Source organism: Lissotriton helveticus, chromosome 7 (genome assembly GCF_964261635.1).
Source record: "Lissotriton helveticus chromosome 7, aLisHel1.1, whole genome shotgun sequence".
NCBI lineage: Eukaryota > Metazoa > Chordata > Amphibia > Caudata > Salamandridae > Lissotriton > Lissotriton helveticus.
Genome location: NC_136068.1, coordinates 1,930,303,715 through 1,930,418,985, shown reverse-complemented (window position 1 = coordinate 1,930,418,985; position 115,271 = coordinate 1,930,303,715). Strand labels below are relative to the sequence as shown.

General features: G+C 49.3%; 1 protein-coding gene across 1 annotated transcript; it reads left to right on the top strand.

The window, feature by feature from the left end:
* Positions 1-36,901: 36,901 nt before the first annotated feature.
* Positions 36,902-108,610, top strand: LOC144767888 (uncharacterized). Its single transcript, XM_078651239.1, has 6 exons — positions 36,902-37,415; positions 50,633-50,753; positions 61,330-61,437; positions 68,788-68,880; positions 87,343-87,441; positions 106,166-108,610. The coding sequence occupies exons 1-6, from the start codon at positions 37,392-37,394 to the stop codon at positions 106,816-106,818; spliced, it is 1,098 nt and encodes a 365-aa protein (XP_078507365.1). The 5' UTR covers positions 36,902-37,391; the 3' UTR covers positions 106,819-108,610.
* Positions 108,611-115,271: the final 6,661 nt, after the last annotated feature.

Sequence of the window (115,271 nt, the reverse complement as noted above, 5' to 3'; positions counted from 1 at the left end):
TATCGAAATGGCACTATCAGTGAGCAAGAGCGGCAAAGCTCCCGGCCCCGATGGGGTCCCAGTGGATCTATTTAAACACCTTCCTGATCTTTGGGCACCAATACTCACAAGAGTTTGCACAGCTGCAGCGAATCTTGGTCTGCTGGAGTCATGGTCATCTTCCATCATGGTCCCTATCTTCAAAAAGGGGGACCGCCAGGATACGAAATGTTACCGTCCTATATCCCTGCTTGACTCCCTAGGTAAAGTAGTCGGCAGAGTTGTTCTAGAAAAACTTCAACACTGGGCAAGAGACAAAGATATCCTTTCGGATCTCCAGTTCGGATTTAGGGAAGGTTTTGGAACAATTGAACAGGCCCTAAATTTAAGCATGTTGGTTTCGAAATACATCCACGCAAAGCCAGGGACAATTTACATGGTTTACGTGGATTTGTCCTCCGCGTTTGACTGCGTGTCGCACGCAAAGCTCTGGTCATTGCTGAGTACAATGGGGGTGGATCCTCCCCTCCTGGACTTCTTGAGGGAGCTATATGGCGAAGCCTCAGCTAGAGTGAGATATGGGACAAAAGGAGAGCTAACGGCGCCGTTTAGGGTAGAGCGAGGAGTAAGGCAAGGATGCGTCCTGGCCCCCTTCCTCTTCTCTCTGTATACTAACGGCCTTGAGGAGACCATGTTGAGGGGGGGCAGGATCTGCCAGACTGAAACATCGCCTGATCCCCGCTCTGCTCTATGCGGATGATGCAGTTATCCTAGCACGCACTCCGATCGAGTTACAGAAATCCCTATCTAAGTATGCTGACTTCATGGGTGCTTTGGATTTACATATCAATGTAAAAAAACATTTGTTATGGTAGCGGGAGGAAAACGAAAAGTCACTAAGAACATTTATTTAAAAGATCAAAAAATAGAAAAGACGTCGCAATACCCATACCTAGGCATCATGATTGATGACAGCTTAAACTGGAAACCAGCTGTCGAGGCCAGGAGACATCTTTTTAAATATGCAATCCTAGCACTGATGAACTTCTCAAATAAACTTGGAAAAAGACCATCAGTAGAACTGCTACAGATTTATGCTGCAAAATGCCAAGCCATCGCCCTATATGGGGCAGGGATTTGGGGTCACACAGCTACTGGATCACTGCAAAAAGAAGAAAACATCTTTATGAGATTCCTTTTGTCCACACCAAAAGGCACTTCCATCTATGCCTCGCACATGGAATTGGGAATCCCGTACATAGAAGACCTAATAAAGATCCAGCCACTTCTACTTTGGAGGCGCGTGTGGCTGTCGGATGAGAATCGTCTGACCAAAAACATCCTGCAGGACTCTATGGAATTGGATCATGCACATAAAATAGTGTGGCTCTCCTATATCAGAAATTTTTTCCACGATCTAGGATTACAAAAGTATTATTTTACTCCAGAAAAGCTAAATGAAATATCCAAGAAAGATCTGAAACAAATCGCGCTGTGCCACCTAGAGTCCTTGAGACTGACTTTGCTGACGACCACAAAATCTGCGATACATGCGAATATGATACAGCATTCCCCAAAAATCCAGCTTTATTTGACCTTGGAATTTTCAGCATATGAAAAAATGCTTTTAACAAGGTTCAGACTGAATCTTTTTTACAGACTAGTGACTTTTCCTGATAAAAACAATTGGAATTCTAACTTGGCCCCCTGTCCGTGCGACGATCTGTCCCAACAGTCTACTATCCACACAATTTTGTTTTGTAAATTTTTCCAAACCCACCGAAAAATTTGGATAACCCCGCTATTAAAAAGATGGGGCTATAGACAATGTCGCCCAGCCATGCTAGCACTACAGTTGCTGGAATCTTAATGTGCTTGTTATCACGTATTGAATTTCCTAAAGAGTATTATGAGGCATAGGAGCAACCTTTGACTGTCCCACTACCTACATAATCTGTATTCAATCTGATTATATGTTTTAAACAAATTGTGTGTAATATTTGTTTTTTAATACTTGCGTATTTTTGTATGTTGCGACAACTTTTATGGTTTTGCGCTGGTAAAAAACCGAATAAAGATTATTATATATATAAAAAAAAGTCCCTAGTAAAAGGTACATAGGAACCTTGGAACCCCTCACGTAGGCCATGAAGACTGCCACTGCAGCATGCATGGCCTGGTGCAGATAAAACAACAAAGTTGACATGGCACACTGCCCTGCAAGCTAGGACTGCCCAAGATATAGGTAAGTCACCTCTCTAGCAGGCCTTACCAGCCCTAGGGCAGGGTGCAGTATATCACAGATGTGGGTATATCTGCATGAGCAGATATGCCCCCACAGTATTAGGGTCTATTCCTTAATATTGTAAGTGCCAGGAAAGCCATAGAGTACATAGGCAGGGAACTTGACAACTTGAATTCCCCAGCGCCATGATGGCTTCACTGAAACCGGGAGTGTTGGTACCAAACAACTCCTTGTAATAAATACACTCTGATGCCAGTGTGAGATTTATTAAACCATGTACTCAGTGGGCACCTTAGAAGTGCCCCCTGAAACCTACCGACCCTGGTTTGGTCACTGACAGGCTTTAGGCAGCCTGCCACATGTTTCTAGACACATGGGAGGAGAGCCTCTGCTCTCTGGGACCAGAAACAATGCACATCCTGGGCAGAGGTGTCACAACTCCTCCCCAAGGATGGGCCAGTGCTCAAAGGGGAAACTTCAAAGGCCTGCCGCCTTTTAATGCAGCTCCCAACCTCGGCTACTAGCAGCAGATGGCAGCCCCCGGTTTACACCCCCACTTTGGGTGGGAAAACCTAGAAAAATAGGTGTTCCCACCTCTGCCAACTCCACCCCGAAGGTGGTGAAGCACATCTTTCAGTTCCTGCCATCATGAAGATGGGGAGACCCCTCCAATCGGGGAGGCTCTCACAGGAGTGTGGAATAATTGAGGGTGTAGTCACCCTAGATAAGGTGGCCATTGGTTCTACCTGCTACTCCACTAAAACACCCATAGATTTGGTATTTCAGTGGCTCCCCAGACATGAAAATCAGATCTGTGATTACCTAAGAAGAAAGAAGACATCTCTGCAGAGAAGACTGAAGGCAATGTCTGCCTTGGCCGCAGCCCTACCAGCCTATCTCCAGCTTTGACGACCCTGCAACCTGTCTTGCAGCCAGCAACCTCTGAAAAACCTGGGATGACTGCTGCCTTTGAAAAAGACTCCAATCTCCAGAGGACAGTAGCCTTGTCCAGAAGAAACCTACTACAAGGACTCTGGATCCAGACAGATCTGTGTCTCCTGCCTACTCTGCACCCAACGCCCACTGCCCGAGTCCAAGTGGCCCACCTGTCCAGGGAAGTCTCCCCAGCTATCCAGACCTCAAATCCAGTATTGGCTGACCTCCACAACAGTGCCTGCAGTGTGAACCTGAAGGGTCTCCCTACTACGACCGGCCCGGTAAGAAGAAATCTGACATCCAAAGACACCCCTGCACCCGCACCCATAAGCTTTAAGGAGCTTCACCTGCAGTGTCCCTGTGGCCCCCAGCATCCCAACTTACCTGTGCTCTTGCTGGTTTTGTGCCTGCACTCGCCGGTTCGACGCCGGCACCCTGTTTCTCAAACAAAGGATCTCCATTGAAACACATTGGGCGCCCAATGCTAAAGTTGCACCCGGTCGCCCTATGCCGCTGGCGTTGTGCTTGGTGCTGCTTTGTGGCCCCTCTGTGATGGTACCAACCCCCAAAGCTAGGTTCCTGCAACCGATTGACTTATCTGCAAGCAGTGTGGCTTTGAGCACCCCCAGTCTCCATTGAAACGCATTGGGCCGAACTACCGAATTTCACCTCCGCACACGGCCGCCCCTGTGCAGATGGTGGTGCAGTATTGGTACTCACCTGATCCATGCCCTGTGCTGACCTTTGGTCCAAAGACTGGAATTGTAAGTTTTGTACTTACCTGCCAAACTACATTATTGTTTTCCTCCATAGGGTAACATTGAACTGTTCAGAAACTGCACTGTGCGTTGACTTTTTAAAATGAAATGTATTTTTAGTTAAAAACGTACTTACCTTATTGTGAAGATGGTCTTAAAATAAAATACAAACCAAACCTATTTTTCTAAAACTGATTTGGATCTCCTTTTTGAGTCGTGTGTCCATTGTCGGTCAATGTTGTGCAATAAATGTCTTACACTCATCTGTGTTAGGCCTGAGGCTGCTCGCCAACACTACCACTAATAGAGCACTTTGGGTTTACATTGAGCCTTGTATATTTTGGGGAACCTCCTGGACTCTGTGAATGGTATAACTGCCTAGTGGCATACCATGTAAAGTGCCAGCTTCCTACATCCGTTCAACATTATCCTTGTACGTTGTTTTTTTTGGTACACTAGCCATCTTATCATCATTGCCTTTAATATCAAGATACATTTTCTGTATTTGGCAATTTCTCTTGGGTTCTCTTATTGTTCACTTTCTGCACCTGTGGTAAATTAAATATTACCCTGGCATAATTTCTAGGCATTAACAATTAGCATGTATCAAATGAGAGGCAGAGAGTCCGTGGTGTCCAAGTTAAAAGGGCTTTATTCCAATAACTCGAGTTAAGGGAGAATCTGTTCCATCACCACTGAGGTTCAGGAAGGGTCTTCTAACATTATTTACAGAGAACAACACATATATACATTTTTCCTTGTACATAGGGAGGAGCGCTCCAGGCAGAGCATGAAAGAAAGAGATAAGAGCATGTGGGCGTGCATGAGGATGTACACTTGATGAGTCACAGGTGGGTGATAGGTGGGTGGCTACATAGAGGAGGAGTTACATGGCAGGCTGGAACTTTGCCCTACTTGTGCACGCAATTTGAGCATGACGTGCAATTGACGTGTAACTGGGAGGAGAGCTGACTTTCAGTCTAGTAGTGAGATCTTTAGTGTCAAGGAGACCAGCACGTCTGGTACTAACTGATATCTTAAGTCAGGGGATGTATTATCTGAAGCAAAGGTTGCTCATCGCTAAGAATCAGAAAAAGCATATATTTCTTCGTGCATTGCATGGGGCTGTGAGCTTTCTATGGATGCAAGCACTGTGATTTACTTCAATGGAGACAGAGAGGCTAGGCCCTATCTTCCGCGGATGGGTTTTGTTTACCTTCCTCACTGGGCAGGAATGTGACTCTGTACAGCAGGCAGATAACTGTTATTCATAATACTATCTTGGCAACCCTTGCTGGGTCTCTTTCGGCTGAGTTAGAAGTATGCGAGGTCAGAGATACGTAACTGCAGCTTGCAGTGTGTCAGGAGTCATGAAAACCCTAATTCAGAAAGTGGCTCAGACTGAACCACAAAAAGGGTTTATTACGATATTTATTTAAAAGTGCACAATGCAAATACATGGGCCTTCATGTTAGCTTAACGTTTGGGAAACTTGATGACAGGCACCTTAATGCAGGACGTGATTGCAGAGGCCTTGTGATTCAAGCCACTAAGAGAAATATGCATGGGTGACATGCACATACATGTAACATAGGGTACACGTAGGGGGCATCTTGGTCAGGCAAAATTTCATTTTCCTCATTCCCTCCTTGTCCCCTACTTAACCCTTCAGGATACATCTATATTCATGAGACCGTATAGTTGATCATACAGCATCATTTGTTCGTCCTTAACCCTTTGTATACTTGGATGTGGAACACATGCAGTTGCACACAGGCCGCAAATGGCCGGGCCACACTGCAGACAGAGACAGCAACCAAATATCATAAGTAGGATCATTCCTAGGAAGGACAACACTTTCCATCCCCAAGCAGATATCACACCCAAGAGCCAACTGGACCAAGTCCATGTGCCTGGGTCTTGATGTATGCCATGAGCAATCTTGTGGAGCCTTGTTATCGCTGCATACACAGATGGCGCGTTATTTGGGATGAAAACGCAACAACTAGATCGGATCACGCTACAAGCTCCGCCCCTATCCGCCAAGATGACGTCTAGAACGAGGCGATGTTGAAGAACAACAAGTCTCATAGCAGACTGTTCCTGGGTCAAGTTCGCCAGGGCAGATGCAGTCACATTCACTACTGCCTCAAGAGTCCTTGTTAACTTGCGTATCAGTTTACTGTTTTGGACGGGACCTATGAAGAAAAATAATCCTTTGTTGAAATCTGTATATTGCTCCCAAGCTGTTTCAGTCTGATCAATCCCTGAGGCATCTGTCTCTCTCCTTACTCTAACATGTTCTAGTCGTGAATCTCTATGATAATGGGATGGGGCCAAGAATACAGGTGGCAATAAGAATGCTATATAACATAGATCGGTTCCCTTCCTTTGAGGAAATCCGTCTTTGTCTGGAAAACATGCTTCATTCATTACTTTATTCAGGTTTCCATATATCCAGCCACCTGGATAAGCTATGTACTTTCTATCTATTGAGGTCATTAAGGCAAACCATGCTCCACATGAACCATTGTGTGAGAACGGTAGAGGATAGAAGGGCAGAACTCCCTTCGCCCTTTGATAAGGTGGCAGTTGGCCACATACCCAGCAATCAGTCGCATTGCTGGTCTGGTGAGAATGGTGTAACATTTGAATAAAAGTATTGTTACGCAATGCAAGTCGATATGACAATTCATGAGGTGGCAGTTCACTAAATGTATGCTCTATGGTGCTGTTACTGGAAGAGTGTATATGTGAGGAAATAGGAAAGAAAACATGTAGTAATAAACTGACACAGATTATAACAATGCACAGAATAAAAAGAATGCTCAAAGTAACTATACATCTACTGCGTAATAGCTTGCAGTATTTTGCTTTCATGTTTTTTTTTCTTACTTTTCTCGTATGTGATCTTATACATGTCAGAAATCTAGTCTAACCGATTCACCACCGAGTGGACTTAGACAATTAAACTACGTCTGACTTACTAGATCTTAACTTAGATTTATACTCCTGCTGTGGAGTCTTTTCTAGTAAAGGCGGCGCAGGCGGCGCAAGCGGCGCAAAGTCTGTATTGTCTTTTACTGAAGTACCAGATTGTCCAAAGTGTCTTCTACAGTGCTGAGCGTGGATCCATCCTTTGCGTCCCTCGACTTTTATTGCGGTCCTCGTGGTCAGTAGCACCAACTTCGGCGTCTTCCAACGTGGCTCAAGGGGGCTTGATCGATCAAAGTTCCGCACAAAAACGAAGTCCCCAGGGACTATGGTGTGTTCCTTGACCTGAGTGTTGTCAGGGAAGGCGGCAGCAACCTGTGAACGACAAGAAAGTAGTGCAGACATCAAGGAAGCCAGGTAATCTGTCAGCATGTTACTGTCAACATCAGTTATTCTTTTAGGCATAGGTGTACCCCACATATTTGGCGGTCTACCGAAGACTACTTCATACGGGGATAGGCCTGTTCTGGAATGAGCTACCATACGCATGTAAAAGAGGGCAACCGGTAAAGCTACCATCCAATCCACGCCTTTTTCTGCAGATATCTTAGCAAGTTTTGTTTTGATTGTCTGATTATGTCTTTCTACAAGGCCTGCTGCTTCAGGGTGTCTTACACAATGGAATTTCCAAGTATATCCTAACAGAAGAGACACTTGTTTCATTAATTCAGAGGAGAATGGCTGACCGTTATCGGAATATACGACCCGAGGCAATCCATACCTGGGAAAGTACTCGCGCACTAATTGCCTGGCTGTTGTCACAGCAGTATAATCTGGAACTGGATATGCTTCTGTCCATCTAGATAGTGCACACACAACTACCAAGACATACTTGTAACCTCTACATCTGTTCATTTGGATATAATCCATCTGGAGGACCTCAAAAGGGTGGTCAGGAGGATGAAATCCGCCTTGTTCCACCGGAATGCCTTTACCTGGATTGAACTGACAACAGATCATACATGTTCGTACTTTCTGCTTCGCTGCTGCACGCATGTGCTTGTTAAACCAGATATTCTGTAAGCTGTCTATCATTGCCTTTTCTCCCAAGTGTGCTGGACTATGTGCTGTGTTTATGATTACTTGTACCATAGAATCTGGAAGAAACCATGTACCTTTTCCCTTAGTCATCCAACCTTGTTCAGTCTGGACCCCTCCTTGTTCAGTCCATTTCTTTATCTCATCTGCAGTGGCATGTGTCTGTATGTCGAGTACATCTTGAGTGGGATCCCTGACTGTCATACATGTTGTCAGTAATGGTACCTCTGTCCTTGTCGTGTCTGTTGGTGTCTGGGCTGTAAGTTCAGCTGTTCGGTCTGCCAGGTCATTACCCTGGGAAATGGTGTCTGTAACTTTGGTGTGAGCTTTGCACTTCAGGATAGAAATGGCTGTAGGTAAATGTATTGCTTCCAACAGGGCTTGAATGAGCTGGCCGTGCTGGATCTTGGTCCCATGGGAGGTCAAGAAACCTCTCTCCCTCCATAAGACCCCGAAATCATGAACTACGCCAAAAGCATATTGTGAGTCAGTATAAATGTTCACTCTTAAGTGCTTAGCTCTTATGCAGGCTTGTGTCAGAGCGATGAGCTCTGCTGCTTGTGCTGATAGTGTGTCTATTTTCTGTGTCTCTATGACTTTAGTAGCAGTGGTCACAGCATATGCTGCTACTAATTCTCCTGCACTCGTTCTCATGCATGATCCATCTACATAGAGCGTTAAGTCTGGGTCTGGAAGTGCAATATCTGTCAGGTCTTGTCTTGGTTTCGTCACTATATTCATTACTTCCACACAGTCGTGTGGCGGTGCATTTACTGTACTTGAGGGCAAGAGTGTTGCAGGATTCAGAATATTACAACGTCTGATCTCTATGTGTGGTTGAAATAATGTCAGTTCATATCCTGTCAGTCTTGCTACAGTCAAATGTTGTGTCTGTGTCCTGTTTAAGAGAACCTCCACTGCATGTGGAACCTGTACTGTCAGAGGGTGACCCAACACTATCGAGTCACTTTGTCTGATGGCTAGGGCTGTTGCTGCAACTGATTTCAGGCACGCAGGCAGAGCCTGGGCCACTGGATCTAGTGTACTAGAAAAATAAGCGCAAGGCTTGTGTTTTCCTGCTTGATCTTGTGTGAGGACAGATAACGCTGTTCCATCTCGTTCAGTTACGAAAAGCATAAAAGGTTTGCTGTAACATGGAGTCGCTAAAACTGGTGCTTGACATAATGCTCTTTTTAATTCCTCAAATGCCAAGGTATGTTCTTGTGTCCAAGGGAGGACAGTCGAAGTGGCTGCCTCCTGTGTAGTCAATTGTATGAGTGGTTTGGCTAGATAGGCATACTGGGGAATCCATTGCCTACAGTATGAAGTGAGGCCAATAAATGCACGTACTTCTTTCTGTGTCTTGGGCTGTGAAATGTTAGAAATGAGCTGTATGCGTTCTCGTGTTAGTTGTCTACCCTCCTTGGAAAGTAAGTGTCCAAGGTACACCACTTGCTTTTCACAGAATTGCAACTTGGAAGGGGACACCTTGTGCCCTTTGTCAGCCAGAAAATGTAACACTGTCAGTGATGCATTTGCGCATTCTGGTTCTGAACGTGCTGTAATTAGGATGTCATCTACGCACTGTAGTAGAGCAGTGTTGGGAGGCATGTGAACACTGTCTAGCTGTCTTTATAATGCTTGACTGTAAATGCTAGGGCTTTCTGTAAAACCTTGAGGAGCTCTTGTAAAGACAAAGCTACGCCCTTTTAAACTAAATCCAAAAAGGTATTGGCTATCTGGATGAATGGGTACACTAAAGAAAGCATTCTTCAAGTCTATGACAGTGAAGACTGTGGCCTCAGAATCAATAGCAGTCAATAATGAAGAAATGTCTGGCACCACTGGATATTGTGGTACTACACATTTGTTCAATTCTCGTAGGTCAATAATTAGTCGGTACACTGGCAGTACACTAGGGTCAGATCGTTTAAGGATAGGGATGACAGGCGAGTTACATACATTCGAGTCAGTCTCTACCACTACTCCTCGTGCAATAAGTTCGTCAACTAATTTCAATAAGGCTGTTTCGGCGTCAGGTGGTAACTTGTATTGTCTAATACGTGGAAGTACTACTCCTGCTTTGAGTGTGACATGGTGTGGCATTATGTCCATGTAACCTACGTCAGTCGGTCCTTGTGCCCATAGAGTCTGTGGCACATTCTTGAGTCTGTGGTCAAAATCAGTCAGTACATAATGACCTTTAAAATCACGTAAGAACAGGCGTACTCCTTCTGGAGAGCAGCAGATAACTGCTCCTAGGTCTTTTAATGTCTTCATACCAAGTAAGTTTTCTGGACATGACTTAGTAAGTAGCAAGTCTGTGGTACGTGACAGTGGACCAACTCCTAGGGAAACTGGTTTCGATACTTCATTAACAATAGGCTTTCCTGAAAATCCCAGGGAAACATTCTGTGAGCCTGAGAGAGGTGCCCCTGGAACCTCGTCATGACTGATGGTAGTCCTGCTCGCCCCTGTGTCAATCAGAAACTTTCGATCCTGACCTAATACACGACTATGTACATACGGACCCTCTTGATCTACAGGAACCTCAATAAGGGGCAAGCCTACTTCCCTCTCGAGGCTGTTTCATGAGAACTGTTGATACTCAGGATAGTCAGACTGTGTGTACTGATACATTTGTGGTGTGCCCTATACAGGCGGTGGTGGAGGAAAATTATCTACTGTTTGTTGTGTGTTCTGTTGCGTGCTATTCTGTCTAGGAGTGTACTGTCGTTCTTTTGTCTTGCCTGTAGCTATATTGTGTTTCAGAATAGTGCAGTCCTTTACAAAGTGACCTGGTTGTTTGCAATAATTACAGTTCCCCTTGACAGGTGTCGTGCTATGTGTGTTTGAATTTGCCGGTACCGTCTGGGCAACCAGCACTTTCATTTTTGTCTCTTTCATGCGTCTCTTTTCATGGTCCTGCTCTTCTCTAATCCTGTTCTGGTGATACTGTAACATCTGTAACATTTGTGAAGGGCTGTTTGCTTGCCAAGTACTCTCAACCTTCAGTACTCTATTCTTGATCTGGGGCAAGGAATTCTCAACTAATTTGCTCACAAAAAGATGTGGAAATGACTCGCTACCTGGCTTAAGGCCACTATTAATAGTAAAGCATTTCTCAAACCTAGAATAGAAATCACTTGTGTCCTCGTCTTGCTTTTGTTTACATGCTGAAATAGCATCCCAGTCTTCCTTTTTAGTAATCAATAATCTCGGTAAAACTTGTATCAGGAGTTCAGGCAGTTCTCTAGCTTTTTCCCCAAGACCAACCCCTGGGAGCCTACCTTTTTCTTCCGTTTCCAGTGCATCCCAGCTTAACTTTTTCTCGCCTACCTCCCAGTCTTTTTCCTTAAGCTTTTCATAAATACCAGCAGGTAACAGTACTTTTAATAACTTCAGAATGTCATCGTACGTATAATCTCCTATGCGGAGGATGTCTTTTAATTCTCGGTGAAACCCCCCCGGGTCTTTATCATGGCAGGGCAGCATCTTTTTCATTTCTAGTATTTCTATTTTTGTTAAGGGGGTGTAAACATACACCCGTTGCAACACATTGTCCGCATCTTTGACGGGATGTACCTCTCGTAGGGGGTTCTGTCTGTCTACGTGTAAGTTATTTCCGCCGTGGTGTGAGGTTGGAGGCATACATGTGGGCAGAGAATTTATGTACTTATGTCGTTGATCCAGAATAACATTAATTAATTCGGTACCTAAATCTGTCCATCTGTCTAGTAAAATGTCGTCTAGTAATTTATGCAAGTGACGAGGATCAGAATATTGACTCTCATACAACGTTATTAAGTGTTGGACCATGTAAATACCAGCCAAACGCTGTTCGTTCGGTGGAAGGCTTAAGAAAGTCTGAGCCACTATATCACTGCTGTATATATTGGAATTGGACACCCACTGGGTGGCTGACCTGGCCAATTCAATTTCGTGTGAGGTGGGAGGTCTCTCACTCCCTATCCGCTTTTTCAGGGCTTGTTCAGTAGCTTGGAATAGAGCTTCAAGGGAATACCTTTCTTTTATAGCTGGCCCTTGTTTACGGTAGTAAAGACATTTGGGTCTGTCAAACTGTCGCGCTTTTCCTACATAATTAATCTTGCCTTTCGGATCCTGATGATCCTCTACCTCTTCTGCTGATGACTCGCCCTTCTCGTCAGACTCTTTTCTGTGTCTTTCTATTATTTCCTTTCGTATTTTCTTGTACATGGCATCTATCTGTCCCTGTTTATCATGTCTACCGGCATCTATGTGCTCGCTCCATTCTATCAAACCTTGTTTTACATCTCCGTCTCCTTCGTCTTGTTCCCTGATCTGGCAGTTAATAATAAAACGTAGGATGTGGTTCTTAACCCCTACCTTTCTTTGTGCCATGGCTTGTGCTATACTATCTGGTCCCTCCCCCGTTCTAATAAAACGGTACATTTTATCTAGGTGTTCTTTCATGTCTGGTAATGTCTCTAGATATGCAACGGCTTGTCTTAGCCTAAGTGAAATCACGACCATTGAACCTTTTCCTGGTTCTGGATCATATACACAAAATGGAATGGCTACATCTACAGTAGGCACCCCTCCCACTGCCCCGGGACCTACGTCATCTTTTACTAGCTGCTGCTGAAGTTGCTGGAGCTGATCTGCTGGTGGGGGTGGAGGGAAACCTGCATTAACGTAGTCCGGAAGGGAATCATCTAGATACGAGGAAATGAACGCCTCTGATGCTGTCGGCTTTACTCTACGTTCTCTATATGGTACAGGTGGTGGCGTTCGCGACCTACTGGGTCTCTCTGAGGTGGTCACTCTAGCTAGTTCTTCAGCCAGGACGGAATAAATACCAGTAACGACGGCGTTTCTTTCTCTATCAGTCTGTTCTGTTTTGACCCGTTCCCCCTCCTCCCGTAGTTCTTTTTCTTTGGCTTTTTCCTCTGCTTGTTTAGTTCTCTCTGCTTTATTAAATTCTTTCTCTGTTCTCCTGTGTGACTCTTTGCGCCATAACTCGATGGCATCTTTCTGAGAGGGTCTTGACTTCCTTTTCCATAGCGCTTCCTCTACTCTCATAATGCATTCTGAATCCCATGTTCCTGAGATAGGCCATCTATACTTTTCCTCCAGGTCCTTTGTATAGTCTACCCATAAATCTAAAAACAAGATGGCGTCTAATCCATGCTTATTATACATATAATGACCAGGTGTGTCTCTAGGCGGGATGTTAACTGACTCTTCTAGTATACCTTTTCTGGTCCCTATCTGACGCAATTTTGAAAACAGTGGCATGTTGAAACCAACACAATGGAAATACAATACACAAAAGTAGACTGAAACAATCAACAATCATTCACACTAAAACATCATAACATTAAAACAAACATGATCTAAACCAATACAGAGAACTAAACATGTACTTGAAAAACTATATGCACTGGAATACAGTACAACCATACCGGTCTCAAAAATGAGACACGTCTTTACCGTGCCCACGTTTACCATGGACCCGTCTTGACCGTGCTCGTGTGAACGAACCCGTCTTTACCGTTTTCACGAATAACGTGAACCCGTCTTTACCGTTTCCACAAATAACGTGGACCCGTCTTGACCGTGTTCATATAAAATGAACCCGTCTTGAAACTTTATGCATTCCCCATAGTGGTACTCACCGAGAAGCAAAACTTGAAACTTGAAGGCCTCGGACTTCTACGCATCTACGTCTACGTCTACGCATGCGCCTCGGAACGGGTGGACCTCTGGAAACCTCGGACCTTGCTCTCTCACAGGTCGGGCTCTGGTTGAGACGATCCGCAATCCTCACCGCCTCGTATGGATGCCTGGTCACAGTCCGTCCTCCTCCTGGGCCTGAGGGAGTAGCAGGAAATCCCGATGGCGTGTACACTTTAAAGTCCGTCACGGCTGTAGAAGGGGGCAAAGCTGGACCTACAACTCCGGCGCGTGGGGAAAAGGATATGTCCCTGTAAGGGCGCCAAATTAATGTGGTAAATTAAATATTACCCTGGCATAATTTCTAGGCATTAACAATTAGCATGTATCAAATGAGAGGCAGAGAGTCCGTGGTGTCCAAGTTAAAAGGGCTTTATTCCAATAACTCGAGTTAAGGGAGAATCTGTTCCATCACCACTGAGGTTCAGGAAGGGTCTTCTAACATTATTTACAGAGAACAACACATATATACATTTTTCCTTGTACATAGGGAGGAGCGCTCCAGGCAGAGCATGAAAGAAAGAGATAAGAGCATGTGGGCGTGCATGAGGGTGTACACTTGATGAGTCACAGGTGGGTGATAGGTGGGTGGCTACATAGAGGAGGAGTTACATGGCAGGCTGGAACTTTGCCCTACTTGTGCACGCAATTTGAGCATGACGTGCAATTGACGTGTAACTGGGAGGAGAGCTGACTTTCAGTCTAGTAGAGAGATCTTTAGTGTCAAGGCGACCAGCACGTCTGGTACTAACTGATATCTTAAGTCAGGGGATGTATTATCTGAAGCAAAGGTTGCTCATCGCTAAGAATCAGAAAAAGCATATATTTCTTTGTGCATTGCATGGGGCTGTGAGCTTTCTATGGATGCAAGCACTGTGATTTACTTCAATGGAGACAGAGAGGCTAGGCCCTATCTTCCGCGGACGGGTTTTGTTTACCTTCCTCACTGGGCAGGAATGTGACTCTGTACAGCAGGAAGATAACTGTTATTCATAATACTATCTTGGCAACCCTTGCTGGGTCTCTTTCGGCTGAGCTAGAAGTATGCGAGGTCAGAGATACGTAACTGCAGCTTGCAGTGTGTCAGGAGTCATGAAAACCCTAATTCAGAAAGTGGCTCAGACTGAACCACAAAAAGGGTTTATTACGATATTTATTTAAAAGTGCACAATGCAAATACATGGGCCTTCATGTTAGCTTAACGTTTGGGAAACTTGATGACAGGAACCTTAATGCAGGACGTGATTGCAGAGGCCTTGTGATTCAAGCCACTAAGAGAAATATGCATGGGTGACATGCACATACATGTAACATAGGGTACACGTAGGGGGCATCTTGGTCAGGCAAAATTTCATTTTCCTCATTCACCGGCAGTGTCCCTGTGGCCCCCAGCATCCCAACTTACCTGTGCTCTTGCTGGTTTTGTGCCTGCACTCGCCGGTTCGACGCCGGCACCCTGTTTCTCAAACAAAGGATCTCCATTGAAACACATTGGGCGCCCAATGCTAAAGTTGCACCCGGTCGCCCTATGCCGCTGGCGGTGTGCTTGGTGCTGCTTTGTGGCCCCTCTGTGATGGTACCAACCCCCAAAGCTAGGTTCCTGCAACCGATTGACTTATCTGCAAGCAGTGTGGCTTTGAGCACCCCCAGTCTCCATTGAAATGCATTGGCCCGAACTACCGAATTTCACCTCCGCACACGGCCGCCCCTGTGCAGATGGTGGTGCAGTATTGGTACTCACCTGATCCTTGCCCTGTGCTGACCTTTGGTCCAAAGACTGGAATTGTAAGTTTTGTACTTACCTGCCAAACTACATTATTGTTTTCCTCCATAGGGTAACATTGAACTGTTCAGAAACTGCACTGTGCGTTGACTTTTTAAAATGAAATGTATTTTTAGTTAAAAACGTACTTACCTTATTGTGAAGATGGTCTTAAAATAAAATACAAACCAAACCTATTTTTCTAAAACTGATTTGGATCTCCTTTTTGAGTCGTGTGTCCATTGTCGGTCAATGTTGTGCAATAAATGTCTTACACTCATCTGTGTTAGGCCTGAGGCTGCTCGCCAACACTACCACTAATAGAGCACTTTGGGTTTACATTGAGCCTTGTATATTTTGGGGAACCTCCTGGACTCTGTGAATGGTATAACTGCCTAGTGGCATACCATGTAAAGAGCCAGCTTCCTACATCCGTTCAACATTATCCTTGTACGTTGTTTTTTTTGGTACACTAGCCATCTTATCATCATTGCCTTTAATATCAAGATACATTTTCTGTATTTGGCAATTTCTCTTGGGTTCTCTTATTGTTCACTTTCTGCACCAACTGGTCTATTACATGTCATTAAGTGAGCTTTTAAAGTTGAAAGTTAAAGCCAATAAACGGAAATTCCCATACAATTGTCTACTGATTCGACCTGCTGTGGGACCCAATCTTAGAACCTAGAGTCTTTACAGCACCTCATTTCTTTTTTCCCATAGTTTATGTGAAACCGCTATAAGGCCATCTCAAAGGCATCAATTTCCTCTTCTTCATCCTCCATAACTTGAAGTGGTGGTAGACGCTTCAGAATCCATCGACCGTCTGCTCTAACACAATGTTTAAGCATAGTTAATTTGCATGAGGTGGTAAATATCTCACTGCTTATGGCTATGACAGACCCCAAAACCTTCCTTCCAATCGTCCCATTTTACAATAGGTTGTTCATAATTGTATATGAAGGGCACCAGTGCAATCATCCATTCCGATTTGCTTGTAATGTTATGGATAAATGTTCAATTAAATTAAACTGTTGCCTTTTAGTTCAGGTAGAAGCTATATGTGCTTTTATGCTGCTTGTCTCACTTCTACTTACATAATGTATATTTTTGTGCTACTTATTCTACTTTCCTTAACCACTTCGACGCTAATGACAAAGCCAGCTCGTCATGGGCGTTACCTGCCCTGCGCTCATGACGAGCTGGCTTTGTCACAAACAAGCCATTTGCTCCTCTACCAGCGCAGGGCAGGTAAACGCGGTAGCGCTGAAGGTGTTAAATAAAGCTCTCTTTTTTTTTTATTGTCCTGATTGCCCAGGTGTACAACCATTAAGACCTTGATCACTTCTCCGGGACGCCTCTAGTGATCCTTTAGAGACCTGGAGTGGTACACTCTACACCTTGCCATCTGTACTCGACCATTTGTGCCTGGTTCGCCCAACTTGCCATCGACTACCACAAGAGCATTTGGCAATATGGTGTAGAGGCCTAATCATTGGACTCAATTGATTAGAGACTGTGCCCATTCCTCATAGGGGAGCCAGAACGCATTTCGCTTAGTATATTTAACTGAAGCCATCCATTCTATTTTTCTAGGGGGATTTGGCTTTACCCAGTTTTTACAGATTTCCCTACAAGGTAGTAGAATTAAGTAAAAAATCTATTTTTTGGAATTTTTTGACAAACATACAAGATTATTTGTAAGCCCAAAAAAGACCAGCTATTCGATTACCTGGGGAGCTTCACCAAGCTTCACCAAGTATAGAGCATATGGTTACCAGACTTTCTTCCAATTTATTGGTTTGTCCTTCTCCTCGACCATCCGAAAGACTCCAGCTCAACATTTGCAGATACTTAAATCTCGAAAGTTGGCCATTAAACAATATTCGGCTCTCTTCCCAGGGAATTAAAGCACCGTTAGTTATCAATTGACTCCACCTAGTGATTCCTGCAATCTTTAAAGGACGTACCAAGCAGTCCTTTGTCCATTCTGGTGAACCAGGAGAGTCAAAAATTGGCGCCATCCCGCTGTAATAATTTATTTTCAACTGTCTTCTAATTTTGTACCACGTCTCTGCTAAGCTCTGTAGGGTCTTAAGACGAATCTTTTTAAAAAATCGTGGGCCTCCATATTTATGAATAAAGTCGATTTCTCCCCCTCTTACATTCTTTAGCATTGCTGCATACATCTTCCCTACTTCTGAATCATCTGGCCCATAAAGCAACCCTTTCCCTCCTTTTAATAAAAAAAAACCCAGGCATAATAAGATAAATCCGGCAGCCTTAGGCCCCCTTCTCATACTGTTGTCTCCGTTTTTTCCCACGAGATGCGCACCCCTTTAGAGGCCCAAATAAAGCTAGATATCTTAGATTGAGGTTTTTTAAGCCACTCATCCTAGAAAGCCAGTGGAATATTTTGGAATAAGAAAGTGATGTTAGGGAGGATAGTCATTTTAATAATATTAACTCTCCCATTGATAGATAAAGGCAGATGAGACCACCCCAACAATAATTTCCCTATTTCCTTATTGATCTTTTGATAATTGGTTTCAGGAATTTGCTCTATTTTCTCAGTAATTTTTATGCCCAGATACCGCATTTTCTTCTTAACACAGCTTTCTTGTGTAGTGATATTCCAGGTCATTATGAGTTTTCCCTTTGTTGATTTTATATCCTGAAATCTTTCCAAAACCTGCCGCAAGCTCATAAACTTTTGGAAGTGCTGAACTGAGATTTGAAGTGTAAACCACCAGATCATCTGCATATAACCCCATTTTTTTTTCCAGCCCCTGGCCTGAAAAGGTAATATTTCCTCATGCTTCCTTATCTTCTCTGCCAAGGGTTCAATATAAAGATTAAAAAGTAGTGGGGACAGTGGGCACCCCCGTCTCGTCCCTCTAAATAAAGCTCTCTTGTGCTATGCTTGTCCTTAGCGCTGACAGTGCATGTGTTGCTCTGCTTTCCTGTAACTAGGCAACAAGACGGATAGTCATGTGATGCATCTCGCTGCATGTCTATTCAAACTGACACTGACAGTGGTCCTGCTTTGTCTACCGCTTTATAATTTGGGACATTCATTTCCCGCAGCCTGCCCCTTAGTGTTGGAGTTCTACACTTGCTCATTCTTTGATCGGGAGACTCAGTGCTAAGACTCAGGGTTTATCCCCCTGAGTGTGTTTTATTCATTTATTGCACAAAGGTGTGCTTGTGCGTTCCACCTCGTTGTACTCAATCCCCATTTCTTTTTTATCCCACTTCTGTTTATCATGCTCTTTCCAGATGATGCCAATCTCTTAGTCCTGATGAGACCCTTGTATTTTTTTTAGGGTCGAAACGTCGTTGACAGAGTTAACAAACAAACTAGAGCTTGACGAATTCTGACGTATTCCAAATATCAAGAACCTATTTGGTCTTTACATTGATTTTTGTAAATTTGTTTTTGTTTTGTCATTGGCACTGGGGACACATTGCACTTTGTTTTAACTTGTATTTTTGCTATCATATATGCTTTGTGGATGTTTCTAAATGCATAAGTATTTTACATTTATGATTATGGTGGTTTGTTGTGTTTCATTTCTTATGTGGCAATTATTGTATGAGGCTATTTAACCTCCCAACGGGTTATTTAATTTTCCAAATTATACCAGTAAGAGCCATTGTTGTCGTAACCTCAAAAGTTGCCTCGGGAGCCCCACGGAATCCGAAGACTGGCCCACAGCTTCCCCCACCAGGTCCACCACACGCCAGGGAATATAAAACACCTGAACGCATGTGATGATGCCCAATAGGGAAAACAGGGGAACAAAACAAGGAAAGGAGGGGATAAACACAGGAATCTCTTCTATACTGGAGACAGACTGTTGATAATTCAGGATACTGGTTCACCTTGATCAACAGGACTGCAGTAGGCACAACGCAACAAATAAGACACAATCAATAAGATAGATATGACAAACATGCATTGAAATATATTATGATCCTCCTGTGGAAATAATAAATACCTGTCTCTCTTTGTATATAACGTTACATGAAGGTCGTCTTAGGGTACTCATATATAAGTATATGCTTAGTCCTGGAGAATATATGAATATACATAAACAGGTTCACCTTTCAATGCTTATTTATACAGGAAATAATGCAGTATTCTCTTAGGCGTATTGTTACCTGAGGAACATAACGAAGATTCATACCATGGCACCCCATGCAATAGAAAGCCACCAAATACAGAATCAGGACTCAATATTATGAAGCACCCTCTCTTTTGACCATAGAAGAGAATAATCACAAAATCTTGTGATACAGGAATTATCTTCTGAATAATCGTTCAACCACTCTTGTTGTTTTCACAAGAACGGTACAATAGGGCCACGCCGTAACAACGCTATGGTCCAAACAAACTCCGTTATAAAATCATGAATAAGGAATGCCCAAGAGATAACGAATACTCTCTTAGACTACACGGGCACAGAAATGCTCAAGAAACAAACAGAAGGCAAACACAACAAATGCTCCGAACGAGCTGAGTGAACGTGGAACAAGGGCAGTGAAAGCCCAACACCATATAAACCGGCCAGATGAAACACACCGGTAACAAGAAAGTACTGGCTACATACAATTCTCTAGAAATACCGTCAGCGCCGATAGAAGCACGACGAGCCGCAGAGACACCACCACCGTGACCCGGCCGGAACAGGAACCCCGGAAGCAGAAGAACGCAAAGCGTTCATATCACCATAGAGACGGGCTAAATAGGATGACTTGTGTTGACGCTTGCGTGGTGTTTAGCGCATGCGCCCTGATGGAACATTGCCGTATCTCCAGCCAACTCGAGGGAGCCGTTTTGTCATGTACTCTCTACGCGGCAGGCACAACAGTACACCCCTCCCACTCTGCCTCCCACTGGTTTGGGCTTGGTGGGGTAACGCCTATGGAATGCGCGTAGCAACCGAGGTGCATGTATTAGACTGGCGGGTTCCCAGCTGCGCTCTTCGATGCCATACCCTTTCCAATGTATCAAGTACTGCAATCTTCCCCTACTCCTCCTGGAATCCAATATAGACTCAACTTCATATTCTTCCTCAGAGTCCACTAAGACAGGGGTAGGGACTAATGGTAAACGTGTGCCTGGTTCCACAGGCTTAAGGAGAGAAACATGGAACACAGGATGGACCTTCATTGAAGAGGGCAGATCAAGTTTCATGGCCACTGGATTTAAGACCTTCAGTATGGTGAAAGGCCCTATATATTTAGGACTGAATTTACATGATCCCTTCAAGCTGATGTGTCTTGTGGATAGCCATACTTTATTGTCAACTTGATAAATAGGTTCCTGAGTTCTGTGAGTATCAGCAGTGTTTTTATATGTGGTCTTGGCCGTATCAAGATTAGTTGCAATTGTATCATGGGTTGTACGTAGATGTTGTACTAAATCTACTACGGCAGGGATATTACAGGATGTAGCAGGTGCAATGGGCAATACCTTGGGATGAAAGCCATGTGACCCATAGAAAGGTGTGAACAATGTAGAGAAATGGTGACTGTTGTTATATGATAACTCTGCTAACCATAACACCTCATCCCATTCTTGTTGAGCTTGTAGGGAGTGGCATCTCACGAATTGCTCAAAACTCTGGGTGACACGTTCCGTCTGCCCATCTGTTTGTGGATGGTGACTGGAGGACAGACGGACGTCAACGTTCAAAATACAAATTGCGCACCCCTATCGGTGATCAAAACAGAAGGGATACCATGCAAACGGACGATGTTCTGCAAAAAGACTGTTGCTAAAGAGCTAGAGGTCGGTAAACCAGGCAAGGGTATAAAATGCGCTGTTTTCGTGAATAAGTCCACGACCACCAAAAGCGTGTTATTCCCCTTCTTAGTCTTTGGTAATTCAACTATGAAATCCATTGATACTGTGTGCCCTGGACCAGGAGGAGTGGGAATGGGATGTAGTAATCCTACAGGTCTAACATGTGAGGTTTTACCCTGTGCACATATGTGACAAGTCTTTACATAACCTTGTACATCCTGGTTTATATTAGGCCACCAGCAATGACGTTTGACTAATTCTATGGTCTTTTTGTACCCCGGATGACCGGCCACCCCATGCTCATGACACCATTGTAGGATCTCGCGTTGTAACTGAACCTCAGGAACATAAAGACCCCCTTGAATATAGTGTAGACCTTTCCTAATCTGAGAAGGATGCTTCGGGAGAAATGCGATGGAATCAGGTGTCAGTTGTGCTACAGTCACTTTATCCATGAATAGCTCTTCCACCGTGAGTGCACCTATAATTTTACTGGGTGATATAATAGCAGGTGGATGTTCGTCAACCAAAGGCGCCTCGAATCCGATACGGGATAAAGCATCAGCCTTCCCGTTCCGTTTCCCTGCTCTAAAATGGATCTCAAAATCGTAGCCACTAAAAAATTGAGTCCATCTCAACTGTCGCATAGACAATGCTTTGGTAGTTTGTAAATACTGCAGATTTCTGTGATCTGTTATGATGGTGACAGTATAACGGGTACCCAGCAGATATTGTCTCCACTCCTCCAATACTTTCTTGATTGCTAGCAGCTCTCGTTCTCCTATTGCATAATTGATCTCAGCAGGGGATAACTTATGAGAATAATACGCCACTGGGTGTAATTCGCCTGTTTCTGGGTGGACTTGTGATAATACTCCCCCGACTGCCACTTGGGAGGCATCAACTTCCACGATATATGGGCTGTGAGGATCAGGGTGTCTGAGTATGGGTGCACTTGTAAGTTCTGTCTTTAGCTTAGTGAAGGCCATTTCTGCTTCAGAGGACCAAACAAAGGGCGTGTCTTTCTTCAAAAGTCTAGTAATGGGTGTTACGGTTTTAGAGAATTTGGCTATAAAGCGCCTATAAAAATTGGCGAAGCCAAGGAAGCGTTGTATATCCTTAACCGTCTGAGGTGTAGGCCATTGCGTGACTGCTCGGACTTTTTGAGGGTCCATCTGCAACCCATGAGAGGATATAACAAACCCTAGAAAGGTTACTTGGTCTCTGTGAAAGAAACATTTGTCGAGTTTACAGAACAGGAGATTATCCCTTAACTTGGCTAGGACCGAACAAACATGCTTAATATGTTCTTCTAAGGTGTTCGAATAGATAAGCAAATCGTCGATGTAAGCAATGACGCATTTATCCAGTAACTCTTTCAATACGTCATTAATAAAGTACTGAAAGGCAGAGGGAGCATTGCACAGTCCAAATGGCATCACCATGTATTCAAATAGACCGTATTTAGTGCAAAATGCGGTCTTCCATTCATCACCCTCTTGTACCCTCACCAGATGATACGCACCTCTCAGATCTAACTTTGTGAAATACCTGGAATTCTTCACCTGATCTAATAGAGAAGAGATGAGGGGTAAGGGGTATCTATTCTTGATGGTTACTGCATTGAGGGCGCGATAGTCTATGCAACACCTCAAGCCTCCCTCACGTTTGGGTATGAAAAAGAGAGCCGATGAAGCGGGGGATCTAGAAACTCTTATAAATCCCAACTCCAGCATCTTATCTAGATATTCTCTTAAATAGATGTTTTCCTTTTCCGTCAATGCATAAACTCTGCTAGTGGCAATCCTAGCACCTGCCTGTAGGTCGATCCTACAATCATATACCCTGTGTGGGGGTAATTGAGAGGCATGTTCTTCATTGAATATGTCTTGATATTCCTGATATTCCTTAGGCAATGTGGAATCTGGTTCTTCTAAACTGTAAAGGCCAGCAAGAGAAGAAGACAATGTTATACTAGAACATTGATGTTTCTGATCTTGTATATTTTCTGCTTCTAGGGACTCTTTCATGAGGATAGGGGTAGACTCAGACCTCGAATGTGTCCTACAGGTAGATGTGTTAAATGTCACCTGTCCCTTTACCTAATCTATATAAGGGTTGTGTTTCCTTAACCAAGGGAGTCCTAGAACCACAGGGAACTGAGGGGACTGAATCAAATCGAATGGAAGTTCTTCCCAATGATCTGGGAGTATGGTAACTTCCAATGTTTCTGTGGATTGTGTAATAGGTCCTGATTGTAACGCACTTCCATCTATGGTGTAAACCTCATCTCGTGTGGCTTTAAGAATTCGTGGGATGTTATTGTTCAAGGCCCATTTGTCATCCATAAAATTCCCGGATGCCCCGGAATCTATCATTATTGATATGCTCCTGCTAGCATCAGCCCACTGCAGTATAGCTGATATAAAAAAAATGACTTTGAGTTTCATAAATAGATGAGACCATCATTCCCGAACGACCCGATGCCTCAGCCTCTATTGGCCTCGGGTCTTCTAGTTTTCCGATCTCCTTGAAGCTTTAGGCTTAACCGGACAATCTCTCAAAAAATGGCCAGCCTTAACACAGTAGAGACACAACTTATTGTCTCTTCTGCGTTGTTTCTCTGCTTCTGTAAGGGGTCCTCTTACACTCCCTATTTGCATAGGTTCAGAACTGTCAACCTTTGTCTCAGGTTCTGTCTTTCTTTCCTTATATGAAAATGTAGTGAATTCAAAACGAGTTCTGTCTTTCTTTCTTTCACCCAGTCTGTGGTCTAATTTAACAACCAGATCCATTAATTCAGTGCATGAGTCAGGGGGATTTACAACGTGAGCTAGGGCGTCTTCTAGATCGTCACGCAACCCTTTGTAAAATAAGGCGCTGCGTTTTTCCATAGGCCACTCTGCTTCTGCCACTAGTCGGTTGAAAGAGGATATATATGTGGGTAGATCTTTCGTGCCCTGCTTTAAGGACAACAGCTCAGTATCGGCTGCATGCGTAAATGTATGTCGGTCAAATAATTTACGTAATTCGCCCTTGAAGGCATCATAATTGAGTAATAAAGGGTCATCACGCTCAATGAGAGGCATAGCCCAATTGGCTGCAGCCCCTCCTAAATAGGACATCATAAATGCCACTTTGGCCTGGTCTGAAGGGAAATGGTTAGCCTTACATATATAGTGGAGCTGACACTGACTAATAAAGGCAGCACATCTAACTGGGTCTCCATGGAATCTCTCAGGAGGGGCCAAGGGTATAGGAGGTAGAGGTGTTACCACTTGTATTACCGGGTTCTGTGACCCAGACGCGCCCCCTGCTCTATCCAAACCACCCTCTGTGAGGCAATCAAGACGCTCAGTCAAGGCTTGGGTTTCCATTTGTAAACTACCCATCATATTAGCTAACTCTTCCATCTTCCGATCCATGGTGCTCGGGAGGCAAATAAATTACAAGGCTTTGCGTTCTGTCGTAACCTCAAAAGTTGCCTCGGGAGCCCCACGGAATCCGAAGACTGGCCCACAGCTTCCCCCACCAGGTCCACCACACGCCAGGGAATATAAAACACCTGAACGCATGTGATGATGCCCAATAGGGAAAACAGGGGAACAAAACAAGGAAAGGAGGGGATAAACACAGGAATCTCTTCTATACTGGAGACGGACTGTTGATAATTCAGGATACTGGTTCACCTTGATCAACAGGACTGCAGTAGGCACAACGCAACAAATAAGACACAATCAATAAGATAGATATGACAAACATGCATTGAAATATATTATGATCCTCCTGTGGAAATAATAAATACCTGTCTCTCTTTGTATATAACGTTACAGGAAGGTCGTCTTAGGGTACTCATATATAAGTATATGCTTAGTCCTGGAGAATATATGAATATACATAAACAGGTTCACCTTTCAATGCTTATTTATACAGGAAATAATGCAGTATTCTCTTAGGCGTATTGTTACCTGAGGAACATAACGAAGATTCATACCATGGCACCCCATGCAATAGAAAGCCACCAAATACAGAATCAGGACTCAATATTATGAAGCACCCTCTCTTTTGACCATAGAAGAGAATAATCACAAAATCTTGTGATACAGGAATTATCTTCTGAATAATCGTTCAACCACTCTTGTTTTTTTTTTACAAGAACGGTACAATAGGGCCACGCCGTAACAACGCTATGGTCCAAACAAACTCCGTTATAAAATCATGAATAAGGAATGCCCAAGAGATAACGAATACTCTCTTACACGGGCACAGAAATGCTCAAGAAACAAACACAAGGCAAACACAACAAATGCTCCGAACGAGCTGAGTGAACGTGGAACAAGGGCAGTGAAAGCCCAACACCATATAAACCGGTCAGATGAAACACACAGGTAACAAGAAAGTACTGGCTACATACAATTCTCTAGAAATACCGTCAGCGCCGATAGAAGCATGACGAGCCCGCAGAGACACCACCACCGTGACCCGGCCGGAACAGGAACCCCGGAAGCGGAAGAACGCAAAGCGTTCATATCACCATAGAGACGGGCTAAATAGGATGACTTGTGTGGACGCTTGCGTGGTATTTAGCGCATGCGCCCTGATGGAACATTGCCGTATCTCCAGCCAACTCGAGGGAGCCGTTTTGTCATGTACTCTCTCCGCGGCAGGCACGACAATTGTTTCCAAAAGATTGCATGCCTTTGCCCGGCATCAAAACGCCAGATCACATGGCGTGGACTGCACAACTGGTACTGATATGCGCACGGATGCTCCCTCGTCGCAATTCAGCCAATTTTCTCGAAAATTAACACTCCCCATTTTTCCCAGGTTGCTGGCTGGAATTTCATGGGTGTCTACAATCTCACTGTGCGATGCTGCTGGCAGTCAACTGACCAAAGAAAATTTGCAGTGAGCCCTCTCTAATAGATGTGATCGGCCTCACTCTCTGCACAGTCCTGGTAGGTTGGGTTCCCTAATTTATCTCGTCGCCAGTGAAGAATCCCAAAGAAGCTTCATATGTCGGGTGAAGCAAGTTGTTTAATAGGCTCTGCAACAGGAGGGAGCAGCCAGCCAACACAACAAGCAACCGATTTTCCTTCCCTATTCCAAAACCCTCCCGAACCAGCATTCAATGATCTGTGATGTAACGAAACTTGAGAGGACCGGACCCAGTCAGGAGCTCTGAGGCCAGGGGCCTGCCGTCTCTGCACACACTGCCAGAGGGGGCCCCCTCAAAGCACATGGAGGACCGGACCCCGTCAGGAGCTCTGAGGCCAGGGGCCTGCCGTCTGTGCACACACTGCCAGAGGGGGCCCCCTGTAATGAGCATGGAGGACTGGACCCAGTCAGGAGCTCTAAGGCCAGGGGCCTGCCGTCTCTGCACACATTGCCAGAGGGGGCCCCCTGTAAAGCACATGGAGGACCGGACCCAGTCAGGAGCTCTAAGGCCAGGGGCCGGCCGTCTGTGCACACACTGCCAGAGGGGGCCCCCTGTAATGAGCATGGAGGACTGGACCCAGTCAGGAGCTCTAAGGCCAGGGGCCTGCCGTCTCTGCACACATTGCCAGAGGGGGCCCCCTGTAAAGCACATGGAGGACCGAACCCAGTCAGGAGCTCTAAGGCCAGGGGCCGGCCGTCTGTGCACACACTGCCAGAGGGGGCCCCCTGTAAAGCACATGGAGGACCGGACCCCGTCAGGAGCTCTGAGGCCAGGGGCCGGCCGTCTGTACACACACTGCCAGGGGGCCCCCTGTAAAGAGCATGGAGGACTGGACCCAGTCAGGAGCTCTAAGGCCAGGGGCCGGTCGTCTGTGCACACATTGCCAGAGGGGGCCCCTTGTAAAGCACATGGCGGACCGAACCCCGTCAGGAGCTCTGAGGCCAGGAGAGGGGGCCCCCTACAAAGTACATGGAGGACCGGAACCAATCAGGAGCTCTGAGGCCAGGGGCCTGCCGTCTGTGCACACACTGCCAGAGGGGGCCCCCTGTAAAGAGCATGGAGGACTGGACCCAGTCAGGAGCTCCAAGGCCAGGGGCCTGCCGTCTCTGCACACACTGTCAGAGGGGGCCCCCTGTAAAGCACATGGAGGACCGGACCCAGTCAGGAGCTCTAAGGAAAGGGGCCGGCCGTCTGTGCACACACTGCCAGAGGGGGCCCCCTGTAAAGCACATGGAGGACTGGACCCCGTCAGGAGCTCTAAGGCCAGGGGCCGGCCGTCTGTGCACACATTACCAGAGGGGGCCCCCTGTAAAGCACATGGAGGACTGGACCCCGTCAGGAGCTCTGAGGCCAGGGGCCTGCCGTCTCTGCACACACTGCCAGAGGGGGCCCCCTGCAAAGTACATGGAGGACCGGAACCAGTCAGGAGCTCTGAGGCCAGGGGGCTGCCGTCTGTGCACACACTGCCAGAGGGGGCCCCCAGCAAAGTACATGGAGGACCGGACCCCGTCAGGAGCTCTGAGGCCAGGGGCCAGCCGTCTGTGCACACATTGCCAGAGGGGGCCCCCTGTAAAGAGCATGGAGGACTGGACCTAGTCAGGAGCTCTAAGGCCAGGGGCCGGCCGTCTGTGCACACATTGCCAGAGGGGGCCCCCTGTAAAGAGCATGGAGGACTGGACCCAGTCAGGCGCTGTAAGGCCAGGGGCTGGCCGTCTGTGCACACATTGCCAGAGGGGGCCCCCTGTAAAGCACATAGAGGACCGGACCCCGTCAGGAGCTCTGAGGCCCTGGGCCTGCCGTCTCTGCACACACTGCCAGAGGGGGCCCCCTGCAAAGTACATGGAGGACTGGGCCCAGTCAGGAGCTCTAAGGCCAGGGCCGGCCGTCTGTGCACACACTGCCAGAGGGGGCCCCCTGTAAAGCACATGGAGGACCGGACCCCGTCAGGAGCTCTGAGGCCAGGGGCCGGCCGTCTGTGCACACACTGCCAGAGGGGGCCCCCAGCAAAGTACATGGAGGACCGGACCCCGTCAGGAGCTCTGAGGCCAGGGGCCAGCCGTCTGTGCACACATTGCCAGAGGGGGCCCCCTGTAAAGAGCATGGAGGACTGGACCTAGTCAGGAGCTCTGAGGCCAGGGGCCAGCCGTCTGTGCACACATTGCCAGAGGGGGCCCCCTGTAAAGAGCATGGAGGACTGGACCTAGTCAGGAGCTCTAAGGCCAGGGGCCGGCCGTCTGTGCACACATTGCCAGAGGGGGCCCCCTGTAAAGAGCATGGAGGACTGGACCCAGTCAGGAGCTGTAAGGCCAGGGGCTGGCCGTCTGTGCACACATTGCCAGAGGGGGCCCCCTGTAAAGCACATAGAGGACCGGACCCCGTCAGGAGCTCTGAGGCCCTGGGCCTGCCGTCTCTGCACACACTGCCAGAGGGGGCCCCCTGCAAAGTACATGGAGGACTGGACCCAGTCAGGAGCTCTCAGGCCAGGGGCCTGCCGTCTGTGCACACACTGCCAGATGGGGCCCCCTGTAAAGAGCATGGAGGACTGGGCCCAGTCAGGAGCTCTAAGGCCAGGGCCGGCCGTCTGTGCACACACTGCCTGAGGGGGCCCCCTGTAAAGCACATGGAGGACCGGACCCCGTCAGGAGCTCTGAGGCCAGGGGCCGGCCGTCTGTGCACACACTGCCAGAGGGGGCCCCCTGTTAAGAGCATGGAGGACTGGACCCAGTCAGGAGCTCTAAGGCCAGGGGCCAGCCATCTGTGCACACACTGCCAGAGGGGGCCCCCTGCAAAGTACATGGAGGACCGGACCCCGTCAGGAGCTCTGAGGCCAGGGGCCGGCCGTCTGTGCACACACTGCCAGAGGGGGCCCCCTGTTAAGAGCATGGACTGGACCCAGTCAGGAGCTCTAAGGCCAGGGGCCAGCCGTCTGTGCACACATGGCCAGAGGGGGCCCCCTGGAGTCGTGGTTCCCATGCATCGCAGGGGCTAATGTTACGCCGCTGTCAGTGATATGTACGGATGCCACACCCTTCGTATCGTTGCCTCCTCCCCTGCCCTCTGGTAGTGTGCAGTGTCCATTTTCCAGCCACTCCCTGTCCCTCCCACATTTACTACTAAAATGTATACTTAGGTGTGGCCAAGATGGCGGCGTGAGCAGACGTGTAATCTCGCTGCTCCCGCCGACGGCCGTCTTATAGCACCGGTTCTGGCGCCCTGGGGCCCACGGAAACGGGTTCGGGGACTGCCGGAACCGAGGAAATAGCCGAGCGGGACTGAGGAGCTCACCAAGCGAGAGACATCGCGCGATCCGGGCTGTGCAGGGCTCGGAGGTTGCGGAGCGCCCATCCCCCACAGGGTCGAGAGCGAGGCCCGGAGCTGTGCGGAGGAGCGGAAGCCGAACGGCGGTTTCCCGGGTCCCGGAGCTCGGCGGGCTTTGGTCCGGTGGCTGCGGCAGAGTGAGACTCCACGGACGGGCACCGGAGTGCTGATGTGCGAACAGGCAGACCGGTGAGCAGGGGAGACGGCCAGTGGGACAGCGGCGGCGGCGTGGTGATCGGCCGAGGAACTGCGGTCCCTTGGAGCCAGCCGGGGGGGCTGGGGACCACGAGTCTGCAGAGTGAGCCTACAGGGTGGAGACTTCCGCCGGGGAGCAGGTCTGTCCTGGGCTGTGAGCTGCAAGTTGGCGGAGACGTTCGAGGTCTGTGACCCGCTTGTCCAGTGAGGGCCGCAACGCCATTTTGAGGGTGCCTGTGAGACGCCGGAAACCCTCATTCCCAGAGGTGCTGCCGCCCATTTCGGCGATCGGGGTCTGCGGTCAGTGCTTTGGTGAGGAGAGGACCAGGCGCCCAGTGGAACCGAAGGTCTGGAGGCCTTGCAGAGATGAGGAGGACGCCATGGGGGCGGATTGCGACCGCGGCTGAGGTGCCCAGAGGCGCAGGAGGCCCCTTCGGGGCGAGTGGAGGCGGCAAGTAACACCCGGAGCGGAGTGGGCCCCGCACTGGAGGTCGGAGTTTGAGTGCTGGCAAAAGCGGGCGAGAGGAGATTGCACCAGACTTCGTGGACTGGAGGCCCCGACACCGCGGCGGATCTGAGTAGCTCTGCGTGTTCGGCAGGAAGGAGGCCCTGGCCTAAGGTACTGAGTCGGTACACGTCTGGCTGCAGTGGGCAAGGGGTGCAGGGCCGCAGGGCAGCGCGCATACCAGTGACGAGGGATGTCCGCTGTCAGGGGCGCCCGTGGCAAAACTGTAAAGGACCTCTTCGCGAAAACGCAGGCTGCCCAAAATAAAGACACCGCGACCCCGGGCTCGTAGAAAATGGAGCAGGACGCAGACGGCGGATCAGAGCCCATCACGAAGGCGTTTTTGGAGTCCCTTTTTACATCCCTACAGGACGACATTCAAACCTTCAAGGCAGAATTAGCCAGCGAAATCAAAGAGGTGCGGCGTGAGATGGATGAAATAGGGGAACGTGTGGCGGACCTCGAGTCCAAAAGTGATAACAAAGATACTGAACTAGCGGCCCTGCAGCAAGAAATCATCCGCCTTCATGACCAACAGGTGGACCTTCAGCTCCACATGGAGGATCTGGAGAATCGCTCCAGACGCCACAACATACGTATTCGAAATGTTGCTATGTCCGAGGCCACCCAAGACACGTTTCGTTATGCCAGGGAACTTTTTAATCACGTGCTGGGGCGCCCATTGGACTCTGTCCTCCACCTTGATAGGGCCCCCTCCGGACATATTGGTTTGTGTCCAAGACTACCGTACTAAGGAAGAGATACTGCAGAAGGCACGACAGATGCACCCGCTCACGTTTCAGGGAACATCGCCGTTGCTGTTTCAGGACCTGGCGGCTCTCACGTTACACAAGCGTCGTCTCTTCAAACCAGTCACGTCCCATTTACAACAGAAGAACATTCCTTACAGCTGGGGACACCCCTTCCGTCTCATCTTCAGGCTGGAGAATAAACAGTACCAGCTCAGGTCGGTCTCGGAGGCCTGCCGTCTGCTAGGACTTGAACAACCCGAGGAGGAAGAAGAGGTCCAGAGAGCCAAGACAGAGGCGGAAGAGCTCAGGCCCCAATGGCGTCAGCAACGAAGGCGGAGGCGGGTGAAAAAAACCCCAGCGACGGAGATTGCAGCGGGCCAGCGAGCGGCAGTAGAGGCTGTCGCCGTAGATGGTGGTACAGGTGAAGGGCCTAATGCTTCCTGGTGGCCTGGTTACCTGTTCAGACTGCACGGCCGTTGGCGGGAGGGTGCTCCCGCATAGACTAGTAGCACTACCCCATGCTAGTTTTTTGCTTTTCATCTCTGGATGAAAGACTACAAAAGTTTGAAGTTGTGGTGGGGGGGAGTGGGGGCTGGGTGGGGGAGGGAATTTGGTCCATGATGCACTTGTTGGAAGGGTTTGTCTTTGCCTCAGTGTGTTGGAGCTTGCGGGTGGGAGAGGACCTGAGACGCTTGGGTTGGAATTCACGGGGTTGCTTCAATGGCAGGGAAACGGTTACACTCTTCATGATGACGACAGATGATTTGGTTGTCCTCCCACTGAATGTGAGGGGACTGAATAACCCAGTCAAGCGCAAAGCGATCCTGCCCCACTTAGATTAGTCTCAGGTGGACATTTGTCTCCTCCAGGAGAGGCATCTCCTGGCCAAGGATTGTCACCGGCTTCGGTCCTGCAGATTCCCCCTTCAATTTTTCTCCTCGTGGCCTGATAAAAGGGCGGGAGTTGCAATTCTGGTGGCACAAAAGTTTAGGGGCAAGGTTTTAGGCAAGACTGCTGAAATTAAGGGGCGACTGTTAGTATACAGGTTTGCAGTGGGGGATATAACTTACACTATTGGCACAATATATGGGCCCAATGAAGGTCAAGAAAAGTTCCTACATAGAGCTCTCACTGACGTCACCGACACGACAGACCGTTACCTCCTGCTAGGCGGAGATTTGAATTTGGTTTTTGACAACATACTGGACAGGTCCTGTCAGCGCACCACACAGGTAGGAGCTCTCACAGCTGTGGGCTTGGCGCGCTTAAGGGACTTGGGGCTAGTGGATCTTTGGCGCATGCTCCACTCCGAGGAGAGGGACTACACATATTTTTCAGCTGCCCATAAAACATACGCGTGCCTAGACTACCTGCTTGTCTCCACAGCTACTCAAGCACTCGTCACCAGCGTCGACATAGGTACGGCCTCCCTTTCCGACCACGCGCCGGTTACGGTCGTCCTTTCCGTGCCTGCAGCGCAGCGTTCATGTAGGGTCTGGCGACTTCGAGAGTCATTGCTGTATAGGAAAGTGGTGGTCTCCAAGATTCAGTGCGTAATAGCGGACTACCTTTCCCATAACAGCAACGCTGACACCACGTTGGCTACACAGTGGGCCACGTTGAAGGCTGTCCTCAGGGGGGAGTTTATCTCCATCTCGACGGCGGAGAATGTGGAACGTCGGGCCAAGCGAGACGAGCTTACACAACAGACCAGGGAATTGGAACAGATCCATAGGAGGACAGGGGCCCCGAGAATATGGCGGCAATTAAAAGTGGCGCGTCAGCAGCTCGCGGCCTTAGATTTAGATAGGGCAGAATTTGCGGCCTTGCGACTGCGTCACGCATATTACACAGGTGGGGCCAGATGCGGGCGCCTACTGGCGCATAAATTACGTGAGGTCACACAGAGACGGGAGGTGCGGGAGATAAGAGGAATGGATGGCACACAGGTGACTGGTGATCATGCTATAGCTGGGGCCTTCAGCGCATTCTATGCATAGTTATACTCTGCTGACCCGCCGGTACCGGCGGCGGAAGCAGACTTCTTGGCGGCTATCCCCCTGCCGGCTCTGACGCAAGACCAGACTGAATGCCTGGAGAGAGACATTTGTCCGGAGGAGGTGGTCTCGGCCATTTCTCGCCTCAAGTTGGCTAAAGCTTCTGGCCCGGACGGCTTTCCGTCAAGCTTTTATAAAACATTTTGTGCCCAGGTGGCCCCGCTGCTTGCTCAACTCTTCACCTTCTCGAACGAGGCACCCGACAGGGCTGCCCGTTGTCCCCTCTACTGTTCGCCCTTTATATGGAGCCTCTCGCACAACTGCTGCGGTCGGACCCGAGGGTGCAGGGAATCAAGTTTGGGGGCGACATCCACACCATAAAGCCTGTACGCCGATGATGTATTGATATCGCTTGCCAGCCCCCGGGACTACCTCGATGACCTCGCGAAATTCGGACGGGTCTCGGGCTTCAAAGTTAACATGACCAAGTCTGTGGCCCTTGACCTGTCACTGGAGGCAACCACTCGCTCCTGTCTACAGGCGGCATTTCCCATACAGTGGGCCTCAGAGGCGGTCCCGTACCTTGGGATACAGCTGGCTCCTTCCTTATTGACCTCAGTAGATATTAACTACTCCCAGCTGAGGCAGAAAATTAGACGCGAGCTGGGACAGTGGAAATACTACCCGCTGTCCTGGTTGGGTAGGGTAGCGGCAGTCAAGATGACGGTACTCCCTCAAATACTATACCTCTTCTGCACGATCCTCCTTGCCCCTCCGCGGGCTGGATAAAATTGATGCAGTCGGATCTGTCGCAGTTAATATGGAATGGGAGGAAGCCACGCATGAAGCTGCGGATAGCAATGTTGGCATCAGAACAAGGCGGGATTGGGATCCCAGACCTGGCAACGTATTTTCAGGCGACTCAGTTACGCTTCCTGGTGGAGTGGGTTAGATGGGAGTCCGGGAAACACTGGTTGTTCCAGGGCCAGGCTGTCGCCGGGCGGACCCTGCAGGAGATTCCCTTTATGCGTCGGGAGCACAGGCCCCCTAATCTCTATGCGTCCTTTATCATGCGAGTACCGCTGGAGATCTGGGACCGTGTGGGGGTTAGCCAGGATCTCACCACCCTCCCATCGCCCCTCACCCCCACTATGGGGAATCCAGACTTCCAGCCGGGGACGGACGAAAGGGCCTTCGCGCGTTGGAAGCCTGCCGGTTGTCGCGCTCTCCATCATGTCTACGGCCCGGACGGTGTAGTTCCTTTTCCGCAGTTCCGTCGGGAGTTCGGTCTGCCGAAATCCGAAAGACTCCGATACTTACAGGTCAGGCACTTAGCGTTCAATGCCGCTGTGAGATCTTCGGCGAATAGGCGATTGACGTCTTTCGAGCGTTGGTTGATCACCCGCTCCACAGATAAACAGCTGATCTCAGATCTCTATAAAATGCTCATGCACAAACACAGATACACCTACAATTCAAGCAGGGCTCGCTGGGAGCGGGAGCTGGGGAGGTCCCTTACACACAAGGAGTGGGAGGGGATATACGACAGGGCGTGCCATTCGGCCTACCACATGGGACTTACTGATACTTTCACGAAGGTAGCGACCTACTGGTACTACACCCCTGAACGGCAGTATGAGATGGACAGTGACAAAGACCCCCTATGTTGGCGTGGCTGCGGTCAGGTTGGCACATTAGTTCATGTACTCTGGGAGTGTAAATTCCTACAGGAATACTGGGGCCAGATCTTAACAGATGTAGACACTCACTTCGATACAGAAATCCCACGCTTTCCCTCCTATGTCCTCCTGGGATTGTCTAACGCCGTGACCTATCCATTGCGGTCTCGGAAGGGTCGCCTGATTGCCATCGCATTGGGGTCAGCAATGCAGAATATATTGGCGCATTGGCGATCGGCGCAAATTCCTACCTACCAGGGTTGGCTTCACCGCCTTTGGATGGTTCTGGGCATGGAAAAACTGTCGTTGTCTAGAGCAGGAGAGGGGGCTCGCTACGCAGAGTTGTGGAAGCCATTTCTGTCTTTATTGGCTTCTGAGTTTATGGAGGTAACATGTATGAAATATCTCCGACTGTTGAGGTTGACGGAGACCGAAGAGGAGGTGAAGGAGATGGACTCGGCTCCAACGGTTGGATGAGGCCGACGGGGAGAGTAGAAGAGGACCATGGACCATGGGGGTGGGGGGAGGGAGAGGTTGCAGGGATGGGTGGGGGTTTGTTGGGTTCCGGGTAGGGAAGGGATTGGTTGGGGGGGGTTATTTTTTCTGTTTATTTCATCGGACTGAGGAGCTAAGTGCCTTAGGCTGGCTGCAGGGCGGTATGGCAACGGGCCGGTTCCGGAGAGGAGGTTGGGTGGACTCAGGGTGATTAGTAAAGGTAAAGGACCTATGCCTCCCCAGTTACAGGACTGAAGACGTGTATGGGGGGACGCCTATTATCTTCACTTTGTTTATGACTCGGCCGGCCCATGTTGGGTTGTAGGCGGCTTGCTGTGTGTAACATTGGTTCCCCATGCCATGGCAATTGTATTATACCTCCCCCTCATGCCGATCCGTTGGTTGGTCGGTGGACTAATTAGCGACCTATTGTAGCTCTACTGTATTCTTTCTTTTTACTTTGGTCAATAAAAACATTTAATACTAAAATGTATACTTACCTATGCGGAGACTCCACACTCAGGCGGAGAGCGCCACGGAGAAAAATACTGCAGTGGCGCAAGCTCGGCGTGTAGTCTGGTGATTGCATTTTGTTATTTGTTGTACTGAATAAACTACTATTAAATGCAGTTTGTGATCAGCCCCCTTGCTCTCCTGGTGCCTAGAAACATCTGACTTTATGAAACGTCATCTCATGCACTGGGGAGCCTCGAATGCTTCGGGGCCAATGTTGCTCAAAATCAAACTGCCAACAACAGAATGAAAACAGACATTCGCGTCTCTCTGCTCGGACCCGCCTCTTTACACACGAGAAATGGCGCCCATTCACAGGAATGTGCAGGGACAGAGCCTGATACCTCGGGGTGTCCTTCCACATGCTGAACGCGTGAGCTCCCGGCACATACATGAGCCCGCACATGCTTACACCAGCAGAGCGCGCGCCCCGCCCTGACGCAGCTCGTGCTTCCGGCGTGTACCGGAAGTCATCAGTGCGCATGTCTCGGGCTCGCGCGGCGGGTCCTGGAGGGCGCCTCTGCCCATGTCATGGGCTCGAGCGAGGGCCAATGCGTGTTTGCCTAACCGAGTGGTATTTCCTGTTTTGAGCATGCGCACCGGAAGACCACGAGTGCGCATGTCCCGCGAGCAACCTCTGGAGTGCTGAGTGGTTGTGCGAGAAGCGTGCGTGTGCGCACGTCGTGTATGACACTATCTCAGGGCGCACGCGCTGCACGAGCAGTGTCTCACTGCTGCGCATGCGTCGTGACCAGTGTCCCAGGCTCAGCTCGGTCAGAGATCCTGTGTGAGCGTGCCTCGTGTTAGAAGAACCCCACTCCCTGCCCTGTGTCTACATTGGGCTGCAGTGCCTGTGTGCATTGGAGTGCAGTGCCTGTGTGCATTGGGCTGCAGTGCCTGTGTGCATTGGAGTGCAGTGCCTGTGTGCATTGGGCTGCAGTGCCTGTGTGCATTGGAGTGCAGTGCCTGTGTGCATTGGAGTGCAGTGCCTGTGTGCATTGGGCTGCAGTGCCTGTGTGCATTGGAGTGCAGTGCCTGTGTGCATTGGGCTGCAGTGCCTGTGTGCATTGGAGTGCAGTGCCTGTGTGCATTGGAGTGCAGTGCCTGTGTGCATTGGGTGCAGTGCCTGTGTGCATAGGAGTGCAGTGCCTGTGTGCATAGGAGTGCACACCTGTGTGCATAGGAGTGCAGTGCCTGTGTGCATAGGGGTGCAGTGCCTGTGTGCATTGGAGTGCAGTGCCTGTGTGCATAGGAGTGCACGCCTGTGTGCATTGGAGTGCAGTGCCTGTGTGCATAGGAGTGCACGCCTGTGTGCATTGGAGTGCAGTGCCTGTGTGCATTGCAGTGCCTGTGTGCAGTGCAGTACCTGTGTGCATTGGGGTGCAGTCCCTGTCTGCACAGGAGCGCAGGGCCTGTCTGCATAGGAGCACAGTGCCTATGTGCATTGGAGTGCAGTGCCTGTCTGCTAGGAGCACAGTGCCTTTCTGCATAGGAGCACAGTGCCTGTGAGCATTGGAGTGCACACCTGTAGTGACAGCGGGCTCTGTGAGTGTGTGCATTGGGGTGCACGCCTGTAGTTACAAAGGGGTCTGTGAGTGTGTGCATTGGGGTGCACTCTTGTAGTTACAGCGGGGTCTGTGAGTGAGTACATTGGAGTGCACGCCTGTAGTGACAGCGGGGTGCATTGGAGTGTACACCTGCTGGAAGCCACTTATGAGACACAACAGCAGAAACTCGCCCGAAGCAGCCAGGAAGCATGTTTTATCAGGAGTCAGAGGAGGTGAGTCTGAGCTGGATCTCTGGACGGGGCGTGCACATGCGGTGCTTTCTATCATGGATAGTACAGAGAGGTCAGTTATTTCCTTACATTGCATAGGTATGGAGGCAAGTTAAAGTGGGAGATACCTTAAATCATTTTTATCTTTCAAACTTTGATCTCAATAGGGAGTGTCGCAGGACAGCGGAATTGGATTTATTTATTTATTTATTTATTTATTAACATTTAATAAAGCGCGAACAAATGCCCGCAGGCGTCTCGGCGCTGTAATCTGCAAACTCTCCTTACTTAGGCTTCTAGACTTTAGAGGTTAAACAACCATGTTTTACGTGGAGAAGCGTGGCTCAGTGGTTAGAGGCGGCAGACCCGGAAGCTGAGATCGGCCGTGGACCAGGGTTCGATTCCCCGCCTCGGCGGGTCTCGGGCTCTAAATTCCATGGACTCGACAATTCTCGCTCCAGTGCCTACTTGACTCACGGGGTCACACTCTGCGACTCTGGGCAATAGCTTGCTTAATCTCCACTACGGCCCCTCGCGGCGGGAGGCCTGGCTTTCACCTTGTGGATACCCTGCCGGGGTATCTCACAGGGGAATATCAGGACGGGTTCCCTAAGCAAGCGCCTTGAGACCCCTGGGTGATTCGTGCGCTATATAAATCGAAATACATTTACATACATTTTCAGCTGTTTCCTGAATGACAGCAGATTTGGGCTAGATCTAATTGATTGCGGAAGAGTGTTCCACAATTTAGGGGCGGCCACCAAAAAGCGTCTGTCTCCCCAGTTAACTAATCTAGTTCGTGGCACTACTAGATCGTTCATCTTCGCGGACCGAAGTGGTCGGGAAGGTTGATATGGCATGAGGTGTTTTCTCAGAAATTGTGGGGCTTGTTGGTGCAAAGCTTTATACACAATGCACAAAATCTTAAACTTTATTCGGTTCTTTACTGGAAGCCAGTGAAGATCTCTCAAGGTGTTAGTTATTGGTTTAAATCTTGGGACACCCGAGAGTAGCCTGGCCGCAGCATTCTGTACTAGCTGCATTTTTTTTATGACCCTGATTTGGGCATTGGCAAACAAGCCATTGCAGTAATCTAGTGCCGACAGGACAAGGGCACTTACCAGGGTTCTGCCTACAGATTCAGGGAGAAATGGCAGGATCTTTTTTACCAGGCGTAGCTTGTAAAAAGCCACCGAGGTCGTCTGATTGGCATGAGCCACAAAATTCAAGTTATCATCGAAGGTGACACCTAGGTTTCTCACCTTCGTGGTTGGTTTGGGCAGGGCTCCAAAAGATGGTGGCCACCACGCCGAAGACCAGCTGGGGCTAAGGTGACCGAAGGTTACCACTTCGTTTTTTTCCGAATTCAGCTTTAAGCGGCTTTCGGACATCCACCGACCGATAGCCAGCATTCCTGCCTTAAAACTCTCCGCTACTGCTTCCCCGTCATCTCTAATCGTCAGAATCAGCTGGGTGTCATCAGCATATGAGGTAAGGTTCATCCCATGCGCTTTGATGGTTTTTGCAAGGTCCGACACGTAGATATTAAAGAGTGTCGGACTCAGGGATGAACCTTGGGGTACCCCACATGGCAAGGACAACTCTGTTGACTCGAATTGTCCCAGGGCGACTGCCTGAGATCTGTCCGCCAGAAATGATGTCAGCAGATTCTTGGCTAGGCCCCTTACTCCCATCCCCTCGACACGGTCGACCAGGATCTTATGGTCGACCGTGTCGAACGCGGCTGACAGGTCTAGAAGCACCAATAGTGCTGATCCCCCTTGATCTCGGATCAGTCGGATGTCATCCGCTGCCTTAATAAGCGCTGTTTCTGTACCATGAAACTTACGGAATCCAAATTGAGTTTCATCGAGCAGCTGGTTTTGCTCGATGAATTCCGCAAGTTGAGTGTTCATGGCTTTTTCTGCCACTTTGGCTAAGAATGGAAGGTTAGCTATGGGCCTGTAATTTTTCAACTCCGCTTTATCTAGGCCGGATTTTTTCAAAAGTGGCTTCAGTAAGGTTTTTTTTAGAGGGGTGGGGAAGATTCCAGTTTGGAACATTAGGTTGCATATCTGGGTTATAACCGGAATCAAGATATCCATTAATGGGCGTAAGGTTTTCAAAGGACAGGGGTCCAGTGCTGAGCCCGATTTAATGGATTTGATAATATCATGGGTTTGATTTTCGGAGATTTGCGCAAACTGCGAGAATGTTTTGTCAGTATGTGGCCTTATTATATCGTTACTTTTTTGTTTATCAGAGGATGTAAATGAGGAGAAGATATCATTTACTTTAGTAAAAAAGTAGGAGGCTATTGAGTCGCAAAACTTTTGTGAGGCTGGGGGATTCAGATCAGGAGTTGCTCCTGCAAGTTGTTTGGTTATGTCAAAGAGCTTTTTGTTAGAGTTACTACATTTCTCAATTTGCTCCCTATAATATTTCTTTTTGGCTTCCAGGATCAGACGTTTATACTGAGTTAGCAGTTTCTTGTACTTATCTTTGCTTTCCTCATCATAATTTTTCCTCCAGTGCCTCTCCCTGTTTCTACAAAGCTGTTTATGTATTCTAAGTTCCTCTGTATACCAGGGTGCCGAAGGAGAATTTCTATTTTTGGACATTTGTTTGATTGGTACTAGTTCATTAGTAGCGTGGACCAGCCAGTCTTGATATTGTGTTGTTGCTATCTCTGGGTCAGTAGAGAAAATGGGTTTAGAGTTGTCCAGAGATACTCTAAGGTCAGGAATGCTAATATCTTTCCATACTTTGAAGGATTCCTGCCTTAAAGGGGGCGGTTTAAGGGAGGGTGCCTCACTAAATTTTATAGTGCCTAATATCAAATAATGGTCTGTCCAAGTCATAGGGAGGACATCAGTTATTGAGAGATTTTGTAAATTGGTAAATATACCATCTAATGTGTGCCCTGCGTTATGGGTAGGTCCCGTCACCAACTGTGATGTGTTGGTTGGATGTGTTGGTATTCCCGATAGGGTGCATTCTTCAACGTGCGCGCACTCTTACAGAATGCCTCTGAGCCGATCAAAGCCTTCCAAGTGCCCTGCGTCATGTTTCTGGACCTTATGGGAAGAAGTTGCTGAAAGGCCTCTAGGCCTTGCCCCCGTGTCCCCAAGGATCGTTGAGCCTCCAGAGACCTGGGACGTCAACATGGCAATGCTTATTTGCAGGGGTGAAGTGCTCTAATGAACCGAAGTTTTAGTTCACTATTGACGTTTTAAGGGTGGGGATGAAGAATTAATGTTTCTAAATTTATGTTTGAAAACCATCACTTAAAATGAAAATACTTCTTAATGCACTAATATAATCTGTTGTTATAAAGTGAAACAGTTTTGCATGTCAATGAAATACACTTTTTAGGTCGAGCCTAGTGCAGCGCATGCAGCCTAGCGCATCGCGTATGCGCTGCTCTGCTCGACTTTATGTAAGGGCTTTCGGAAAGCTCACCACAAGCTTGCACACGCTTGTGCGTGTGCTTTTGGGTTTGTCCCAGGTTATTGGCCTTTGCGTGCGTCTTTTTAACAAAGACAGCACACAATTGGGCAAAAGCGGGTGCATGTCCCGCCTTTGCTCCGCCCATGGCCTATTCCTTGCGTTTACCCGCAGGGGCACCATGTGTTTTAAATTATCATGCCCAGACGTGTGCGCGATAATTAAAAACACAGTGCCTGGTGCTCGCGCGCACCACTCGCGGGCTTGGGCTTATTTTTTCCTTTGCTGGTTTGTTTTTGGGAGAGAGCCTTACCGAAATGATGCACGCGAGGCGTCCTATCGTGAGTACAGGAGGCGGGGCTGTTTTCATTGTGGCTGTGCCCGCTTTATCAGCTTTTGTATTCTTTCCCTTTCCCAAGTCTAGTTTATTTCTTTATCGATCTGTGTTTGCACCCCGTTTCCTGTTATTCAGTACACCCACTCATGTTCCCAATCGTTTCAGTTATTGGACTATTCTTTCTCATTTCGATTCTATGTCCTCTTTCTTTTGGTGTTCGTTCCATCGTTTCCTTTAATCAGGAGACCCTTTTCTCAGTAGCAGACGTCCCTCCGTTACGCCTGCCTCATTACCTCTCCTGTATTTGTGGTTCCCAGGGAAGGTACTTTTCTCTTGTCTCTTTCTAAGTGGTATGCGGGCACACTTTCTAAGTCCTCTGCTTATCCTTTCCATCTTGCGCCTGTTTCTTCCTCTGTAGGCACGCTTTTCCCAACTGGACCCTGCTCTGTGTAATATTACTGCTGTAATAAGTTGCGTGTCTCCACGCGACTTATGTTCTCTGTATTGCAAAAATAATGCTCTGGGTTTTATTCTGGAAGATAGTCAACCCTCTAATGTGTTGTTTCATTTTGGGAGATCTGCAAGTGCTTTGCACAATTGTGGCACACATGACGGTTTTGTCGATAGACTTGGCTTGCTCTCTGTTGCCGCTTAATGTAGTAATTTGATGAAACATCCTGCATACGTGAGTCGCCGTAGCTAAAAAGAATCCAAAATAGCACTTTTGTTTTTGGGCTTGGGTGTGTTAGCAAGTGACAACGAGTTAAACAATTGATTCGCGGATCCAATCTAGCTAGTACAAGCTTACCAACAAAAATCCAGTTTTCGTTTTTAAGCATCTCTCAGTTTGATTCGCATTCTACTAGACAGGGAAAATATGGGTTGCATTGACTTGTATAGCGTGCGTAAACATGTGCGCGTTGCCACACATAATTATTAAATCATTCCCCGCTATCTCAACAGTTATTGAACAAACTGGATATAAGGTAGAGTAGATGTCACCCCAAATAGAATTCCTGATGACTTGCTCTGGTGGCCACTGCCGTAATCTATAATTTGCTACATGTTCTTAATCGTTGACTGGTCTAACAAGCATTGTCATAGCCAATAGGTCTCGCAGTTAGGACCTTATAAGTGTTTAGCCATGCAACACTTGATGTTTTTGCACCAAGAATATTGTGCTGGGAGGAGCTACGCTACGAACCAAGATGGCAGCGTAAGCTCCCGGCTCCGCCGACCTCCGCCAGCAGCTCGATTATCCTGTCTTCAATCCTGACCTTACGCCTGCTCTCCTTGTTTATGAAGGTCTACTGCTTCTAAAGGTGCAATCCCGAGATTTCTACCTCATCGGCTGACGAAGATATGCCGTGTTTCCATTCTCGGCCTAACACTGTGTGGAAGCCGGGGCCTCGATTTCTGGACTACCCGGGTCAGAGTTGAACAACATCGGCCGTGAGACCTGGACTGAGCCCGGTCTCCCGAAGAGTGCCTGAATTGTTGTCTTTTGTGAAGATCCTTTGAACGATCTACACCGGGGACACGCCAGCGTGTCACGCCGGCTGCTGTGGTGGGGGCCCGGTGCCCGGAGACCTTGCTGCCTTCTCGGGGTCGACAGGCTGGGGCCCTCTCTGACGGCCAAGGTGTGTTCTGTAAGACGAGGAGCGCCCCTTATTTGATACCAGATTTGCGTGGCCTGCGACTCCGGAGTAGCCGGCCTCCGGGGCTCATCCCCTCTGTCGCCTACTGAGAGGGGATGGAGCGGACGGAGGGCACGCCATCGCTGCAGGCCGTTGTGGCCGCCATTGGGGCGCTCCATTCGCACACAGTCGCTGTGTTCCGGACACTGATGGTGAAAGTGGACGGTATCCTGGAACCTGAGGACGACACCTCGTTTAGTTTCCAGCTAGAGGTGGTACCAGCGGTGCATTGCCCATCGGAGGTCGAGGTCCCCGTGCATAACCCGGAATTCATGAACCTTGACGGTCCCCTGTTACCGACGAGCCAGCCCGTGCTTCTCGCTAGCGTCTCTTGCCTGACCCTGCGGCCGCCCAACGCATCTATAGACGGTCTTCCATGTGGCTACGAGTTCCTTGGTGATGGTTCCGGATACTCGCTGTTCTTGGACACCTTTCCTCGTTCGAGCCGTGAACTTTTATCCTGTATTCGATCCTCCTGTGCTGTCAAGAACTTTTATGGACGCTTTGCCTTTACCATCAAAATGGCGGCTCGAGTGCTACAGACTTTTCTGACAGACCGTACTGGCCAGGGCTGAACTTTATCGATGGGGTCCGATATAATAGCTTTTGGCAAAACCGGGGTTGTGCCTATATTGTGACGGGAATTGGGTGGTTGTTGTTTATCCTCCCCTGACTGGTTTGTATAATTGCTAAATATTGATTTACCATGTCTCGGGGTGGTCGCTGTTGGCGGGGGGTATGGGAGACCGGGAGTGTGTTTGCTTTCTCCTCCTCCCATTTCTCTTTTCCCTTCCTTTAGGGTAGTTCTTGGGCGACAGGCACGCTGCTAGTGGGGTTAGGCTGTAGCCATTGCAGGGGTGCAGGGTGGGGGGTTAGGAGTGGGGTGTTTTATTTTGCCTTTCTTTTGTTCTATGGCCCCTTTTGTCTTTTCCCTTTCTTTCTACGAGAGATGGGCTGTTTATTTTTCACGGATCCTTTATTGTCTGGGTGTGTTCGCTGGCTTAATTATCCTGTAACATTGTGGACGAGGTCGCGCGGGTGGGATTGCTTTTTGATTGATTGGTGGATTGCTTATTTCCTTTTTCCGGTATGTGTACCCGTGATGGGCCTTTTACTTTTTACAGCGATTCTTCTTTGTATATTTCCCCCGCCTGGCCCTGTTCTGTATTTCACTGCGAAACACCTGATGTCTGTATTGCCTACTCTTGTCTTACTGTTAAAATAAAAAAATATATATAAAAAAAAAAAAAGAATATTGTGCTGGGTAACTAAGAACTTCTAAGGTCCCAAAGGCGAGACCTATTGGCTATGCCAATGCTTGTTGATTTTTGAAGAGACCTTATTATATATTTACACTTTGGCTGTAAGATGTTTTTAAAAATGCTGGTGTTTCTAGAGCTAAGCAGTGCAGAACAACCTAGTTACTTCCTTTCTTAAACTTTAATTAACATTTAAATAAAGGCTTACCTGTTTATGTAACATCTTTTTAATCATAGTACTGAGTCAAACAAACAGCTGCCCAGTGCTGCGGTTGACCAGGGGGCCACATCTAAGGGTCAGGAGGGCCGAATGCGGCCCATGGGTCGTGCTTTGACTATCACTGATCTGGATGAACTTCCAACCTTGGACCAGAGAACCATGAGAGATTGGCTACCATCATGTGACTATGTTCTTATTCAATGGATTTTTACAGCTTTATCACTTCCAAAATAATCTTCCAGTCAACTTACAGTGACCGAGAACACATAGTAAGTGAAAAAGACATAATTTGACAAAAAATAGACTTTGTTGAGATGACTATGCCCAAAAATAAACCTCTGTAATGCCCTTATGAGGGATTATTGATATCACATTTTTAGTTCAGAAGTGCCCTGATGTTGCAACAGATTGGACATTTGTGACTATGAGTTGGGGTTTGAGTCTCACTTTTGAATGCTCAGTAGTGTGCCTGGCATGGGGCTCTTGTGAAGCCATGTGTTAGGAAGTGTTGGACTTGGCCCTTTCTGTAGGGTCATCTCCAGACTTTTTGCCTTCACTCACGTGTTTTCTGAACCTGTATTTGTTGGCTTTAGGACTCTGCACACTTTACCACTGCTAACCAGTGCTAACGTGCATGTGCACTTTCCTTTAAATATGGTAGAATGGTTACACCTAGTTAGCCTATTTAATTTACTTTGCTCCATGTACCCAAGGCCTGTAAATTAAATGCTACTAGTTGGTCTGCAGCACCCTTGTGCCACCCACTTAAGTTGCCCTGGAAGCGTGTGTCAAGCCTGCCATTGCAGCCTGTGGGTGCAGTTTTAAACTGCCATCGCGACCTGGTAAAATAAACATTTTGCCAGGCTGAAACCTTCCTTTTTGGTACATATAAATCACTCCCAGGGTAGCCCTGAACAGCCGAGAGGCCAGGTGCAGCATATTCAAGAAGTTAGACATATACTTTAAGGTTTTACTTGTCCTAGTAGTTAAAAAATGTTACATTTGTTTTTCACCTCTCCCATAGGATAAGATTGAAGTTACCTTATTACATTTAATAAGCCGTAGCTTCCAATTAGGAGCAGGTGAGTTTGGTGGCTAAAGAATTGTAATTAAGAGCCTTCTTCAATGGTAAAGTCGGAATTTGAATTACAGTTCTGAAAATGCCACTTTCAGAAAGTTGCTATTTTCTTGTTCTAACTATTGGTGCCTGCAGCTTGTTCCTGAAGCACGAGTAGGTGTAGCCGGCTAGCAGTTGGTCTTTGTGTATTGATTCCAGACAGTGAGACATAGGTAAGACAGGTGTTGTCAGGATGAACCGTTCTGAGTTAACGAAGGGGAGGCGTTGTCACCTACCATACTTGCACATCACAAAGGCTCTGTATGAGCACAGACACAACGGGTTTGACACTGGTCTATTATGAAACCAGACAAGCCGAGGCAAAGACAGGGAGGAAAGGGATGCCTGACACCTCAGTGGTTGAAAACCTCTAGAAGCTTCCTCCACTTCAAAATGGTCACAGGTATAAATGTTGGACCTCAGACTCCAACTTTTCAGTATACTTCTGGACTTGTGGACTCTGCCAGGTAGGACTGCTGTGCTGCTGAGAGGACTGCCACTCTGCTGGACTGTTGCTGTGAAGGAACTGCTGCCCTGCAGTGCTTACCTGCTACCCTCTTTATGGGTGAAAAGGACTGGACCTGCATCTTTTGAACCAAGGACCTCAGTGTGACTCCAAAGACTAGTTGGCTGGCACTGCATGTGTCCAGTATATTTAATCCTGTGCACACTCCCAAGCTAAATGTATGAAAGTGGCTACAGCCACCCCACAGCCCGCACAAGCAGAGCCCCTGCAGGGTGTATTTTGTTGAGGCCATGTGGAGTGACGTAATTGCAGGGCAGAAAATAGAAGTGCAGGAGTTTAAACCTGTTGTTACAGGACACAGTACAAACAAGGTTTAACGCAGTGTCCCATTCCCTATCTGAGTTGAACATTCCTAGGTCTCTCTCCAAGGCTCTCCACGCAGGGTACTGTCGTGGTTGCATATCACTCCTAAGGGCTCTGTGAAAATAGGTAATTGAATGGTGTCCTTCTCCCCACCCGAGGAGCCCATCAAGGACCCCTGAGGGTCGAGGGGCCGCCGGGGAGTCCGTCCAGAGGTCCTTTGCCACGTTCTTCAGCTTGGCATAATGGAGAAAATTAGCTGGTCCTACTCAAAGGAGTCTTGTACCACCTGAAAAGATATAAAAGTGTTCCCTGAATAAAGGTCACCCGCCACTAGGAATCCCCCCTCTGGCCACTGTCCCATAGACATGGTTGAGGCAATTCTTCTAAAGAGTACCAGGTTCCACAGTTTAAATTCCCTACTGAAGGGAGTTTTGTAAATTATTTTCTGCGCCACTTTTCCCCATATCCGCGCAATGTGAGTGACCAGGATGGAATCGAGTGTCCTGATCCCCCCCCCTGCATCAGCAACTTGGGTAGGGTTCCTCCCCTCTCCCAAAAAAACTTGTTCCCTCGGAGCCTCTACACCCAGTTATCCGACTCCGTGAGCCAGCGGGCTGCGTGTTGTAGGTGAGCTGCATACAAATAAAATTGTACATCCACATCGCCAAACCCCCATCCTCCAGGTCTCGTTTAAGTGTTGTAAGCGCCATCCTGCTGAACCTACCCACCCATAGGAGCGTCACCAATAGGCTATCCAACTGATGGAAAAAAATATTCGTCAGTGGAAACAGAAAAATGTATACGAGATACAGGCAGCACGGTAGAAATACCATTATTGCTATTGCTGCCCTGCCCTGCCCTGCCCTTTACGAATAGAGGACGCCTGTTCCAAAAGCTTATATAGTTCTCTAGGCTGACCCTGTCAACATTCTGGCGCTGGTGTTGGACCTCAGTGTGAGTGACCAAAATCCCCAAATATCGAACCCTTCCATTTCCCACTGGAGTCCTACAGCTGTTTGCTGGTGTCTGTCTTAAACACGCCACCTCTTCTCTCATCGTTGGTGGCAATAGGCATGTGTGCCTTTCCTCCAGATAACCTCTGACAATTTTTCCTTAAGAGCCAGGGAGTACGCATGATAGACCTCCTCTACAGAGAGTTCCTCCTCTAACTCTAGCATGGCCTTCCTCTATAGCTTGGGAAACCCCACCCTGGCCGGGCTCTCTTCCATCCTACCCTCAACATCCGTTGGGCCCGTTCTGTAAATGAATTTAAGTGGTCCAGTAGGATTGTCAGGATATCCAGCCGCTGGGATTTTAAGTGACTCTGTGCAATCCGTATGGACACAATGAGGGGTATCACTGTTTCTCACCTGAGAATCCATACCCGAGTTTTACCTGATTTGTCGCCCTCAGCGTGTAGTAACTACCGGTCGGTTTTAAGGCCTGTTTTGTCCAGTGCGTCCCAGAAGGAGCAAACCTCCCTGGTAGCCGCCAGTGCAGCTGCGCACACCCCAGCTGTGTATAGCTCCGGTTTCTGAAGGTTTGCTAATGGGTCATTTTGGGTCTTTAAATCCGCTATAAGCCTTCTACTCACTCCACAGATAATTCTAATGCATTTTCCCATACTACCGCTTTTAGAGTGTCCCACTCGATCGGCCTTAGGTCCATGGTCCCCCAGTTATGAGTGGTGTAAGTTTATATGACGGTCCCCAAGTCCTCCCTGCATGTGGCGTCTGCAAGCAAGGCAGAAGGCATACGCCATGTGCGCCATCCATCCAGCCTCCCACCCCAGTCCAGTGTTAACAGGGCCAGGGCATGATCAGACAGGATCCACAGTGTTGATCCGGGAGTACAGCGCCTCCTTGTTAATATAAAAGGGGTTAGAACTATCAAGATGGGGCCTGCCAACTTTCTGTTCGTTGTACGCTCCAGCACTCGCTTAGTTCATCACCGCGTTGTGCTTCCTCAATAATTGTTTTGTTCCCGCCCCCTGTTCAGGTTTCTCCTGTCCCTTGTTGCCTTGTCTCATTTACTCAGTTAGAATCCTGCACTCTAGTATCCCTGGTCAGTTTGTTTCCATCACTACAATTGCTTTGCCTGACTGCCCTCCTGGTGTTTCCTGGTGCCTTTGGGGCCCATTATTGCCATCTCCTCTGAAATACTGAGTGAGCTCAAACTGTCTACCCTTCCTCTGTCTGCTTTCATGTGTGTTATGTATCTATATTGATTGTCATTGGGCTACTTTTATTGCAGGGCCTTCAGCCCTGACCTTGAGATCACTCATTACAGATCCAGTCACTCCGGGTGTGCTGAGGGTTTCTCTTGTGTTGCATCCTTGCTGCTGTGGTGTGTTTCTCTCTCTCACCTTTGCTTATCCTGTTAATCCTCTTACCCTGTTCTAGACTGCTCCCGGAGGTTACCCCACCATGTCACACCTCGGGAAGTCCTTACAGGGAGGTTGGTGGGTTTTTGTCTGAGTCTTATTATATTTATTTCTGCCTAGAGGTAGCTCTTCCCAGCTACTCTCCTAAACAAGCATTTGCGTTGCAATAGATCTTGCATTGCTGAAAGTTTGAGCTATTGGCATTTAATTTTTATTTGCAACACCAATAGGTCAAACTTTCAGTAATGCGAGACCTATTGCATTGCAAATGCTTGTTTAATCTTGATCTTACCTCTGGGATTCCATGACCTTCTTCAGCAGAACAGTGGCCTGTAGAAAAGGGCCTAAATGTTCCCCCTCCGGATAATGACATGCATGGACGCTGCATTTGCATGTGAGGGGGGGAGGGTGTGGAGTCAAGAGATGGCAAGAGTTGGCCAACCAAAAGAATCAATTGGTGATGTCCTCTGGGAGGAAATCAAACCCAGAAAGGCGGGACATATGCACAATATTAACCAACCAGAGAAAAGGAATGTTAAAAAGCAGCCCAACTAACCAACCAAAAGCGGTGGTTGTGTCTAAAGTCCCAGATAGCCCGTATACCAAATCCATCATGCCTCGCAGATCAGCGCATGCCCTGCCCAGGCTTGACCTAAAAAAGCCTGGTAGATGCAGCCCTTGAGCTCATTGGTGCATTTGAGATCTTAATTTGTTAACTTCTTAGCTGTGTGATCTTGATTGGTCCTCCCACCTTTCATGCCCTACAAGCCCCAAAAGTTCTGAGTGTCTGGCTTTAAAATAGACTATAAAACAATTAATAGTTCCTAGTTTATCGAGATAAGCTCACTCTAATGTGTACCGCATTGCCTCGGGAGTGCAACGTAACAGAACTGAATTTTATTCATAAGGTAACGTTTTCTATTATTTAAAAAAAATGAATCGATTTCTTTAGCACACTTGGCTCCGAAAGAGATATCCAATTGATTTGCTTTGAAAGATAATATGAGTTCAAATAGCCGGCTGTATTTTTGAGAAATATGAGACGCGCCAAACCAGTTCTGGCATCTAAGAAGTTTGATTCAGGGATTTAAGTGGAGATCAAAAAATATGGTGGAAGACACGATTAAGAGCGGTTCATTTTAAATTCTAATATAAGAATATGTTAAAGGGGAACACTGCAGAGTTCTGCAGGCTATTTAAACCCTCTGTCCCCATAAGCCGCGTGAGTTGTACCTCAGTGGTGACAGGAAGGAGAAGATCAAATAATGGAAATAACATCATTCAAAACATGGTAATAAATATGAGTGTGATGAAATGATTGCATTAGGATCCACATTGAGAACTTTGTAAGTCCTGAAAGCGTGACCTTTTTTGAGACGTCCTTGTGTTCATCTGTAACTGAAAACATGAATTCAGTCCAAATCCTTGGCTTGGAGCCTATTTCCTGCATCCACGAGACCCCAAATCTTATAAGGGTCTTGGAGCATACACAAGCTCTTGTTTGAAAGGGACTAACACAGCTGTAGGCTATCTTGAATGTCAATATCTGTCGCAATCCATAGAAGTCTCATCGGGGTGTGATAAATATTCTCAGGGTGCTCCTGGAAATCACAACAGTCCCATCAGGGATGGTCGGAAGGATTGCTAAGGGTCCCTGCCTGTGCCGACAGAGGCCCCATCATACCGGTTACTCGCCATAATGGTTGTAATAGAACATTTCGCCGCCTTAGCTCCTAAGTACACACTTTTGCTTTTAGGAAATGATGTGAAGGCTCTTAGCCAATAGGCATTGCTCTCAACAGGAAAGTAAGGTGTCAGGGTTATTAATGGGGGTATGTGCACTGAAATATGTGTTTCTAGTGGCTATATTGTAGTCATATTTCTCTGGTGTTACTTAATATTAAGTGTTATGTTTTTTGTTTCATGTCCAGGTTATATCTCAGAATGCTTCCATCTATTTCTCTGATGAGGATTGGGCACCTTTGAACAATTGGCAGAAGGAATTTTATAAGAATGTAATGAAGGAAATTCACAAAGCTTTCATCACACTTGGTACAGTATCTCCCTTGAAAAACAGGTTTTGCAACCCATAAACTACTTTATTTGTGTTATTTAGATTCACAAAATGTGCTAATATCATTTCTTGTTGTTTTAGAGCTACAATTTCTTTTGTGATCTGCCAACCTATGTTTTGCTTTTTAAAGTAGTCATGTCTTTTTAGAATGTGTATATCTGTGATTATGTACTTGATGCTTAGTTGTTCACTGTTGTCTTTGGTGTATTTGATCAAAGTCCCCACCTGTGATGAATAATGATAGATAGCTACATTTCCTTTGATTTCAAATCAAACCGTAAAACTAAAATGAAAAGCAAAATAACCATGCCACAAAATCATCTCCTTATTTCAAGTCCTTAGTATTAAACCAGATACCAATATTAGCAACCCTTTCATTATACACAATCCTTCATTCTCATTGTGTGCATTGTTTTCCATCTATATTATTTTCAGGGCCACTGAAATTATGCGGCTGGAGAGGGCCAACTTATGTGTCAGAGTTGAATAAATTCTGTGTCAATAATAGTTAAATTATGCTGCATAATGTGGCACAGTTTTGTAAAATGACTGTCTGGGCATAGGTAACACCTCATTAGTACCCGTTTAATACCCAAATATGGCAATAAGCAACAGAAAGGTGACCAGTCCAGCTTTGTAAAGGGTTTTAAACCGTGCTGCAACAAGTGTTGCTGCATTTTTAGTAACTTTTGAACCATTTGAGCTAGAAACACATTTTTATGTTACAATCTGCAAATTATGCGGCAGATCATGGATTATATGGCAAATGCGACAAACCTATAACTATGCATGAATCGGAGATCCGCACAATTGCATAATTCCAGTGGCCCTGATTATTCTTAACAATCCAAAAAATCTGTGCTTCTGTCTCAAATGCCAAATTATAATATGCCCTACAACCCCTGATATAATATAACCCCTAGCATAATGAGAGAGTCTATTATCAGAGCTCTGTTATAATGAGATCACTAGCATATCTTGTCACTTTACTGCATGGCACCAAAAGCGACAAGGGGATTTTGCAAGCATCCCACTTCTTGGACAAGTACATCTTTTTAGCAATTAAACATGCCTATCATCCAGTAGTTTCTATCAATCTCTCACATTTCCTGCAGTAATTAATTATTGGCAAGCCATTTACCTTGATCATGATTCATGCCCAGCTTCATAGTGTCAAGTAGAGAGCCACGAACCGCAGACATTAGGCTAAAGTAAGCACCTAGCAAATGTTGTAACTCCAGTGAGGGATCACACAATCCTAACCTCCACTTATGCCTGGTATATAGGGTTTGAGATATTCAGCGGAGAGCACCACGACACGTCTTCAGGCCTGTCCAGCTCACTGGAGCCAAACCGCTCCTCGCTAAGGTCCAGTTCGAAGAAGTTTTATTCTCGAGCCTCTGAAACAGCGCCATTGCTTCATCTCTTCGATAAGTAACAGTTGGCGAAGATTGGTTCAGGATCATTTGAGCCCGCTTTAATGATCCGTAAATACCTCAAAGATCTGTTGTGCTTCCTTTGCTGTACAAATGTCAGTATGGATCCATTGGAAGGGCTGAAAGTGGAGGTTGGGAACATGTGAGTAGGTGGATGAAGCCTAAATTTACCCAAAACATATCTGCATTAAAGTAAAGTAAGCAATCCTTCGCCCGGTAGCATAGGTCATAAAACTGAAAGATCTGTATTAGAACAAAACACTGACGCCTAACTTGGAAAAAATCTAAATGCCTACTAAATACTTCCAAAGCTTTCTTCTGCAACACAAAACAATGAGTGTTAGACGGAGACCTGAAGGGTCGGCCGAGCACAGTGATCGCACAGACAGGTAACTCCCCCCCCCACAGATGGACACCACACAAAGATCAGGGTAACACCTTTTATAGGCACTTCTGGTAGTAGAGTGGTATGATACAAGGCGTTCAGGACACGATGATCCTCTCAATTCTAGTCTCTAGTAAGGGAAGGGGGTAGCGGGACAGTCTTGGTACCCACGGGTACGGAGGTGTAACGGTGATAGCTCACAATCCTCGAGCTCGGTGTTCGGATGGGTCAGACCGCGGCCGCGCCGGCAGGGCCCGAAGAGGTCGTAGGTGGCAACGGGCCGCGGCAGCGCCAGCAGGTCCCAACGAGGATGAAGGTTACGACGGGCCGCGGCAGCGCCAGCAGGTCCCACGAGAATGCAGGTTGCAACGGGCCGCGGCAGCGCCAGCAGGTCCCACGAGGATGGAGGTTTCTACGGGCCGCGGCAGCGCCAGCAGGTCCCACGAGGATGAAGATTGCAGAGGGCCGCGGCAGCGCCAGCAGGTCCCACGAGGATGAAGGTTGCAGAGGGCCGCGGCAGCGCCAGCAGGTCCCACGAGGATGAAGGTTGCAGAGGGCCGCGGCAGCGCCAGCAGGTCCCACGAGGATGAAGGTTGCAGAGGGCCGCGGCAGCGCCAGCAGGCAGGGCAATAGTTCACAAGGCAGGGCTGTGGCAGCGCCAGCAGTCCGTCAAGGATGAGTTCTTCTCGGTGTCTCTCGACTCCAGGATACAACTGCCTTCCTGTCCTGGGGCTGCCTCAGTTATAGGTCTGGCGCCCTTTGATGTCCGGACCCTCGCTCTTGGAGGTCGGGAGGTCTGGGATGGAGGAGTCCAGACACCCAGCAGGGGGGCGGAGCCAGCGCCCAAGGAGGCTGGGGGTGCTCGGCACCTGGCGGGGGAGAGCCATCGACACTTCGTACTCCCATTGACCTGCCAAGTGGGCCGTTCACCTCCTGGGTGGAGGGTGGTGCCGGGATGTCGGGGCCTGGCCAGGCCCAGGGTTGGGGTCGGGCTGAGGCCGCGCGGCCGCGTGGTGCCGTGTCCAAGATGGCGGCTGGGCCGGGCAATGGTGCTGACGGTGGCCCGGGCCCTGTCCTGCGGGGAGGGAGCGAGCCCTTCATGTGGCCTGTCCAACATGCGTCCCCCCCAGCTGAAGGCGGGGAGAGTCACCCATCTTCTTGGGGACTTTCCTCGTCGAGGCGGAAAAGCGGGACAGGCCATCCGCGTTGGCGTGGTCTTGGCCAGGGCGATGTTCCACAGTGAAGTCCATCCCCTGCAGGGAGATGGACCATCGCAATAGTTTGGGGTTCTCCCCCCGCATCTGCATGAGCCATTGCAGGGGCCGATGGTCCGTCTGTACCCGGAAATGGGTTCCGAAGAGGTATGGCCGGAGCTTCTTGAGGGCCCATACCACCGCGAAGGCCTCTCGCTCAATGGTGCTCCAGCGCTGTTCTCGGGGCAGTAGGCGTCTGCTGATGAAGGCCACTGGTTGGTCCACTCCTTCGGGGTTCATTTGGGAGAGGACGGCCCCAATACCATGGTCGGAGGCATCGGTCTGCACGATGAACTCGCGGCTGTAGTCGGGGGCCTGGAGCACAGGAGCGGTGCACATGGCGGCCTTCAGCGTCTCGAAGGCTGCTTGACAGTCGGGAGTCCAGTTGACTCTTTTTGGGTGGTTCTTAGACGTGAGCTCCGTGAGGGGCCCCACAATGCTGCCATAGTCCCTTACAAACCGCCGGTAGTATCCGGTGAGCCCCAGGAAGGCTCGGACCTCGGTTTGTGTCTCGGGGGGTTGCCAGGACTGAATGGCAGCTACCTTGAGTTGGAGGGGGGCCACCAGACCGCTCCCCACTTGGTGTCCGAGGTAGGTCACGGACCCCTGGCCGATTTGGCACTTGCTGGCCTTTATGGTGAGGCCGGCCTGTTGGAGGGCCTGCAGGACCTCTCTGAGGTGGTGGAGGTGATCCGCCCAGTGGCGGCTGTATACCGCAATGTCGTCCAGGTAGGCGGCGCTGAATTCTTCGAGGCCCGCCAATACCTGGTTCACCAGTCTTTGAAAAGTGGCTGGAGCGTTTTTCATGCCGAAGGGCATCACTCTGAAATGGTAGTGCCCATCCGGGGTGGAGAAAGCGGAACGTTCTTGGGCTCTGGGGGTGAGGCCGATCTGCCAGTAGCCCGCTGTCAGGTCGAAGATGCTTAGGTAGCGGGCTGCCCCCATGCGGTCGACTAGTTCATCTGCTCGGGGGATAGGGTGAGCGTCCGTACGGGTGACCGCGTTCAGACCCCGATAGTCAATGCAGAACCGGAGTTCAGGGGTGGTGCCCGGGGCCGCGGCCTTGGGGACCAGGACGACCGGGCTGGCCCAGGGACTGTCCAAAGGTTCGATGACTCCGAGGGCGAGCATCTTGGAGACTTCTTCTTGGATGCATGTACGTACCCGATCCGGTACTCGGTACGCCCGGTGTCGAACAGGAGGACTGTCCCCCGTGTCCACGTCGTGCAGGCACCAGGAGGTGACTCCGGGTGCGAGAGAGAACAGGTTTGCGAACGGCAGCAGGAGGGCCCGGCAATCTTGACGCTGCTCTGGGGTCAGGGCCTCAGAGAGTCGGACCCCGTCCACCGAACCATCTCTTTCCCGGGTCCTCAGTAGGTCAGGGAGGGGCTCGGAGTCTCCTTCCGCGCCACTGTCGGTAGCCATCAGCAGGCTGAGCTCTGAGCGCACGAAGTGGGGTTTGAGTCGGTTGGCGTGGAGGACCCGGAGGGGGTTCCGGGGGGACTCCAGGTCGATGAGATAGGTGACGGGGCTCCTGCGCTCGATCACCTTGAAGGGCCCCGTCCATTTGTCCTGCAAGGCACATGGTTCGATGGGGGACATCACCCATACCTGCTGACCCGGTTCAAACTCGATGGAGGAGGCATGTTGGTCGTACCACTTCTTCATGTCTTCTTGACTGGCCTCCAGATTGGCTTTAGCGATCTCCCTGAATTTCCGAGTCTGATTACGGAGGGTCAGGAGGTATTTGTAGACGTCCGGAGGGGTCTTTAGGGGGGCCATTTCCCATTCCTCCTTCACTAGGCTGAGAGGCCCGCGAACGGGGTGTCCGTACAGGAGTTCGAAGGGGCTGAAGCCGAGGGACTTCTGGGGGACTTCTCGGTAGGCGAAGAGGAGGCACGGTAGTAGCACGTCCCACTGGCGGCGTAGGGGTTCTTCCAGCCCCATGATCATCCCCTTGAGGGTGCGGTTGAACCGCTCGACCAGCCCGTTCCCCTGGGGGTGATAGGGGGTGGTGAATCGGTAAGTGACTCCGCACTGCTGCCAGAGGGATTTCATATACTTTGAAATAAAGTTCGTACCCCTGTCGCTGACGACTTCCCGGGGGAAGCCCACTCGAGAGAAGATCCCCATCAAGGCTCGACCCACTACTGGGGCTGTTATCGCACGAAGGGGGACCGCCTCAGGATAGCGGGTAGCGTGATCCACCAGGACCAGGATGAAGCGATGTCCCTGTGCTGTTCGGGGGTCCAGGGGCCCCACAATGTCTATTCCCACCCTTTCGAACGGGGTGGTCACCACGGGGAATGGTTGTAGGGGTGCCTTGAGTTTGCGGCCGCTCTTCCCACTGGCCTGGCAGGTCGGGCAGGACCGGCAATGGTTGGATACGTCATTTCTCATTTTGGGCCAAAAAAAGTGAGTCACCAGGCGGTGGTAGGTCTTGTCTTGGCCCAGGTGCCCGGCCAGGGGGACATCATGGGCTAGGTTCAACAGGAAGTCTCTGAAGTGGAGGGGCACCACTAGCACTCGCCCGGCCCCCAGTTCTGCGATTTTCTGTTCGCTGTACAAGAGATCATTGTCCCAATAAACCCAGTGGGCCCCGGTGGTGTCTCCTTGGCTCTGGGCGAGCGCTTGCTGTCGCAATCCCTCGAGGGAGGGGCAGGTCTTTTGCTCCTGCCGGAATTGTTCCTGGGTGGGCCCCCCTTCTTGACGCCACTGAGCCAGGTCGGGAAGCTCGGGGGGCTGTGTGGACCCCTCTGGGGTGGGGTCCGGGTGGTCGGTCTGGAGGAAGTCTTCTTCTGGAGTGATCGAGGGCGGAGGTGCTGCCCATTCTGGTTCTTCTGGTCTACGGATGGTGCGGGTGGCCATGGACCGGGTGGTTACGCACGCCCAGTCCGGGAGACCCAACATCCCCAGATGCTCTCTTCTTTCCACAGCGGCCCACGGGGAGCTCTCGAGATCGTTCCCCAGGAGGCAGTCTACGGGGGCATCGTCACGGACAGTTACTTTCAGCATGCCGGACACTCCTCCCCATTCGAAGGGGACGCAGGCCATCCGACACAGGCTCTCTGAGTTATCTGCCGATCGGACGGGGCAAAGTACGTTTGGTAGGATTTGTTCCGGGGTTACCAGGTGACAGCGGACGGCCGTCACACTGGCCCCGGTGTCACGCAGGGCCTCGGCCTTGCGCCCATTGATGCTCACCCATTGGCTGTACTTCCGAGTGTTGGCGGGCAGGGGAGTCCGCGGGACCATGTCTCTTCCTCCTAGGCATGCCAGGGTCATGGCGGCGGGTTCCCACTCGAACTGCTCCGACTCATAGGTCTCCGTGTCTTCGGAGACTTGTGCTTCTCCCAGGGCGGCGGCCGCCATTTGGCGGGGCCCGGGGGCCTGGTTCTTCGGGCAGGTCGGGTCACTGGCATAGTGGCCGACTCGCTGGCATCGATGACACGTCACGTTAGCTCGGAACCCCGGGCGCATCGGGGGGTTTCCCCGGCCTGCTGGGGCCGGGGTGGCGTTAGTGGGTGCGGTCGGGGCGGCGTCTCTGCCCCGGCCCGGGCCTCCTCCTCCTCCTCGGGGACGATGGTGACCTTGGTTGGTTCTGTTCTGCTCATTCGGCCCACTCCGGGCCACTCGGGTGCTCTCCCACCGGTCAGCCTCGGTGGCGAGCTGCCGGGGTTCAGTCAATTTACTGTCGAGGAGGTGCTGCCTGAGCTCGACAAAGCAGTTGTTGGAGAGGTGCTCCCACACAATGAGATTGAAGAGTTGTTCGTAAGTGGTTACGTTGTTACCCTTGATCCACCCCTCGAAGGCTCGGCTGAAATAGTTCACGTATTCCAACCACGTCGTACCTGGGATCCGGGTGCAGTTGCGGAACCTCTGGCGGTACATTTCGGGTGTAAGTCCATATCGACTGAGGAGGGCGGCCTTCATGTGGTCATAGGACGTCATTTGATGGTCCGGAAGTTGCAGCAGGGCATCACGACCCTCGTTGACGAATCTCCCCCATAGACCGGCTCCCCAGTCACTTCGAGCGACTCGGTGGGCGGTCATGGCAATCTCATAGGCCTTGAACCACTGCTGTATGTCGTCGTTCCGGTGATATTCTCGGACCACATCCTTGGGGATGTGGACCTTCTGCTCGGTAGGACCCGGGGAGTGCGGTTGCTCGGGCACCCCTAGGTTTTTGTTCAGTTTGCGTATTTCTATCTCCGCTAGTTTGCACTCGTGCTCGTATGCCAGTCTTTTTTCTTCGAGGTCTCTCTGTCTCTGTTTTTCCTCTCGCTCTTCTCTGAGCCGTAAGGGTTCTAAGTTTATTTTTTGTTCCGCCAGTTTCAATTCTCCGTCTAATCTGAGTCGTGCCAAGTCTAACTCGTGTAATCTATTTTTTTCCCGCTCTTGGATCTCTTCATGGGAGGGGCCTGTTCTCCGTTCCTCCGTCCGGGTGGTGTTGACTTCCGGGGCTGCGGGGTCCCGGGGGGTTGCGGTATTTGTCTCTGTCCAGGCCTCTAGGGCGTTTTTGAAGTCTTCTTTTGTGCTTAGTCCGGTGGTAGCAATGCCTAAGTCCATGCAAAATTGTTTGAGCTCTCGGTGGTTGTATTCTTCCAGCTTTTCCATCTGGAACTTCTCCGCCGATCCGCTCTCTTTGGTCGTCATTGTGGTTTTAGTCGTAGGGTGAGTTACTGTCTGTACGGTACGCGTTGGTTCGGATCCCACCGCTGCCACCAATGTTAGACGGAGACCTGAAGGGTCGGCCGAGCACAGTGATCGCACAGACAGGTAACTTCCCCCCCCACAGATGGACACCACACAAAGATCAGGGTAACACCTTTTATAGGCACTTCTGGTAGTAGAGTGGTATGATACAAGGCGTTCAGGACACGATGATCCTCTCAATTCTAGTCTCTAGTAAGGGAAGGGGGTAGCGGGACAGTCTTGGTACCCACGGGTACGGAGGTGTAACGGTGATAGCTCACAATCCTCGAGCTCGGTGTTCGGATGGGTCAGACCGCGGCCGCGCCGGCAGGGCCCGAAGAGGTCGTAGGTGGCAACGGGCCGCGGCAGCGCCAGCAGGTCCCAACGAGGATGAAGGTTACGACGGGCCGCGGCAGCGCCAGCAGGTCCCACGAGAATGCAGGTTGCAACGGGCCGCGGCAGCGCCAGCAGGTCCCACGAGGATGGAGGTTTCTACGGGCCGCGGCAGCGCCAGCAGGTCCCACGAGGATGAAGATTGCAGAGGGCCGCGGCAGCGCCAGCAGGTCCCACGAGGATGAAGGTTGCAGAGGGCCGCGGCAGCGCCAGCAGGTCCCACGAGGATGAAGGTTGCAGAGGGCCGCGGCAGCGCCAGCAGGTCCCACGAGGATGAAGGTTGCAGAGGGCCGCGGCAGCGCCAGCAGGCAGGGCAATAGTTCACAAGGCAGGGCTGTGGCAGCGCCAGCAGTCCGTCAAGGATGAGTTCTTCTCGGTGTCTCTCGACTCCAGGATACAACTGCCTTCCTGTCCTGGGGCTGCCTCAGTTATAGGTCTGGCGCCCTTTGATGTCCGGACCCTCGCTCTTGGAGGTCGGGAGGTCTGGGATGGAGGAGTCCAGACACCCAGCAGGGGGGCGGAGCCAGCGCCCAAGGAGGCTGGGGGTGCTCGGCACCTGGCGGGGGAGAGCCATCGACACTTCGTACTCCCATTGACCTGCCAAGTGGGCCGTTCACCTCCTGGGTGGAGGGTGGTGCCGGGATGTCGGGGCCTGGCCAGGCCCAGGGTTGGGGTCGGGCTGAGGCCGCGCGGCCGCGTGGTGCCGTGTCCAAGATGGCGGCTGGGCCGGGCAATGGTGCTGACGGTGGCCCGGGCCCTGTCCTGCGGGGAGGGAGCGAGCCCTTCATGTGGCCTGTCCAACAATGAGTGTGCGGTAAAGTCTCAGACAGAAGAGAAGAAACTATCACACTGGTGTGTGTCGGAGCCTGGTATATGTCCAGGCAGCACGAGTAGGTCTTCAGTACCTCATCGGCCTGACGTGTTGGATGTGCCAGCTTCAGGGCTTCGAGTCACAGGAAGATTAATCTGAGGCAAGGTCTCGGGCAGTGTGAGAATAGTGGGATTTACCTCATCTGCACAATCCTAAATACTATGAAGTCGTTGTTGCTGTGGTGAGGACGTGGACCTATAGATGGATGATCCAGGGGAAGGCATAACCTTCCTCTGAAGCATTTGTGTCTGGTTGAGTGGTTATTGTTGAAGCTGAGAGGTAGACTTTAGGCTGTGGGCTTCTTTGCCAGCTGGAATGTCCTGACTGTCTGCCCACGACACTTCTCTGCGGTGACGGATGCACCCCAGGCAGGACGCCGCATTAACAGGAAAAGGATCTCTGCCTGAAGGTTCTTTTCCAACTCTCTGGAATCCATAAACGTTCCTAGGCATATGCCTGGAAATTTCCACCATGCACCGGTTTCCGGGTCTATTTTTGGGAAGGTCATGTGACATTCCTAGTGGGATCCTATGTCTGATGTGGAGTTCTTCATATCAGAGACTTGCGCAAAGAGGAAATAGGAACCTCTCTGCAAGGGCACATTTTTTGTCTCTGCAGAAAAATATTTTTCCTCATGGACAACTCCATTCGCCCAACTCTGGGGTTGATCCATTCCCTTCTGAATCTGGAAAAGGATTTAAGATGGCCCTTGGATGGAATGAAAGGCCAATAGCTTTCAAGGTGGAAAGGGAAAGGTGTGGAGTTTGTGAAGGCCGACAACTGTCTATATTTGTGTGCATTCAGACACGTTGAATGCTAGCCATGCCTTGGGAAGCCCACTTGCTCACCCCTTGAATGGGATTTACAGATGTAGAGATTTCTGCTCACCTACATGGGCCTAGGCCTGCCTGGAATCCCTTTGTGAATTCCGACAAGATGTAGGGTAAATCCGGATGTAAGAGTTTGTTTTCCATTGTAATTGCCCCCGTGTCTTTAAACTGTAATGTACCTTTAATAGCTGGCCAGACGCGTGAAGGGTTTTCAGTGTCTTGTGGTTGAAGCTGTCATTATCTTACTGAGACATGGTAGCCTCTGCAAAGGCCTGGCCCTAGTGAGGGTCCACAGGCCTCAATTTGATTTTTAGGTGAGGGGGTGGTTATGTTTGAGCTTCTGAGGCTATGAGTTGCACCCTCGGCATTACAGGTGACTGTTCTTGCAAATTACATCTTGAAGGCAGAGTTGCTCTTTGTAATTGTGGTCATCTGTTCAGGTCCTGACTCTGGTTCCGCCTAATTGTCTCATGGTGGCTTGTGAGGGAGTTTAGAAAGGCAAGCCCTCAGTCTCTGTGCCTGTTATCACTACTCACACTGCACGCTGCTGGCTTTGTATCATTCATTCCACTGGATCCCTCGCGCTCCTCTTCCATGCTCAAAGGGAGACATTTTGTGGCACTTATGGGAGATTTCTTTCCATCTGAATATGTCACAAATGATGATGCTTTCTGTTTCCTTTTGATGACAGGTCCTCTGATTGCCTCCACTGTTTTTTCGTTAAGATGTAGAGACAAAGAAGAGCTGATCCCTGGGGTCAACCAGGAATTGGGGAGAAGGCAAAGCGCTCAGTCGCCAGGTGAGTGACGTACTGTATGACGTGTGACCTGGCAGCAATGATTACACCGACAAAGTAAGAGATTAACTTAATTTGTGAGTTTAATTCCATTAGTTGAGGGCATTAGTTTTACTGGTGATAGGGATTTCCAGTAGAGTGCATCTACTACCAGTGGTAATTTTACACCTGGTGGTAATCCAGCGGAGTGGATTTTATCACTGCCTTCAGCCATATTTACTCCCAGGATGCTTGTTTGCGGTCCAGGGAAGATATGGCTTCGCAGTTCGGGCTGGACTGTTCCCATGAGGCACAGGGTCAAGACTGATTTGCATATAGCTGGTTCTAAACTGGGGTGGCGAAGTGAGCTAAAGAACGATGATGGATTCAACCCAGATCTGTGACTGGGGGTGAGGGTCTGAAAAGTTTCAGCGCTCCTTCCATCATCTCCTTGTGTTTGCTTTGTGCGCCCTAAGTTGGCAGGGTATGCCCAGACGTGGGTCCCTTGCTCACTTTGGCACTGGATTCAAGCTAGCCTGGCTGATGAGGGCTGTTACCCCGAAACCGGTCCCAGGATGCTTGTTTCCGGTCCAGGGAATACCTGGCTTGGCAGTTCGGGCTGGACTGTTCCCATGAGGCACAGGTTCAAGACTGATTTGCATATGTCTGGGTCAGGACTGGGGTGGCGAAATGAGCTAAAGAACAATTATGGATTCAACCCAGATCTGTGACTGGGGGCGAGTGTCTGAAAAGTTTCAGGGCTCAAACCATCATCTCCTTGTGTTTGCTTTCAGCAATACTTACTACTGGGTGCAATTACCAATAACGCAATCAATATTCTTATTTCCCTTTTTGTAACGAGGCCTCGAGAGTTTGACATGATCAGATGAAGCAACAAAGATGTCATAGGAAATGATCTTCAAGGTCATATTCCAATGTTCAGCTCATGCTTCAGGCAAGATTTATTCTAGAAATGTAAAGTATGTTTCATAGGCGACAGAGATTGACAAGATTATATGACTTAATAACCTATGCCACTGGGCAGTTATGTTTCAATTATTTTTGGTACCTGATGGGTTAACAAAAATACTAGAAGCAGTCTGGTGAGTGAGACACAGCTCTTCCCCCGAGCACCCCCAGCATTGCCAACCCCCGACTCACACCCGCACACACACACACACACACACACCCGCACACACACACACACACCTGCTCTCTCTCTTTGTCCCCTCTCTGTCCATCGCTCTGTCTCTTTCTCTCCTTCTCTCTCTTTCTCTCCTTCTCTGTGCCCCGCTGTCTTCCTCTCTCTCTCAGGATGAACAAAAGAGACGCATTGGAGATTTACAGAAATTCCACAAATAGCAACAATCAGAGCTGGGCCCCCTAGAGAGAGAGAAAAACTAAAACGTGCACAGGGAGAAAGGAGAGATGGAGAAAGCTTGTGGCAAAGTTAGAAACACACATAGCACCTCCAGAAAAGCTATCAAGGTTGGACCACCACAAACATTCACATAAGATAATAACCTTATACTGCATTATGATTGGGTCAGTAAGAAAAAAAGGTGAGCCCAGCTCTTGTGCAGGCTACACTCCTGCTCCATTCTCTATGTTTAGGTCTGGCGGTAGCCTAAATATATGTATATGTGACCATTCAGCCCTTTCACTTGGAGCACTTGCACACACAAAGTGGTTCTCTTCAGTGCCAGACTTTTCTGTGGCAATGTGTTCTTTTCGAGACAAAAAATATTTTTGCTTTTAGTCAATGTGTATTTGTAGGTTGATGGGGGCTCGGCAGCTTCCCCAACAGTAACCTTTTTTAAAAACCACGACAACACAAACCAATCAAAAAGACTGACAGATGGCACCAGATTGGCTATGCCAACCGTCGTTTTGCACGTCATGATGATGTGTTTAAGAAAAAAGGGTATATATGATGACTATTAGTATTTCTTTGAGAATTCATCGTGCTAGCCTTGTCGCGATATACTGCAAGGTGTCCTGAGCCTTTCCCAATCTCTTTAGCGGTTCGCGTGATGGCTCATTGAGACCACACCTTATGACCTTGCACACTTGTCTCTTTCTCAGGAGGTTAAGAGGCTGTCGTAAAAGATTGGAGGGTTAATGAGACGCAGCGAGTGCTATACGTGAGGGAGATGATCAAGTGAAAACTCCACTCTACCGCTTGGAATTCAGGACAGCCATGTTTAATGAGCTATTTTGAGCTTCTTTATAGGGAATCCTAACAAGTTTGGACTCTTCATTTCATATGTGTTGTTATTGAGAATAACATGGTTGGACATTTTATGAAATGTTATCAATATTATTAAAATATAAGAGAAACCTGCTTTGTAAATTAGTTATCATGGAATAATGTATCCTCATTGATTACATCATCCGACATTATCCATCGTCTTTCATCCTGAGGAGGGGTGGGGTCATTTTCCATCTTTATTCTGTGTCTGTGAAGTCACCTAAAGGAAGGTTTCTTATGCATCACTGTAACATGTCCTGTGAAAACCATTCGTCGACTCCACACCGTTTTTCCAGCTGGTGAGGTCCATGGGACAAGATATCAGTTATACCTTTGGTTCCATCAGTCTTCTGCTGTTCGACAAATATTTACTTTGGTCATAAAAACATCTGCTCTCAATCTCGCTATAGGTTTTTACGGGTATTGTGCCAAACATAGTTCTTTAACCCCGTCTTCTGTTGGTCTGTCGGCTTGAAAATGAATCGTTCGAGATTTTGAAGCAGGACGCCGCGGGTCTATGCCGCCATTTGGCTGACTTAGTGACCATATCCGGGTCCGGCCGCCTCCATTATTGTGGCTGCAAAGTGAAAAAGAAATCCAACAAAGATTGTAGAACTAGAACATGAGCGCGACGTACCTAGGTCACTTTTATGTCTTACGTCGTTGAGCCCGGCTTCCTACATTGAGAAGCAACTCTGCCGTCGGATGTTTGGAAATCACTTACTGTTAATCGTCTAGCCTCTGCGAGGACTTGTGTACCATTTCTAAGGCCAAAAATAGGACTCCGACGATTAGATCTCGAGCATTCGTACAACTTTTCTGACAGGCAGCATTCCTCTATTAAGTTCCATCACGTTCCTCCTATATCTCCAACAGTGGAGCTCTTTTACCATCACACCTCGTGTTTGACAGGTCCACGTTGCCTATTCTTCTTCTTTCTCATCTTTTAAGGTGATACCCAGTGAATGGGTGTCTCACCGAAACACGCGTCGGCGCTTGAATAAAGTTCCCCTTACGAACTGCCTTATCCTACTCAATTTTCATATATGGGAACTTGAATGTTTTACCACATTTCTAATATTTCTAATATGCTTTTCTTTTACGTATGAGTGAGGATGTCGGAGTATGATACTGTATGTATGCTGTGAGTGATGAATTAGTAAATGGGACCGGTTTTCTTTGGAATTGTCACTATATGATTTCCTATTGTGATAAATCAATTTTTTGCCAAATAATTAAATTTATACAAAAAATTAAAAATAAAGTAATGTTTATATCAATTTGCTTGCTGTGAAGAGCATGGTCATTTAAGCACATTCAGAGTGGTTAAAATTATTAATTGACGCATAGCAGAGCCCAATTACATAGGTAGTTTTCAGTTTGTATTTTGAAAAGGAATCTCAACATAATGATACTGGGGACTCTTCGACGCTTCAATCAATTTTCGATGTTAATCACAGCTGCAGTAAGTTGGGTCTCTTATTGCGCTGTCGGATTGAGTTTATATCCTCCGACAATCTACTCATAGGCCATAAAAACATTGCATCTGAGTGTAGTCATGGAGCCCTGCTAGGTGCAAAGTGTTCGATCTGTTCAGTGGTGCTCCCTCTTGCATATCGGTATCTAGACCTCAGCACCCTGAGCTGGTCTGTGCTCGGATTCAGTTATGTGGATTCTGATTTGGTTTGGATTGTGTTCAAATTCATGCCAGTTTTGAGAGAGGGGAGCGTGTGACGTATGTCATGATCAGTGCAGAATCAGGGAGAGCCGAGAGGGAGGTGGGTGGATGCCTGGACTAACCCAGGGACTTATCCGTGGGAAGTATTGCACCCTTGAACCCATGAGGAATGGAACTAAACCAAGAATGACTACAGAGCGAGCGGCACCGGCACCTGGGGGAAGCACTGAGGACAACTCAGTAGACTGCGGCCGCAAACCCATCTTCAGCATTGGTAAGGGGGCGACGTGCACAGTAAACTGCAGCGCTCAGTGCATGCTGCTCTTAGGTCAAGTTGTTCATATTTATTTTTTATTTTTTATTTATAAAGTTTTATATAGCGCGAACTTGATCCCGAAGGATATCAGAGCGCTTTACAATTTGAGGCAAAGGCAACAAATCAGAACATTAGTCTAACATTGGGACTCTAATGAGCATTGAATCAACTAGAACAGACATAATAGAACAAACATAACAGCTCAACATACTGGACTCAAAGAGGCGTGGGCGCAAGTTATAAGACAATTAACACCTTTAGGTCAGCTATTTCCGCAGGACACATTGCCCAGCAAGTAGGGGAACACCCGATGGTGAGTAAGTTAATGTGGGGTATTAGGTTGTCCCTTAACCCGGAACCCAGATACTCCATGCTATAGAACATGAACAAAGTTCTAAACCTAGTCTTGTCACGGTAGAAATCAGTGCTTAGCTCATAAAGAACTCTCAGGTAAGAGATCTCACTCTCTCCTGTTTGTTTTTATGAAATGCGGTGACACCTGTCTTGGGTAGGTCTGCACCGGTTCAAGCTGTAAAGATGAAAAGAATTTGCTGCGTCTGCATGCTTTGCTAGTTGTCACATAGAAAGTGACCCAGAACTCGAAGACATAGAGCTACGGAAATGAATTTGATCCTTGCTAGAAAAAATGGGCAAATATGTAAGTTCTGATAGAAGCTGGAAATGTATTTTAATTCATCAAAGTTCAAGTTTCAAAGCCCTTTGCAAAATTCAGACTCGCGATTGGCATCAAGCATGCAAGTGCCTTTATATCTCACCAAATTTTCTGGATGAACTTGGTGCTACATATATTTCAGTCAGTTCCATAGAGTAATGTTTGGTGGTAGCGGATTGCGCAGAAGCACACGCTTGGACTTGCCATTTTACGTCTACACCAGCGTTGTCTAAGATGTAGAGCTAAAGACGCGTTGCTGTCAGTTCTCTGTCCATCTCTCTGGTTCCATCTTCCATCTTTGTTTCCATCTGTACACAGAAGGTGTTTAGATGGTATTTACTCCTTCCGTGAATCTGGTAGCAGAGGAGCAACAGTTTTCACAAGATGTAGACGATTAGCTGATCCATCAGAGAGATCCTGCTGTCCATAAACACAGACGCATGATCCCTCTTAACACGTTGCAGAAGACTTCGACCTTCCAGTTCTTTATCTCTTTTATTTCACACTAGACCTATTATAGTTGATTCATTTGCCGGCGTAAAGACCCTGTCCCGTCGGTGGACATCGCAGACTCCACCTTGTGCATGGTTTATAGTTTAGGATGACTGTGCCTTCAACTGAATCCTTTGCTCTATCTTGGGAGGTATGATGCACACCTACTCTTTCCTGGGGTTGTGGTCGTGGATGAAGGCTCACAGCCTATTTTGTCTCCTTCCCAGTTGATTTTCTGCATTCTTCCACTTCTTTTTTCTAGATTTCCTGCTGGCCAGGTGATAATTTTAGTAGTGCTCAGAAGTCCAAGGACACCCTGTTTTCCGTCCAGGTGGCATTGCGTCCTCCAGTATCCCCCTTTGGTTTCTCTGTCGTTCTTTTTTTTCTCCTCCACATCAACGGGAAAGCAGTCTCCGCCTTCACCTGCGAAAACACAGAGGCGCTTCTCAAGCCACGAACCAGCCTTCATGCAGCATTCACGATGGAGCGTTTGGCTGCGTGGTGTATCGTTGGGTATTTGAGATTCTGATGAGGAGGAGGGATGTGGTCATAGTAGGTGTATTGCTTGTTGGATCTGCTTCTTTCGCACCAGTCGTGGCATCTTCTTCTCACCCCTGTGCCGCATGTTGACTCCCTCCCTCTGCACGGCTCCCTCTTTGTAGGCAGATGACCTACAAAGGCTCAGAATGAGGATGTTAACAAAAAACTAAAGAGAAAAAAAGAGATGGGAATTTATAAATATATATATTTTTATTTTATAGGGATTATGTCATCGCTCATCTATGGGCAGTGACTTATCCTCGTGAAGCTAGGAGTGTGATTTCATTTCCTTTTATTTATTTTTTGTAGAGCACAAGTGTAATTCCTGATGCTGAGACCCACTCACCAGTAAATTACAATTGTGGTGCAACAAGTAGAAACCTACAATCTACAAACTGTGTTTTTAGGGCCCTTGGTTAAGAAAATAGTCCTGTTAGCAACACGTATGTGCAGGGAGCCCAGACCAAATAGTTGTGCCTAAAGTATCTTAGGGAACTCCCTCAGTGTTGAAGAAAAGCCAGTCTCAGGGTAATGAAAGACCGCAGTAAGTTAGGCACCCACTAGAAGCCGCCTCCTCACAGCCCATTGAGGTCCCTTCTAACAAACTGAAAACAAAAGATGTCGCAGACACCCAACAGGTACACTCACTCCCATGAATGTGGTTACATCCAGGAATATATTCACTCATCACAAGTACTGACTAAATGGGTCACCTCCATAACTGAAACTCTTTGGGTAACAAGAAGATTGAAAATGCTTTATTGTGGTATGGTATCAACTCAGAACAGGTCTAGCAGCATAAGCCCTTTGTCAACAACACTATACCTCATAGGGCAGAAACCCTCTTAAACATTGAGAGTATTTCTACCTCAGAACAGGAAACATGTTAATTCTAAGGCAGCTTCTTAGGATTAATGTTGTAAGTGTAAAACGCCCTCTCTAGAAGGACCCTTGGAATTACACTTGGCATTCAGCTGTTAGTTTTTCCTAATCTAGAGAAACATAATTTGTGTTACTGTTAGACATTTTGGACGAACAGCCTGTGTAGTCACTGTTTACTCAATTTCTACATTTCATTATGCATTGATGATATTTAGACATTTCTACGCCCATGTACTTTAAGGATGAATTTAATTGTATTTGTTTTACTTAATTTTAAAGATTTTTAAAAAATCATTATGCCTTGTAGGCTTATTCAACTTGTGAAGTTTGAATCATACATTATGAATCCTTATTATCAAAAATTATTGGTCATAATCTATGTAATTGTATCACGGTCAAAATGTTTTTTGCTTACGTCATGATGCAAGTATAAATTCTATTTGGTTTTAATTACCTGCAATAAACTAACTACTATGAAGTGTGGTTGTTGGTGTATAATAAAATGCATCTTAAAGAGCCTCACTCTTGAAATTGATCCACAGACATCTGTTTGAAGAGAGGGGAGGAGAAAAGCATAATCCTTATTGATCACCTTGGTGAAGAAGTCACAGAAAGCAGTACTGACCCCAGCTTAGGTAAGTTACAAAAACCTCGGAGATTGTAGTAACGGACGGCCTGGTACCGGGGTATTGGCTCACGGCATCGGCTCCTGTCTGGCACTTTCCAGGCTTTGGTTAGGGGGGGGGCCTGTCTCAATGAGTTACAGATCTTCCCAGGTGAAGTGTTTGTTAGGGAGTCAGTTGATAGTGTACTGCTAGTTGTTAGCGAACAAGCACTTCTTAGCGCTTGAATTGGCACTATGCTGCTATATGTAATTGGGTGAGTTGGCGCTATGCTGGTCTTGTACAGGATAAACCCTTCTTTGCAAGTTACATATGCCTTGGAGTTTGCACTATGTTGGTGTTTTATTAGGAAACAAACACCCAGCAAGTAACTCAATTTAGGAATGCCTTTGTGGTGGTACTGTGCTGCCACTTTTAGATTCCTAACCTTTCCTATCGTGCTGCTGCATCTGTACGTTGTTGTTATTGGTCTATAGGTGAATCTCTCATCAGGTAAGGTAAACATTTTATCTTGAGAAGGTGCATATTTTTAGGTTTCTTTTAGCACTGGTAGTTGTTTGTATTTAGGAGTTTACTAACATTTTGACCAAACTTCTTATTGATCAGTAGTAGCAAGCGGAAGGGTGCATGACATGGGCAGCGTCTGGTCTCGAGAAATGCTTTGGCCAGGGAAGGGTGCATGGGCAGCGTCTGGTGTAGAGAGATGCTTTGGGCCGGGGAAGGGTGCATGGGCAGCGTCTGGTGTCGAGAGATGCTTTGGGCCGGGGAAGGGTGCATGGCCACGGGCAGCGTCTGGTGTCGAGAGATGCTTTGGGCCATGGAAGGGTGCATGGGCAGCGTCTGGTGTTGAGAGAGATGGTTTGAGCCAGTGAAGGGTGCACAGGCAGCGTCTGGTGTGGAGAGATGCTTTGGACTGGGGAAGGGTGCATGACCACGGGCAGCGTCTGATGTAGAGAGTGATGGTTTGAGCCAGTGAAGGGTGCATGAACATGAGCAGTGTCTGGTGTTGAGAGATGCTTTGGGCCGGGGAAGGGGGCATGTCCATGGGCAGCGTCTGGTGTCGAGAAATGCTTTGGCCAGGGAAGGGTGCATGGGCAGCGTCTGGTGTCGAGAGATGCTTTGGGCCATGGAAGGGTGCATGGCCATGGGCAGCGTCTGGTGTCGAGAGATGCTTTGGGCCAGTGAAGGGTGCATGGCCACGGGCAGCGTCTGGTGTCGAGAGATGCTTTGGGCCGGGGAAGGGTGCATGGCCACGGGCAGCGTCTGGTGTCGAGAGATGCTTTGGGCCAGTGAAGGGTGCAGGGCCATGGGCAGCGTCTGGTGTCGAGAGATGCTTTGGGCCGGGGAAGGGTGCAGGGCCATGGGCAGCGTCTGGTGTCGAGAGATGCTTTGGGCCAGTGAAGGGTGCATGGCCACGGGCAGCGTCTGGTGTCGAGAGATGCTTTGGGCCGGGGAAGGGTGCATGTCCATGGGCAGCGTCTGGTGTCGAGAGATGCTTTGGGCCAGTGAAGGGTGCAGGGCCATGGGCAGCGTCTGGTGTCGAGAGATGCTTTGGGCCGGGGAAGGGTGCATGTCCATGGGCAGCGTCTGGTGTCGAGAGATGCTTTGGGCCAGTGAAGGGTGCAGGGCCATGGGCAGCGTCTGGTGTCGAGAGATGCTTTGGGCCGGGGAAGGGTGCATGTCCATGGGCAGCGTCTGGTGTCGAGAGATGCTTTGGGCCAGTGAAGGGTGCAGGGCCATGGGCAGCGTCTGGTGTCGAGAGATGCTTTGGGCCAGTGAAGGGTGCATGGCCACGGGCAGCGTCTGGTGTCGAGAGATGCTTTGGGCCATGGAAGGGTGCATGTCCATGGGCAGCGTCTGGTGTCGAGAGATGCTTTGGGCCAGTGAAGGGTGCAGGGCCACGGGCAGCGTCTGGTGTCGAGAGATGCTTTGGGCCGGGGAAGGGTGCATGGCCACGGGCAGCGTCTGGTGTAGAGAGATGCTTTGGGCCGGGGAAGGGTGCATGGCCACGGGCAGCGTCTGGTGTTGAGAGATGCTTTGGGCCGGGGAAGGGTGCATGGCCACGGGCAGCGTCTGGTGTCGAGAGATGCTTTGGGCCGGGAAAGGGTGCATGGCCACGGGCAGCGTCTGGTGTAGAGAGATGCTTTGGGCCAGTGAAGGGTGCAGGGCCATGGGCAGCGTCTGGTGTCGAGAGATGCTTTGGGCCGGGGAAGGGTGCATGGCCACGGGCAGCGTCTGGTGTCGAGAGATGCTTTGGGCCGGGGAAGGGTGAATGGCCACGGGCAGCGTCTGGTGTAGAGAGATGCTTTGGGCCGGGGAAGGGTGCATGGCCACGGGCAGCGTCTGGTGTCGAGAGATGCTTTGGGCCGGGGAAGGGTGCATGGCCACGGGCAGCGTCTGGTGTAGAGAGATGCTTTGGGCCGGGGAAGGGTGCATGGCCACGGGCAGCGTCTGGTGTTGAGAGATGCTTTGGGCCGGGGAAGGGTGCATGGCCATGGGCAGCATCTGGTGTTGAGAGATGCTTTGGGCCGGGGAAGGGTGCATGGCCACGGGCAGCGTCTGGTGTTGCGAGATGCTTTGGGCCGGGGAAGGGTGCATGGTCACGGGCAGCGTCTGGTGTTGAGAGATGCTTTGGGCCAGCAAAGGGTGCACGGGCAGCGTCTGGTGTCGAGAGATGCTTTGGGCCGGGGAAGGGTGCATGGCCATGGGCAGCGTCTGGTGTCGAGAGATGCTTTGGGCCATGGAAGGGTGCATGTCCATGGGCAGCGTCTGGTGTCGAGAGATGCTTTGGGCCAGTGAAGGGTGCAGGGCCATGGGCAGCGTCTGGTGTAGAGAGATGCTTTGGGCCAGTGAAGGGTGCATGTCCATGGGCAGCGTCTGGTGTCGAGAGATGCTTTGGGCCAGTGAAGGGTGCAGGGCCATGGGCAGCGTCTGGTGTCGAGAGATGCTTTGGGCCGGGGAAGGGTGCATGGCCACGGGCAGCGTCTGGTGTCGAGAGATGCTTTGGGCCGGGGAAGGGTGCATGGCCACGGGCAGCGTCTGGTGTAGAGAGATGCTTTGGGCCGGGGAAGGGTGCATGGCCACGGGCAGCGTCTGGTGTCGAGAGATGCTTTGGGACGGGGAAGGGTGCATGGCCACGGGCAGCGTCTGGTGTCGAGAGATGCTTTGGGCCATGGAAGGGTGCATGGGCAGCGTCTGATGTAGAGAGAGATGGTTTGAGCCAGTGAAGGGTGCACAGGCAGCGTCTGGTGTGGAGAGATGCTTTGGGCCAGGGAAGGGGGCATGTCCATGGGCAGCGTCTGGTGTCGAGAGATGCTTTGGGCCGGGGAAGGGTGCATGGGCAGCGTCTGGTGTCGAGAGATGCTTTGGGCCAGTGAAGGGTGCAGGGCCATGGGCAGCGTCTGGTGTCGAGAGATGCTTTGGGCCAGTGAAGGGTGCATGGCCACGGGCAGCGTCTGGTGTCGAGAGATGCTTTGGGCCGGGGAAGGGTGCATGGCCACGGGCAGCGTCTGGTGTCGAGAGATGCTTTGGGCCGGGGAAGGGTGCATGGCCACGGGCAGCGTCTGGTGTAGAGAGATGCTTTGGGCCAGTGAAGGGTGCAGGGCCATGGGCAGAGTCTGGTGTGGAGAGATGCTTTGGGCCGGGGAAGGGTGCACGGGCAGCGTCTGGTGTGGAGAGATGCTTTGGGCCGGGGAAGGGTGCATGGCCACGGGCAGCGTCTGGTGTCGAGAGATGCTTTGGGCGGGGGAAGGGTGCATGGCCACGGGCAGCGTCTGGTGTAGAGAGATGCTTTGGGCCAGTGAAGGGTGCAGGGCCATGGGCAGAGTCTGGTGTCGAGAGATGCTTTGGGCCATGGAAGGGTTCATACCCACGGGCAGCGTCTGGTGTCCAGAGATGCTTTGGGCCGGGGAAGGGTGCAGGGCCATGGGCAGCGTCTGGTGTCAAGAGATGCTTTGGGTCAGGGAAGGGTGCATGAACTGGGCAGCGTCTGATGTAGAGAGAGATGGTTTGAGCCAGTGAAGGGTGCACAGGCAGCGTCTGGTGTGGAGAGATGCTTTGGACTGGGGAAGGGTGCATGACCACGGGCAGCGTCTGATGTAGAGAGTGATGGTTTGAGCCAGTGAAGGGTGCATGACCACGGGCAGCGTCTGGTGTCGAGAGATGCTTTGGGCCGGGGAAGGGTGCATGACCATGGACTTCGTCTGTACAGTCTGAAGCCTCAGTATGTTTTTTGAAACAGGCCCCCGGGTGGGCCAGGTCCCAGGGGAATTTTATTAAAAAAGGATAGGGCGCATGGGGCGCCCATCCAGAGGCTCATTGAGCCCTGGCGACCAACACCTCGCGTAGGGCTAATACAATAATTGTGCGGGGAGCTGCACGGACCTCTGCCCTCCATTGATCACCACCTCCTCCGGGCCAAAAGCAGATTTTGAATTGGGAGGATGGCCGTGCGCCCCTCCCTGTCCATATATGTTCCCGGGAACCCCAACCTCTCCGGGGCCAGGCCATGCATAACCGAGAAGGAGGGCTGTGTGACCCCCTTTCTGGAGCCATATATGACCCTATGGATCGCCGCGCCCTAGGGCTGGCTCCTGCTATGTCCCGGGGTGCCCACTCCAGGGACATAGCTGACAGCTCCTGCCAAACAAAAGCAAACAGTCTACTCTCAGCAAGCAGGAGCTGACAAAGTGCTCCCGTTTACTGGAAGCAGAGGTTTCATCTCTTTCCCCCCCACAGAAATGCAGGCAGGGGAAGAGATTAAACTATTGCTCCTTCATGTAGGGAGCTACATTTCCAGCAGCTCCCTGCATGCAGTAGCAGGAGGCTGGCTGGGACCACGGGGGCCTTGAGGCTCTCCCTTCAGTCCCTTAGCACACTGGGTGCCCTGGGTAAGCTCCGAGGCACCCAGGAAATCATGGCCGAGGCCTGGGGATGGGTCCCTGGGGCCAAAATCGGCTAGGGGAGGGGAGCTGCGCTTCCCCCCTTCCCATGCAATTGTGGCTGGGCCTTAGGAACTAGGTTCGAACTACCCAATTTTGCTGCCCTACTCGTGTTATAAGCTCTATACTAGAATTATTGCTGCCAGACTTAACTCCAAAAATACAAAAATTCATCTCACCCTGGCAACATGGCTTAATTTACAGACGAGATACCACAGTTCATACTAACTTGGCTGCCATATTAATTGACTAGGCAGAAACCACACATTCTGCTCTATTGTCCCCCTACTCCCCTACTTATATGGCTTATATATGGAGCCATTCATTTGTCTACTTCATGGCAATCCTGTAGTTGAACTGGTCTGGAATACACAACTGGGAATTAAACTCATGGCTTACATGGATGATTGTTAAATCATAAGCAGTACATGCTTTAATAATGCTTCGAGAGACTGCACGTTATTTGGTAATTTAACAGAATATAAACTGAATGTGCAGACAGCTGAAGTCATATTTGTAAATTCACAGACCTCTAACCAGGCTTATGAGGTGAATGCGTTGTTCGTCTATCGGAGTGCAGTCTCTTCTGTAGTGACTGTTACGAGGACGTTCTCTCTTGTCGTCACCTGGTGAGAGCAGAATCCTGAAGTATGCAAAAGTCCAAAATCCATAGCAGCACTCGCGCGCACACATACACACAGAGACACACACATCCATTCACAGACCCACTCAGTTATTGACTCACACACCCACTCAGAGACTCACACACCAAGTGAGGTATTAACACACTCACTTACAAACCCACAGATGCACACATGCACTCACTTACACATTCAGAGACTGATGCATCCACTCATAGATCCTCATTCACCCACTCTCAGACTTACTCAGATACTGATGCACCCACTGAAACACTAATGTATCCATTCACCCACTCACTCAGATACCCACACATGTACTCACAGACCAACTCCGAGTCATCCATACACTCATAGGCCCACTCAGACACTCATGCACCCACTCCTAGACACACTCAGACACTCTCACACCCCCTCACAAACCCACTCAGGTCTTCATGCAGTTACTCACAGAGCCACGGAGACACTCATGCACTCACTCACAGGCATACTCATACTCTCTCACACATACTCACAGACCTACTTAGAGACTTACTCACTGACTCACAGACCCACTCAGAGACTCACATACCCATTCTCAGACTCACAGACCCACTCAGAGACTCACACACCCTTTCACAGACCCACTCAGAGACTCAGGCTCCCACTCACAGATTCATTCAGACACTCATGTACTCACAGACTGACTTACACACTCATAGAGGCACTCACAAATCCACTCGGACACTCTCACACCCACTCATAGACTCACTCTGCCACTCATGCAACCGCTTAGACACCCACTCAGACACTCATGTATCCACTCACAGACCCACACAGCCACTCACACACCCATTCACAGACCCATACAGCACCTTACACCCACAAAACTACTCACACACCTATACAGCCATTCACACACACATTCTCAAAGGTTAGGAAATAAAATGTAAAAAAGGTTCAAAATTCCTTAAACAAAACCCAAACATTACAGGGATGTTATATTTAGGAATTAACATTAAAAACCTTAGAAATTCACTGAAAAAAACAAAGGTTACAGGGATGTTATAGTTAGGAAATAGAATTAAAGAAACCTTACAGATTCACTGAAAAGACCAAAGGTTACAAGGACGTTATAGTTAGGCTCAGATTTCACTCATACAAAACCAGTGAAATTCAACAGTTATAACTTACGCCCCCACAATACACTGCTTATGATCTTACATATTACATCACTCATCACATGGTCAGCGACATCACTGATGACATCTCAAATGACATTACTGTTGACATCATCCACAGGACCACTCACATATCCACTCACAGACCCACACAACCACTCATTCGCCCATTCACACACCTATACAATCAATCACATTCCCCCGCATTCATCCTTAGAGCCACTCACACACCCATTCACTCATCCATACAGTCACTCACTGTAGGAAGGTGGCTACCTGACTATGGTTACCCCAGATTTTTTTGCCTGTGTTTAGCTGGTTTTTGACTTAGTTGACCTGGTTCCCTGCTAATCAGGGCCCCAGGCCATCTGCTCTCTCTGTAAAATGGATTCCATGTACCCTAGGTACATACCACAATTGGAAATGGACTCCTTGTCAGCCCCTGTATAATGCACTATAGGTGCCCAGGGCATAGGGGCCACCAAGGCCTACCAGGGGCTGCAGCATATCTTTTGCCACCCCTGGCTGGTTCTTAAATTTACACAACTGGCTGATCACTCAGCTGGGGTAAGGTGGTGTAATCACCCCTTGCTTAGGTATAGTATACCTATATCTAAACCTATATCTGAACCTATATAAACCTGTGAGCCACTCCTATGGAAGGCCTCATCAATCCTGGAGGCAGAGTGCGTGGTTTAATGTGAGATGGAGCTCTAGCATGAGCTGAGCCTGTCTGCAGCCGTTGGGAACAAATCCCTAAGCTGTTTCAGGATAATGCCATACCGTATACTCTTAAGTGCATTATAATCCTCGCGGTTATATAGCAACTCTGGTTTGGCTTTATCAAAACATGTCGTGTAAGGTGTCATACGATTTGGAATACTATCCCCTCGCCAGTCCTGGCGACGGGGATAGCATTCCACCCCTCTAGAGGGGTAAGACATGTTACTTTACTTAAATGCGGTTAATTTCTAAAAGGGCCTCAGATCCACAAAATGGATGCTTCTGCCACAGACACAAGTCTGACCCCCTGAAGCTGACTGAAACTCAGCCCAAGGGGCCTGGACAAAGGGTTTCCTGTCGCAGGGCGGTGTTACAACCCCCCAGACAGGAGATAGTGGATTGTAGCAGGGAGGTTTGAAAGAAACCAGACACTGCCTGGGGAGCACAAGGCTACCCCTTGCATAATCCGGCCAAACCGGTTCTGGGGCACTCCAGCCCCCGTCCCAGCGCGGCCAGGATCAAAGGAAGGGGGTGTATCCACCCACTTCCTGGGTCCCACCCATAGGAGGGGACCTAGCAGGGAATCCAGCCCCCCAGATTCGAATAAGAGTGGGAGCAGTGCCAATGCACTTCAGATTATCCTGATGAAACATAAGAAACGAAACTCTGGACCCTTCGACATCCTACTCAACGTAGAAGACTGAAGAATCTCCCTTGTGGTCAAGGAGTGACCACCCTGTGCAAACAGGCACCATCCAGCCCTTGACGTCTGCTTTGTTGCAGTTCCCGCCGGAACTCGAGCGACAGAGATCGACGAGATCAAGCTTGCCTGCCTTCCAACAGCCCGATCCACAGTCCCTGCAGAGCTGAGACCCGTGGAGGCGACCGGAAGCGTGGGGCACGCCATCTTGGAAAGACCACGAGACGCTGACCGTGCAGCCCACGAGTGACCCTCGAAGCTGTACAACGGGGTTTGAGAAGCCCCAACCCTGAGCCACTCTTGCACCGAAGTGCAGCCCCCTACACTCGACGAGTGCTGCGTGGGGCCCTTCTGCTTCTTTTGGCTCACCGCATTGGCCAGTCCCTTGCCAGCTGGCTTGTGGCCCCTGTGCCGACGAAACTTGAAATTCGACTTGTGATTCTGGTTGCTCCAGATTTGCACCAGCTCCCCTGAAAAGGAGCCCCCACTCTGACCCTCCTGGTCCGAGTGAGAAGCAATCTTCCAGTTCCACGTGGATTGCTTTTGCCAAGTGTTGTTTGCTCCAATCTTGAAGCCAACAGCGCCGACGGCGAGAGCCTGCGTGGGACAGATCGTGACCTGCTCCTGGACTTCGTAGATGCCCCAGAGCCCACGTGACAGCGGAGAGAAGCTCCTCGACAACCACCTGATTGCGCCCGACATTGCCTGGTTCCGTCCTGGTTCCACCCTGGTCACTGCTGAGTGACCCAGACTCTGTCCCCTCTGCTTTCAGGTACTTTTCGACTCCAGTCCACCCTTGGACTCCACCGGACACTTCTCCTTCACCTCGCCTGCAGCCCTTTCAGCTCCAAGCACCAAGAGCCTGCGTGACGAAACCCGACTTAACTTCGACCCTGTGCACCCGCTTCCTGTGGGTGAGGTAACATTGCAACGCCGGTGTTCCCACACTGGTACACACCTCTAGGGTCTGTGTCTTAAGTTTTGTTCCTCTAGGTTCGACGGAAGTGTCCTTAAACTTTAACTTTGTAACTTTTACGCACCATTGGTTAACATTGATGCATGCATGCACTTTCTGCACTGCACCCGAATCCCGCGGGCTTTTCCCGACTTCAGCATTGCTTGTCCCGACTGCTCCCAGCGATTCCCTAGGCCCTAGGCCTAACCACTGATCGAATGGTCTCTCTTATACCATTTTTTTAGTATATGGTTTGAGTGGCCCCTTGGCCTCATCCAAAATTGTACAACTTTGTATGTTATACTGTGCTTTTGATTTAACGCTTGTGCCCCTTTATTCATAAAGAATACTGGGGATTGTTTTTAGTAATAAATACATATATTTTTTATAATATATACTTGTGTGGTGTCCTTTCATTTGATATTACAGGATTGTATGTGGTAAAACAGCTCGCTTAACACGACCTCTTAAGTTAAGCCTTTAGGCTGCTTAGTCCATGCTACCCCTAGGATAGCTTGTCTAATAAGGTTGACTTACAACCAGACACCATAAGGGTTGTTTGGACTGATACAAGGTGGTTCCAGAATTGGAAACATCATATATCAGGCCAACTTCTCACATTGGTGAGCAGCGGTGCGGATTTGAGCTTGCTGTTGTTTTACCATTGCAATCTTTTTATCAAATTGAAAGATCACATCAAGTACCTCTAGGTACATATAAATCAAAAGCTTAGCATATTTAAGTTCTACTGAACTTAGTAGTTGTAGATTAAAGGGATTAGCACACCCTGACTACAACTCACTAGCAAGGTGCAGTAGGGAAACACTTAGTGTAGGTAGGTGCATCTCTTACACCACACTAGAGTCATGTCTGACACAGGAAAAGCCTCAGGGTCTGTTCCTGTGACAGTTGACCTTACCCAGGCAACTTCCAGCTATGACAAACTAACCCACAAAGACTTGGTTGCCTTGGGCATCTCAAGAGGGTTAAAAAGGGGCAGAAGTCCCACCAGTCCTTCCCTGATAGCCATTCTAGAACAGGATGACTTGGAAAAGGCAAATGCAGTTCCCTTAGAATCAGGAGATGGAGTGGACCCCACAGCCACTGAGACCACCCCAGAGGAGGAAGAAGAGGAGGAGGACTCAGAGGTAGAGGACCCTGAAGATCAGGATCAAGGGGTTAACCAGGTTGTAGTTGCCAGGCTTAACCAGGCCAACTTAAACCTACTGGGAAATGGAGAGGGCCAGCACCTCCCCAGATCCCACCAGATCATTCTCCCAGGCAACAGAAGAGTGAGATCTCCATCAGGGGACTCTCATATTTCTAGTGCCTCAAGAGAATCTCAGAGAGGTATGACTGCCTCTCAGAAGATAGAGCATAAGGCCAGGATGAGAGCTGTCAAACTCCAAATATAGAGGGAGGAGGTAGCCCTGGCTCAAGCTAGACTTGCCTTGGCAAGAGAACAGAAAATGTGTGGCTTAGATGCCACTGGTGGCAGCAATATTCCTAAAGAGAAACCCAGGTCCTATGATAGTAGAAACCTGACAAAGATTGTGCCCCCCTACAAGGAAGGGGACGACATCCACAAATGGATGACTGCTCTTGAGAGAGCCTGCATGGTACAGCAGGTTCCTGAGGAACAGTGGGCAGCAATCTTATGGTACTCCTTTTCAGAGAAAGGGAGAGATAAGCTCCTCACTGTTAGACATGAGGATGCAAACAATTACAAAGTCCTGAAGAGTGTTCTGATAGATGGGTTTGGCTTAACCACTGAACAGTACAGGTTGAAGTTCAGAGATACCCAGAAGACACAGACTCAGGACTGGACTGATTTTGTAGATTGTGCTACTAAGGCTCTGGAGGGTTGGCTACATGGCAGCAAAGTACGTGACTTTACAGGATTGTATAATTTGATTATGAGGGAGCAGATCCTAAGTAATTGTCAGAACCAGCTCTTACACCAGCACCTGGTGGACTCAGATTTGACCTCTCCCCAAGAATTGGGAAAGAGGGCAGATAAATGGGTCAGAACCAGGATTAGGCCTAAGAATCAGGACAGTAACCAGAAGAAGGAGTCTACCAAGCCTCAAGATAAGGGTGGGGATAAAAGTAAAGAAAAGACTTCCCCAGGGCCCCAAAACTCCAAGAATGGGGGTGGGTCCCAAGACACTTCCTCAACTGAGAAAAAGCCTTATTGTTATGCCTGTAAACAGGTTGGGCATTACAAAACAGACAGCTGTTGTCCCAAGAATAACAATAAAGAGAATATACCTCCAAAGCCAGTTCCAACACCTCCTGTTACTGTCAGCAGTAATCCCCCAGGAAGTGGGAGCACACCCAGGAATCTGGGTGGGTTTACTTTTGGAGCACAGGTGGACCCTGGCCTATCCAGGTCCCCATCACCCAATAATCTTGTTTATGAGACTGGCATGGGGTTTGCAAACTTCTCTGATTGCCCAAATACTTTGAGCAAATATAGACAAGAACCCATCATCAATGGTTTGAAAGTTGAAGCCTTTAGAGATACAGGGGCTAGCATCACCATGGTGGCTGACTGTATAGTCCCCTCTAAGCAACTTTTACCAGGTGCCACATACCAGGTAACAAACATTGATGGAATCCAAACAAATCATCCCATGGCAGTAGTAAGTCTCGCCTGGGGAGGTGTCACTGGCCCAAAGAGAGTGGCAGTGTCATCAAACTTGCCTGTAGAATTCCTACTTGGTAATGATTTAGAAATCTCAGCCAGGGCTGAGGTTGAACAGGAAACCCATTCTAGAATGGTAAATTCCAATGGAAAGGTTAGTGGGGCTGTAATGGCTACAGCCCCAATTCAAGATGGCCTCCCTGAAAAGGTTGGTAGGGCCGAGCAACTCTCTGCCCCATCTTTAGCAAAAGCTCTTCCTGAACAGAATAGCAAAGCTGTTATGATAACAGCAGAAACCCAAACTGAGTCCCCTCCTGAAAAGGTTGGTGGGGCTGTGATGGCCACAGCCCAAACTCAAACTGATATGTGCGTTGTGAAACCTGAAATGATGGATAACTCCACACTAACTGAGAGCACAGAGGAGGATGAGAAATCTCCCCCTCACCAGACTTTAGGAATGGATCAGCCTCCTCAGGGAACTGATCTTACCCCTGATGAAGGAACTGCCCCAGAGGTGGTTGGGCCTAGCCTGACAGAGCCTCTGATGTCAGTGGACCCTTCTCAGGTGGGACCCAGTCTGGAGCAGGTAACCTGCCCCTCTCTACCTTGCCTTAGTCAGCCCAGGGCTGCAGAGGACAAGAAGGACAGTGAGATCCAGAGGGCCCCCTATCAAATAAAGCACCCCCATCAACAGATTAGGGGCACCAAAACTAGTAGCCCTAGTGAGGTGAAAACTTTAAAAACTCCTGAGGGAGCCAGCCTTAAAAATAGTTAGGGACCTCCCACAAATGGATTCTGTTGGGCACAGCCAAACCTGGGACCCAAAGGGCCCAAACCTGAACTGTCCCTCCAGCAAGCCAAACAGAGGGACCCAGCCTCCAGCTTTAGGTAGCCAGAGGTTGACCTTGAGAGCACAGTGCAACTCAGTTGAAGAAAGAAAGGCACACATGGTGGAAGATAATTGGAGGAAGCTGAGCCCTAAATTAGTGGAGCCTCACTTCAATACTCCATATCCAAACCAGCCTTCAACTTTGCATAAACACACCCACGGTAGTGATTCCCTATGGTGGAGACCCTCTAATACCCCAAGGGTGAGGGACTGCTTAGTGGACCATGAGACAGGGGGTACCCATGCTAGTGCAGGTACTTCCTTATATGGCCACTCAGGCAATATAGGCTTACCTGGCCAAGGATAGCCTTATCTCCTTTCGTTTGGGGGGGGGGGGTTATGTAGGAAGGTGGCTACCTGACTATGGTTACCCCAGATTTTTTTGCCTTGTGTTTAGCTGGTTTTTGACTTAGTTGGCCTGGTTCCCTGCTAATCAGGGCCCCAGGCTATCTGCTCTCTCTGTAAAATGGATTCCATGTACCCTAGGTACATACCACGATTGGAAATGGACTCCTTGTCAGCCCCTGTACCATGCACTATAGGTGCCCAGGGCATAGGTGCCACCAAGGCCTACCAGGGGCTGCAGCATATCTTTTGCCACCCCTGGCTGGTTCTTAAATTGACACAACTGGCTGATCACTCAGCTGGGGCAAGGTGGTGTAATCACCCCTTGCTTAGATATAGTATACCTATATCTAAACCTATATCTGGACACATATAAACCTGTGAGCCACTCCTATGGAAGGCCTCATCAATCCTGGAGGCAGAGTGCGTGGTTTAATGTGAGATGGAGCTCTAGCATGAGCTGAGCCTGTCTGCAGCCGTTGGGAACAAATCCCTAAGCTGTTTCAGGATAATGCCATACCGTATACTCTTAAGTGCATTATAATCCTCGCGGTTATATAGCAACTCTGATTTGGCTTTATCAAAACATGTCGTGTAAGGTGTCATACGATTTGGAATACTATCCCCTCGCCAGTTCTGGCGACGGGGATAGCATTCCACCCCTCTAGAGGGGTAAGACATGTTACTTTACTTAAATGCGGTTAATTTCTAAAAGGGCCTCAGATCCACAAAATGGATGCTTCTGCCACAGACACAAGTCTGACCCCCTGAAGCTGACTGAAACTCAGCCCAAGGGGCCTGGACAAAGGGTTTCCTGTCGCAGGGCGGTGTTACAACCCCCCAGACAGGAGATAGTGGATTGTAGCAGGGAGGTTTGAAAGAAACCAGACACTGCCTGGGGAGCACAAGGCTACCCCTTGCATAATCCGGCCAAACCGGTTCTGGGGCACTCCAGCCCCCGTCCCAGCGCGGCCAGGATCAAAGGAAGGGGGTGTATCCACCCACTTCCTGGGTCCCACCCATAGGAAGGGACCTAGCAGGTAATCCAGCCCCCCAGATTCGAATAAGAGTGGGAGCAGTGCCAATGCACTTCAGATTATCCTGATGAAACATAAGAAACGAAACTCTGGACCCTTCGACATCCTACTCAACGTAGAAGACTGAAGAATCTCCCTTGTGGTCAAGGAGTGACCACCCTGTGCAAACAGGCACCATCCAGCCCTTGACGTCTGCTTTGTTGCAGTTCCCGCCGGAACTCGAGCGACAGAGATCGACGAGATCAAGCTTGCCTGCCTTCTAACAGCCCGATCCACAGTCCCTGCAGAGCTGAGACCCGTGGAGGCGACCGGAAGCGTGGGGCACGCCATCTTGGAAAGACCACGAGACGCTGACCGTGCAGCCCACGAGTGACCCTCGAAGCTGTACAACGGGGTTTGAGAAGCCCCAACCCTGAGCCACTCTTGCACCGAAGTGCAGCCCCCTACACTCGACGAGTGCTGCGTGGGGCCCTTCTGCTTCTTTTGGCTCACCGCGTTGGCCAGTCCCTTGCCAGCTGGCTTGTGGCCCCTGTGCCGACGAAACTTGAAATTCGACTTGTGATTCTGGTTGCTCCAGATTTGCACCAGCTCCCCTGAAAAGGAGCCCCCACTCTGACCCTCCTGGTCCGAGTGAGAAGCAATCTTCCAGTTCCGCGTGGATTGCTTTTGCCAAGTGTTGTTTGCTCCAATCTTGAAGCCGACAGCGCCGATGGCGAGAGCCTGCGTGGGACAGATCGTGACCTGCTCCTGGACTTCGTAGATGCCCCAGAGCCCACGTGACAGCGGAGAGAAGCTCCTCGACAACCACCTGATTGCGCCCGACATTGCCTGGTTCCGTCCTGGTTCCACCCTGGTCACTGCTGAGTGACCCAGACTCTGTCCCCTCTGCTTTCAGGTACTTTTCGACTCCAGTCCACCCTTGGACTCCACCGGACACTTCTCCTTCACCTCGCCTGCAGCCCTTTCAGCTTCAAGCACCAAGAGCCTGCGTGACGAAACCCGACGCCACTTCGACCCTGTGCACCCGCTTCCTGTGGGTGAGGTAACATTGCAACGCCGGTGTTCCCACACTGGTACACACCTCTAGGGTCTGTGTCTTAAGTTTTGTTCCTCTAGGTTCGACGGAAGTGTCCTTAAACTTTAACTTTGTAACTTTTACGCACCATTGGTTAACATTGATGCATGCATGCACTTTCTGCACTGCACCCGAATCCCGCGGGCTTTCCCCGACTTCAGCATTGCTTGTCCCGACTGCTCCCAGCGATTCCCTAGGCCCTAGGCCTAACCACTGATCGAATGGTCTCTCTTATACCATTTTTTTAGTATATGGTTTGAGTGGCCCCTTGGCCTCATCCAAAATTGTACAACTTTGTATGTTATACTGTGCTTTTGATTTAACGCTTGTGCCCCTTTATTCATAAAGAATACTGGGGATTGTTTTTAGTAATAAATACATATATTTTTATAATATATACTTGTGTGGTGTCCTTTCATTTGATATTGCAGGATTGTATGTGGTAAAACAGCTCGCTTAACACGACCTCTTAAGTTAAGCCTTTAGGCTGCTTAGTCCATGCTACCCCTAGGATAGCTTGTCTAATAAGGTTGACTTACAACCAGACACCATAAGGGTTGTTTGGACTGATACAAGGTGGTTCCAGAATTGGAAACATCATATATCAGGCCAACTTCTCACACTCACCGAGCCATTCACTTACCCATACAGCCACATACACACTCAGTCATACACTCACTCACCCACTTATACACCCATACAGCCACCCACCCACATACACAGGCACTCATCCATATAGGCACTCACACATACACTCACTCACCCACACAGCCTATGACTTACCCACTCACTCACTTACATTCACACCCAGCCTCACACCCATAACACCACTCACACACTAACTTACAAACCCATACAACTACTCACACATCTACTCACAAGCCCACTCATACTTTATTTTTATTTATTTAAAGAGTTGTATATAGCGCTTGCTAGACCCGAAGGTATCGGAGCGCTTTACATGAGAATCAAGTATGTAGCAGAAAAACATCAACAATTATACAATACATCAAAAAATAGGCAATACATTAGGAGAGGAGAGAAAGGAGAGAGAAAAGTAGTGGAGGGGGCAGGGGAGGTGAGAAAGGGAGGATAAGGGAAGAGACAACCAGGAGAGACGAAAGAAAGTCTATCTAAAGATATTTCCTTCCGATGATGTTAAAATCTACTCCCTGGTCCGAAGCAATTCAGGGCGAGCCTCGTTGTCGGAATCTAGGTTACAGGTAATTTGCCAGGAAAAGACCGCAGACCACATCCAGGCGGTGGCAATCCTCACTGCTGCGGTGTCGAGCAAAGGGGTGGGCGTACGGGCATAGACGGGGATATTCACAAAAAAGTGATCCCTAGCCCCGGAGCTAATTCGCAGAGCTCCAGCCCAGTGGCTCACACCCCATACAACCACTCACACACCCGTACAACCATCACATACCCACTTACAAACCCATACAACCACTCACACACTCACTCACACACGGACACACAGAATGAATCATCCACTCATATAATATATGTTAGAAGTAGTATTACCCATTAGTAGTACACCTAATATGCTACTTTATTTTTTTTGTATTCGCTTAGTATATAGGTTTAACAATAAAAACTCTTAGAAAAGACTTACACTCACTGGATGATGTCATCAGTGATGTCACTAATAATGTCTCTGACCATGTCAGGAGTGATGTAATATGTGAGGTCATAAGCAGTGCATTGCGGGGGCAAAAGTTATAGTAAGCTCAGGTAACTATAACTGCTGAATTCACGGGTTTTGTACGAGTGAAATTTGACCTTAACTACAACGTCCATGTAACCTTTAGTTTTTACAGTGAAATATATATATATATATATATATATATATATATATATATATATATATATATATATTTCAATATTCCTCCTGCTGTTACCTAGACACTTTTACAGTGTCTGTCATTTACTCTTAAGGAATGAATGAGAGATAATGTCTAGACAAGTACACTATCCGTAGAGTTTCTTGGTGCCAGTCATCTTGCGTGACCTTGATAAAATAAGGGTGATTTTATGTTTCAGAAAGACATTCAAGGATGGTATTTCTTGTAACACCGTACAAAGGGGTGGTGGTCCCCTTTAACAACAGAGCCCTCCACGCCTGCTCTTAAGTTTTACTCGAGAGTAGTCATGAGAAGTGGTGGTATGAGCTCCATAAGTTTAAGATAAGGTGATAACGTAAGTCTGTTTCAACCTAAATTACTCCTGACCCAGAAGCCGGTGCAGCTGTCTATGGGCCTGAAACGCTTGATCTCTCCCTTCAGATGGTATCCTCTCCCCTTTCAAACCATTAGATTTTGCGTGCCGGAGGGCAGCGTATCAGCTTTTATAATTGTCATGACTCAAATTTAATTGCTGGAAACAGCTAACAAAGATGGACCCTATCTGGGCAGCAGTTTCACATCTGCATCCAAGTGACAACCTTAGTTTTTCATCTTTTCGACCCATGTGAGGGATAGAGTAATGTGTTAGAAATAGAATGAGAGACTATAATCCTATGTTTAATATCAAAATCATCATTGCTTTCCACACCATCATGTCATTTTACTTTTATGTGGTATGTAGTTCACCTTTAGTGCCAAAAAGAAATATTGAGGTAATTAAATAAAATACTCTTATCCTAGAGAATTAATCTAATTTTAAAATTGAATTTGTTATTTTTTTATTATTATATATGATACCTTTACGTTAGCCCTGATGGAAATCCAAATATAACGAATGAAGAGTGTTTAAATTTATAAATGAAATTACATTTCAGTTCTTTTTTTAAAACAACGATACCTTGCCGTAACTCTTACAAGAAAACTAAAGCTTACCCTCTCAGACAATTATAAATATTTTCTCAACATTATTAAACAAATATAAAAATGTGTAATGTATTTATTGTATTTTAAATTACTACTAATCAGTGGTCCCATAAAGTTTATGCTAATCTTAGCCTTTCATATGGTAACTATTTTGTTCGAATACTAAATGTACTTTTAAAAATATTTAACACCATATTATAATGCCCTTTTTACCCTTCAACGAGGGAATGGTGTATAGGACGATGAGAAATGAAGTAATGATGTTAAAGGGTAATTGTCACAGGAGATTATCTTGGAGTGCTACAAGGTGCCTTCTCTTTCAGGATAGTGTACAGCAGTAAGGATGCTCAGTCTCCTTTAGGAAGCATTTAAGAGGAGAATTATAATACCCCCCTCTTTCCAACCAACATGTAGCTGTTTTTTAAACAAACTAATGTTGGGTGGTATTTGATTACAGGCCAGCAACTGATTTCTGAAGATGTCATACATATTTCCTCATGTTTCATCTTTTTTATATTCTTTTGTATATAACAGGACTCGAGGTTACTTCATTCCATATAAGAGACGGGGCAGTCGATTCTTGCATGGATCAAGGGATCATTAAAAGAAGAGAAAGTAGGAGGAATTCCTCCGGTGAGTAGAAGGTGCAAAGAAGTATGAAATGTTTACTTGGTGCATTCTCGCCTTCCCGGAATCAACATTCTTGTGTGCCTTCTGTATAAGTACACCCAGAATTCACCATTGATGAGCCAGTGGGATCTGCACGTTTTAACAGAGAGCCCAAACTCTTTCAAATCCTAGAATTGTATTTATTTATTTTAAGGTTTTATAGAGCGCAAACCAGACCCGTGATGGTATCAGAACCCTTAACAGGTTTGAGGGTGGCATACAAAGCGTTAGGAAGGGAGGGAAACAGTTGGGTACGATGGGGGATACAATATACATTATAGAAGAAAAACACGTAGTTTAAAGTCCAGGCTACAAGCAGGATAAAAAGATAGCACCAGAAAGAAACTTATAACACAAGGGCTGCAGTCTCAAGTCTTGGGTGGGATGCCCAGGGGTGCAGTATTAGGTATCCTTCGCAGAGCAGTGGATGATGTCAAGGAGGAGGGTGGAAACAAGCCGCTATGGTGATTGCCATCAGATGAGGTATTTGCCAATTAAGAAGGTTTTGGGTTCCTTTTTGGGTTTCGCCTGCCGAAAGGCTGCGCTCTGCGCAGCTTTTCAGCGCAGGTGAAATCCTATGTCGACACTAAGCACTTCGGGAACGTCCCCCGGCTCTCATTGGCTAGCTCCATAAATGGAGGCTAGCCATTGAGTGCCGGATCTGTCCGTCAAGGCCGGACCAGATTCGGGGGCGTTCCCGAGATTTTTTCCCAGGGCGGAGTTACGTTTTTTCCCGTTCCCTCCCCTCCCGCCCCCTCCGTGTGCCTCCCCGCCCCCTCGCTGTCCTGTGCACGTTTTCCGCCTCCCTCCCGCCGTCCGTGTCCTCTCCCGCCCTCCTCCCGCCGTCCGTGTCCTCTCCCGCCCTCCGTGTCCTCTCCCGCCCTCCTCCCGCCCTCCGTGTCCTCTCCCGCCCTCCTCCCGCCGACCGTGTCCTCTCCCGCCCTCCTCCCGCCGTCCGTGTCCTCTCCCGCCCTCCTCCCACCGACCGTGTCCTCTCCCGCCCTCCTCCCTGCATGAACCGCTCGTAGGCTATTTAACAAACTATATAAGCGCATTGGTTTGAACACAAGCTTGGTTAAACTTCGACAAACAGGGCCGCTCCGGCGTGCCAGGACGGAGGCACTTAAGTCTGCTTTGGTTGAAGGACGCACTTAGGGCTGCGCTCTCTCTCGTCTCAGACTGGATGCAATAAAAGCCCCCCGGGCTGGGGGCCCTGTCCTATCCTGGGGTCTTGCCTCCAACGGGGGCCTCTTCGAATTCTTAAAAAGGATCCTCTCAGCTCGGAGTCCCCCTCCATAACCTGGCCTCTCAGCGGCGCCAGGCTCGGTGTCTCCGTCCCCTGCTCCATAACGGGGCCTCTCAGCGGCGCCAGGCTCGGTGTATCCATCCCCTGTTCCATAACCTGGCCTCTCAGTGGTGCCAGGCTCGGTGTTTCCATCCCCTGCTGCTCCATAAACTGGCCTCTCAGCGGCGCCAGGCTCCTCAGCGGGTGTGTCTGTAGTGATGTGTCTCTGCTATGAAGGGCTCACTGCCCCTGTCCGTTGATCCATGTGGGGCCCTGAGCAGTGCCCAAGAGAGGCCTGAAAGGAGTCTCCGATGCCCCCCGAGGCCTCTCATTGGGAAGGGTCGGCAGTGCGCGAGCAGGTGACGTCAGCTCATCAGGACCACGGGGTGTCGGCCCTGGATCTGCAGCCCCCGCGGCTCAGGGGACTGACTACCCTGCCCCCTCCCCCCCGGGTCTCAAGGAAGGTGTACGTGTGAACCCCCCCGCTGTGATGACGCAATCCTTCCTCCGTTTCAAACGGCCTGCATCTTTAAAGTGCTGTCTGCTGTGGGTTGTGCGGTTCGGAGCCGCCTTTATGTCCTGCGCTTTGCAGCACCTCGAAGTCCCTCATTCGCCTTCGGGGCGCTAGAAACGGAATGTTCTGCCTGTATCTTGGCATGCCTGCTATGTCTGTCTCCAGAGTTGTTTTTGCATTTGTAACTCAACTTGTAAATTATGGGCACATTTCTGTGCGTTTCATTTGCTGCGCTCAAGACGCCAATCAAGGTTATACTTTGTCGAATTTGTACAATTCTCGGATGCGTGGTTTTGTGTCAGTTCATTTTTATCCCGATTTGACGCGGATGTGAGGCGCACAATTAATCGTTACAAGGCGCTTTGAGTAATATGCTTTGTTTGCATCATGGCTGTCAGGTGCCGCCTCATTCGCCCCCGTGGGTCTCACACCACTGCTGGACGCCTGCTTCACGTCCATCGCACTCAATTAAATTAACACCCAACCCCGACCCCCTCTGGCCGTGACTGCTTATCGCTTCAATGGACACTACCGAATTTGAGTTATGGATGTAATGTGTATGCGGGTCCGACTCCTGCCTCATGCGGAACGAGCGGGCGTGTGCCTCACAGTTCTCTTATTGGCTGCAATGATTGTTGTGCAACGTGTAATTATGGAAGCGCAGGTCGTTCTCGCACCTCAGGCTGCCACGCAGTATGTGATCCCACGATGGACCCGACACCACCGGCCCCCTTGCGAACTTGCTGCCTGGGCAATAGCCGATAGTAATGGTAATTATGGCCGAGCTTGCGCGTCCTTGGTGGCTGCAACCTGACTCAACCACAGCCAGCGCGTGTGCAGCAGCAGCTGATGGTTATCAGTGCTAGACAGAATCATGATTGCGGTGAGAGACAGAGTCTTGCGGCCACAGGGGGCCCGCCAATTGCCAGTCCTGTACCACAGCCCACCTGAGCAGCCCCCCCCGCACCACTATTCACATGTGTGGAGGGCAGACGGCAGGTAGAATGCTAAGTCTCATCTGCTCTCCAGCCACGTGTGGGCTTGTGGTAGTCCAATCCCATGCCAGTGCCCACACTCTTTTAAAAGGGTGAGTCAGTCTGCCTAGCCTCTAGCGGTCATAAATCATCCTCCAAGCAGCAGCAGCCACTGGAGTGTTACTGTGACTTCACCTGAGCCTGCAGCAGCACTAGAAACAGCCTGCAGTGTAGCATGACCCTCAAGGGCAGCACACGCAAACTATGCCTCCTGCCGCCCGCCCCCACCTCCCTCCAGGACCTGCTATCCCACTTCCAAGACGTTCTCTACTGACTCAGCCTTCCCTGTCCGTTATTTCTGGTTGGCAAAGGTGAGTCCAGCAACGATGTGGGCATTGTCAGAGTGTGGGTCAAAGACGTGGTTAAAAAGGACATTATTCTGTACGTATTTTCATTGGTCTTTTGCTTTTAGGTATCTAAAACAAGCCCTCACTTTAAATGAAAGATCAATGCAAGCTCAAGGAATCCTTGGAAAATACTATCGTTCATTGTGAAACCTCAGTTGGTTAATTCAGTCTGTCTGCAGATGTCCGTCTGTGTTTAAAGAGAGAGAAACATAATTGAATCCTGTTTGGCTCAGTAGGGCCTGGTGACTTGTCTATTTGTGGTGCTATGATGTCCCCTTCTGCGACTGAGAAAGCACTTTATCAATGCAAGTAACTGATTGTATGCATACAGTAGTGGGTAAGGGTCACTCAAAGTGTCAAAGATTTGACTGTAGAATGTCTCATTTTCTCAGTATATGTACCATTTGATTACTATAAACGATCTATTGTGTGTTAGTTGTGTGAATACATGTTTCGTGTTGTCTTAGAAATGTTAGCAACCGTTTTCAATATATCAAATGTATCTAAGTGCTCGTGAAATGTGTTGTTATCGTTCTACCTTTAATACAGTGCTTAGAAACAATACGTGTAAGGTATCGTCCATTTGCGAGAGATTAAGCTATTGGCATTCTAAATGACAATGCCATTAATTTATCTGTTTTCAAAACCAACACATAAATAAAAAAATTGTCATTTACAATGCCAATAGCTCTAACTTTTACAAAGGCGGAACCGTTGCATTGTAAATGCTTGTTAAAGTGTGCCAAGGACAGAAGTCTTCTCATGGCGGGTGGGAGTGAGTTCCAGATTCTTGGAGCGGCCCCAGAGAAGGCCCGATTGTAGGTTTTTTTCTTGCAGAAGTGGGCTGGTTGCAGCAATAGGTCTTTGGCAGATCGGGAGTTTCTGACTCCTCCTGATATCACAAGTTTATGGGTGAGAAAAGCAGGGGAATTGGAGTTTTGTGAGTAATGCAGGCCAGTTTGAATTGGATTCTGGCCTCTAGGGGAAGCCAGTTCAGAGTTTGGAGGTGGCGAGAAATGTGGTCCAATGAAGGATCAAAACAGTACTAAAGAGGTGAAGGTTTATATCCTGCTCTTTCCTCATAGATTTTTAATTGGTCCTAAGAGAAGTTTGAACATGGCATGCTCTACAGTTTGGACATATTAACACTGACTGATGGCATAGCAGCAGCTGGTCCATACAGACAGGTTGCAGCAGTGTGCTGTAACTGGAGTTCCCGCAGGACATTGGAAGGCGTGAACACCAGTGGGGGAAATGTTGATGAACAATACATCCAGTCACCATGAAAACCCATAGCAGCTAATTATATATAAGCCATTGATCCTGTAACATTCTCAATAAAACATAGTGCAGGACCATTAAGTCTTCTACGAGTCTGGCATAATGCGGGTGGAGTTGCAGGTGCAGCCAAGTGCACCTGCACCTCCAATCAAAATGCGTGTATTATGCTGCAGGTCAGTCTTGGATGTCTGTTGTGGTCGTATATGTCAATCAATCAGGGAATTGTAAAGCGCGCTTCTCACCCTTGAGGGTCTCAAGGCGCTGGGGGATGGGGGTGCCGCTCCGTTCAGCGGAAGACCCTGGTCTTGAGGGTCTTCCTGAAGGTGTCCAGGGAGGGGGCGCGTCTGATGTCTGCCGGTAGCTCGTTCCAGGTCTTGGCTGCAATGTGAGAGAACAATCTTCCACCTGATCTGGCTTTGTGGATCCGCGGGGTTTCAACCAGTGCGAGGTTGGATGATTGCAGGTTTCTGTTGGGTACGTGGAAGTTTATTCTGTCGTTGAGGTATTTGGGTCCGTTGTTGTGCCGGCACTTACAGGCGTAGTATGTGAACTGTGTTTCAGAGGTATCCAAGTCCCTTCCAAGCCCGGTCTTGTCGACATGACTCAGTGCCTCTTAAAGCGCATTCTTTCTTTGATAGACATTGCAAAGCTAACGTGATCACAGTCATGTAAAATCAAGAGTGTTTGAAGATGATATACCCAAAATGCTGGAAGTCAGGCCGGGCTAGCTCTTTGTGATTTTCTATCTCTTAGTTGCACATCTTTCAAAACAATATTGTCTGTGAGGGGCCTTGTAGTAGCCTGGCTTTCCTTCCGTCTCACACACTGTTTTCACCTTTGGTGGATCTTGCGCGTTCTTTACTACCACCTGTAATTCTCGGGCTTATTATAAAGGTATGGGATGATTTAATTGCAGAGGGTGAATGCCCCTTCACTAGTATGCTAAAGGCGTTTAAGTCTACCTGCAGGTTTCGGCTATGAAGATCTTCAGTTGTTTAAGGACTGCCTCTGGACAATTGAGCAGTAGATGGCGTAATGCCTCTCAAGCTGATTTTCTACCTGTTAAAAATCAATGTTGTGGGGGGCGTGGCTTCGAGGGCGACGATGGCGGACGTGGCTCCTTAGAGCTCCCCGCGGCCCGCAATTTATCCTGCCGAGTTATCCTTCCCCAAACCCACAATCACCCTTAAAACGACGGCGGCGGCTGCCGGAGACCGAAGACACCCTCCGGTGGTACTCTTGGGACCCCCGGTCGCCGACTGCAGATAATACCCGCAGTGATACCCGCCGGGCCTACTTGCCGCGTGGGACGCCGGGGCATTGATTTCGGCCACACCTCGCCTGCTGGCGCTGGTCCCTGGGCGGCTGGATTGCTGGCGGGCTCCTGGGCCTCGGGAGGCAGGGGCCGAGCGGCCGGAGTACAGACGGCGGAATCTCCTGCAGCCGGGCTTGCGGACACTACTGGAGGCGGTGAGGAGGGGGCGCTGAAGGAGGGCTCCGTGGACCCCGGGACTGGTCGGGTCCCCCTGGGCTGCCGGAGACGGAGCGGCGGCTGGGCAGGCGCCGGTGTGCCGGCGGAGAGGGGGCACGTCCTGATGCTATAGACCCCGTGCTGTGACCCGTGGGGGTAGCTGGCCCGGAGATTTGCCCGCGCCATTGTTGGGGGCGCCTCGTCTTCCCGCCTTGCTGGCGGAACGGCCCGTGGAGCTGCAGCGTCTGCCTTCCCCCCCCGGCGCTGTGCCTAGCTTGGGTGACCGGGAAGGTCCAGAGGAACAGCATCGCCTGGCCGCCCTGGTCCCGGCGTTTGGTTGTACCCACCACCCACGGCGGCGGAGTGCTCCATGGACACAGGACACTGGTGGAGCCCCCGAAGGTGAGGAGCCGGGCTCATTTGCTGTTGGGGCCTGGAAGTTGCATGAGGCCATTAACTGTCTGAAACGGGCGCAGTGACCGTGCCCGGTAGTGGCAGGCGGGTGTGGCGAAGCGCCCTGCGGGATTCCAGGTCCTGGGCCTCACCCCGGGTGGCGGCTGATCTTGGGTGACGGTGTGCGGAGAGACCCCCAAAGACACCGGGCGGCCCAATACAATTATCCGGACCATGACCAGAGGCGGAGGTGGCACGAACCCCGCCAAGCAGGGGCCAACGACAAATTCACCGGTCCCAGTGGGGGCTGCCGGGGGTGGCCAGAACACCGGACCAGACAACGCGGCTCGGATGGCGGCCATCACGCAGTCCAGGGACATGTTAGATGCCAAAATTGGTGCGGTAGGTGCCGATGTAATGTTGTTGCGCCAAGACCTCCGCAGTGCTGTTGCCCGCATCACGGAGACCGAGACCAGGATCACGGGAGTGGAGGGAGACGTTGGCGATTTAAAACGGAAAGTGATGGAGATGGAGAAGATCCAGAAGGGGCTGGCTCTTCGTGTGGAGGACGCGGAGGGGCGAGCGCGCCGGAATAACCTGCGCTTCGTAGGTTTTCCGGAAGATTGCGAGAAGGGGCCCATGGACGCCTTCCTGACGCAGTGGCTGGAAAGCTGGCTCCCCCCGGATGCTTTGTCGCGCTGCTTTGTGGTGGAGCGCGCGCATAGGGCTTTGGCACAGAAACCGCCGGCGGGGGAACGGCCCCGGCCAGTCATAGCAAAAATCCTAAACTTCCACGACAGGGACACCATACTCCAGGAGGCGAGGGCTAAAGAAACTTTGCTGTTCGACAGCCACAGGATCATGATCTTCCCGGACTACACCAGGCAGGTGCAGCAGCAGCGACATTCTTTTCTGGATGCGAAGGCCAAACTGCGCGGCCTAAAGATCCAATACTCGTTGCTGTATCCAGCCCGCCTTCGAGTGGTTTTCAATTCCAAGACTCACTTCTTCGACTCCCCGGAGGACGTCTTCAAGTGGACGGTTGAGACAGTCAGGATCCGACCGAAGGCCCAGCCGGGACTGGGCTCTGGGCCATCGCGTGGATCATCGCAGGAGAGGAGCGACTCCGCCGGCAGGGGTAAACGACATCGGAAGTCCCGCTCACGACGGCGTTCCCGGCCCAGAGAGGGACTACTGAATGAGACGCAGCCTGACACTGACCAATCGGGGAAAGAAAACTGAACATGGGGTGATTCCATATATCATTGCTTCATCTGGCTCCATTGGTAGAACCTGCGGAGGGCCTTGATCGGAGGCCTGGGTGGAGGAGCAGACGACGAATGGTGCAGTATAACCCGGGTCATGGTGGGACATGGGGCCTTCAGCTGGGTGGCACCTGACTGCTACGCTCTCCATGAGATCTGGGTGCTTAGTACAATGGGGGTTTGGGGTACTCTTTGTTTGGGCCGCCCGATCCTCCCTTGGCTGGGGGGTGACCCTGAGGGAACGGCTCTGTTAGTTGGGGGGAATAGTTGGGATCCATTGGTATGGTGGGTTTTAGGCGCTCTGTTTTGGGCCTGAAGCTCCCCATGCCGCGACAGGTACTTCAATGTTTTCTGAGGTATAGGGGTGAGGGGTGGGGGGTTGGGTTGTTGGGGGAACAGGGTTGGTGGAAAGGATCTGGGTGGGGGTGGATGTTCTGAAAGGGGTGCACGTGTTTTTTGCTGTTTTGGCTGGTATGGTGTGGGTGGCCTGGGTCGGGCCCTGGAGGCCTCAGAGACTTGTTCATTGTGACTATGGTTGACACCCCCGGGCAGGACCTTACTAATGACTCTATGCGAATATTGAGCTGGATTGTTCGGGGGATGTTGGACAAAATCAAGCGCGGGGCGGTACTGCGGTGGGGTAAAAGGAACGTGGCTGATGTGATGCTCCTCCAAGAAACACACATGTTAGGCACAAAGGCACTGAGTTTGCAGCGATTTGGTTTCCATCAGGTGTTCCATGCCGGGTTTTCCAGGGGCTCGAGAGGGGTAGCTATCCTTATCCACAGACGGCTGTCGTATACTCACGAACGTCACTGGCTAGATCCTCAGGGTCGGTATGTGTTTGTGAAAGGGAGGATTGGCTCGGAACCAGTGGTATTTGGCTGTGTCTATGCCCCCCCCCCGCTGCAGTGGTCCTTGGCTGAGAAATTGTTTGACCTTTGGGCGGAGATCCCGGACTCCTTGGCTGTGATCGGTGGTGACTGGAATGATGTGGTGGATGTAAGCCTGGACAGGCAGAGCTCGCGGGGGGCCGCGGCTGCGGCCTCCTCTACGCGGCTGAAGGCAATGATTGATGGGCTGGGCGGATGCCTGGAGTCACTTGCATGCCAGGGCGCGTGAGTATACGTATGTGTCAGCCGTACACGGCTCCTTCTCACGACTGGATTGTGTGTTTGTGCCAGGGGCCTTCCTTGACAGGGTGAAATGGGCTGCGATTCGGCCCAGGGGGCTGTCTGATCACTCCCCTGTTACGGTACAGATCGACCTGCGCAAGCCACAACGGCCCTTTAGGTGGAGGATGTCCTCGTGGCACCTGCAGCGAGCTGACTACACACAACATATGCGCAGTGCGATAGCCCGCTACTGGCAGGAGAATCTGGCGGAAGGGATTGACGCGGTGATTGTGTGGGAAGCCATGAAACCTACTATAAGAAGCCTTGACATTGCATGGTGTGCGACTGCCCGTCGCACTCGGCAGGAGACCATTGTTGCTGCTGCTGAGCGGGTGGAGGTGCTGGAGGGACGATGTCGGGGAGAGAGGGATGATCTAACGCTACGATTGCTTCTGCAGGCACATCACTCCTACGCCTCGGTGTTACTGGATGAAGCTCGTCAAGCCTGGCTGGCCACGCGGAGCAGGGTCTACCAATGGGGAGATAAATCCTGCACTATGCTCCATAGGCTATGCCAACACACACTACAACCAATCACCCTGCCAGGCCTCATGGACGGGGAGGGTACCGCGATAACTGACCCTGCGACCTTGGCGGCGAGCTTTGCGCGATATTATGCCGAGCAGTATGCTCCTCGGGAGTACCTCCAGCCAGAGGCGATTGCTGGGTTCCTCGCGGAGATTCCCCCTCGGGCAGTCTCGGATGAGGTGAGGGAAGCCCTGGACCTCCCCTTGACAGCAGAGGAACTGGGGGCTGCGCTAGGCCAGCTCAATGTGGGCAAAGCACCGGGACCGAGTGGGTTCCCCAGTGAATTCTATAGAAAGTTCCACTTGCAGCTTGGGCCACACTATCGGCGGGCGTTGGAATTAGCGCGGGAGCGGGGTAGCCTACCGTCGGACTTGCGTCAGGCCGAAATTGTGGTATTCCAGAAACCGGGTAGGCCCCCCGACCGACACGAGTCCTATCGTCCCATATCCCTGATCAACTTCGAGGCTAAATTACTAGCCAAGGCTCTGGCAAACCGTCTGCTCCCATATATTGCAGATCTGGTTCACCCGGATCAGCAGGCTTTATGCCGCACCGTGCGACGCGACACAACATTAGGCGCGCACAGGCGGCAGTAGATGCTGTGGGGGCGACCGGGGATCGGGCGGCGTTGTTGCTGGCAGACATCGACAGGGCGTTTGACTCGGTCAGTTGGACATATCTCTTTGCCCTTCTGCCGCTCCTCAACTTGGGGCCGGTGTTCATCTCCTACGTGAGGCTGCTGTACACAGATGTCACCGCCTCGGTGCGTATCTCTGGCGCGATCTCGGAGAGGTTCCCGATTGCCAGGGGAACCCGACAGGGATGCCCCCTCTCCCCTTACCTCTTCGCCCTTGCCATGGAGCCGTTGGCCACACGGGTACGTCTTGATGCACAGTATCGTGGCTTTGTGTGGGGAGCAGACTTCACAGATCGAATCGCTTTGTATGCGGATGATGTCCTTTTCTTTATGACTGACCTTCACCGCTCTGGCCCTCGCATACTGGACATGATGCAAGTGTTTGGCGAGGTTTTGGGACTCTTTCTTAACCCACGCAAATCGACCCTCTCGGTGCTGGGCGACGAACCGGAGACGTGCCCCTGGGCTTCGGCTCTACAGGTGGCGGTCGGTGGTCTAAAGTACCTGGGTGTCTTCCTGTCGGTGTCTGCCACGGTCGCATGGGAGCGTAACATACAGCCGGTGTGGGATAAAGTCCAGTCGGACGTCAAAACCTGGTCTCGCATGCCCCTTAATATATATGGCAGATCAGCCATCTTCAAGATGGTCGCCCTGCCATGGCTCCTATATCAATTACAGAACCACCCGTATAGGATTGACCCGCAGTGGTTCCGTCGCGTGAACTCGACACTTGGCCGGTTTCTGTGGGCCTGGTTTTCCGGGGGTGCCTCTAGAGTGGCACTGCGGTCCTGCTTTCTGTCCACATACTGTGGGGGCCTGGCTTCCCCTGACCTCCTGTCCTACTACCAGGCCGCTCACCTGCTGGTTTTGAATGAGTGGTGGTATGGCGACCACAGCGACCCGGCTTATGCGCTGGAACACTTTTTGATGGGCGGTGCCACTCTACACACGTTATTGTACTCGGCCGGGCGGCGGAGGAGGATGCCGCGGGTCACTCAGGTGGTCTTTGTGATCTGGAGGCAGGTGCTGTGCCGTATGGGTTGGTGGGGCAGACTGACAGCCGAAACTCCGCTGTGGAATAACGGTCGGCTTCCGGCACTGGCCTCCTTATCGGGGTTTGGTGGCTGGGACGCCATAGGGATTTCCTCCCTTGGCCATGTCCTCACAGGGACTACCCTCAAATCCTTTCAGGATCTCAGCTCTGAATTCGACATGCCCAAGACCCAATTTTTCAAATATCTCCAATTCCGCCACGCACTCACGCCGAGTCTGGTGGGACTGGACCAGCTTCCCGAATTCAGCCCTGTGGAGGCCAAGATCTTCATGGGGGACCTGGGAGATAAGAAAGTTTCTTGGGGGGAGGAGCTTGGCGGGCATCCGTGATGGCCGCGTGAGCACAGCGCTCTCCGGACCCCCGCCACTCCCGGCATGATATCCTGAACATATCCTGAATAATTACGAGGACTCTTGTAGAGGAACCTGGGCTGATCTTAATACTGTTTTTGGATTTCGAATGGGACCAGGGGCACCGAAGCTACGTCGACTCGAACTTTCGGGGCCCGCCCTGGTGGTGCGCCCGGGTCTTGGTGAGGCTCTGTTGCCGTGTCTGAGTTGAACAACAGCGGCAGGGGGACTCGACTTGTGGGTCCCCCTCTTAACATTCGGTTTCGATTTTGACTCAGACTACGTCTTCCAGCGGAGGTGTCTGGCCGGTGCTGAGTCCAACGGCGCGAGGTCGCAGTTGCACCTTTTGCCTGCCTCGTGTCCTTCCAGGCTGGTTCACACCTCGATGTGCCCTCGCTGCTGACTTTTGGCTCCGGCGCCCTGTCTTCCTGCGGCCATTTTCACCAGGTCGCGTGGGTCCCTCGGGGACGCGGTCTCCACCATGACTGGCAGAGGGGACCAGGAGAGGCGAAAGACCAAGACGCCCCTTCGCGGGGTCCCGGTCCAGTCTAATATCATGGACCGGTACACACAATCGAAGGGGTCCCCTGGAGCCGCCTTGCCTGGCCCAAGTGCAGTGGGGCACCCTTTAGAGGCTTTGGCGGAGCCGTCCCTGCAGGACATCATGGGTGCCATCTCTGGCATGAGGGAAACCATCGGCCAACAGTATGAAGCTCTGGCCCACAAAATTGATACTGTGGCTATTGATGTGAACCTGATTCGGGCCGACTTATCTAAAACCAATGAGAAGGTGAAATCATTGGACCTCAAGTCATCTAGCCTCACGGCCGACGTCTCGGAAATACAGACGGAGATCGGCAACCTCAGAAAGGTGAATGCTTTCATGACTCAGCGTTTGGAGGATTTTGAAAACAGAGCACGGCGTTGCAACGTGCGTGTGGTTGGTGTTCCGGAAAATCCTGATCCACATTCTGTTGATCTCCTGGTTGAGGACTTGATACAGAACTACCTTTCTCCATCTGGATTGAGCAAATTCTTTGCGGTGGAACGTGCCCATCGCGTTCCGGGTGGCCAGGGCAAGCCGGGCGCCCCGCCGAGGCCCATTGTCGCAAAACTTTTTCATTATAGGGACCGAGACGCTATCCTGCAGGCCTCGCGAGTTAAGGGCCCGGTGGCCTTCGAAAATGCCACGGTGAACTTTTACCCGGACTTCTCACAGCTTGTGCAGAGACAGCGTATGGGCTTCCGTGGAGTCAAGAAGCGGCTTCGGGACTTGGGACTGCGATACGCCATGCTTTTTCCTACCAGGCTGCGAGTGGAGTACAATGAACGGACCCTTTTCTTTGATCGACCTGATTCGGTAAATGACTGGCTGGACTCTTTGCCGGACCGGCCTAATTTGACTGAGCCCACCGAGCACCCGGGTGGTGCCGAGGGTGGTGTAGAGAGCTGAACTTATTGTTTGGGCCCCTGTCTCCGTATCATGTTATTTCTTCCTGGGTTCTATACTTGAGTGCCTCTATTTTCTGTGTGTTCTCTTCTCTCTTTATCTCTGTCGGGGTGGCGGGTGGGACAGGGCCTTTTCCTCCTCCGGGGTCTTTTTGTAGAACGGGGGTTTCTGGGCGACAGGCACACTGCATGTTGGGGTGGCTTTTTTGCTTACTGCAGGGGTGCAGGGTGGGGGGTGTTTTCTTGGATGTTGGGGGGTGGGTTGGTGGGGTGTTTGAGGTTCGTGTTTTGTTTTTTCAAGGCGACTCTATCTTGATAATGGAATTTTCAGTGTCATGCTCATTGGGGGATGGTTCCTGCATCACTTTGTGGGATGGGGGGTAGCGGGTTGAGGTTTGTTTCGTGGAATGTCAATGGTCATGGGGATCTTATAAAACGGGGGGTGGTGTTGCGATGCCTGCGACGTTTGTCTCCCGATATTGTTTTTCTGCAGGAGACACATCTATTGGGTAATACTTGTCGTGCAATCAATAGGTGGGGCTATCGTCTTGTCGCGCACTCAGGGTTTACTACGGGTTCCAGGGAGGTGGGCATCCTTGTCCGGGCTTCCCTTCCCCTTGCAATAGATGATGTAATCCTCGATGATCGGGGGCGTTATGCCGTCCTCGTGGGACGATATGAGGGCCGGACCCTCTCTCTGTTTACCGTCTATGTGCCCCCCGGCCTGCAGACCTCTACCTTCTCCGATTTAGGCCGAGTGCTGTTGGGACTCCCTGATGGCACTCTTTTCATGGCTGGTGATTTTAACTCTGTTCTCTCCGGTCTGAGTGATCGTTACCCCCCTAGGGATACTCCTTCGGCCCAATTGTGGCTGGGTGGCTTTTTGGATACTTTTGGTTTGGTGGACTGTTGGAGACTTATGCACCCCACTCAGCTTCAATATACGTTCCATTCTGGGGCCCATGGGAGTTTGTCTAGACTGGATTACTTCCTCATGCCAGCTGCGCAGTCATCGGCTGTCCGGGAGATTAGACACCTTCCCCGGGGCATCTCGGACCATTCTCCGCTCTGGCTTTGTTTTGATGTGGGGGTGGAGGCGGCGGGCCGGGTGGCCCCTATCAACCCTTGGTACCTGTCCTCCCCTGAGACCCGTGGTCTATTGATTAAGTCCCTGGACAACTACTTTCTAGACAACGAGGGGTCTGTCTCCGCTGCCGTGTCCCTATGGGAGGCTTTTAAGACAGTGATTCGTGGGCAGGCCCTGTCTCTCATTGCTGAAACCAAAAAGGCGAGGAATCGGGAGGTGGTGGATCTTGAGATGGAAATACTTGAGATGGAGGCTGACTTGGAATCGACTGTTACTGGTGACAAACTCCATGCCCTGGGTCTGAAGCAATTTGCCTATAAGTCTCTGGTCACAGAGGCGGCTAAAATGATGTTTCGAGAGCAACAGGGTCGTCTGTATGATGTGGGGGACAAAGCGGGTAAATTGCTTGCCTGGTTGGATAAGAAGGAGAGGGCGAATCGAGTAGTGCCTGTGATTCAGACTTTGAATGGTGTGAGAGTGACGGACCCAGTTGAGATAGTGGACTGTTTTGCGGACTATTTTCGTGCGGTTTACTCCCCAGTGTCGGAACGGGATGCAGACGACTCTCGCCTCTTGCTGCGCGACATAGCTCTGCCCTGCCTCTCTGATTTGGAGCGGGTCTCTATGGAGGCCCCGTTCTCTACGGACGAAATAGCGACTGCAATTCGCTCTCTCCGTTCGGGCAAGGCTTTGGGCCCGAACGGTTTGCCAATCGAGTTATACAAACTGCGTCCTGATAAGATTGCGCCCTATCTTCGAATGATGTTTTTGGAGTCCCGTGAGCGGGGTACTCTCCCTTATGACCAGCGCCTGGCTACGATCGTTGTAATCCCTAAAGATGGTAAGCCCCGGGATCTTTGTTCGTCATATAGGCCCATCTCCCTGTTAAATGTTGAGCCCAAGGTTCTTGCCAAGATCTTGGCTACTCGCCTCCTAACGGTCATTAGTGACTTGATTCATCCGGACCAATCCGGATTTATCCCGCACCGTAACACAGCTCTTAATCTGCGTCGCCTCCACGGAGCCATCGCGAGGGCGGGGCTTCTGACGGAGCCGGCCATTTTGGCTTCGTTGGACGCCTCAATGGCCTTTGATACGATAGAGTGGCCCTACCTTTGGGCGGCTCTTGAGAAGTTTGGTTTTGGCCCGGGGTTTATCGGATGGGTGAAGCTGCTATACACCGACCCCCTGGCGCAGGTTGTGGTTAACGGACGAGTTTCTGTCCCCTTTTCCCTTGGTAGGGGGACCAGACAGGGGTGCCCCTTGTCTCCATTACTTTTTGCTCTCGCGTTAGAGCCGCTGGCTGCCTGGCTTCGCTGGGAGCCTTCTCTCAAGGGTATACGTTGGTCCCCAGATTTTGAGGACCGTGTTTCGCTTTACGCGGACGACATTCTTCTTTACCTCACTTCCCCGCGTAAATCTTTAAATGTCTTATTTGACGTTCTCACCTCGTTTGGCAAAAATTCTGGTCTGATTATTAACTGGGCCAAATCCTGTGTCTATGTTATTTCGGGTGATCTGCCCCCGCTGCCGAATAGATTTCCTGTCCAGGTTGTTCACTCCGGTTTCAAATATCTGGGGATTTTTATTACACTGGATTCGTCGCTCCGGTTTGAACGTAATCTCCTTCCCCCGCTTCTTAGACTGAGGCTGGACGTGGCTCGCTGGCGTAAGTTACCCTTGTCACCGCTGGGCAGAGCCGCCCTTTTCAAGATGATGTCCTTACCGCGATTCCTTTACGCACTCCAGAATTCCTATGATGATATCCCCGCTACTTATTTCCGAGAGGTTGAGAGTCTACAAAGGCAACTGATTTGGGACGGGCGTCCACGTATCGCCCTTGCGAAGCTCACCATCCCTTGGTATGACGGGGGCATAGCACTTCCTGATATCAGGAGATATTATTGGGCTACCCAACTGTCTGCCATTAACCACTCAATGTATTCCCCGGGTCGGGATCCGGCCTTTGAAATGGATAGACTCCAACTGCCTGGTGGGGATTTTAATAGAGCGCTTTATTCTAGGTCGGCTGGGCGCCAACTTACTGGACCGACCAGGATTGCGGTTAGTGTGTGGCGCGCTGCGAATGTAAGCTTGGGGTGGGATGAACGAGTGACGCTGGCGACTCCGCTTTATGCATCTGAGCGTCTGGGATGTCTCTGGATGACGAAGGGGTTTGACCGCTGGGACATGATTGGAATCTGTAGAGTGGGTGACGTATGTACGAATGGAGCAGTGAAGTCCTTTGAGGTCCTTCGGAATGATTATGACCTGAGTGATAGGGAATTTTTTAGATATTTGCAGGTCCGTCATGCCCTCGCTTCTGTTCTGACTTCTGGTGCCGCCATCCCCGAGTCCCCCCCCCCTCGAAGATCGTATCCTGGATGGTCATCTCCCCGATAGCACTATCTCCTTGATTTATAAGAAGCTGATTCACAATCGCACTGACTTGCTTGTTCGACTTAGAGAGGCTTGGGTCGGCGACGGGCTGGAATTGGACGACGAGGATTGGCAGTCGGCACTATCTTCTCCGAAAGAGGTCGCCATTCCTGCCCGTCTCCGTCTGGTTCAGCTCAAGATCCTTCACCGGGTGTATGTTACTGGTCCTCGTTTGGTTGTGATGGGTTTTTCCCCGGATGGCCTGTGCAAGCGTGGGTGTGGGATGAGTGCTACGTTTCTTCACATTATTTGGGAGTGTCCGAGGGTGGCTGCCTATTGGACTGAGCTGCTTGCGGTGATGACTGATGTGACTGGAATTGCCCTAGTGCCGGAGGCCCGGAGATGCCTGTTGAATGTGTGGGAACCTACTGATTATTCGGTGGCCCAGACCAGATGGGCGACCCTGGGATATATGGTTGCGAAGCGGGACATAGCGCAACTCTGGGGCTCGCACAGGCCCCCCACTGTCTCTGTGTGGGAAGAAAACATGGACTGGTCTATGTTTCGCGAAAAGACTGTTTACACAGCCAGGGGCAGACCTAGGGCATGGACGAAGATCTGGAGTCAGTGGAACGCCTATCGTGGTGATATTTGTGCTCCTCCATTGGTTGAAGCCCCTGATGTTACCTTATCTCCCTAGGCCGGCGTTCCTGAAATTTCATACACTGTCCGTGATTTGATTGACCTCCCCGCTGTCCCCCCCACCTTGCCTTATCCTACTGATTGTGACTTCATATTCCTGATTAGTGGGTTTCCCCTCCCCCTCCTGGGCTGACTCCGTCTATTATGCATTCGCCTTTTTGATGTTTGTTGCGTTTGGTGTGATTAAAAAAGAAAATTGCCTTATCTTGTTCTATAGTGTGGGCGACATCTTGTATTCGGTTTGTGCCTGACCGCCGGAGTGGCTACCATTGTTTTTTATCACATTGTGCCTTGCTCTTAGCGGCCAGCCCGTGCGGTTGTGGGCCCATCTCTGTAAACATGATTTTGTTGCTCAATAAAAGTTTTTAACCAAAAAAAAAAAAGAAAGTTTCTAAAATTTACCAGACGCTGGTTATTCACTGCTCTTCTTCTCTCCTGTCACTGAAGGCCTCCTGGGAGACGGATATTGGCCCGTTGGATGAGGATGACTGGAGGGAGGCCATTGAATCCCCCCGCGGGGCTGCTATTGCGGTGCGACTCAGATTCATACAGTTTAAATACCTACATAGAGCATACTATACCAGGGAGAGACTGTGGAGGGCAGGCCTCATTGCCGCTCCGGAATGCTTGCGCTGTGGTACTGAACGGGGAACGCTGTTGCACACGGTGTGGTCTTGTGTGGGTCTGACCCGATTTTGGAGTGGGGTGTGGAATTGTCTGTCGGAAGTGTTGGGGTGGGATCTCCCCCGTACACCCAGGCTGGCCCTCCTCCATCTCCTGGAGAATGTTGGTGGTAACATTCATAAACGCCATCTACTGTTCCTGGGTTTGGTGGTGGCAAAGCGAGATCTGGCGAGAGCTTGGAAGAGTGACCGTGCCCCCCCACTTACCGCCTGGAAGGCGGGCTTAGACTTTCTTATGGGATTGGAACTGCCGGTGTTTGAAGCCAGGGGGTGCCCCCGGAAACATTATAAGATCTGGAAGCGGTGGGCGGAATACAGGGGACTGACTCTGGACCCCCCAGCTGATACGGAGGATATGCTGCCTCTGGAAGGGGACCTTGGGCCCTAGGCCGATACCCGATACCTACTTTGCCTTACCTGTATATTTGGTGACCTGTAAACACGTGCACGGGGGTAGGGTGGGATAAGGGGTGGGTAGATGGGGACGGGAGTTGGGGGGTGTTCTTGGGGGGGGATGGGACGTGGGACGGGGAGGGGGTAATTTCACTTTTAGGCTCTCTGTGCATCCTGCTATATGTTTACTGTGGACGGTATCCTCCTGTTTGTGGAGAACTGTACCTATGCTCTGCCTAACATTTAAATAAAGACGGTTGTGAAAAAAAAAATCAATGTTGTAACTGCCAGAGGAAACCTAGGTACATGAGCTGGAAGGTGATGACATTTCCCTTTCTACGGGTACGCTATCAGTGCTAGAAATTTGTGCATTGTCAGAACCGTCCCAACCTTCAGAATATCTCCGAAACTGTTGTTGTAGAATAAGTACTTTGCATAGATTTTACCATTGGCTTTCTAGCTTTTCTTTCTTTCTTCATATGTCTTTTGTATTTTACTTCTGCGTTTTGACATTGTTAATTATTATAATGTAATAGTATTTTTTTATTTATAGGAATGGACATCGGTCTGCCACTAAACAAAATTCGATCTGAAACTGCTTGTTGTTGAACACGATTTCATGTGTAGAAATTTGATTTTACTGTCATTTCTAATCCAACAGGTAATGGGACCAGCAAAAGAAGGAAAATCACGCCTAATTCTTCAAAACATGATAATAAATCAGAAATGTGTAAATCAGGCGCAAATAAACGCAAAGTAAACAGTTCGATAAGTCCGATGTCACCAGGAACCGATCAGGGTTGGAGAGGAGAGGAAGTCGCCAAATGGAAAAGTGGATGCAGCCTAGAAGCATATTCCACCACACAGCACCCTACATGCTATGGAGAGCCACCAGAAATTAGCAAACCACGCGAGAGTACAATAAAAACCGACAACTTCATTACATGGGACCCAACCGCAGTACAAATTTGCAGAGCCTTTCCATCCACTGAAAATGAACGCTCAAGCAGTCAGGCAGGAACTCAGAGAACACGTAGAGCGACATGTAGTGAATGTGGGAAAACCTTTTCTACCAAGTCCAAGCTTAAGACTCATGGAAGGATTCACACGGGGGAGAGACCGTATCCCTGTACGATATGTGGAAAAAGCTTCACTCAAAAAGGAGTTCTTCAAAGACACGAAAGTATGCACACAGGTGAAAAGCCTTATGAGTGTAACTTATGTGACAAGCGCTTCAATCGAAAGCACCATCTCTTAGGACACCTGAAGGTGCATACAAAGACACCGCAAATGTGTAAGACAGACCGAATGTAGGATGCGTAAACACTAAACTATCTATGTATCTAAGGCTGCTGGAAATTTCACCTAGAGGGAATTGCAAAATGCAACACACTTGGGAATAAAATGGATATCCAAATATGATCTGGTAAAAGGTACGTTCGGTGGAATAAAGTAGTAAAAGAAAATGATGTACATGTCTAGAAGGACGAAGTGCTGTTTCGCAATCACTAATAAAGTATCACACAAAAAGAGTGAAAAATAGGAAATTGTAGGGACAATACGGTGGGGTCCAAAATCACAGAAAAATCTGATTGTTTTAGGTGGAACTGGACTTCTAAAGACACATTACAAGCCTGCCTTGGCAAAGTGTACTATCTGAACTCCAGAAAGAAGCTACTGTTAGCTATTTACAACAACCATATGTAAATGTAAATGTCATGGTACTTATAGAGCGCACTGTCACCAGACGGTCACCTTGCGGTGTCGCCTATGCGGCTTCCTGGCGCTGATACTCATACCGCTGTGGAACCCCTCCTGGCTTTCCCTGTGAGGTGTCCACTCCTGGGCACCCCCAGGGTGAAGCCAGGCATCCTTAGCGCTGTTGGGGCCGGTGTGGAGGCTAAGCAAGCTATTGCCCAGAGTTGCAGCGTGGAGCCCGTGATTAGAATAGGCACCAAGGCGAGAATTAACAGGTCCGAGGAAATTGAGCCCGAGACCCCGCCGAGGCGGGAATCGAACCCTGGTCCCTGGCCAGAACTCTGCATCAGGGTCTGCCGCTCTAACCATTGAGCCACACTCCTCCACCATGTGAGGGGCAGGCAACCACATTCTTAGTTTAGCACTCCCCGACTCCTGGAGTAGTGCTCTAATGATAAAGTTCACAGCTGTAGAGTGATGCTACCCAAGTTATAATGCTGGCATACCCATGTCACCAAATTGTGTAATCCTTAGCACTTCATGTGATCTCCGCATGCCTCAGTATTTCTGTCCGCTCACATTGGAAGTCCCGTTTACCACCCAGAATGACTCTACATAAACAAAATGAATGGCTACTTTCACCATGAGCTCCAGTTGAAACCCTTGTGGAGAAGATAACCCTGAGAAGAAGTGCCTGCCAATGCACTATATGTGTGCGAAAGTGTCATAGGCACAAATTCAAAGGTGCGGCTTTGAATTCATATATTGGTCACCGGATACTGATAGCAAATGACATATAAGCAAAGACAAATATCCCCATCATTCAGTCTGCCAAAAACAGTATGTCATCACTAGTCACCTCAAGGGCTAGGGTGCCTAGAACTGGTCTGAAGATACAATGCCTGTCGGCCGCTACCAAAGGCTATAACGTATGCGCGACATGAAAGACCAAAGTGTATAATGCATCACAATTACTAACCTCGAAGAAAATGATGCATGGGACTTGTCTGAAGCTATAGTGCATCCATGTCTGCAACTAACGGTTATACAGCGTGATTTACATGTAAGACCAAAGTGTACTGATAGCTTTATAAATAAGCACTGATAAAGTCAATTTGGACAAGAATATGTAGGATAAAGATGTAGAGACTTCACATGCTTTAAATGTGATGTTAATTGAGACTTGGTGAGAACAATTCTGAAGTTTGTTTGGTGAAGAGCAGTCTTAATAAACCAGGAAACATGTTTTAGATTTGCATTGTTTTTAAATCAACTGGTGTTAAATATGTACTCTTGCATTGAAGAATTAGATATGGATTTTATTGGATTTGCTTTGTTTAAAAAAGTCATAAAAGCAGGACAACATAAACAAAGTTACAATTAATAAAATGTAAAGCATTTTAACACACTATAATATAAGCATCAATATTATCTGAGTGGAATATAATATAATAGCCAAATACAAAAATAAGTGGGACATTGTACATTAAAACACATAAAAAAATCTAATTTAAATATTTTTAAACAATTAAGAATATTTGAACATTGATATAAACTGATAGCATTCACTTGGTGTTCTGTCGATGTCTGATGGCCCACATGCATCCTAAAAACATGGCTACAGAACATGCAATTGGGAGACTGGAATCTGTCATAAAAATTCTCATTGCTACAATACTACTTCTAGTCCCCAACAATGTCTACATATGGGTGCAAGCCATTTCCTTTGGAGATTTAATTAATCTGGACATACAAACAAGGCAAGTGAAAGGGATTCCTCACTAGATAGACAATGAGGACATTTGTCGTCCCTATCAGTATCCCAGTTTTTGGGAAAAGATTTAATTGGGAGGGATCCCACCCTGAATTGGAAATATAGGGGCATATTAGCAAGGGCCATATCGCCGCCTTAGCGGCACTTTTTGCTGCTAAAGCGGCGATATTTCTATCACCCTATTAGCAAGCTGTCGCTAACAGCAGTTGGCGGCAGATTTTAGGCGATAGCTACAGGTTTGGGGCCCGCTTTGCCTGTCAGCGATATTTATCGCTAATGACATGCAAAGTGGGCGTACCCAACCTGTTAGCGACTTAATACAGTCGCTAACATAGCTATCGCCTATTAGCAAGGCAGGCGAAGCGATAAAAAAATCACGCTAGGCGCGATTATCGCTTTAATCTAACGCCTGCTAAAAAGTTGATTTACCTGTATAGTCAATTGGGGGTGGATTATCAGATTAAGCCCCCATTGGCGTTAATTCGTGAATATCGCCGGATTTCCAGTGATATTCACGCATTTCGCCACTATCGCTGGATATTTTAGCACAATGGAGCAAAACGTTGGTAATAGAAGGTTTTCTCTGATAAAATATCCAGCGATAGGCAGCGATAAAAAAAATGCGCTAAGCGCATTTAGCGATAAATATCGCTACTCCTTGCTAATATGCCCCATAGTTTCCTATCAAGGGGGACTGATATAACCTCACAATAGAGCTCAAAGGAGTAGCTGGTTTTAAATTCCAAAAACCTTCCCGCCAGGGATGTGCATTCCACTATACGTGTCTTGGCTACAAGGTTTGCTTCCCAAAACTGTTCTTTTAAGATAGCTGCAGTTGGAAAAAGAAATCCCGAAGGATCATCCTATAGCTCCTTGGTACCAATTGCTGATAGAAATTGTTTGATTTTTTTTGTAGCCGGCCTATTTTTTAGAGCAGTCTGCCGATATCTTTAAGAGCCGCTGTTTAGTCTGTCAATTCTGTGGTGGTCCATAATATATACCAATAGATTAAAGGACAAAGTCTTGTTCTGCTGGCTATAGCTTTTCTACCCATATCTTTGGGGACTTTGTGGAGTGCGTGTTACTGACCTCGAGAACATATTTTCTGCATTAGAAAGTACACTAGAATCAGAAAATCCCCACAGTTCAGCACCATAACGGACTGAATCCTGGACCTTTGCATCATAAATTTGGAGAACCGGTCTAATTTGTTTAGTGTAAGAAGGTTTAAGATCCTTAACTAAGATTCCAGCAAGTTGGTGATGTTTAAGATTCATAATTTCTATTTGTTGGCTCCAAGATAAATTTGGGGTCAGAGTCACACCCAAATAACTAAAAACCTCAGTATGCTCCAAAGTTTTCCCCCCAATAAAAAACTGACATTCAATGAGTTGTGTTGGTTAAAAGACGTATACTTTGTGTTATCTGTATTAATTACTAGACCCCTCAGACCACAGAATTCCTCGAAACGAGATAAGGCAGGCTGAAGCCCACTTGGGGTTTTAGACAATAATAGTGTGTCGTCAGCAAACATTAGGATCATGATTTTTGAGCCTGCTTATGTTGGGCCATCAGTAGGAGAAGAGGATAGAAATTGGACAACACCATTTAAAAACAATAAGAACAAAGTCGAGCCAAAACACACCCTTGGCGCACCACTTTATCAATAGAGAAGCGATCTGTAAGATCCCCTTGGAATCATTAGCAGCATTATTTTCATAAAGCCGAATCAGCAAAATTAATAGAGCGTGGGTTATGCTTAAGTCATACAAAACCATCCACAGTTTTTTTCGTGGAACCAGGTCAAGGTAGGATTTGAGATCGACAAAAACCGCATAAGGAGTGCCCTTGCCCATGGTTACTGTACGCCAATAGAGCAGCTGCAATCGAAAAACCTGGTCAGTGGTCACACGCTGACAAACCCCCGCCTGTAGTATGCGATTGTCTGTTATCCACTCCTGAATCTAATGTAAGTGAAGTGGTGCAAATATTTTCTGTATCAAATCGATAAGACTGATCGGCCTGTAGTTAGGTGGTGAGAACGGAACTCCTTTTTAGGTCAAGCCTACAGCGTGCATGCGCTGTCTGCAAGACCTGTGGTAAAAACTTACCAGTACGCTACTCCCGCCTGCTGCTCGCGACAGGTTCACTCCAGTGCTCCTCTTAATTGCTGTATCCTGATTCGTTATGGCAGCTGATAGCTCACTTCAGTTGGAGGCAGAGGAGCACCGGCCAATTACAGGCTCCTTATTGTTTCATTAATTATCAGTTTTTTCCGGGAACTCTTTTGGCAGTTTGCACATTCCCAGGAGGTGAATAATCCAGTAAAGCTACCAGTAACACACTCGCGTGTGCTGATAAATATGCAAATAGCAATTTTTTTTGTTGCACTTTTATATAGCGCGAACTTAACCCAAAGGTTTTGGAGCTCTTTACACGAGCACGAGTTACGTTACACATGGACACATTAATTTTTTGGCAGGCGTGGGGAGATTAAGGGCTAGATGTAGGTAATTTAAATTTACCGATTTGAAAATACAGAATTTTACCGATTCGGTATTTTCGAATCGGTAAATGCTATGTAGATAAAAAATCGGTAAAAATTACCGAATCGTTAAGATTCGGTAATTACCCGATTCGGTAAAATAGGGAAAGAGTCAAGGGTGGTAGGTTGTCACTTTGACACCCTGTTGCACCCCTAAATAGTGCTTGTGTGCACATGTGGCGCACATACATGCCCTAAGGGCATGTATGTCTGTCACATGGCACAGGTGTAAATGCACAGATTTGCATTTACAGAGGTATTCGTTATTTACCACCAACTAATTGTTGGTGGTAAATAAGGAATCCTGTAAGCACAGAAGCACTCTTCAAAGTGCTTCCTACATGTCATTTACCGATTCTGTAAATACTGAATCGGTAAATGATGATTCGTATTTACCGAATCGGTACATTTGCTACCTACATAGGAAAAGCCTATTACCGGTCGGTAACGGCCGGTAATGGCCTTCCTACATCGGGCCCTAAGTGATTTGCCCAGAATCACAGGATGTTGAGCCGACGCCGAGACTCGAACCTGCTTCCCCAGCTCCAAAGTCGGCGGTTAGTCATTAGTACATGACAGCCATGCCAAGTGGAGTCTGATGCTCAACATGAGATATAGTTTACCAGCAGAGGACTCTTACAGCGGCTTTGTCAGCTTCTCTTCATCCAGTGACACAGCTCGGGCGTGCTTAGTGCATTTTTCAGAAGCTTTGTGGAGCCTGACTTTAGGCTTGAAAGGTGTCATATCTGCAGTGTATCTTTCCAAGGAGCTGTGATGCATGCCTGGTGTGCTGAGAGGAAGTCTGCAGGGGTGGCAATGTATTTTTAATGAGATTCCAAACCGCTCCAGGCCCACCAAACACTTTTTGCTGACACTATGAAACAGAGCTCAGCATGAATCACACCCCAGAGGAAAATGAACAGGTGATGTTACATGTCCACATCCTCTTCCGGCTTTCATCAAAGCTGACCTTTCAACTTGTACTCAAAAATATTAGAAACCTGAATTTATCTTCGAATTCACAAATCTAATGTAGATTTATGTTCGAATAACGTCATCATATTTATGTTGTCGGTAAAGCTCATACTGCACAATGTTTACCTCAAGGCGCTTTTTGAGAGACAAGAGAATAAAGTGGGGGAGATTTCTTGTGTTGTAGAAATCCTTCAACAATAGTTCACATCAAGCATTACCAGAGGGTATCTCAACATAGAAATCCGCTTATTATGATTTATGTTAAAATGTTTTTATTTGCATTTCCAGCATCGGAGAACGATACACAGGCATCATCAATAAATTGCAATAGTGCCATCGTTGTAGATTGTACAAAATGAACAATGTCGAAGCAGTGAATGAGATGCATCGTTGAAAGCACACCTGTTTGTTAGAAACCAGTAACTTTAACTCCCCCTCTCCCCATCCGATATTCCAAAGTCTTGACTGTCGAGTCCCTGCCTTATATTGTTGGTGTCTCCCCTTAGACAGTTGAGGATGGTTGTCGTTCCGTCATTAAGTCTGAGAGCCGCAGCACTCTCAGATATTTAGGTTGAGTAATTTCATTGAACTCTGTTGAAAGCAATGTTAGGAATGGACTCCATACTTTCTGGAAAGAGACAGTAGAGCTATTCAGTGTATTCGAAATGTGTTCCATCCCTGCAAATCAGTCTGACCCTGTGCCTCATGGGAACAGTCCAGCCCGAACTGCCAAGCCATGCCTTCCCTGGACCGGAAACAAGCTTCCGAGGACCGGTTTCTGGCATTACAGCCGTCTTCAGCCCGGCTTGCTTGAATCCAGTGGCAAAGTGAGCAAGGGACTCATGTCTGAGTATACCCTGCCACACTTATGGCGGCCAAAAGCGGTACAAAAGGGGGTGGTGATGGACGGAGCATCTGAACCAATCAAACACTCACCCCCAGTCAACTGATCTGGGTTTAATCCATCACCGTTCTTAGCCCACTCTGCCACCCCAGTTCAGACATGGCTATATGCAAATCAGTATGACCCTGTGCCTCATGGGAACAGTCCAGCCCGAACTGCCAAGCCATGTCTTCCCTGGACCGGAAACAAGCTTCCGAGGACCGGTTTCTGGCATTACACCCCTCATCATGGCAATACGAGGGGATATACGTATATATCCGCGGTCCATAAATCCTTCTCTAGATTGGATTACCTTTTTTGTGCCGGGTGCGCTGCAACACAGGGTGGAGGCAGCGGCTATCCTGCGGCGGGGACTTTCAGATCACTCCCCTGTTACAGTGGACATAGGCTTGAGTAGAGAGAAGAGGATGTTTCGATGGCGCCTCTCCGCCTGGCACATGCAGCAACCGGAATATCAGAAGCATATGGGGGAGGCCATCGCCAACTGTTTGGCAGACAATGTACGGTCAGTAGATGAGGCGAGCACAGTCTGGGAGTCAATGAAGCCAACACTCCGGGGGGTAGTCATAGCATGGTGCACGGCGGCACGAAGGAAGCGCAGGGAGGACCTGGTCCGAGCGGAGGCCAATATTGTGACACTGGAGCTCCGAGGGAGTATGGAAGGGGGGGCACAAGCGACGGGGCAGCTTCTCCTGGCGCAGCAGTCTTATACGTCCATGCTGATGGAGGAAGCGAAGCAGATATGGCTTGCTACACGCAGACGAGTCTATCAGTGGGGGGACAAATCCGGGACGATGCTTCATCGGCTCAGTCAAGGTACATTTCAGGTCCAAACCCTGCCCAGGATTGTGGATGCAGCAGGGGCCCCGGTGACAGATCCGATGGCATTGGCGGAGGGGTTTGCCTCCTACTATGCTGATCTCTATGCCCCACACGAATGTCTCACAGAGGCTGTGATTGACAAGTTTCTGGCGGACATGCCGCCGTGCGCAGTACCAGATGAGGTGAGGGACCGTCTAGAGCTCCCCCTCACAGAAGAGGAGCTAGGCACAACCTTGGGCGAACTTAATTCAGGCAAGGCACCCGGGCCGAATGGGTTCCCCAGCGAATTCTTTAAGAAATATCACCTGCAGCTAGGGGCACCTTATAGAGCTGTTGTTGAGGAGGCCAGGGAGCGAGGTAGCCTTCCCCCAGACTGGAGGCATGCAGAAGTTGTGGTGTTCCATAAACCCGGTCGGCCCCCCGAGCAGTATGCCTCATACCGCCCGATTTCCCTATTAAATATAGAAGCAAAAATTCTAGCTAAGGCGCTGGCCAATCGTCTTTTGCCCTATGTGACTGATTTAGTCCACCCAGATCAGGCTGGCTTTATGCCACAGAGGGCAACTATGAAATACAAATCTTTGCCTATGCCTCCGGACTATTTAGGGCACTCACAAATTCATGTGCGAGTAAACAATAGTTTATTAGTTTACCCAAACAACACTTTATGTTTTTTAATCAATAATCAATTCGTAAAACATTCAAAAAGATTTCAGAAGAGGCAGAACAAACACTGCTATCAACTTCATTTCTTAGCCATACACACTTTAGAAAAGACGATTTTGTGCATATATACAGTGAAATAACAAATGAATAACGTTTTCTAACAAAAAATGACACAAAACATATACCGTGAATACATATCACCACGAGCAAAATTAAGTAACATTGGCCATTAAACCTTACATGCTAGAAAAACTTTTCGAAAACACAAGGGAGACAGGAATGATCAATGTCAGGGACATTGCTAATTTTTGCATCAATAAACAATGGCCAACTGGCCAGTGAATCAAAGAGGGAAAGAATGCCGACGCGTTTCGAATCCAGTT

What these genes read in the sequence shown, in the direction of transcription:
- LOC144767888 (XM_078651239.1), top strand. Translation starts at nt 37,392, where the DNA reads ATGTTTTATCAGGAGTCAGAGGAG. An exon ending in TTTATCAGGAGTCAGAGGAG is followed by an intron (nt 37,416 to 50,632) that starts GTGAGTCTGAGC and finishes TTTCATGTCCAG; the next exon opens with GTTATATCTCAGAATGCTTC. An exon ending in CAAAGCTTTCATCACACTTG is followed by an intron (nt 50,754 to 61,329) that starts GTACAGTATCTC and finishes TTTTGATGACAG; the next exon opens with GTCCTCTGATTGCCTCCACT.